The 121896-nt window shown below is 50.1% G+C and overlaps 5 protein-coding genes across 7 annotated transcripts in view; 2 read left to right on the forward strand and 3 right to left on the reverse strand.

Moving 5' to 3' along the window:
• The window catches only part of TP53INP2 (tumor protein p53 inducible nuclear protein 2), a 15764-nt gene extending 9977 nt beyond the window's left edge, over positions 1–5787 (reverse strand). Inside the window, exon 1 of the mRNA XM_058036432.1 lies at positions 5673–5787. The gene's annotated coding sequence lies outside the window, so the exon portion shown is untranslated. The remainder of the gene's footprint in view (positions 1–5672) is intronic.
• A 26918-nt stretch (positions 5788–32705) lies between these two features.
• Positions 32706–52474, forward strand: PIGU (phosphatidylinositol glycan anchor biosynthesis class U). Its single transcript, XM_058036498.1, has 12 exons — positions 32706–32858; positions 34634–34698; positions 35976–36035; positions 37503–37565; positions 38823–38932; positions 40542–40642; positions 42591–42688; positions 44678–44832; positions 45334–45477; positions 46258–46382; positions 48155–48297; positions 50993–52474. Exons 1-12 carry the CDS (start codon positions 32729–32731, stop codon positions 51104–51106), a joined length of 1308 nt encoding a protein of 435 aa, XP_057892481.1. The 5' UTR covers positions 32706–32728; the 3' UTR covers positions 51107–52474.
• Positions 52475–54576: 2102 nt separating this feature from the next.
• Positions 54577–57970, forward strand: TLDC2 (TBC/LysM-associated domain containing 2). The gene is made up of 6 exons (XM_058036072.1): positions 54577–54609; positions 55421–55576; positions 55928–56080; positions 56227–56322; positions 56864–56937; positions 57315–57970. Exons 1-6 carry the CDS (start codon positions 54577–54579, stop codon positions 57448–57450), a joined length of 648 nt encoding a protein of 215 aa, XP_057892055.1. The 3' UTR covers positions 57451–57970.
• Positions 57971–60271: 2301 nt separating this feature from the next.
• On the reverse strand, positions 60272–87772 carry SAMHD1 (SAM and HD domain containing deoxynucleoside triphosphate triphosphohydrolase 1). The gene is made up of 16 exons (XM_058036069.1): positions 87619–87772; positions 87478–87544; positions 82608–82680; positions 81141–81301; positions 79196–79311; positions 77195–77265; positions 76391–76546; positions 73703–73803; positions 73496–73604; positions 72923–73014; positions 71474–71589; positions 67580–67719; positions 64824–64913; positions 63650–63754; positions 63197–63334; positions 60272–62129 (listed from the first exon to the last, which is right to left on the reverse strand). Exons 1-16 carry the CDS (start codon positions 87770–87772, stop codon positions 62007–62009), a joined length of 1812 nt encoding a protein of 603 aa, XP_057892052.1. The 3' UTR covers positions 60272–62006.
• Positions 87773–94240: 6468 nt separating this feature from the next.
• Positions 94241–121648, reverse strand: RBL1 (RB transcriptional corepressor like 1). 3 transcript variants are annotated; one of them, XM_058036281.1, is made up of 22 exons: positions 121517–121648; positions 121266–121399; positions 119765–119965; positions 118300–118364; positions 118084–118212; positions 117819–117979; positions 117041–117090; positions 115191–115374; positions 113544–113710; positions 111488–111600; positions 110860–110963; positions 109892–110029; positions 107920–108084; positions 107618–107753; positions 105721–105987; positions 103503–103681; positions 100728–100904; positions 99267–99338; positions 98999–99083; positions 97159–97325; positions 96587–96751; positions 94241–96363 (listed from the first exon to the last, which is right to left on the reverse strand). In XM_058036281.1, exons 1-22 carry the CDS (start codon positions 121646–121648, stop codon positions 96193–96195), a joined length of 3162 nt encoding a protein of 1053 aa, XP_057892264.1. In that variant the 3' UTR covers positions 94241–96192. The 3 variants fall into 3 exon arrangements, with proteins under 3 accessions (XP_057892264.1, XP_057892265.1, XP_057892267.1); XM_058036282.1 differs by lacking the exon at positions 121517–121648 and having other exon boundaries at positions 103503–103627; positions 121266–121373; XM_058036284.1 differs by lacking the exons at positions 94241–96363; positions 96587–96751; positions 121517–121648 and having other exon boundaries at positions 97241–98079; positions 121266–121373.
• Positions 121649–121896: the final 248 nt, after the last annotated feature.

The raw sequence follows: 121896 nt of genomic DNA on the forward strand, positions 1-121896 counted from the left end.
CTGTGGAGGAAGTGGGAGAGAATTAAAACCTTCCCTAAGAGCAAAACTTGAAATGGATCATTTTAAAGGATCATTCCCCAAAGAATTCAAGTAAATCTCCAGCTGTCACCCTCCCCAAGCCAGGGAATGTGGGGGCTGCAAGAGACTGTGCCACGGGTGGGCTATAATGGCAGGACCTGCCCCATGGTGGTGCCCAGGGAGCTGCAGGAAGCTCCTTGCAAAGCTTTCAGGACCAAACCTGCAGGGTGAAGGCAGGAGTGAGGCCAAAATGCAGGCAAGGGCCAAAATGAGCACTAATCCTCCCCCCCACTTTACCCTGTCTCTGAAAACCTCAGGCTGAAGCAGCAGGATGAAGCTCCAGGGCTCTCAGCAGCTGTGTGGGGCAGTCAGCTCAGGGATGGGGCACCCAGAGGGTCCTGGGCAGGCTGGGGGAGCTCACGTGAACCTCATGGAGCTCAGCCAGGCCAAGGGCAGGGCCTGCCCCTGGGTCAGGCTGGGAATGGCTGTGTGGGGAGCAGCCCTGGGACAAGGACCTGGGGGTGCTGCTGGTGACCAACTGGATGTGACCCGGCCATGGGCACTGGCAGCCCAGGAACCAACCCTGCCCTGGCTGATCCCACAGCATGGGCAGAGGTCAGGGGGGATTCTGCCCCTCTGCCCACCCAGGTGAGGCCCCACCTGCAGAGCTGCCCCAGCCCTGGGGAACCAGCACCAGAAGGATGTGGAGCTGCTGCAGTGAGTCCAGGAGAGGCCACAAAGATGCTCCAAGGGCTGGAGCCCTCTGCTCTGGGACAGGCTGGCAGAGCTGGGGGTGCTCATCTGGAGGAGAGGAGGCTCCAGGGAGACCTTGGAGCCCCTCCCAGGGCCTGAAGGGGCTCCAGGAGGGCTGGAGAGGGACTGGGGACACAGGATGGAGGGACAGGACACAGGGAATGGCTTCCCATTGCCAGAGGGCAGGGTCAGATGGGATATTGGAAAGGAATTCCTCCCTGTGAGGGTGGTAGGCCCTGGCACAGGGTGCCCAGAGCAGCTGTGGCTGCCCCTGGATCCCTGGCAGTGCCCAAGGCTGGATGGGTTTGGAGCAGCCTGGGACAGTGGGAGGTGTCCCTGCCATGGCAGGGGTGGAATGAGATGCTCTGTAAGGTCCCTCCCAACCCCAAGCACTCTGTGAGTCTGCACTCTCCCACCCCCATAGAAAGGAGCAGCTCCTGGCCTAGGAGACCCTCCAGGCCCTCCCTGGCAGCCACCAAGCTCATCCATCAGCTCATTGCAGAAGGCTTGGGTGACCTCCCAGTCCTTCACAAGACCAGAGACTCCTTGGCCAGCTCCTGCCCAGTGAGATGGCCACATGCCACCTCCATCCCTGCACGTTCCAAGCACTTCTCTCTGGAGCAGCCAGCAGCAGATTAAGCCCTGAAGTTTATCCAGGTATCTGGAGTGCCTCTGCCTTCCCTGCAGCAAACATTTTCCCCATTTACACCAGGGCATGGAGGGCTGGCAGCCTCAATGGGAGCTGCAGCACAGGAGGGACCCGATTGTGTCCCTGACAGGGGACTGAGAACAATCTGTGCCTGGTCACCAGGCAGAGGCGGTGCCCACAGAGCCAGTCTGGACCAGGAGATGCCTTCTCTTCCTCTCAGGTCCCTTCTCCCAGCCCTCCTGTGTCTGCAGGTGTCCCACATCTGCAGGGGAGGCGTGTCCCAGGTGTCCCTGCTCAGGACACAAGGGGACTGACTGCCTCTGTGCCACACTGCTGGGGCTGAGCTGCCCAGAATGCACCCACTGAGCCCCTGTGCCCTGCCAGAGCTGGGGCACCACCACGGGACAGATGCCATCCTCCCCAGGCTCTGCTAGCACAAGGGCACAGCCCACCAGGGACACTCAAGTTTCTAAGGGAATCGTGCCCATCAGAATCCTTCCAGAAAGTCCAACAGCATTTCACAGCAAGCCAGAAGGTATTAAAAATATTCAATTTAAAGTGGAAGTAAGGAAACCACAATGCATTAAGTTATTTTTCCCCCTTCAGCAACCTCGACACAATAATTAGTTTTGTGAGTCACCGTGGCTGCAAATAACCCCGGGAGCTGCGAACAGGGAGCAGGAGGGCAGCAGGGCCCGGGAGGCGCCGGGAGCTCGGGCCGGGAGCTCGGGGCTGGGAGATCGGGGCTGGGGCTCGGGGCTGGAGCTCGGGCCGGGAGCTCGGGGCTGGGAGATCGGGCAGGAGATCGGGGCAGGGGCTCGGGGCAGGAGCTCGGGGCAGGAGCTCGGGGCAGGAGCTCGGGGCAGGAACGCGGGGCTGGAGCTCGGGGCAGGAGCTCGGGGCAGGAACGCGGGGCTGGAGCTCGGGGCAGGAGCTCGGGGCAGGAGCTCGGGGCAGGAACGCGGGGCTGGAGCTCGGGGCAGGAGCTCGGGGCAGGAACGCGGGGCAGGAGCTCGGGCAGGAGATCGGGGCAGGGGCTCGGGCAGGAGATCGGGGCAGGAGCTCGGGGCTGGAGCTCGGGGCAGGAGCTCGGGCAGGAGATCGGGGCAGGGGCTCGGGGCGGGAGCTCGGGCAGGGAGATCAGGCAGGAACTCGGGGCAGGGAGATCAGGCAGGAGCTCGGGGCAGGGGCTCGGGGCAGGAGCTGCAGCGCCCGGCGGCTCGCACGAGTCCCAGCGGGCAAGGAAACAGCAACTCCCCTTGGAAATGGCACCGGGCTCCCAAAGTTTCCGTAAATACCCGGCGGAGGGAGGGATGCTGCTGGCAGGGCGGAGCGGAGCGGCCCTTGCTCGGCACAGCTGAGAACACCCTGCAGCCAGCCCGGCAGGAGGCAGGGTACAAACCTGATGCCTTCCTCCAACCCACTGGGGAAATGGGATCCTCAACTCATTTCGCCTAAATTAGACAAGCGTTTCAAAGGCTCGCTGTGCTGCTTGCAGGAAAACCGTAAACCTGGCACAGAAACACAAATCACAGAAGGGGACCCGGCAGCTGGGCAGCCCAGGGGAGCTCAGCTCATCAGCCCAGAAATGCCCAGTGAATCATCCCTGGGCTGTCCCCGGCCTCCCCAACAAGGAGGGACCAGAGCTGGCAGGGACCTGCCTGGCACAGCTTGGTGGGGCTGAATTAACGCTGAGTTAGGTCCCACAATCACTGTGCTCCAGCGGATCCCACTGATGGATTGCCTTGGGGGAGCCCCGGGCACAGGGCAGAGCTGCACCCCGAGGTGCTGCCAGCACGGACAGACTGATTCCAGCAGAAGAGAGGCTGAGGCTGAGCCAGAGCCTCTTCCACGGCAGATCAGGGAGGGAGAGGGGGGGAAGGCAGAGAGCAGTTTGAAAAATCCCGAAAAACTCTTCATCATGACACTCTTCTTATCAATGGCAGACCAAGACAGAACCTGAAGCGCTTTCCTCAGCCAGTCCAAGGTCTCAGCAGGGACTAGAGCTCCCACATGCTCCTCCAGATCCTGCCTGAAGGAGAGGACATTGCAGGATGAGGAGATGTTCCTCCTGGAGCTGCTCTCTGCGCTCACAGCAGCTCCTCTGTCACTGCTGCACGAAGGTCCTTACCCCAAGGGCAAATGTGACCTCGTGCTGCTGGATATCAACACACACAGTCCTGGCAAATCTGCCAGGGGCTGGCAGGATCTTGGAAATTTTAGATTTGCCATGAGCCACGCTATGAAATTTTAGAGCTTTCCTCTCTGGGATGCGCTGAGTGAAGCATCCCGAGGAGTGAAGCATCCCGAGGAGGGAGGGAGGCAGGGGAGCAGCCCAGCCTGACACCCTCCCCAAGCCACGGACCTGAACAGACCCCGGAGCACGGCACTTGCACAGGAACCCCGAGCTCCTGCAGCTCCCCCAAGGCCACTCAGGGCTCCCTCACTGTGCAATCAGCATTAAAAACCCCTCAGATACAAGGCTGTGTCACAGGGTTTTCCAGCCTAATTACAAGCAGGTGTTACCATTTTATTACCTGGGGGAAAACTTCTCTGTTTTTCCTTTTTTGTTCATGCAGATAAGCAGCAGTTTGACGCAACGAGTTCCCAACAGTGGCAGTGAGCTACAGCAGACAGCTTTTGTCTCTTTTTGTGGTAGGTTTGTTGTTCGAGGGGGGAGAAGGGGGGTATTTTGGGGGGAGGAAATGTAAAATGAGAGGAAAGATTTATTTTAGAGAAAAACAACACAGTTCTTGGCACTCTGTAGATTAAGTCTGGTGGGAAAGGAGGTCCAGCACAGTCCTGTACCAGAGCCCAACACCTGTTTCTGGGAGGGTTTCTGGGATTGTTTCCTACCCCAGCAAAACCTTGGCCAAACAAGCAACAGCACTTGGCACCTGCCCAGCTCAGCCCTCGTTGGTGCTGCTTCAGCACTGGCTATTGCTGGGCTCAAGGGGGTTTAATCCACTATTTTGGGGTGCCAGGGTGCCAGTCTCTTTGCTCAGGTGCTCTCAGCAGGGCTGTAGCTCCCCTGTACAAATATGTATGCTTATGTGCATAAAAGAATTACAAGACCAAAAATGCCCTTTGTAACCTGCTTTTACACTCCACAAAATCCAAGTTTTTCCACAATGAGTCCCCCTAGATAGGAGCAGGATTAGTTTCCAGGGCCTGCCAGGCTCAGCCAAGCTGAGGTGAGAGACATGAAATCCAGAGGAAAGCTGCCCTTTTAGAACTTATGACTTTTGTGAGCTGTTCCAAAGGAGGTGCCCTTAGAACAGCAAAAGCAGAGGGAGATGCAGTGTTTGGTACCTAGGGGTCCATCCTGGGATGTGGGGGAGTTGCCCCATGGCACAAACCTCAGCCAAGCACTGCCAGCACCTCCCCTTCCTCATGCAGCCCCTGCCCGGGCAGCACAACCAAACTCCACAAAAACATCAAAGCACCTGAATCTCATAAAACCTGGGGGATTTACAAAGACAATCGACATCTAAAGACAGAGGGATCTAAATCCAAAGCACCAAGGATTTCCTGTAAATAAGTTAAATAGATAATACTTTGTGTTAGAGATTTACATCTATTTACATTCTTTACACAAATTTATTTCATGCAGTATACTATATATGCTGTATTTTATACAGTATATAACATACAGAATAGGAAGGTGTCCCTCCCAGGACACCCCCCCCGCAGGGGGTTGGAACGAGATGATTTTGAAGGTCACACCCAAACCGACTCATTCTGTGATTCCATGACATATTTCATACACTGACACACACTTATATTTATATTTTCACATTCCTTTTCCAAACCGCCACGTTTTGCACCCGGAGCGCGTCTAAACATCACGGGGGGAGCCACATGCCCGCTCCCTGCCGAGAACAGCCGCACAGCGGCGGGCGCGGGCAGCCCCGCGTGCCCACGGCGGGCAATGCCCGGTGCCAGCCCGGTGCCAGCCCGGTGCCAGCCCGGTGCCAGCCCGGCCCGCGCGGGGGTCACGGCGGGACACGGGGGGGGCGCTCTGACGTCTCAATGTCAAATGCAAATGAGGCGACGTCACCGCAGCGCAGCCAATGGCAGCGGGGAACGACCGCCAATCTTAATCCGGTGAAGAAGAAACAAACAACGGGCGCGGGGGGGCCGCAGCCGAGGGGTCCCGGGCCGCCCCCGCCCCCGCCGGGCGCTCCCCGCCCGGGCCGTGCGGGCCCGCAAAGCCCCGGCCCGGCCCCGACCCCGTCCCGCGGGCACTCACCGGCCCTGCGTGTCCCGGGCGGCGGCAGGCGCTGAGCTAGTGCCGGTGCGGTGTGTGTGTGTGTCCCGGTGCCGTGTCCCGGTGCCGCTGTGTGTCGGTATCCGTGCCCGTCCCGGTGCCGGTGCGGACCCCGCCGTTCTGCCCAGCGCGCGCCGCTCCCCCGCACAAATCGGCACCTTCCGACAGCTGATCGTGACGTCACAAAGCGGCCCCGCCCCCCGGGGCCGCAGCCAATGGGAGCGGGCGCAGAGAGGGCGGGGCCCGCCCCGGGGCGGGGCCGGGGGTCCCGTGAGGGGAGCGGGGTCTCGGGGGACGCGGGCGGGCGAGGCCGGGCCGGGCCGGGCCGGTTCCTCGGGGCAAGGGGCGGCAGAGCCCCGGGCAGGCGGCGGCGAGGGGCTGGAGACCCCCGGGGGAAAGGGAAAGGCTGCAGAGCGCCGGAGTGCTGGGGCAGAGGGGAAGGGCTGAGTCCCCGGCGGTGCGGGGGAAGAGGGGAGCTCCGGCACCGAGATCCAACGGGAACGGGAGGAGGCAGATGGACGGAAATGAAGAGCTGAAGCCACTGAAAAAAAAAGCGATAAGAGTCCGGTCCCGCCCGCAGCGGCCGAGGACGCGGGGGGGACAGGAAGGGAGCGGGGGATGTGCTGGCGCTACCGAAGGGAAGGGAAGGGACGGAGCCTTGAGGCTTCCCAGACACCCATCCCCTGTCACTGCTGCACAGCTCATCCACTGAGCCAGGCACCCATCCCCTGTCACTGCTGCACAGCCCTCATCCACTGAGCCAGGCACCCATCCCCTGTCACTGCTGCACAGCCCTCATCCACTGAGCCAGGCACCCATCCCCTGTCACTGCTGCACTGCACAGCCCTCATCCACTGAGCCAGGCACCCATCCCCTGTCACTGCTGTACTGCACAGCTCATCCACTGAGCCAGGCACCCATCCCCTGTCACTGCTGTACTGCACTGCCCTCATCCACTGAGCCAGGCACCCATCCCCTGTCACTGCTGCACTGCACAGCTCATCCACTGAGCCAGGCACCCATCCCCTGTCACGGCTGCACTGCCCTCATCCACTGAGCCAGGCACCCATCCCCTGTCACTGCTGCACTGCACAGCTCATCCACTGAGCCAGGCACCCATCCCCTGTCACTGCTGCACTGCCCTCATCCACTGAGCCCCTTCGGACACCAATGAGGGCACTGGGGCCCAAACCCCTGCATGTGCTGCCCGACCATTACCCATGCGAGGGGGTGAGGGGGGTTCGTGAAGAACGGCACAGGAACGTCCCTGGGGTGTCACAGCCCCCCAGGATGCTTGGCATCCTCAGCATGAGCCGACCGTGGGACCAAAGTTTGGTTTGACCTCGTGCCAGGCTTGTCACAGGGCAGGATATTGTCTGTGTAAAGATAGAACATTTATTAAAACAGTCATTAATGGAGCCGTTTGGGTGTCTGAGTCATGCATGGAACAGTTAGGACTCATCTGGCATCACAGGTGAGAATTCCCCACTGTAAATTCACAAGAGGTAGAATTTAATTGTGTCTTATTCAACACGAGGTCACAAATTAAATAACATTTAGTCTTCTGTAATTGAAGGATCTTGCAGAAGAGTGTAAACCATTTTGGGAGGAGAGCTGCCACCCTGCAGAGCTCCCACCCCACTTTGCCAGGAGGGGAGCAGAAGCCTGTGAAGCTTGAAACAGTCCTAAGCAGAAAATCCACTGATTGGGGATGTCCGTGGAGGGAATTTTGAGATGGCCATGGCAGTTTCAGTGAATGTCCAAGGAGCTAAAGTTGCTGGGCACAGAGGGGACGATCTGCAGAAGACACCAGAAGTTAGAGCATAACCACACTTGTCCCCTAGCCTGGTCCCTGCCTGAAGCCAAGAGCTCCTGCTGGCCAGGAGGTTCATTTTGCTGCTCCTGCTTGTCCTGGTTTCACACGGAGTGATTACAGGATGGCTCCTGCTGGCTGCAGCAGGAGTGCAGAAATTAGCCTTTAATCCTGCTGCCATAGAGGAGGGCATAAATAAATGCAGCAGGATGAATCTTGTCAGGGTGAAACATGTTCCAGGGTGAGCTGCCCCATTTGTGCTGGCATGTGCCCTAAAGCACAGGTTTGAATGGGATGCCCCTCTCTCCATTCCTACAGGGATGGGAAATGCTTCAGTCTCTGCTGCGCCCTGCCCTGGTGTCCCGCTGCCAAGAGGGGGTGGCAGTCCCCTCCCAGGGCAGCGTGCAGCCCCAGGGATTTACTGCTGGACAAGCACAGATGCTGAAGCAGAGGAAGGAGCCTCTCACCAGCCTGAGGCCATCAGCAGTGGCTGCCAGGGGCTGTGGCCAGGGGCTCTGGGCTGGGTGACAGCTGTGCTGTGTGACAGTGGGAAGTGACTTTAATCTTGCTGGCACAGGGAATAGTGGGCAAGAAGCCGTGGTGGCCCAGGCCTCACGTGCCCACAATCCTGCAGGTCTGAGCTGGGGTCCACGTCACTGTGTCCTCTGTCTGTGCATTGCAAGGAGAGACTGGAGGGACCCCCTCTGTCCCCAGCGACAGCAGTGTCTGCTGACTCTGAGTAAGGGAAGGGAAACCAGAGTGCCTTCCCTTGGCATCCTGAGCTAGGATGGGGGGACACAGGGCAATGACTCCTGCATGGCCCTGGCCCTCAGGTCGCTGGGAAAGTCACGCTGAGCTGAGCTGCAAGGCCTGGGGTGGCTGTGGCTGAAGAGGATGAGCAAGCAGCTGACTGCACCTCACCTGCCCACAGGTAATGGGCAGTTAAGTGGGGCCCTGTGTGTCACAGCACGAGCCCACTCCAGCAGCTGCCTCGGGCTCTGCTGCTCAGGAGCATAACTGGAGCCACTCTGTGAGCTTGGGTGACTGCTGAAAATAGGAAGGTGATCACACTGACTTCTGCTTCATGCAGGAGGTTTTGGGAGCAGCACTGAGAGCCTCTGGCAAGGTGCAGGGCCAGTGTGTAATGCACGTGCTTCATTTCACCCAGCAAATGGCATGCAAAGCAGGCAGGGTGCTCATTATAGAATGGTTTGAGTTGCAAGGGCCCTTAAGGATCACCGAGCTCCAGGCCCCATTTACCTGTCCTTTATTAAAACAAAAAAAAAAATTTCATCCAGCCACCAAAAACTTCTAAAACAATAAGAGAACAGGGAAATAATACTATGTGTGGATCTTTGCAAACCCCTCCAAGAACATGTCTCCAGCATTTGGCATTGACTGAGAAGGAGGTCCCAGGGCACCCCTCCAGCCCCAGCTGCCCACTCTGTTTCCCTGCAGGTGCCTGGGGTGACCTTGCTGCATCCTGGCATCCCTGCCATGAGTTTTCCCAGAGCCCAGGGAGCTCTGGCCCAGCCATTCCTCCTGGTGATGCTGAAGTCACCAGGTAACTCCTGCAGAAGCATTTCCCAGCCATGTCCTGGGGCTATGGGTCAGCAGCTGGCTCAGCCCTTGCAGCTCCCAGGTGCCTGAAGGCCCCAGTGTGAGTGTGCCCCAGGGCTTGCTGCCACACCATGAGCTGGGCACTCGTTAGCTGGGGCTGGGGAGAGCAGTTAATGAAGAAGGACACATGCAGTGTACAGAGCCAATCCTGCAACACAGGCTCTGTGCCAGACAGCAGAAACCAGGGAAATGAATCACAGAATAATATACTGAGCTGGAAGGGCCCCAGAAGGATCATCAAGTCCAACTCTCGTGGAAGTGAATGGCCCATTCAGGGTCAAGACCTCACCTTGGTGTTATTGGCACATGCTCTGACCTACTGAACTAATCTCAGGGTCTTTATGAATGAGCAAAAGCTGTTCATTCTCCTTCCCCAGGCCACCCTGCCTCACCCCCATCGCACTGAGAGTCCTTGGGGCACTCAGGGATGTGCCCCGACACCCACCCAGCCCCAGTGAAATGGACTGCGAGGTGCCAGCAATCACCCACGCACACCTCTGGTGTCTGTGTGTGCCACACCTCAGCTCCTCAGCTGGCTGTTCCCATGCTGCTTGTCCCTTGGGATAGATTTGCCTGGAAGCTCCTGCCTGGAGTTGTTTGTCTGTGTTCTAGACCAAGAAAATGCAACAAGCACTCTTTCACATCATTAAAAATCCTCATAGATCTCCTTGGGGGCCCCTCTGGTCCCTTGAGTGGTGGCCTGGGGACAAGAGGTGTGCTCCTTACTTAAACTGGGACAGACCACCAGTCCCTGAGGAGCCTCAGTGTCTCGCTGGGCTTTGGTGGCCAGAGTGAGCTCCATGAGGAACAGGCTCAGCGTGGCTTCTCCCCCACTGCCTTGGCCCTTCCAGAGATGCCTGAGACCTGTCTGCCTCAAGTGGTCTCCATCCCAGGTCCACAGGACTCCACAGCAGTGTCTCCTCGCTCTTCCCAAAGGTCTGGCCAGACACACACCCAGCTGAAGGCTCAGTGCAGCCCCTGCCGGGGGCAGGGCAGCGTGGATGTGCTGTGGCTCGGGTGAGGGGTAAATGGGGGCTGTCACCAAGGTTGGTCACTTGCTGCCTGGTGGCCAGCACCCCAGTGCTCCCAGCACCCCAGTGCTCCCAGCACAGGGCTTTGCATGGGCTCGCAGGCCCCAGGGGGCACAGAGAGCTCTGGCCAGCCCAGGCCTGCACTGGAGCAGAGCTGTGAGCGCTCAGGGCAGCTGTGGTTGTTGCAAGGCTGGGGACAGCTCCTTCCTGGGACACCTGTGGGACAGGGATGTGCCTTGCAGCGGGGAGGAGCTGCTCTGTGCTGCATGGCCTGGATGAGGGACAGTGACCTGAGTGAGGTGCAAAGCAGATGGCTGATGATCATATCTATGGGGCAACCAGCAACCTCCAGCCCCATAAAAGCTCCTTGTGCCCCCTGTAGATACCCACAGCCCACGTAGCACCCGAGGGTGGGGGGAAGAGACAGAACTTGGCTCCCCAGCTGCTCTGCCATGGGAGAGGGCAGCAGGCCGGCCTCGTGTGGGCTTCCATCCCACAGAAACTGCCCAGCACCTGAGATGGGCTCCATGAAGAGCCTGGGATTTGCCTGAGGCTCTGAGTGTGACTTTGCAGCAATGAAGGAGCATGGAGGAGTTTACCTAGAAAAAACACGGTGAGTGCCCTCTGAGAATGACCACAGCCAGGAGGTGACCTCACTGGAAAGAAATCTGGGTGTTACATTTGCACTTCTCTGACAAAAAGACCTATTTCCCAAAGATGAACATGGGACAGAGGTTTTGCATTTGTCGCATAAAAAACGGACTTGCTTCTATATTTAGAATTTGGGTCACCAGCGGCTTTCTGCCAGGAGACACCAAAACAACTTTGAAAAACAGGGCTGCAAGGCGGCTTGGGGCCAGGCAGCAGTGTCCGGTCGGGAAGGCTGCCCAGGGGCAGTGATGAGGGGAGGGCTCGGCCGCCTTTGGCAGCAGCGCGGGCCGGGCCGGGCTGTCCCTGCTCCCTGAGCCACGGGCGGCCCGTGACCCGGCCCGGCGGCGCTCTGACTCAGGGCACCCCAACACCTCCTTGTTTTTCACAAGCTCCTCGCTTGGCTGGGGGACAGAAGGAAATAGCAGCTGGTGACATGAGCCCAGTAATTTGACCCCAGGCGATTTTGGGGTGTGTGTCTCAGCACGGAGTAACCTTGCCGGTCGGGGTGCAGCAGCCGGGGCCAGGGCCTGTGAGGGGAGAGGGTGGCGAGGGGCTGGAGCCGGCAGCGCCCTGCCAGCTCCTGACACTGCCCTGCCAGCCCCCGGCACTGCCCTGCCAGCCCCCAGCACTGCCCTGCCAGCCCCTGGCACCGCCCTGGCAGCCCCCGGCACTGCCCTGCCAGCCCCTGGCACCGCCCTGGCAGCCCCCGGCACTGCCCTGCCAGCCCCCGGCACCGCCCTGGCAGCCCCCGGCACTGCCCTGCCAGCCCCTGGCACCGCCCTGGCAGCCCCCGGCACTGCCCTGCCAGCCCCTGGCACTGCCCTGGCAGCCCCCTGCACTGCCCTGCCAGCCCCCTGCACTGCCCTGCCAGCCCCCGGCACTGCCCTGCCAGCCCCCGGCACCGCCCTGCCAGCCCCCGGCACTGCCCTGACAGCCCCTGGCACTGCCCTGCCAGCCCCTGGCACTGCCCTGCCAGCCCCCTGCACTGCCCTGCCAGCCCCTGGCACCGCCCTGGCAGCCCCTGGCACCGCCCTGCCAGCCCCCGGCACTGCCCTGCCAGCCCCTGGCACCGCCCTGACAGCTCCTGGCACTGCCCTGACAGCCCCTGGCACTGCCCTGACAGCTCCTGGCACTGCCCTTACAGCCCCCGGCACTGCCCTGCCAGCCCCTGGCACCGCCCTGACAGCTCCTGGCACTGCCCTGACAGCCCCCGGCACTGCCCTGCCAGCCCCCGGCATCGCCCTGGCAGCCCCTGGCACCGCCCTGCCAGCCCCCGGCACTGCCCTGCCAGCCCCTGGCACCGCCCTGCCAGCCCCTGGCACCGCCCTGGCAGCCCCTGGCACCGCCCTGCCAGCCCCTGGCACCGCCCTGCCAGCCCCCGGCACCGCCCTGCCAGCCCCCGGCATCGCCCTGGCAGCCCCCTGCACTGCCCTGCCAGCCCCCTGCACTGCCCTGCGGGCCCCTGCCACTGCTCTGCCAGCCCCCTGCACTGCCCTGACAGCCCCTGGCACTGCCCTGGCAGCCCCTGGCACTGCCCGAGCCCGGCGGTGGGAGCGGGCAGCGGCCACAGCCGAGGAGAGCTCCACGCTCTGCCTGCCCTGCAGAGGAGGGAGCGGGGAGCTGCTGCCCCACGGACAGCACCGGCCACGGCGCCTCCTGATGGGTCTCCTCCAAAGTGACTGATACCCGGCTCCAACCTTCCCCACCGTGCCGAGAGAAGGAGCCTGCCCACCCTGCTGCCCCTCGGCCTCCACTGCCGGCCCTTCCTGCTCCCTGCCCTTCCAATCCCCCGAGGCTCCTCATTCCCAGCCCCTGGATCCCAGCAGCCGCTGTTACCCCCAGGGACCCCAGCCTCACCCCAAAGCAGCTCATGCCATAGTGGGGAATGTGCTCCATGGTGGTGGGGAGCTCTCTACAGGGGTGATGTGTACTCCACAGGGGGGGAATGTGCTTCTACAGGGGGGATGTGCTCCACAGGGTAGTGTGCTCTCCATGGGGAGTTGCTCTCCACATGGGGAAGTGTGAGTTCCATGGAGTGTGCATTAGCCCAGAGGGCACACAATGCTCTGGAGGCAAGGAGCAGACCCTGGCTCAAGACTTGCTCTTCTGTAGCTCTTCTGGCTCCCAGCAGGCTGTACAAGACTCAGGAGCCCTTGGGAGCTTGGCCCTCAAGAGTACCCCAAGACTGATGCTCCTGAGGGGCTTCAGTGGCTTTGTAGCTTCTATAAATCAGGACAGTTGTATTTTCCAGAGTTTGGATCACACGTCTCTAGCTCTTCTGCCCACTCCTGGATAGAAGTGACCCCTTCCTGACAGGTGCCATGAGGTGCCCAGTGTTCTGCCCAGTCACTGGTGCTTTACTCAAGTGCATTCCCAAGTTGCTCTCAAGTCTGTGCGACCCAAAAGTGAGATAAGCATTTGAATCAGCATTCAGGGCCTCTTTAAGGTCAAGGTTAAATCCTGCCCAAATCATCCCTGCCAGTAGAAGTGCAAGCCTGGCCATGCCTTTGTCACCGCAGGTGCTGCAGCCCAGTGGGTCGGGGCCGGTCATGCCATGGGCTGGATGAACCCTGGAAGCTGCCACCTTCCACACAACAGCATTTCTGGCTCTTTTGACTCCTGCCACATATTTGCCTCATGCAAGATGAGGTTTTGGCAGTCAGTCCTGCTTCAGAGCAGTGCTGAGCCCTGGGATCCACCCAGGCTGGGGAGAGGCTCAGCCCTCCGTGGCAAGAATAGAAGAAAAGGCTGGGCTGAACCTGAATAAAGAAGCAGCTGCTCAACCACCTGGTCAGGCCTCCCACAGTTCAGTGTGGATTTGTTTGAGCCCCAGGAGTGCACACCCTGAACTGTGAGCCTGTCTGGGCTGAGGCTCAAGGCAGTGCTGACCACGGAGGATTTAACCCTCATCTTCATGTGTTCATAATCCCATATATTTCTACCAATTGTATTTTAAATCCCTCCCTAGGACAGAGGCAGGAACTTCCTACACTTAAATTCAAGCCAGGACAATCATAATCAAATAAAATGAAACCTGGGTCTTCCATTTCAAGGGATAGGAAAATTACAGGATAGAAATCACTCTTCTGTAGCTGCCCAGCCTTGGTTGCTCAGCTAAGGCTTGCTAGAGATTGGTCAAGGTGTTGTGGGCCAGGAGGTGACCTCACTGGGAAGAAACCAGTTTTCCAGTTGTCCTTTGCACTTTGCTGGTGCTACCCAACATGCTCCTTCTCTTTGGTCCTGGTACCTCATGATCCAGGGTCACACCACACCTTCCCCAGCAGTGGGTGTCTGCAGGGGACACTGCTGCTGGACACCACCATGGTGACACAGTGACACAGTCTAGTTCTGGTGTGGAGACAAGGCTGCTCCATCAGGCTTTCCTGTGGCTGCCTGTGCTCCCACCCAAAGCACATGGCCTCACCATCAGCATCCTCATCTGAGAAGGGCTGAGTAGAGTGGGGCAAAATCACCCCATCACTCCCTCTGAGAAATCTCTGTCCTGCAGTTTGGTTCAGTCCCAATGCAGAGGGGCAGGGCTCCCCAGAGCTGGCAGGAGCAGTCTTGGGATGGCCATGCTGTGCTCTGCTGCCCTGGCCAGCTCACCAGCACCAGCTCTGCTCTGCTTCCCCTCTCCTAATGGGTGAATTTTCAACAATCAAAGTTGTCCACGCTGGAGGAGGATCCTCAGGACAAAGACAGGCTCATCCAGCCCTCAGTGGTATCCTCATCCTTGGAGGATCTGTTCCAGCTGGGCTGATGGTTGTCGCTGTGCTGAGCCACCTTGACTCTTCTCTCCAGACCATGACATGCTGCCCAGGAGAGAGGAGCTCCCACTGCGATGTCTGAGCTTCCTGTCCCGAGGTTAGAGGAGCCGGGGGGAAGCTGCACTCTGCAGCTGCCCTGGCTGAGCAGGGACCTCCCTGCTCCTGCAGCCCTGAGCTCAGCCTTGCCTGGGTCTCCCTGGGGACAGGGACTACCTGCCTGCAGCTTTCTTTATGTGCTTCCCTGCTCCCTGTGCTGGGAGGATTCCTGCTCTACTGGGATGTCCCTGCTCATTTGGTTCTTGGGCTCAGTCTCTTTGGAGAGACCCTTGCTTTCAGTACCCATTGAGAATCACTTTATACGTTTCTTGGAACAAGATTGTAAAGCCAGATGTGAAAAAAGGAGATGAGGGAACTCAGGAGTTGATGGAGAGCCTGGAGCAAGTTCACCAGTTTCCATATGGCATCTCTCCAAAGGAGGGATCTTCTTCCTTGTTGAGTTTCCGTGGGTGTGGTAAGGACCAGGCAGAGTCTTTGGGGTTTTGTGGCACAGAGGGCACGGCAGGGCATGATGCCACACCAAGAAACCTCCTGCGCCTCACGCAGAGCTGGGATGGCTCTGAGGGCCATGAGGGGGGTGCTCCAGGTGCCTGGCACCACCCTTGTGCTCCCACCTTGCCCAGGGCTGGCCCCAGCGTGCAGGGAGCCTGGCGCTGTGCAGGGCAGGGGACTCTGCAGCCTCCTCTCAGCTGCCTCCAGCAGCACCGGAGCGTGCTCCCAGGTGTCACCCCAGAGTGAAACCCAAGAGAGTTCCTGATAAGGGAGGGCAGCTATAAATGTCCTGTCCTGTGTAGGTTTCGCTATATTGAGGGGAGGAAGGGAACACTAAAGTCTCCTCTTAATCCGCAGTGTGGTTTTGTGCTGAGATGAAGGGAACAGATCCCCTGTGGCCGTGGCCAGGGTGCCTCCCCCAGCGCCAGTGTCTGCAGACCCCGGTGTGTGCACATCCCTGCACGCGGCACGGCCGCAGGACACCCTCCAAGCCCTGCCCACACCCACCCCAACGGCCTGAAAAACACACCACAGCCCCGATTAAAATTAGCCTGGGGATATTTCCAGTCAGGCCAGCAACTCTGCTGGGGGCAATGCCAGTGCATGGCTGGATATGCCACGGCCATGGCCCTGGTTGGAGAAGGAGCACAGCTCCCACACCAGAGCAGTGTAAGATGTGGGACCACTGCTGCAGCCAGCCAGGCATGGGGTGGGGATCTGGAGAGGGGGCTGGAATTCAGCTGCAAATGGCCAGGCTCCCTTTTCTACAGACCTGGAGATGTTTGGGGTTTGTAGTTATTACCTCTGGGGTTTGTAGTTATTACCTCAGACTCAGCCACAGCACAGGCCTGGGGAGGCAGCACTGCAGTGCACAGCCACATTAGGGCCATCATGGAGAAAACGTTCAGCCCACCCTGCACATGTGGTGCCTGACAGGACGTGAGCTGGTGGACGACTGGCTGCAGTGCCTGCAGGTCTCAGATGAACCAGGCCAGCAGAGTCCTGGTCTCATCCTGGCTCTGGTTCTCCTGCTGCTGCCCCTCTCCCCCAGGCCCAAAGCCAGACCCCTCGCAGCCGTGCTGCCTTTGCACAACAGGAGTGAGCTCCCCGTGCAGAGCTGTGCCTCATGGGCAGCCAGCTCCTAGAAACCCAAGCACGAGCCACCTCCACGTGCTGGCAGCCATGGATGGGCAGCGCTATTGGCCATGTTTGCTCTGGGTGCTGCCAAGCACCTGCTTGTGCTGGCAGGGCACCTCCAGCAGCCCAGCACAGAGGCGGGGAGAGGTGTTCTGCCATGGTGGGGTGCTGGCTGGGGGGCCAAACTCTGCCGTGCTCGTGGGGTCCTGCAGGCTGAGGTCACCCCCAGGGCAGATGGGAGACAGCAGCTCTGCCCTTCATGAGCCCTGGGCTGACCTCAGCTGGGTGTATCCAGCCTCACTGTGCCAGGCTGGGCTGGAGGTAAACACTGCAGAGCTGGGTGACAGGACTGAGAGCTCTCAAGGACTCTGTGGCATTTCAAACATCCTCCCCCAGACACCATGAGAGGCAGAGTCCCGCTGTGTATACCTTGGCACCTTGCTGAAGGACCATGTCACCCTCCCCCTGGAGCCAGCAGAGGAATTAGGATTGCAGTGACATGGGAGACTGGATCCAAATTTGAGGAGAGGACAAGGGGAAATTTTTTTCCTTTGCTTTTCAGGCACCATCCCAAGACCTTTGATACACAGAGGAGTTTTACAATACCCACAGTCCCCGGTAGCCCCATGCCTCTGGGTTACATCACCTGGGTGCTGGGTGCAGGCCCAGCGTGAGTGTGATGCAGACACAGCTCGGCAGCAGGCTTGGTGCTGGCACTGCCCTGCTGTGGCTGGCAGGAGCCCTGTGCTGGCTGTGCCCAGCTCCACTCCAGCCCGTGGTGGCTCTGCTGCTCAGCGCCTGCCTAGGCAGGTGAAGCACCCCTGGCCCTGTGTCACCACACTGCTCTGGCCCATCACAGCAGTGAGACCTGTCACCCTGGCACGGGGATGCGGGGGACACGTGTGCCTGTCACTTTGCTCCTTGCATGGTGGCCTCCCCAAGCATGGTGCTTTCCAAGGAGCTGACCTTAAAAAGAGCAAAACACAGGCTGCCTTGAAGGTTCCTGCTCTCAGGCATTCCCATTGGGTCTTGGCAGGCACCCTGGTCCTGCCAGCCAAGCTCTCCCACCAGGAGGGTGGCTGTCACCAAGCCCAGACACCACTGCCTTATAAGGGCTCTTCACTGAAATTGCCCTCTGCTCTCTCCATGTTGCACATGGAGGTGAAACTCTCAAGAATCACCAAACCACACCAAGCAGGAGATGCCCCTGCACCTTCTCCTTTTCTCTCCCACATGAAGCCCAGGCTTCTGCTTCTCTGAAAGTCTCCTTCTCTCTGAAAGAGAGATAGCAAAGACCTTTCATGGTTTCCAGGCTTAGCTGCTCCACCAAAATGCCTTAATTAATTTTCTCCCTTTTTTTTTTTGAATATTAAGGAAGAAGCCAAAAAGCTTATTTGCTTGCCTTCTCCTTAACCCCCTTCCAAATATCTGAGTACCTGAGGATCCCAAAATGGAGCAGCTTTGACCTGTGACACAGTGGAGCACAAGAGGAAGAAGGGGCCCTAAGTCAGCACATAGCCCAAAAATAGAACGAAGGTTATCTGAAAAATGCACTAAATATAGACAAAAGCGTTTCAACCCCAGCTGCAGCCAGCCCAGCCCAGCACAGGGCTCAGTGTCACTTGCAGGCAGGATTTTAAAGGTCCACAGTCCCAGCTGACATGCTCAGAGCAGGTTCATGTCATATCTTGGTTGGTTACAGCCCCACCTTGGCTCTCAGGGCACCCAAAGTCAGTGCCCAAGATTCCCACCCCCAGGGTGAGGGGGAGACAACAAGCCCAGCTCTTTACAGCCCCAGGCACGTGGAACTCCCATGGAAAGTCTGCTCTGGCTCTTGGAGGCACAGGTGATCCTGCTGGGAGTGACACCAACCGGAATGCCACAGCCACCAGAGCTCTCAAATCACTCCAGCCTCACAACTGACTTTGCTGTTGGTTTAAGGCAGAGAGGAAGGTGCAGGCAAGGACTCCTTTCATCTGAGACAGGTCATTCAGCTCCATTTACAGCACAGTGGGAAAACTTCCAGTTTTCTGGCACTTCACAAGCCTGTAAAAGCCTATCCCTTCCTTCTGCCCTGCCCAATGTGGAATGGTGACCTGCTGCAGAAGCTTTCAGGAAGGGGGTCCAGGCAGCCCCGAGCCCAGCAGCATCTGTCAGCCTCTGGCACATGCAGAGGGAATGTCCCCAGTGGGTCTCTCCTTGCCCAATTTGGGGCACTAAAGCCAGGTCCAGGGGGAATTTTTCCACCTGCAGCCTGCCAGACCCCTTGACCTGATAGATCCACCCCTTCCCCATCTCCTGCCCACCGAGGTGTGGGAGTGCCTGTACCATCCTGACACACATTGCAAGGACAAGAGGCATGGTCTGTGGGAGGAGAGGGCAGCACCAGTGGGCAGCAGGACGGAAGGAAGGGAATTTCATCCATGTAACCCCAAGGCACTGGAGGACTGCTCTCCCAGGAGATCTCCAGAGCTCTGGATGGGCACCAAAATGGATCTATCAGCTCTATGTTTCTGGGATTTGGTGATTTTTGATCATCAGCTCCTGGGATTTAAAAAACCCTTATACTCCCCTGAGTGTAAGGGTGACAAAGGTGGAAAGAAACTCCCTGAAATGTGTCTTATAGGGCCAAGTCTTGCTATCTTTTTAAAATGAGATAGGAAAGTTTCCATGAAAAAGGTCCAAGATCCTTTGAAGTTCTCATGGCTCATTGCCTCCAAGCCAAGTGACCCCTGGCAGCCTGGCATCCTCCTCTACCAGTGTTGGCAGCAGATCCAAGGAACAGCCTCACCTGCAGCAGTGGGGTCTCTTTTGGGAGCAAAGCACGAGGCTACCTTCCTCCCCAGTGCCTGGAGATGTGCTTTATTTGTGGAAATTTTAGGTGAATGCACACTTTGCCAGGCAGGTCTGGTGCAGCCAGCTCAGAGCAAGGAGCACAAGAATTGCTGCTGCTCCCCACAGAGCTGCCCTCAGAGCCAAGGTGCTTCCCCAGCACTCACAGCAGCCCTTCCTGACCTCCAGCTGCAGGCACCCAGTTCCAGCCGCCCAGGGAGCCGGTTTGGCAGCACCAGAAACACAAACAGCCTCCAGGGGCTGTGCCCAGATCTCCCCTGATGCTGCCCCAGACTTTCTGAATAACTTCTTTCACAAAAACAATGTTGTGGCAGGGTGCAGATAAGCTCTGACAAACAGCGCCAGGCATTCCTGTCCCCACCTGTCCTCCGTGGGACCGTGACACCCCATCATTAGAGCTGAGACCAGGAAGGGGCTGGAGGATGAGGCCAGCACAGGGAATTGTCCCATGGGGGTGCAGGGCAGGGTGCTGGCTGGTGGCTGAGGAGAACCTGTAACCTGGAGGAGGAACGGGATGGGGAAGTGCTGCTGTTGGCAACCCCAGTGAGGCTTCTCCCTTCCCCTGCTGGGAGCGGGGTCACCCCTGCAGGAGGGGCACTGGAGATGGAGGAGAAGCAGCACTTCGTGGGACTCAGAGCTCAGAGTGGGTCACCATGCCCATCTGCCCATGACCTGGGCACGCAGAGGGATGGGGGCAGAGCCTCCTCTGTGTGCCATCCACTTCTCAAAGTTATGGGCCTGGATTCTGCCTGGATGAGGGCATCATGACCCACATTCAGCAAAACATGTGCATGGCTGGTGATCAGAGCCAGCAGGCAGGCAGCGTTGGGAACAATTCCCCTCACATCACTCCTCTCCTGCACCACTGCCTGTGCAGCAGCTGCAGCACTGGTGTGGGATTGTGCCTGTGTGCCCAGGGTGGGGTTTAACCCTAGGGAAACTTCCCTGAGCAAGGACACCTGGGAGGTTGTTATGGCCTGACTCTAAATGAGGGGAATCAAACCATGGATCCAATGGGAAAAATCACCCCCATATACTTCACCCAGCTCCTGTCTCTGCATTAACAACCCCATGTCCCTGCAACACCCTCCTAGGCAGCTCTGCTGCATGCCTTCCCTGGCAGGCATTATTCCAAGGAAATAAAATTCCTGTGAATTTTATTGCAATAAACCCCTTTTTCTGGCCTTGTCCAAATTAAAGCGATGAGAGCAGAGCAGCAGCAGAAAGAGTAAGTCCAGGAGCACTGCTGCTTTTCTGGCTACCAAGCTCTAACCTGGGAACCCTCACACACCTGGATGAAAGGCTTCTGCAGAACTGCTTCTCCTGTGAACCCCATTTTGCCCCAGTCAGATAATTGGTGTGTTGTGTACAGCTTGGGTCATTAAAATACCCCTTTTTACTTCCTGCTCTTCTGCACCTGGAGGTTGCTGTCAAGGTGATGCAAGAGGCAGCTGTGATTGCAGCTGGGTGGCACCAGCCCCATCCCTGCTGCCCTGCCCCGGTCCACAGGGTGTTTGTTGTTCATGGGGGGGACTCAGAGAGCTGGTGTGAAGGTAAGGCTGGAGACAGAGGTTGGGAGTTGGGGGTGATGTGGAAAAGCAATAGAGAGACTAGAAATCATTGTTTTGATTACCAAAATTATTTCAGATGTGCCTAATTCAGCATCCCAAACACTGCAAATGGGAAGGAGCCAGAACACGGTCAGTCCCCCCAGGGGCTGGCATCAATGGGGCTGGTTCAAGGAGTGCCCATTATAGAGGAACACTCACAGATGTGCTTCTCTTTAGGAAGATCCTTCCAAAGGCAACTGGACTCCAACTGCTCCTGTGCCACCCTCTAGCCAGGCACCTTCAGGTGGTGCTTTCATCACCACCTCTTTCTGACAGAAATCTGAAGAAATACAAAGATGAATCAATTTGACCATCTCACGGAGGGTAGTGCATCCCTGCTCTGCTGCCCTGGGATCAGGCAGAAGCGGAGGAGAGTGACCAGGTCAGTGCTGGGGCCAGGGTCCCCTCCATGCCCACCCCCAGCAGGCCCAGTGGTGGCACTGGCATGGCTGGGGCTGTGCTGGGTTCAGGTTGGCAGCCAGGACGGGTCCAGCAGAGCTTCCCCCTGCCCTGCAGGCAGCTGAGCCTGGGCGGGCACACAAAAACACCGGGGATCATCCTGGGGACAGAGACCGGGCAAGACTGGCCTGAGCAATCTGGCCAGGCAAGCAGAGCCAGGGCTGGCAAGAAGCAGGAGAGACAGGTTTGGGAGAAGGACAGCACCTCCTCAGAGCTCCCTCCAAACAGCCTGCACCAGCCTGGACCATCCTTCCACGGCCACATCGCCTGGAACGTGGGGCCCTGGCGTGGCCATCGAGCCCCGCGGCTGCCTGGGGAAATCAGCAAAGCCAGAGGGGCGCTGGGTGGGAGGCGGAGCAGGGCACACCCAGGGTCTGTCCGTCTGTCTGTCTGTCTGTCTGTCCTGCCTCCTGCCGCCCCGGCAGAGCACACCCAGGGTCTGTCTGTCTGTCTGTCCTGCCAGCCCGGCAGAGCACATCCAGGGTCTGTCTGTCTGTCTGTCTGTCTGTCTGTCCTGCCTCCTGCCGCCCCGGCAGAGCACACCCAGGGTCTGTCTGTCTGTCTGTCCTGCCAGCCCGGCAGAGCACATCCAGGGTCTGTCTGTCTGTCTGTCTGTCCTGCCAGCCCGGCAGAGCACACCCAGGGTCTGTCTGTCTGTCTGTCCTGCCTCCTGCCGCCCTGGCAGAGCACACCCAGGGTCTGTCTGTCTGTCTGTCTGTCTGTCCTGCCAGCCCGGCAGAGCACACCCAGGGTCTGTCTGTCTGTCTGTCCTGCCTCCTGCCGCCCCGGCAGAGCACACCCAGGGTCTGTCTGTCTGTCCTGCCACCCCGGCAGAGCACACCCAGGGTCTGTCTGTCTGTCCTGCCTCCTGCCGCCCCGGCAGAGCACACCCAGGGTCCGAGTCCCGGTGGGAGGGAGGGGGCAGTGCCCAGCGGGTGCTCCCCCTGCCGTGGGCCCTGCAGGCCATGGCGGCCCCGTGGCAGGTGTGGATGGTCTCCAGGACACAGCACCGTGTTGGGGTGGCACCTACACAGTCTGGAATCACCTTCCCCCTTGGGAAGGCTGCGAGCTCCATTCCCCTCCCTGTGCCCCAGACAGAAAAGGAATGGCCATCGTGGGCCTGCAGGCAATGGGTGCACCCCAATGGGACAGGGTCCATCCCAGAGAGCCAGGGTGTACCCCAACAGCACGGGGTGAACCCCCGTGCTCTCATCCTTCCTCAGACAGGACACAGGGCAGAGGCTTTGGCCAGGACAGGAGCCCTGGCTGCAGGGATGCTGTGCTGTGGCAGCAGCTGGGAGGACATGGTTTTCCAGATGTTGGCCATAAACATCCCACTGCTTTCCCAGAGCTCAGACCCCCAGCACTCTGGCCATGGGATGGGGAGAGCACGGGGATGTGGTTGGCAGCTCAGGTTACGCGTGACAAGCACAAGGGAAGGGTCCCTGAGTCATGCACCACAGGGCAGGTGGGGTGGGGACTTCAAAGAGCCCAGTCCCACGGGACCAAACAGGTGGGGAGTGACTCCTCTGGCACAGCCTGTGTGGGGCTGAGCAGCCAGCAGCCATGCTGAGCATGCAGAGCAGGGACAGTCACAGGCAGGCAGGCCATGCCTCATGGAGGCTTCGGGCATGAGCACAAATGGCCCCGGGTTCAGGCACGGGGAACAAGGACCAGGCTGAGTCACTGGCAGGGCTGAGCACCACAGTCCCCAGCCCCAGCCACGGGCTCCCCTCCAGCCCTGCTCCCAGAGCACTCCCCAGCACCTCCTGCCCCCCTCTCGCACTTTGGCTGGATTTCTGCCCTCTCCCTGAGAATGCCTCTCCCCCTTCTTTTCCTCCTGGGACCCCTACCTGTGCCAGGAGGCTCATCCCCACCACACTGATGCCAGGAGACCTCCAGGGGCACTCATGGTTGGGGGTACCTGTGCCCAGGCAGAGTCACCTCAGCCTCAGCTCTGGTAGGACTCAGCCCTCAGAGCTCCCCCAGCAGCAGGAGATGGAGCTGGGAGTCCTTGCTCCGATGGCACACCTCTGTGCCAGGCACCCTGGCACAGACACGGTGGCGCCAGCACCTCCTGCCAGCTCAGCCAGCAGTCCAGGCTGGTTTGCTCATGGCCACTACCTCACATCAGGCCTTGAGGACAAGGGCAGAAGTTTTTTCATAACCTTAAAAGCCTGGGAGCATCTGGATGAGGCCCTGGGGTGAGGCAGGAATGTCCTGAGCTACCTCTGATGCCAGGGAAGAAAACACATGGCTCTGTCCCTGCCCATGGGGTGCAGAGGGGTTTGTTACATGAGACAGATGTTTGCTACCTGGCTTGTGACCCCACAGCAGAGGGAAGGGAGCCCTCAGAGCCCAGGAGCAGCACACAGACCCTGGTGCCTGTGCCCTCAGGATCAGCCACCCACCAGGGCTCCCACAGGTCAGGGTGCTGTGGGCTCAGGGAGGGACCTGCCCAGCCAGGCCCTGTGCTGCAAACTTTTCTAATTAAGAAATTCAACATATTTTCAACCTGGAAGCAGCCCATCCTCCAGGTGGGAAGAGGCAGAGTGGGCAAGGGAGATGTCTCCAGTGAAGGACTGCTCATGTGGGAATATGGTTTTGGGGAGCCTCCCTTGCTCCTCAGCCCCACAGGACAGAAACAGTGGGGCTGCCTGTAGGGTGGCCAGCAGTGCTTTTGTTCAGGTTCAGAGCAGGATGGCCATGCCTGGCAATTTTCAAAGAGGAGCTCAGGGGTTCATGTGGTGCTCCAGCCAACAGCAGAGGAAGATGTTTAGGTTGGATATTAGGAAAAATTTCTTCATGGAAAGGATGGTCAGGAATTGGAACAGGCTTCCCAGGGTGATGGTGGACTCACCATCCCTAGAAGCATTAAAAAAACATGTAGATGTGGCACTTGGGACACAGTTTAATGGTGATCCTGGGATAACAGTTGAACTGAATAATCTTAAGATGTCTTTTCCAACCTTAACAATTCCATAACTCTGTGCTGGACACCCTGATCACCCCAGTGCATTTTTTGTCCAGTGCTCTGGACGTGCTCTCCCCTGCACACTGGCAGGGAAAGCTGTGCTCTGCAGAGTTGCCACAGCCAAACCCCTGGGGTTGAGGAGGGGATGGCACTGTGCAGGGAGGACACTTGCTGTCCCTGCAATCCACACATTTTTCCTTTTTCTCAAGGCCAGACCACTGCAAGCTGTGGGTTCCTCCATACTGGGTGCACTGAGAGCTGTTGCCAGGCCTCAGGCCTCTCATTTTCCAGTAACAGGCATGACTCAGTCACTCTGCTTCACTTGGTGGCCTTTCTTTCTCTATGACCATCCTCCACTTGTCTCTCCCAGAAAATTACCCTTGATTTTAATTACCAGGTCCCAAGCAGAGGGACCCAGGGGATTAGGACTGGGGCTGGGCTCAGGATCTGGAGATTCATTCACATCTGACTTGGGGCAAGCACCTCCAACTCTCCCTACTTTTGTTTTCCCCTTGCCTGTTTCAACAGAGCCATCCTCTTGCCTGTGTCAGTGCAATCTCCAGTAGTGCTAAAAATGACTATACTTGTAATGTCACAAATACTGTACAAAATGTTCACTCAGACCCCATAGCACCCACTAAATGCCCTTATTGGACATTTGGGTTAACTTCAGTTGTAAGGTTTGACTGGTAAGGGCAATCCCTGGTGGCTCCTTCCAAAGAAAATCATCAACTCACAGCATGGTTTGGGTTGGATTTCAAATCCCATCCCACTCTGCCTCCTGCCATGGCAGGGACACCTTCTACTGTCCCAGGCTGCTCCAAGCCCCATCCAACCTGGCCTTGGACACTTGCAGGGATGGGACAGCCACAGCTGCTCTGGGCAGCCTGTGCCAGGGCCTCACCATGCTCAGGATGAAAAAATCATCTTTGCAACAGGAGAAGCCCCTTCCCTGCAGGTATCTCTGCCAGAGGGGCCAGGGCAGGGGGACAGTGCAGCCCTGGCTCCCTGAGCAGCACAGGTGAGGCACAGGTGGGATTCCTGTGTCCATCCCAACTCCATCTCACAGATGACCAGTCCCTGCCCCAGTCCCCTCTGTCAGTCTGGAGCCCCCAACAGTTTAACCCAGTGAGAAGGTGGAAAGGCAAGTTCAGGACAAGCCAAGCTTCCATGTTCCTTAAATCTGGTTTTACACATCTCCCCTTTGCCCCTCAGACTGGACTTGATCCCAGCTATTGCAGCTGAAACCCAGGGTGGCAATGCCAGCCCTTCCAGCAGCCATCCAACCCTTCCAGCAGCCATCCTTGCATGGAATTCCTGTGGGGAATTCCCAGGAGCTCTCCCATGGTGCCTCTGTACACAAATCAATACCCACAGAACTGAAGGATTAGGAAGAGGAGTACTTCTCAATGTCACCCACAGTCACCATATGGTGGAAGTCACAAGTCTGCATTTCTGGGGGCTCATGTTGGCTTTGCTGCATTGGTTTGGACCAGGATCAAGCTTTCCACAAATCTGACTGATGTTTTGGGGAAAGCTTGCTGCTCACCTGACTTTGATTTCATCATTCAGCCCGTTCCCTCCATCCCTTCTGAGGATTAACTGGAAAAATACTGATCCAGACACTGGTTTCAGCTTAGCAGTGGCTTTCCAAGGCAGGGCTGATTCCCACTCTAAGGACAGCATGGCTGCCTTACAGAACAAAGCAGGGATGGACAGAAAACTTGTCACAGGACGAATTTGCAATTCCATTTCTTTAAACCAAGAAATATGTTCACTATTACTGAGGCTGCACACAAGGAGGTGGCTTCTGTATTCCTGTTGCCTTTATTTCCAAGCAGAGAATAAAAATTTGTACTTCAGTGGTTTAAAACAACACCAAGCTCTTACAGGGCAAGAATATTTGACCCTCAAGTGCCCACAGGCTCTGACACTCCCTTCCCATGGCTCTGCAGCCACCTCCAGCAGCTACCAGAGCCCACACAACAGGAAACCTCTGTGCCATCTGCAGAGTACAGCACTGTAGAGCACCACGTGCCTTTTTTCCACATTCTTGATGGAAAATAAGGCAAAAGGACAGGACAAGCCTTCAGGCATCTCCACTGCAGTGCTCTGGGGCTGGATCAGGCTTGAGAGCACAGGTCTGGGGAGGACCTGGTGCTCCAGGAGGCTCAGCAGCTGGGAAGGGCTGCTCCAGTGCCCTACAGGACCACTACACACCTGCACAAAGGCCCAGCTGCCTGGGGGCCCCAGGCTGTTTTTTCACACCTCTACTGGACACCTGGGTGTGCAAGCTGGTCCCTGAGCAGGGGAAGTTCAGCCCAGGAACAGTGCATGAGTGATATGCTAAGGCTGAACAGCAGGCCTAAGCCTGAGGTGACTTATATGATGAATCTTCAGCATGATGCTATTAATACCATCAAGGTTCTTTAGTTAAATATAGATTATTAAAGCATTTATATTAGTTATTCTTAATGCCGAACTGGCTGTTGTAGAGATGTCTCTATAACCTTGTGTAGGGTATATCAAGAAATCTTCCCTACAGATGTCCCTAGAGACTTGTCAGAATATTTTAGGCAAAACCCTCCTGGCTGTGGCCTGGGCTCTGGCCAAGCCCTGTCCCCAGCTGGCCATCAGATGTTTTCTGCACCAAAAGGCAAACAAGTCATTTGGACCTGTCAATTTGGGCCTATAAAGCTGGACCCTGCTTTTGGGTGAGCTGGAGAGCTCAGCTAGGGGTGGATGCACCACGTGGGATTTCCCAGTTGCTGGAAGGGTTCTCCAGGCCCTTGCTGCAGAACAGGGCTGCCCAGGCACTGAGGGCTCTGCCTGATGGTGGAGTGTTCAGGCAATTGGTGATGTATCTTCCTCAGCCACTATTCCCCCTCTCTGGCTCTTATAGTAATGATTAGATGCATTACCTTGCTTATTTTTACCTGTTGCTAAAGCCAAGAGAGTAATAAGCTTATTGTTTTACCAAATGTATCCTCTTACTTCTGTTTTGCCTCAATATTAATAGTAAAACAAGACCATTCTTCCTCTTGGTGCCTGTGTCCATTCTATTGCCCCTGTCAACTTGCCAAAACAATGGGCAGGGAAGGGAAACAGGGAAGGGGCACAGGGAGGGATTCGCTGCTCAGAAATGCCCACAGGGCTTCTCTGCATCTGGCTCCTGCCTGAAAACACACACTTGCCTTGAAGACAAAGAAATCTAATAAAATGTTTGAGAAAACCCTCTGCACTCACAGTCAGAGGCACAGTGCAGTTCAGCAGCTGCCAGCCCAAACCCAGCTTCCTGTTCTTAAAACAGAGACACTCGTGTGTGACCACACAGGCAGAGGGAGCTCCCACCATGTGAGCCTGTGGCCTTGAACCACTGTCAGCAGAGGCTGAGGCAGAAGCAACGAGCCACGTGTGTCAGAACAACAGACAGACAGACAGACAGACAGAGGGGTGTGGGAGCTCCCCAGGAGGGGGAACCCAGCAGCAGCTCCTGCCCCCAGAGGCACAGAGTGACAAGCAGTGGAAGGAACCTGCCTGAGGAAGCACTTGTCCCTCCCCACTGTCCCTGGCTGCTGTCACCAGCAGCTCCTCCTCAGCTGGGACAGGGCAGAGCTCAGGAATGTGGGGCAGATCCAAGTGGGATTCACAGATCTGTTTCCTACTGGCTTCCCATAGAGGAAAACATGGCAAAGAAACAGAGTGTGATCACAGAGCTGCTGTTCACAACCCACTTTGCCTCTGCAGCGTCTCTTTGCTCCAGCTGTTACAGACCCACCTGCTTTTCTTTACTTGAAATGGAGGAAGGAAATGGTGCTGCTGGCTGTGAGTGCTCAGCCATGCCCTCAGCACACTGCATCTGGACAGCCCATTTTTCAGAGATGCTGCTGTCAAGGTGAGTTGTTTAGCCAGTGCCCAAAAGCTGAACAGAGCTGTTTATCAGGCCCCTTTGATTCCTCTTGCCTAACTTCAGGTGCCCAGAGTTTCAGTGTTCAGCTCACTCATCAGCTCATCCCTTCTCCACCCAGCAGAGATGTCTGAGGTGACTTTGGAGCTCTCTGGACAAGCCCATCTCTCCCTCATGTAGATGACAAGCTTCCACTAGATGATTAATTGCCTTAACTTAGCTGGCACCAATTTCATCTTTGGGGATTTTTTTTTTTAACATTGCCATTGAAAACTCACTCTGAAAAATATTCAAAGCAGAAATACAATCTTTCTGGGCACTGAGAGAAAGTTAATTTGCTTTCTTACAAAAATATCTGTCTTACATGTAAAGGAAGTTCTGGTACATGAAGCCAGTCGAAGAAATCTGAAGTGCAGTTTATTTTCTCCTGTCTCTGAACCCAAAGAAAGACAAAAAACTGCTCAGGTCCTGTTTTTGATCCAGGCCACTGCTAATCTCCATAAGGACCACAAACCTCATGCTGTCTTCTGTCAGCCAGCAGCAGAAAGACTGGAAGATACCTGCAGCAGTGCTATTTCAGACTGCTGGGAAAATGTGTTCTTTTCCAAGTTAATAAATAGAAGGCAAGCACCTTTCTCTCAGCAATTTCTAGAAAAAGCAATACCCTTCAACTTAACACCAGTTTTTACCCATGAACCCCCAGAAAAAAAGAAGTAATGAGCAGTCATGTAGCCCACAAAAATTAAAGGCATATGAATTTATGGGTATTTTTTCACTGACAAGCCCAAAAGCTGTCAGGTGTTCTAGTCAATAAACTCCAACAGAAGACAACTTGAAAAGAGGCAAAAGCAACTCAAATGTTTATCAGCAGAGGACCCCAGTAGAGTGAGATATGTAAATGTGACTCTCTCAGGAACAGCAAACCCACTGAGGACCCCTAATGACTACAATGCAGTAACTACTGCTGTGCAAGGTCTGGGTGGTAAAGGAAACAAAGTATAACACTGAAGTGGTTGACTATGAAAATAAAACATGACAGCTTGGCCAAAATAAACGGTGGGTAAAAATTACCCCTGGGACATGGGATAGGGTGGGATACATCCCACAGGAACAGGAAGCACCCCTGAGATATGTAAGTCATTGCACAGAGCCCTGATGAAATCTCAGAATAACAACTAAGCTGTGGTCTCCCAAATGCAAAAAAAAAAAACTGCATTAGGCTGAAAGAGTTGCCAGGGAGGACTGGAGGGTGCCTCAGGAATCAGAACACCTAATTTGTACAGTGAGTCAGGAAAAGGAGTGGCTTGTTTACCCCAAAAAAATGTCACCATTGCATAATTCCAGCGGGGCACACAAGAAGTGCCCATACCAGCATCTGTTTGCAGGAACAAAGATGAATCATCCCTGAATTGGCTCAGTGTTAAACAGAGTGTTTTATGAAAGTTCTGTGATGCAACAAGCCCAGGTTGAATTCATCCATCCCCTGTGTGCTCTGCGTGGGTGCCTGGCGTGGGCAGCGCGACCGAGAGAGCGCAGAGCTCCAGCAGCAGCAGAACCAGCAGCACCAGCAGCAGCAGCACCAGCTCCAGCACCAGCAGCACCAGCAGCAGCACCAGCAGCAGCACCAGCTCCAGCAGCACCAGCAGCTCCAGCAGCAGCACCAGCAGCAGCACCAGCAGCAGCACCAGCAGCAGCAGCAACTCTAGTGCACGTTTGGCTCCATCAGATCTTCTCTTTGTAAGGCAACAACACCTGGAGGCTGCAGGACAGGCAGTGTGAAGGTCCCTGAGAGCTGCATTTGCTGCTCCCTGTGTGGACCAACAAGCGTTCCACGGTCACACTGTCACACTGCCACACTGCCACACTGTCACACTGCTGCTGGCACCACTGCAGGAGATCCCAAACTGCAGCTCCTCACACTGCTCCCAGGCCTTAGCACACCCAGCCCTCTGTGCATGGGCCCACCAAATCACTTGCAGAGTCAAGGAATTTCAGGAATCAAGGGTAGCCAGTAAATGGCCCAGTGCTGCAAAATCTATCATCAGTTTGGGGTAAACACCAGGACTCAGAAGATCAGGTTTATGCCTCTGGATAAAAAACCCAAAAAAAAAAATAAACCACCAAAACCAGAACAACAAAAACAACAACAACAACAACAAAAAAGACAAAAAAAAAAAAAAAAAAAAAAAAAAGACACAAAAAAAAGCCAAAAAAACCGTGCTGCGCTAACTAAGCAAACCAGAGTTTTCTCAGTTTTCTGGTGTGTGCCCTTTCAGCTCCTTGCTGGAAGTCTCTGTTCAGCTCAGTATGAGTCTCTGACAGCCCCAAGATCTCTCCTCTGTTCTGTGTCATCCCTCTCTGCCCCGGCACTGCTGTGCCAGCTGACTTGGAGCAGCACAGCAACACTGCCAGGTCCCAGACTATTGCCTGTGCAAAACGAACTGCCTGGGTCTCCTGAAACTTCCTTTGATTTCCATGAAGCCTGTAAGAACCCCAAGGGTTGTAAAGGTCTGTTCCTCCATCTCATTTGGCTGAGAGTGGCTTCAGAAGTTACTGCAGCATCACAGTGTGTGTGTGTCTGTGTGTCTGTGTCTGTGTGTGTGTGTTTACTGCAACTCCTCAAGGCAGCTCCCACCCCCAAATTAGTGGCCATCAGATAGCAACTGGTACTCAACCCTCTCATATTTGCCTGATGTATTTGATGCTTTGAGAGGGCTGAATATGTCAATTAGTTTAGGAATTTCCCTCCATTGCTAGCCCTGGAATCTCCTCCTCGAGAAGTGCTGGAGCAAACTCATGCTCCAGAAAGCATTGCTGCATTTATCATTAATTATTCTTTGACCTTTCTTTTTGGTTGGCTTTGCACACTAATTAAACACAGAACAACTGTAGTGGCATGATTCCACATCTGACTCCTCGGGGCTTATCTGAATCTCCCCAGGGCTGCATCAGACACTGCTGGGCAGCACATGGCACAGCTCAGACTGGCACAATCAGCACCCTGGAGCAGTGCAGCTTTAACCACACCACTGTGTGCCAGTCACTCAGCAAAGCAGCAGTCACAGGCAATGGCAAACTGCCATTTGGAGAGAACCTGCACACCAAAAAAAGCATTTCTGATCAGAAAACTCAAGATACCATTGTGAACAGCTGCAAAGAAGAATCAGCATTTCTGGCTTCCTATTCACAGATGCTTGCACAAATAAATTAACTTGAATGAATTCACCCTGATTTACCAGAGGATGTGGCAGACTCGGTCAGTCCTGGGGCCATCACAGCCCAGGGCCAGCCAGAGCCACACTCTCTGTGTGAAGAGCAGCTTTACCAGCACAACCCACACTTTGTGCCAGAGAGCCCAAAGCAGAGCAGCTGCCCCACGCCAGGCTGAGCACTGGAGCTCTCCTCATGGCCTCAGCACCAGCTCTGCTGTCTGTGGCAGTGGAGGAGAGAAGCCTTACAAAGGCAGCAGCTGAACCCCAGTGAGCACAGCAGGAAACTGTCCAGGGACCAGCTGAAGATGGTTCTGTAGCACAAAGGGATTCATGTTCCAAGCAGCCATGGTCCATAAAGTTTATGTGACTGAGCAGCTAACCCCACCAGCCTCTCCAGTCCTGGGCACAGCACATGCTGGGTCACCTGGGCCTTTAGGGATCACATCCCAGAAGAATTCAGCCTTTCTCCATTTCTGCAGGTGGGTGCAACTCTACAGCATAAATGCAACATAAATGTTGACTTAGATATTATCCAGCTCTTTTCAATGGCAAGCCCAGTACACTCAGCAAATCCTAGTTTTAATTACATGAAAATTGCTGTCTTCACATACCATGTGAAATGTGTTTTTCACTGTTGCTCATTTTTAGGAGATTATCATGTCTTCCTTCCACTTGCCTCCATTCAGATGAGGTGTTGTAAAGGCTATTTTTGTGTGAGACTGTGTGAACGGGCTGCACACGTACCCAGGGCTGGGGATGGAGGAGCAGTTGTTGAGAACAGCAGGGAGGTCCATGCTGGGAAGGCGGGTGATTGAAAGTCTCCCAGAACTCCCAAGCTCTGGAGCTGTGGAACCCACACAGACTGAGACCCTGGCTCTGCCAAGAGCCTTCTGAAACCAAATCAGCGCCCTCACAACAGCCCTGACCGTCACCACAGCCCAGCCAACACGCGGGCAGATACCGTGGGGGTCTGTGAAACACCTGAAAAATAAAGAACTGTCTGAGGGGATTTCCGAACAGCTCAGAAGCCACCGGCGCTCCTCGTCCGAGCTGGGCCCAGCCCGCCAGGCCTTGCCCCGGCAGAGCTCCCATCCAGAGGCACCTGTGATCCACAGGCGGGAGGGACGGCCCGCGGGGAGCGCGATGCCACTCGAGGACAGACCCATCCCTGTCCCCCGGCGGAGGAGGGGCTGTCCCTTGTGGCCGTCCTGGGCAAGGGCGACCCGAACGGGACAGCTCGGGGGACGGCATCGGGACCCCCGCCTGGCCGCTCCAAGCGCGCTCCTGCTAATTTCGCCCCCCTGCGGCCGCCGTAGTTCCGAGTTGTGCCGGGAAGTGGTGGCGCGAGGGCCGCTGGGATATGTAGTCTGTCCGGGCGGGCCGCTTCATTGGCGGCGTGCTCCCCGGCGCCGCCCGGGAACTACAGCCGGCGGCAGCGGCGGAGCGCGCGCCGGGATGGCGGCCCCCTTGGTGCTGGTGGTGCTGGCGGCCGTGACGGTGCGCGCCGCGCTCTACCGCTCCAGCCTCGCCGCCTTCATCGCCGAGCGGGTCGAGGTGGCGTCCCCGCTAAACGCCTGGAAGCGAGGTGAGGCCCGGCGAGCCCGGGCCGGGGCGCTGCTGGCCGGGCCGAGCCCCGCGGGGGTGGCGCGGAGGAGCCGGGGCGGCGGCACCCCCGAGCCGAGCGGGCAGGGCCCGATCCCGGCCTGGCGGCGGGCTAGAAGCGGCCCCGCGGGGCGAGCGCCCGGCTGCGCTCCGGGCAGGGCCGGCCCGTGCTCGGCCGAGCCTGAACCGGGGCTGCACGAAAGGGCCCTGAGCAGCCGTGCCCGGGAGGAGCCCGCAGGTGCTCGGTGGCTCCGGGGCCGGGAGGGCCGCGCGGCTGGCCGGGACACCGGGGCTGTCACACACGGGCACAGGCCGGCGCTGCAGCCGGGCTGCCCGGGACACCGGGGCTGTCACACACGGGCACAGGCCGGGGCTGCAGCCGGGCTGGCCAGGACACCGGGGCTGTCACACACGGGCACAGGCCGGGGCTGCAGCCGGGGTGCCGCGGTTCGCACCTGCCGGGACACCGGGGTGTCACACACGGGCACGAACGGGCGCGACCCGCCCGGCACAGAGCGCGGGGCTCCACCGGGCTCGGCTCCGCTGTCCCCCACGGGCACCGTGTCGCGGTGAGGGTGCCGTGCACAGGCCCCGGTCCCCTTCCCTGGTCAGCTGGTGTCCCACACGTTCCGGCCATTCACATTCCCTGCTGAAGGCTGAGTGAGGTCCTGGGTAATCGGGGCTTTTCAGTGATGGTCAGCTGAGAATCATCTGAGCCTTAGGAGCCTTAATTTATTTTGAAGACGTCCCTTTGGTATCCAGTTATTATGCAGGTAAAATTATTTGCAGTTTTGGGGTGGAAAAGTGTTGCCAGAAGTAATAAAGGTCAAAAGTACAAGTGCATTTGATGACCTGAGGCCTCTGCTCCACAGTGTATAGCACTTCATGCTTCCTGTGCTATTATTGAATCTTTGTAAATACCACCTTAGAGCATCAAGGTAGGTATCTAGGTAGTAAAGGGGAAAAGTGGTATCATCTTGAAGAGTCTGGGCTGTCACCATACAGGAAGTTGATGGCAGCCAGAATCTATTTCTAACAGAAATATTTCTGTATTACTGAACTGAGCACCTCTTGTGTTTTCTTGCAGTGTCCTGCCTGTTTCCCTCTGAACAAATTGGCCATTTCCCTTGGCTTCTTTCACTGCATACTGCTCAGTCCAGGGAACCCCTGTGCTCAGGAGGGTGAAGATTCCTTGGAAAAGCACACACATGCATTGCAGGGCAAGCTGTAACTCCATGAGCACAAAGGAGCTCAATTAAGGCTATAAAATTTCAGGAAGTTTCAACAAGAGATAAAGCTTTTAGCTTTGCCCGGCAATATGTGTTCATTTCTGTTCTTCCCTTGTGATCTGGGACCTTTGAGGCCTCTCTACATCTAATGAGGCAAAACAGTTCAAGCTCTGTATTATGTTGTGGCTGTCCTCTTGGAATTAAATATTTGTCCAGGATAGATGCCATGTGTCACTTAATAGGTCACTCAAAAGGAGGAGATATCATGCATGTGATTTATATGAAGTGCAAAAGATTTCATCTAGAACATTTTTAGCTGAAACAAATCAGCAGGTGATGAGTGCCCATGCAGGAATGTGCACAGAGCTGGGGTGAATGTGTTCTGGCTGGCTCTTGGCTCTGGGAGGTATGCTCTCACCCATTCTATGGGTGATATTCTTGGAGTATTTTGAAACTGCAGTTTTACCCTCAGGGGATCTCTCACTTCCCACATTCTGGGGCTCTAATGCAGGTGTTTTGTCTGTTTCAGTGGTCGAAGGATTAGCTCTGCTGGATTTAGGGGTCTCGCCATACTCTGGAGCTATTTTTCATGAGGTTGGTTGGCTTGCATGCTGGGTTTTAAATGTGATATTCCACTGGCAGGGGTCTCAGTTTGGCAGCTCAGGGCCTGGAGAAGGCTGGGGGCCTGTTTTGTCCCAGAGACTGCAGAGAACCTGAGGTTGTGTGTTTACACAGAGCAGTGGTTACACAGTGACCAGCACCAGGAAATCCAGATATTCCCAGTGAATTCCCTGTGCAGGAGCAGGCAGTGCATAAAGAAACTCTGAGACTGGGGGGCTCTGTAGTAAGTCAGATACTCTGCTCACACGCAGCTGTTCTGTCAGCACAAGCTGGAGCAGGGACAGTGTCACTGTGAGTCTGATAGGATTTACAAGGTATCAGCACCTGGAGTCTCTGCATTTGCAGAAATTCTAATACTAGCACAAGCATGCAGTTTATTTATTCCTCATCTTGAAAACACCTTGTTCCTACAAAAGCACTTAAGCACCTGTGGGGTTTTGTGCCCTTGAATGCCCTTGCTGACATGAGGGTACACTCATACATTGTGTCCCTGGGGTGAAGCAGGAATCTGGTATCCTCTGAAAACTGGATTCTTTTCAATAAATTCTATTTCTTTAGACAGAATTTCTCCCAGACTGTGAAATATCCCCCCATGCCGATTTAGACCATCACATAATTTTTAAACTTTTTAAAAGAAATTTATTTTCTCACAGTGAAGGCTGATTTTGCAGCATGTAAATATAGTCCTTCCAGACTAAGCTTTTGTGTGATGGGAATAATTCAGAAACATACTTTGCCTCTTACCTTAAAAGGGAAAAACTCTAGGAGTAAGAGAATGATAGAATTGTAACCCTTTCTTTATGTTTTTAACATGCTTCTTCTTTTTGCACTATAAAAGACACATCTAAACAGCAGGGGAACCAGTATATAGGAAATCTTTCAAAATTACCTGCAGACAACCTGAAAAATAAATTTTCTATATGAAATTACTTTCTAAAGCTGGTCTTTGTATGCTTTCTATTGTAAGTCTACCACTATTGTAGTAGAAATAAAAAAATTGAAGTAGAATACAATTTCAGAGTTGATGGTGTCTTTTGTAAAGTGCATTGAGGACTTTGCAAGGAAAAAGACCAATAAGTGTGCTTTGATTAATCACTTTGCTCTGAAGTACCAGTGTTGGAGTATAGAGCAAAGGAAATTACCTTTGCCATTGTCTAGTAGAACTGCTCAACTCTGATGTTTTGTCTCATCACATCACCAGTATTTCATCTGGACAGTATTTGATATGGATTTCCCTTTTGCTCTTTCAGACCCCGCTGATAATCTATCTCTTTCACTTCCTAATTGAATATGCTGAACTGGTATTCATGGTAAGTGCTCATGGAAAGCTTCTCCTGAAAGGTCCCATTCAGGGAAATGCTGAGTGTGATTTTCTGTTTTCAGTCCTTCAGCCTCCCTGTAGCTCAAATTCCTGCTCACAGGCAGCTTTGCCTGCACAAACCCACATGCAGGCTTTCCCCTTCTTGTACATATTTGTGGTGGTACCAGTTGTTGGTTGGTCTGGATTGAAGGCACTTGAGACAGTAATTCATGTTTGGACTCATTATTTCTTATCACTAAAACAGTCTCACTACTGAGAGTTCAGCAGCTTTTCATTAGAATGCACAAAATGGCAACAGTCTCTTGGTACAAGGGCTTCTAAGACTAAACTATCCAATTAAGAACTGACACCTGGATTATTTTCCCTTTTAACCCAATAACTGATCCCAAAGAGCCCACAATGGGGACTTTTCTGCCCAATTACAAAATGCCACCCAAACCAATGAAGAAGAAAGAAGAAGCATGAAGAAGAAACTCAGGATGACACCCTGTGCCCTCCATCCTGCTTCCATCCACAACATACTAAAAATCCCTGAACCTAAATTTCTCACCAAGGGATACGCCTGCACTGCTCTCTATAATCTATTTCACACTTCCTATCTTGAAGTCTAGGAAACTTTCTCCATGAATGAGGGTCAAAGTCAGTGCTCCCCTGGGGGTCAGGGCACCCCAGAGCAGACAGGGAAATATTCCCTGTGTGCAGTGGGTTTCCACACATATTCCTTCCTTTTTGTGAGTTCTTGCTTAGATAAGTATCCCCACACAGAAAGGGGAAGGTGTCATTTTGTTTTGAATTCCAAAGGTTGCCTCTTCCAGGTGACACAATCCTGTGTCCCCCCAGCCTGATGCCTGTGCTGCTGCTGTTCCTGTCTGCCAAACCCCAGACAGGCAAGGAGCACAAATGGCTTCATCCCTCACATGTCTGTTGTGAATTGTTCTCAGAGTTCTTCTGCACAATTCAGAAGGACAGAGGGGCTGTGGCTGGCTGCACACAGCAGCCAGGGGAGCCTCAGTGCCCAGGTCCCTGCCAGGCAGGGCTTGTGCAGAGCCAGTGTGCCCTGTGCTGCTGCCTGTGCACTCTGGGGCAGCTCAGGGCACTGTTACCCTGCCCTGGTGGCCAGGTGGGTTCAGCCAGCTGGCACTGCCCTAGTGTTGCTGTGCTCTCTACACCAGTGATTCTCTCTATTGCTCTCATGTGCTGCTCTCCATGAGCAATTTCTTTCCTCTTGATTCCCCATTCTTGTGTTTTGTGAATATAAATATTTTTATTCAGCTCGTGTCTTCAAGGTGAAGTGGTGTGTGAGAGCACTGTAGAAATCAGCCTTTCAGGATTTTTAAAGCTTGTGTTTTGTTCCCCTGAGCTGAGTCAGATCAGAGCTCCTGTTAAATGCTGACCAATATATTTTTCTCCATTTGTTTGTTTTGCTTACAATCATCCTGTCCCTTGCTTTTTTTAGATAACTGATGTGCTAACTGCTGTTGCCCTTTACTTGGCAATCCAGGACTTCAACAAAGTTGTGGTAAGCTGACTTCCCAGTGTTGCTGGTCCTCTTCTCCCAGCAGATATAATTATCTTGGGCCAAAGAAAAGATGTGCCAGAGAATGTGGTGTCAAGTTCTTCTTGCAGTAAATCTGGTCATATTTTAATGATAAACAGGACTGAATGTGACAGAACAACTGAGGCATTTTAAATTCTGTTGTGGCACTATTACAGTGTCTGTAGCTACACTCTGAGGTGATCACAGCACAATTTTCTCCAGCCTGGGTGTTGTACCCTGGAGAGGGTTTCTTTGCACATGAGCTTGAGGTAATACACAGACTGGAAATGTGTAAAGGAAGGAGTGAAACCTTCCAGCAGTTCTGAGGGGACACAGATCATTCTTGTGAGCATGGTGAAAGTGTGACATCAAATGCTGCTCCTCCCTTCAAATGATAAAGATGTGTATTTGGAGCTGAGTGATTCTTCCCAGCTCTCAAAGAACATTTTGTGTGAGCAGTGCTGTGCTCTGTGCAGTTCCAGAGGGGTGGGGATTAGGTATCAGCATCAGCAGGGGACTGCATTTTCTACAGCATCTCTGTGGTCTCCCACCAGGCTATGAGCTTGTTCCCTGTCCTCTGACTTTGAGGTTAAGGAAATAACCCAGGATAGAACTGCAGGCCTGTAAGAATTCCACATGTGAGTTACTTTGGTTGTTGAGAATTCACTGCTAGCATCTCTGTCCTTCTGTCTCTCTATGACATAATTCAGTCAGTTCATATTTCAGATTGCTCTCTCGTCTCTGTAGAGAGCCTTCTAAAACAAAAGAGATTGAAGAGAGATTTGTCATAGAAGTACCCATCTTTAAAACAACAAAGAGTGCATATGTGTGGGGTTGGGTTTCAGGGGCTTGTTTGTTGAACAGTGGATTTATAAAGTTAGCTTTTCATTAGAGATCCAGAGAGGTGTCAGGAAGATTGAATATTGGACTCTAGTGTGGTGAACTCACTGGCAGCTGTGTCCGGACATAGACACAGGTAATTAAGGAAGTTTAAACAGTAGAAATTATCTGCTTCCTCCTGACTCTCATTTCAGGTTTTAAGTATTTGGGGAAAGATGGGAGTTTTTTGTTCTCTACAACTCCTCACATAACTTCTAGCTCACACCAGGGGCTTGAATATGCTCCACAGTAATAGAAACCCCAGGTAACTGGCTGAGTAATATGAAATAGAATTACACAAGTAGTACACAAAAATGGCTTTCCTGTTCTAACAGTCTTTGATCATTCTCCCTTGTTCAGTTCAAAAAGCAGAAGCTCCTAATAGAACTGGATAAATATGCACCAGATGTGGCTGAACTCATCCAGACACCCATGGAGATGCACTACATCCCCCTCAAGGTAGCACTATTGTAAGTATTGCTGCAGTGGGCTGCTTTGGCTCCTCAGCTCCCTTTGGGGTTTGTTTGTCTCATTTGGGCCTTCAAAAACTGGCAAAAGTTGGATTTCTTTCCCACAAAAATTCTGAATTTCCTGTTGGCCCTGAATACTCAGTTTGAACATGAAAATCAGATGCATTTACATGTGCTTGTTGCCAACAAGTAAATGCACTCAGGCCCTTTGAGATGGGCTCAGCAGCCCATTATCTGGGTAACAAGAATCAGCACAGATCACATTCCCATTTATGTTGCCTGTATGATAAGGTTACCAAAATGATCCTCTGCCTTCCAACTTTTTCAGAAAAGTTAAGAGAATTTCTCAGCAGCTGGACAAAACATCTGAGTGTGTGCTGAATATCACAACTTGAATATCCCAAATTTCACACTTTGAATATCCCAAATTGCTTATAACAGTTAAAAGATGTTTTCATGTTGTCATTTTATTAATTTCATGTCTTGGTGTTCTTCTGTATACAAAACATTTTTTTTATTTCAGAAGGCTTCAATTAATATACAAGCAAGGTGCCTACTGTTACAGATTTTTTTAAAAGTTTATATTTTGACACAAAGAAATTATCCAAATTGATCTGTATCAGAGAGAGCTCTCCATTAGATAAATTGCCATTTTTTCTTATTTTCATATTAAATTTTTAAATGGCACAGCCCCTGTGGCCAGAAGGGTAAAGTGGGTAAATTGCAGACTGTTTTGTACATTGCCACAGCAAAGTTGGCATTCAATTGTACCTGTCCTGCTGTGAGCTGCCTTCTGGAAACACTGAAAAAGACAGACTGGGACTTGGAGATACAGGAAAATATAAAGAGAGAATTAGGAAATCGTCAGCCCTGTCTACTGACTCTGATGAGTAATTCAGTTATTGGCAAGGCTGATCATTACATTGTCATACTTAGGTTTGGAGGACTACCAATACAATTTTTCTTTGCTCTGAACCTACTTAAATGAGATTATTTTAATTCTTATTTCCAAATGGATCTGGCATGCTTGCTAACCAAAGTGTGGCTGAATTCTGGAATGTAAAGTTGCTAAGAGTTTTTCTGCAATTCCAGTTAAAATGTGTCACTCTTGCATAGCTGGCTGGTTTTGTGCTCAGATGGTGCCATGGTAAAGGTAAAGGCTTGCTCTGCCACAGCAGGAGCCTGAGTTGTGGGAAACTCTGCTTATGTCTCAGATTTCTTTCTATTGTGTTTTCTCCTTATTCCTCTTCAGAAGTAGTAGGTGTGAGTAGCAGAAAAAGTTTCCTTTGGACCAAATAATCCTAGATCTGACTGGATAAATGTATACTGCTTCTGCAAAGCAAGAAGCATTTTTGGTAGTCATTTTCTAGGCCAGAACTTGCATTTTGGACCTCTTCCCAATGTTTGTTTCATTTCTGTAGTGGGCTCTTTGTGGCCCCTGTGTCCACATCTGCAATCCAGGGGTCTGGTTTTGCTTCAGATTGAAGAACCTGTTCAGCTGAATTAATTTGCTGATGAGAGGATCCCATCAAATGTAAATAAACAAAAAGAAAAGGCAAAGTGCATCTTTTGCTCCTTTGGATGTAACCTGAGCTTTGCTCTTTTTCAGCTACCTGTTAAACCCCTACACTGTGATGTCTTGTGTGGCAAAGTCCACCTGCGCCATCAACAACTCTGTCATTGCATTCTTCATTTTAGCTACAATAAAAGGTAACTCAGTGAAGAAAAATGGGTTCTTTAGGACTTTTTAGAAAGATTAGAAATGTAGCAAAAAATAAATCCAGGAGAAGCTTTGCAGATAGGATTGCTACAAAGATCTCAGTGAAACATGGCACAAGCAGGACTGAAACAAGGTGAAAGTTCTACATGAATTTGTGACTTCAGAAGACTTTCTAGTCAAGTGGAGACTTACTTTCACCTCAGTGTTTATGAGAGTTTACACTAAAAACTGACTCCTTTTCCTGGTTGACTTGAAATAGTTTTCTGTTCAGGAAGAAACGTGTCTGTGTGTTGCAGAACAGAAAGGCTCTGTTGCTCTTCTTTTGTATGTGACTATGCACTTAAATGTCATACACAATTTATTTTCAAAGCTTTTCCTTGAACTTTCATTCAAAAGCGGGCATTTGCTTGCAGCTATTATTTGGCTTTTACTCACAGTTGTAAACATGGTTTGAAATGCACTAATTAAGCTTTGGGAAAGCAGAAGCAACAACCAAAGACTCAAAACAGCCCGGTGGAGCAGATTATGTCAGAATCACTGTTTCATTCATTTTCTGTATAATGCTAGCTTTCTGTTTCTTTTGACTCCCCAGTGCTAAAATCTTTTAGCCTATGTGATTTGTAATAGTCACCTAAGTTTTAAGGAGTTCTCTGCTGGATCAGAGGAAAGGTCAGTCTGGTCTTTTGTCTCCAGCAGGGCTCAGACCCAGGCACTGGGAAAAAAAAAAAAAAAAAAAAGCTGATATAGATGGTTTTTATCTAAATAAAAATTTCCTATAATTTTTTGCTAATTGAGTCAGGAGATATTTTAGTTTAAAAGCATTTGCAATTGCAAACAAGTGGAGTCCATTTAAACTGATTTTTAACTGTTCACTGATACCCTGAGACCAAAATTTTGGTCATAGACAAAACTGTCTGGTGGTTTGTCCCTGACTGGGAGTGTGGCATTCTGGAGTTTAAGTGTGCAAAGAGCATCTCAGGTTATGGCTGTGATTTCTGGGAATCACTTATTTAGATCCGTGCAGAACTGAACACTGGGTAAAATCCAGGATAGGGGGGTTTCTGTCAGGAGAGGGTAGTTGAAGAGAGGAGAGGCTCATCACCAGGTAATCCTGTGTTTTCCCTTTCAGAGGAGGAAGCAGAGAGGAGCTCTCTGAGAGTTTGCTGTCAGCAGTCACAGTGGTTCTGTGCCCTGGGCTGTCTGAGCTCTGTTTTTACAGAGGACTTCTACTGAGTCTGTAGCTATAACCAGGCTACTGCACTGGGTTGCTTGCATTTTTTTGTTGTTTAACCTGAGATCTTTTGGACATTTTTTTCTGTTAATTGGCTGAGAATATTTCTGTTATTAGTTGAGAAATGTGAGTGCTCAACACTGAGACACCTCAAATAAAGCTGCCTCAATAGAGACATGTGTCCTTACAAAATCACTTGGAAAAGTTGTGCCAATCCTTTCCATGCCTCAGTTTTGGTATCAGTAAAGCAGAGCTAATGCTACTCCACTCCTTCAGTGCAGACTTTGCTTGCTCTCTTGCACACAGCTTTGCTGAGGCTGCACACATTCTGGTGATGAGGTTATCCAGCAAGCCCAGTATGGCAGTTCTTACATGCAGATATGACTGAAGTGAATGCATTCCCATGCATTAACAGCAACCAGCATGGGCTTTATATAGACTGAATTATGAGAGTCTCTTTCTGTGTGTGAATGACAGGAGATAGAAACCAGCCAGTGGTTTGTTCTCATGGAATGAGTCATTCTCCATTCAAAATGTCATTAACAAAGGACACCCTGCAGGATACATTCTGCTAAAAACTCCTTTAAGGGCTGTCCTGATACTTGTGAATCCCCTGCAGAGGCTTAAGAGATTCTTCCCATTTGGACTTGCTGTCTGTATGGCTGTTTATACTAAAAGTTCCTTATGAACTTTTTTTTTCTTTGCAGGTAGTGCCTTCCTCAGTGCTGTGTTCCTGGCCTTAGCAACATACCAGTCACTCTACCCTCTCACACTGTTTGCTCCAGCACTGCTTTACCTTCTACAGGTAGGTGATTTCTAACTCTTGGTGCCTTCTTGTAGCTGTGCAGGGACAGTCCTGGGGAGGGGACTCAGACAAGAGCAGAGTTTCAGCAAAAGTGACTCTCCTCAAGCCATGGCAAGTGTGAACCCTGAATGGGAATGCCTGTGTTTGGAGAGAAGGGAGCAGGGAGTCTGCAGAGCTGGGTGTGTTTAGCTTGCCCAAAATAAGTGCTGTTCTTTGTGTTGTGTGGGCAGCAATGAAGGGCTCAGACCCGGAGAAGTTCAAAAATACTGGTTTGGGGCTGGTTGTTCTTTCTCCCTCTCCATTAACAAGACCCTGATTCCCACCAGGGCTGTCCTTGCTAATTTTATCCTGCTTTGGCAGCAAGGTGAGGCTGTGATGCCAGCAGAGGCTCAGGTCATCTCACAGATCACTTTGTGATAATGTTTAGTATTTGAAATTCTTACAATTCTGAATGCTGCTGTATGTTTCACCAGGCTTTTTTTGTTGCTTCTGATGGTGATGCTTATACCTTATCTTTACTTAACTAGCCTGTTCTCAAATCTCTGAGTTTCCAGACAGAATGGGAGTCAGTTCTAATTAATTTTCTTGCTCTGACATGAATGTCTCTTACTTTTTTTCAGAAATTTTATTATTATTAATCTTTACAGGAGAAAAACAGTGTAGTCAGTGTTGCTTTTTCAGTTTGATGAATTTTAGGAGAATTTGTATCTTTAATATTTTAGCCTCATTTGTTTTCTTTTAACTTCAGTCAAAGTAAATTGGGAGTGAAGTGCAAGCCTTGTACTTGGAATTCACAAACAATAATACAACACAAACACAATAAGTGCTTTGATATGTGATTGCCTAATTTGCAACTTTTAAAGGCAGTAATGCCAGTGTGTGTCCTTTTATCTAAATTTGTAAATGAACTTTCCTACTTTCATTGTACAGAATTAAATCACTTTTCTCCTGCTATTTTCAATCTGTCCTGCCAAAATTTCTGGTAATGTTGCTTCCATTGTCCCAGCAAGTGACATTAAACCTGCTACAACTGAGAAAACCCAGAGCCCACAGCAGCCAGGACAGGTTCTCTGCACATCTCCTGTCACTGCAAGTACCAGGGCCAAATGGAAAAGCCACATCACTGACCTGGAGCTGCAGAGTGCTGAGCAATCCCCAAGGTGTTGGCCCCTGTGTGTATTTGTCTGCACACAGGCAGTCAGGTGGAGTGGCATATCCCTGCCATGTGACGAGGACGTGTGGCAGTGGCAGGACATTGTCTGAGGATGGCAGCTTTCAGAGGGGCTCCTCTGTGCTTAGGAACTCAGTGGATGTCCTGTTGCCCTGATTTCAGTAGAGCAGGAGTGCCAGGCCAGGCCTGGGGGCCACAGGGTTCTGGAGCAGGGCTTTTGGTCACCCCCTTTTTCTTCAAGAACATATTGAACAAGAGCTCATTGGAAGAATTCTAAGAGCCAGCCTGGGTAATTCACTGACTGAAGAGATAGACATTACTAAAGCACAATCAAATTAATTCTTTGCCTGTGTGTTCACACATAAGGTTTTGGGATGGCTGTCAGAAACAGACATAAATTTCCCAGCACAGGAAGGGAAAATATTGAAGAAGGTACCATTCAGCCAGAACAGGTGATCAGGTGGGGTCATGCAGGAGAAGACAGGGACCAGTGCAGTATTGCAAACATCTGAGGCACCAGTGCAGCTGTGAGGAGGGGTGTAAATCTTACTCCTGTGTGTGTGCTCACACAGGGGACTCACTGCAAGCAGAAATTACCAGCTTTGCTGTATTTTCAAACACAGCTCTGGGAGTGCATGCAATGTCTGTGACTTAATTGGCCAGAGTGAAGAACAACAAGCAAATTGTGCTTGAAAGCTGCTTCTTCAAATGCCATAGTGCCAATGTTTAATCAATTTCATCAATTTGAGCAGATGTTCTGAACACTCACACGTTTTTGTGGCTCTCCCCCTGCTGAGGTGCTTCTGCTTCTCTTTCAGCGCCAGTTCATACCTGTCAAACTGAAAAGCAAAAGTTTCTGGCTCTACACCATGCAGTATGCATCCCTGTACCTGTGCAGCCTGGTGGTGATCATCTGCCTCTCCTTCTTCCTGCTCAACTCCTGGGATTTTATCCCATCTGTTTATGGGTTTATGTAAGTATAAGGATTCCTACTGATGGCTTTCTGTCCAGCCCCACCCTGCCCTCACAGACTGTTTCGTGCCCATCACACACAGGTGTGTGCTTGACCCAGGAAGTGTGTGCTCTGTGATTTACTGGCAATGCAATAAAAGAACATGTGGAGGAAAGTGGCCATTAGCCAGCTCCAACTTCTGTTAAATAATAGCAAAAATTAAAGGCAGGAGCTGTTTTCTACTGAGTGACTGGAAATTGATTTGGTTGTTAAGCTACTATGGCTGTGAGATATTTCTCTCTGGAGAAATGTCTGCTTGAGAATGGCTTAAATCCTACTGAAAGATTCCTCAGCAGGATTTCAACCTGCTCTCCATGTTTTCATCCATTTGGTTTCTCTTTCATGGATTTACAATTTAGGACCTACATCCAGTAGCACACAATGATTAACTAAGGCAACAGAAGCAGGGCAGGGAAGAACAACCATTCAAAAATTTACCATGACTTTCTTTTCAAATTTCAGCCTTTCTGTTCCAGACCTGACACCCAATATTGGCCTTTTCTGGTACTTCTTTGCAGAGATGTTTGAACACTTCAGTCTTTTCTTTGTATGTGTGTTTCAAATCAATGTGTTCTTCTACACCATTCCCTTGGCAATAAAGTTAAAGTAAGTATGAATGTCTTTCTCTACCACATTTTTTTTTACTCTTAAGTTATCCAGTGGATGCTTCTAGGGCTGAAGTTGGATGTCTTGACCTACAAGCCTGAAAAAAAGATTTTTAACAGGGCTTATCCTCTTCCTTTCCCATAGTTTCAGCTCTTCAGTGTCAGTTCCTCTTAAACAGAGTGACTTGGGGTCTGCAGTGGAACTCTGTGTTGCAGGCCTCAACAGAGGCAGCAGAAATGGAGGCTGTACAAGTGCCAGCATGAGGCACTGTAGTCAGAAAGCAAGAACTGGCTGGAACTTCCAGCTCTTCATTGTCAGGAAAAATGTGGAAACTTGGGGACTTTTCTATCTGACTTCATTGACTTCTTTCTGATAAAACCCCCATTAACACACCTGGATTCTCAGTGAGTTTGTCCTTTGCCTTGCACTGGATAGATCAGGTGAGGGATAACTGTGGGCTTTGGGCTTCTCCAAATTACCATCAGAGGGCAGGTGCTAATTGCTTGTGGTGAATAAGGCAGAGCTGGGAGGCACAGTGCAGGTGTGAACGTGCACTGAGGCTGCTGGGTGAGGGCTGTGGCAGATCTGCCTCCCCTGACCCTGCTGCTCTGCAGGGCAGCTCCATCCACCCCACGCAGCATTTGGAGCCTAGTCTGAAGAGAACAGGGCTGCAGGAGCCTCTTTGAGCCTGTCCTGCAGCACATCTGTGCCCTTGCTGATATTCATTTGCAGTTTCCAGAGGCCCTGCTGCATCCCCTTAGCCTTTGTTTTCCTTTCCAGGGAACACCCTGTGTTCTTCCTGTTTGTCCAGCTCGCCATCATTTCCATCTTCAAGTCCTATCCCACTGTGGGAGATGTTGCACTGTACATGGCCTTCCTTCCAGTCTGGAGCCACCTTTACAGATGTAAGTTCTTTGTGCTTGATTATTACTTATCTGGAATGTAAAAGGGCCTTCCAAATAATTAAATTAAATGGTCACCACTAAACCAAACCACACCCAAGTTCACAGGCTCTCATGGCCTCCATGGGTGTCTAGAAGGAGGCTGGGCTTTGGAGGTTTTTCCTCTGCTGATACAGTCCCTAACATGTCTTTAGGACTAGGGTTGAAATTGGTCAAGGAGGGAATTTTCACTTGTACCTTATCTTCCCCCTCTCTCCAGCTTGTTCTGAAGATTATCTTTTTTATAAGAACCTTTTGCAGTCCTGCATCCTCCAGATGCTTCACTCCCATTTAAGGCTGTGTAATTTGAGCAGTGCTCCTGCATTTGCCAAGTCCCCCAGCCTTAAAGTTGTGCTTTGTTTTGTATCTGCTTGATTGCTTAGAGTGACAGTAACTGAGTTACTCCAAGCAGTTGTCCAGACTTTCTTAAATGCTTCAAAAAGACCCTCTTTATCTCCTGAAATCACAGAGAGCTTCCTGTGCATTCTCAGGCTCAGTCTGTAGAACCTGCTTCCATGGGGAGATTTGGAAGTGTTGAGTTTTTCTGGCATTTATTGCTTAAACCAACTGCTCTGACCAACCATGCCAGTTTGTCCAGGCCTTTCACTGCAGCCTCCTCCAAGCCAGGCCAGGTGTGCTCATGGGCAGCTGACCTGCCTGTTGAAGGAGACATGATCACACCTGGAGACCATCTGCTCTGTGGGTTTCAGACTCAGGAGAGCTGAGCTCAGCAGCTGTGATCAAACAGGGCAGGAATCCCCAGGCTGGCCCTGAACACATCCCAGCTGTAGCAGGTGATGAACTTCTTCAAGTGCTTGCTCAGCATAGTTCAGTTCCACATTCCAAACGTGCAGGGAGAGGGACAATCATCTGTCACAGGCTCCCACCCTGCAGTGAGTGAGCAGACCTTCTGAACAAGAAATTTAAACTAGGTGGGAAAAGGTTTGGATGCAACAATGCTCCCAAAGCATCCTCTGCCCCCAACTGCAGGGTGGTGGGCATGGGCTGAGCTGCAGCCAAGCACAGCAGCACGAGGCTCAGGATGGATTACAGCACTGCTACCAAAGGACAGGCATAAGCACTTCACAGAAGACAAAAGCTCTCCTGGCCTGGTGGTTCCCAGCTCTTTTAGACAAAGTTGTGCTTGGTTTTTGTCCACCTGGCACATAGGCAGACTGCTGGATCCTTGCACCTCCCCGTGGCATGTGTCTGTCAGTGCTTTTGGCCTGTGTGAGTTTCTTCCTTTTATGGTGCTTTCATTTCCTTGCCACCTCCCAGAAAGTATCTTGTCCTATAACCCACAGATTCATTTTTTCCTTTGTCATTAGCTTGATGAGGCAAGGGATTAAGCTGCTCTGCTTTCCAAATTGGGTGCTGCTGGCAAGGCCCCTTTGCAGGCTGCTGGTTTGCTGGTTGCTGTAGTGTAGATACCAAAAAGCCAAAGTCATCCAAGAAAGAATGTTTGGATGCAGGATCTGGAAGAAAGAGCTGCAAATGGGGATTTCATACTGCAACAAAGGCAGAAGTGTTTTTTTTTTTTTTTTTTAATGGAAATATAGTGGATTTCTTATAACCACTATCCAAGAAGTTACTAAAGCAACCTGTGGAAGGTTATTGGAGGAAAGTATGTCTTGGCAAGTCCCTCTCAGCCCCTGCACACCCCAAATACCATTGCTGGTTGTGTGACCATGACTGCTCAGTAATACATCATTTTAACAGCTGGTTTTCTTTTACAGTCCTCCGGAACATCTTCATCCTGTCATGTGTGCTCATTTTCTGCTCCTTCCTGTTCCCTGTTCTGTGGCATCTATGGATTTATGCAGGAAGTGCCAACTCCAATTTTTATTATGCCATCACGTTGACTTTCAACATAGGGCAGGTCAGTAGAGTGAGGCAAATGGAGCTGCACTGTGGGCAGGCTGCTGGAGGGGGTGGCCTGTCAGCAGCAGGGAATCCTGCAGGATGGGGCTGGCTCTCTGCATCCTGTGTGGTCCTGCACAGCAGCTTCCTGGCTCTGCTCCTGGATTCTGTCTGTTCCTCACCCCCTGGCACACTAATGGGAAAGAGTTCTTGTGGTGTGAGCTGTGGCTCAGCAACCCAACCTGGCCAGCTGCAGGTTCTGTGCTCTGCTGCTGATGGCCAAGGAAAAGCATCCAAGGATGGCAGGGCCAAGCACAAGTGAAGGGAGAAGGAGAGCTAAGAGGAGAAATGGAAAAACCTCAGGGCAGTAGCAGTGGGGCCAGAAAACTGACAAATGAGACTTGCCCGTGCTCAAGGACATGGCAGCAATATTTCTGAGATGTGGCAGCACGTGCAGGGTCCCAGTGATGCCAGGGCTTGCCCTCCCTGCCTTTCCTGAGGCCATTCTGGATACATGACTTCCACTGGCCTTAGGGAGAGCAGAGCTTAGCACCCTTGAAGGGTGGAACTCAGAGTACACAGGTGCTACAACCTTTTGTAAGTCCTTTCTCTTCTCTGTGCTGCTTGTCATGTACCTGAGCCCTGGGACAGTTTGACTGTGGGTGAGCAGAACGTTCATTTCATGTTAAAGGTGCCTTTAGTTTGAATGTACCTCAGCCATTTATGCTTGTCTGCTTCTCCTAAAGCCAGGGGAATGCCTTGGCCAGGGGCAAAAAATCACCTACTCTTACCCTTGATTAATGGGGAAAACACTTATTTGGTAAAACCAAAAGAGACTGCACAGGTTGAAAGGGAGAATAGAGATTCTGCTAAGAGAGGCTGATAGAAAACTGGGAATGGTTCATTACGGGTCCTATGTAATGAAAGGAATGGTAAAACTTTAACTAGAAATAGCAGCTGTTGATATTCTAAGAGGATTTTATTTCTTACCTGAGAGGAAAGTCATAGCAGGTCCTGCAAGGTCTTGTGCTCTGTGTAAATGCAGACATCAAGTCTCTTGTCTGATTTCCTTGTGAGAAAATCTGGCCCTCATCCCCACCTCAGCTCTTTCTTTTCCCATTTGGATATCTGCAGAGAAGCTTAGGTAAAGGTGAAACCAGCTGCACTGGCAGAACCTGTCAGCAGTGCAGCAAAGCCAGCAGATCATCATGGCTGTCGGGGCTGACCCTGACCCTCTCCCTGGGTCTGTTCTCCTTCACACTCTCTCCCCTGACCTCAGCAGTCTGCAGCCCTGTTTCTCTTTCCCCTGCTCTGCACCTGCTCCTCCATCCCCTCCTCTCCTGCCATTGAGCCTCTGCAGCAGCTGCTGTGTTTTTCTGTGCTGAATTGCACAGTAACCCAGGCAGGCTCTGACTGTCCCTCCCTCTGTGCCCCTTGTCACCTGGAGTACACAGCAGTGCTTGGTGCCAAAGGGATGCTTAAAGTGGCATCTGCACAAGGACATGAGGACAATAGCTATCAGCTCAGGCTGGCACTGAGAAGGTTTTCCACTCTGGTTACCTGCTCCTGTTTCCAGATGGAGGAAGGCATGGTCCTGTGGGAAAGTGCCACTGCAAGAGGCTGTGACAAATGGCACTACTGAGCCAGCAGGTCCCTGCCACAGCCCAGTCTGCCCCAGCAGTGGCAGCTTCCCAAGGCTGCAGCTTTAGAGAATCCCCTGTCAGCCATTCCTGCCATCTCAAGGCCCCAGGAGTGGCAACAGTGCCACCATGTGCCTCAGGACAGCCAGACGTGTCCTGGCTCAGGGCAGAGTGGCAGGAAAAGCCCTGGGGGTGCTGCTCAACAGCAGCTACACAAGAGCCTGGTGTGCCCAGGTGGGCAGGGGGCCACTGACACCTGGCCTGCACCAGCCATGGGGTGGCAGCAGGAGCAGGGCAGTGACTGTCCCCTGTGCTGGGCACTGCTGAGGCACCTCAAGTGCTGTGTCCAGTTCTGGGCATCTCTGTTCAGGAAGGACATTACAGGGCTGGAACAGCCAGAGAAGGGAACTGAGCCCCAGGAACAGCTGGAGGGGCTGAGCCTGGAGAAAAGGAGGCTCAGGAGGAACCTTCTCACTCTGCACCTCCAACAGGAGGGTGCAGCTGGGGAGATCAGACTCTGCTCCCAGGGAACAGGGACAGGATGAGAGGAAACAGCCTCAGGCTGTGCCAGGGGAGGTTCAGGTTGGACAATAGGAGGAATTTCTTCACAGAAAATATGGTCAGGCATTGGAAGGGGCTGCCCAGGGAGGTGATGGAGTCCCACCTCTGGAAGTGTCCAGGGAATGCCTGGATGTGGCACTCAGTGCTCTGGGCTGGGTGACACAGTGGGGGATCAGTCAAAGGTTGGAATTGGTGATCTCAGAGGTCTTTCTCAGCTAAAACGACCCTGTGATTGTGGGACAACACTTGGATAGAAGGAGTCCTGTGGGTGCAGCTGTGGCACAGCTGGACCTGCCATTGTCCTACACTTTGGCCAGTTTATGGAGCTACTGTATGTGAGTCTCCCCTGGCTTAACGTGGCAAGGGGATGGACCAGGTGTTCCCAAGGCCACAGTGACTCCTCCAGCAGCCCAGGAGCTGCTTAACCCCCAACAGGGCCTGTCACCAGCACGTGTCCCTGTTTATTCCCTGCTCTGGAGCAGCACTGATGTGTGTGAACTTGTCACTCCACAGATCCTGCTCGTCTCGGATTATTTCTATGCCTTCCTCCGGCGGGAGTACTACCTCACCCACGGGCTGCACCTGACCCGGCAGGACGGGACAGAGGCCATGCTGGTTCTCAAATAAGGACTGCAGCACCATTTCCTGGGACATGGGCCACTCCAAGGAACGTGCAAAGCTTGGACTGCATGGGGTGGGTGGGGAAGGTTCCCTGAAGGAGGTCTGACTTTGGGAATGATACCTACTGGAAGAAAGGGCTGAGGTTCTGGGAATAACCACTGAGCTGCAGGCTCAGCACAGACTCTCAGAGCTGCAGTGCCTCCCCCCTCAGCTGTGCTATCACTTCAACCTCAGCCATCAGCTCTGGGCAGTCCAGCAAGAGCAGGAGTGTCTGAGCTAAACCCAGAGCTGCAGCTCAGACTATGAACTGTTTTCCACCACTGCTTCTTGGAGATGTTTGCTTCTCCGGGGATCTTCCCCTTCACTGCTTTGACCAGTAACGCTCCTGCTTGGCACGAGGCAGGCTCTGGGTACCTGGTGCCCCAAGCCTGGCTGCAGGTTCCATTTCTCTGTGGTTCTGCTGTGAGGGATCTGGAAGAATCCCATGTGCTCAGTCACAGTGGCTGCTGTGAAAGGGTTGGGTGACCAAGGACAATGACCTTGGATGGTGTCTGGAGCTGCTGCCACGCCTGGTAACCTCAGCACTCAAACACGAGTAGGAACCAGAACTGGGATGGGATCAGGAGCATGGTGGGTACCAGGTAACTGCTCTATCCCATTGGAGCAACATAGCCATGCCAGGAGCTGCACAGAGGCATTGCAGGTCTCAGAGGGAATACTACTGAGGAGATGGACTCCCACTGCTCCCAGTTTCTGTTGGGTGACAGAGCCTGGCAGTGCTGGGCTCACACTGTGCTGCTGTGATCACTTGGGGCAGCAGCTGGGACCAGGAGGTGTCACAATCTCCCTGTAAGGCCCCAGACCAAATCCAGGAGGAGTCTCAGCCGCTGCTGTTCCGGAGTTGTTCCACGGCTGCTTATCACTGCTGGATGTGCCCCTGTCTGTGTCACCCTGTGCCAGTCAGTGCTGGGCTCCAGGCTGTGCACGGGGCTCCCTTCAATCAGTTCCCCTGGTCCCCCCCACTCCTCTCTGCCCTCAGACCTGCTCACCCTGGAGCTGCTGCTGCCGCCCCCGAATGTGACACTGTGGGGTGAAGCCGCCAGCCCTGCAGGCTGTGGGTGGCACTGAGATGCAGTGACCGGGGTGTGACAGCGCCTCGGGCATCGCCGCTGCTGCGGGGACACCCGGGGGTTGGGAATGTGGGTGCGGAGCAGCTGATGGATGGTGTGCCCAGGCAGGTTGTAGAAATCTTTCTTCCGGACAATTCAAACTTTTGCCTTACTGCACTTCTGTCAGCGCTTTGGGGGCGGAGCCGCGCCCGGCTCGGGGCGGCCCCGGCGGGAGCGAAGTGAATAAAAGTGCGAGTTTTGGACACCTGGTGTGTGCTCCGGCTGTGCGGGGTGAGGGCACGGGACGGGTCTGAAAGCAAACACGGCTTGGGGAGGAAACGAGTGACCAAAAATGGAGCAGGGCTGTGGGGCAGTGCCCCGGCCTGGCCTGGGCAGAGCTGCCCTGGGTCCCGGGGCTGGGCCCACTCCCGGCCCCCTGCGCTGGCCCCGTCCCGGTGTCCTGAAGGAGCGAGTTTGGACACAAAGGGCCCTGAGGGAGGTGGTGGGGTCAGCACTGGGGCAGGGGAGGGACAAGGAGCAGGGTCAAGGGTAAGGAGGAGGAAAGGGCAGAGTAGGGGCAGGGAGAATGAAGGGGTGAAGGGACAGGGCAGGGGCAGGCACAGCGTCAAGGACAGGGACAGAATCAGGATCAGGGGTATGGAAGGGTGGGGACAGAAGCAGAGATGGGACAGAAGCACTGTCAGAGGTAGGGGCAGGGACAGGGATTGCCATGCTAAGGCAGCTTGGGCAGGGACTGGGAACCCTGTCTTGGCTCCTGACCAGGGTCTCAGAGGACTTTTTGGGGCCACCAAAACTGTCTGGTCCCTACCAAGTGTTGCCAGTGACCAAATGCCAGGCACCAGGAACCTCCAGACTCCCACTGCTGTCTAAGGCTGGTGGGGACAACGCAGCAGACACCCACTAGGGCTGCAGTGGGCCTGCTGTGGAGATGGGGAACAGCCCAAAAATGCCTGCAGTGGGCCCAGGGCTAGGCATCAAGGCCATCGTGCCACCAGGCAAGGCACACAGGAAGTCCTGAATTGGCATAAATGGAGGCTCACAGCCAGGCTGAGTGGTTTGGGGGTGTCATCAGGGAGAAGGGGCTGCACTGGGGCACTGCACCTCTTCCCTGGTCTGCAGGGGCTTCTCCAGAGGCACCTGAGGCTGGCAGGTCCCTGAGCAAGCAGCTCCCTCCCTCAGCTGCCAGTCCCAAGCAGGCTCCCTCAGTGAGGGTCCTTTGCCACCAGGGCCTCCTGTGCTGGGTTTGTGTGACCAGGTTTTGGTAGAGGGGTGGCTAAAGGAGTGGAAGCTGCCAGAAACGTCCCCTGTGTCTTGCAGAGCCAACTCCAGATGGTTCCAGGATGGAGCCACTGCTGGCCAAGGCCCAGCCCAGCACAGATGGTGGTGATGCCTCGAGGATCAGGGATTTAAGTAGAAGAAAAAAGTTACTGCATAGATGTAATTGCAATCAGAGATGAGCAGAGTGAAAATACGTGAGAGGAACAGTCCTGCACACCCCCAGGGCAGGGCTGGAGCTGCTTCAGGAGCTGGAGCTGAGATTCTCCTGGGGTTCCTGGAGAAGCCCATGGGGAGGCAGCTGTGCCCCTGCAGCCCCTGGAGGGCCTGGGGGTGCAGAGATCCACCTGCAGGGGAAGGACTGCAACTCTTTTCCCTGAGCAGCAGCAGCAGCAAGAGGTGATGAATGGATCATAACCCTATTCCTCATCTCCCTGCACTGCTGGAGGGGTGGAGGCAGAGCTGGGAAGGAGAGAGGTGTGGGGAAGGTGTTTTTAAGGTCTCATTTTACTTCTCATTATCCTGCTCGGATTTTGTTAGTAATAAATTCAGTTAATATCTCTAATTCAAGTCTATTTTGCCTTGAAAGTATAGGATGAGGGATCACACCCAGTCCTTAACTCATGACCCTTTTGCTGGATTCTCTCAGCCCTCGCCAGCTGTGGAGGGCAGTAAGAGAGGCCTTGGCAGGTGCCTGGTGCCCAGCCAGGGTCACCCCACCGCAGGTGCTGGCAGGTGCCACAGGCATTGCCACAGTTGTGTTGCAAAGAGCGGCTCTGCACAGGGCAGCCCCGGCCTGGGGCTGTGCTTGGCCCCAGCGAGGTGCAGGGGAGGTGCCAGCCCCGGCCTGGGGCTGTGCTTGGCCCCAGCGAGGTGCAGAGGAGGTGCCAGCCCCGGCCAGCACGGCCCGTCTGGAGCGGGATGCCCGCCCACGCCCCCGGGAGCCGCTGGCACCCGCAGCAGCCCCGTCACGCACCCGTGGCCAGGGAGGGGCGGGCGCGGCTGAACATTAACCCCGGGCGGTGGCCGGCGCTCCCCGGGCGCAGCCCCGGCGCCCCAGGAGCAGCGGCAATGAGGGGGCTCCGGTACGGCTACCAGCTCCTGGTAGGTCCGTGGCGGGAGGGACAGCGAGGAAGGAGCTCTGGGGCAGCGCTGGGAGGCACCACGGGCGGGACACGGGGCTGGACAGACAGAGGGGGCTGCCCTGGGCACAGCGAGGGGCTGGGCAGGTGCGGGGGTGACGGGCACAGCGGGACCTGTCCCTGCAGCCGCTGCCCCGCCAGGATCCCGGGGCAGAGCTCCTGCGCCCTGCGGCTGCACTCGCTCATCCCTCAGAGGGGCGGGCAGGGAATTGCTGCCCACCCGCCCTTGGGCACGGGCGGCACCCACAGCCTGAACGCGGGGCTGGCTGAGACACTTGTCGCGAGCGGCCACAGGACCGCGGCACATCCCCGACCCCGTCCACGCTGCGAGGTCAGCCTGGCCGCGGGCAAAGAGGGAACAGGCAAGGCTTCACCCCTTCTACGGAGCTGCAGCTGTAGAAACCTTCCCTGCCTTCTCTTCCTCCTCCTCCTCCACCGCTTCCTCTCCCTCGGGTGGCCACACACCCTTGAAGTTCCGTGCGCAGCGGTGGCACGGCCTGGCGGGGTGCCAAAGCACGGCACGGCATAGCACGGCATGGCACGGCACGGCACGGCACGGCATAGCTCGGCACGGCACGGCCTGGCGCCTGGGCTGTCAGTAGCAGCGGGCAGCTGGGAGATGGGCTGTAGGCTCAGCCCGGTGCCCATCTCGGTGGGCTTGGGGCCCCTTCTCCCAGCCGCCGGACAGAGGATGGGAGGCGCCCCACGCCGGGCGGGTTCGGGAGCTGCTGCTCCCTCGGCCCGCAGTGATTCTCATCTCCTGCTGCCCCTAGCCCGACCAGGACGAGGAGCTGCCCATGGGATGCGAGGACCCAGCTGGAGAGGGGCAGCGGGGCTGGGAGGGAGCCCCGGCAGCAGCGGAGGAGGAGCCGAGCAGGCTGGTGCTGAGCACGCCCAGCAGCATCCTGCGGGACAGGGACATCGAGGAGGTGAGGCACCCCCGCCTGCGCAGGGACCCCGCCGTGACCGCTGTCCTACCAGCAATGTCCCCTGTGAGGCCAGATGGGTGACATTCCCTGTGCCTGGGTCACCTCGGTCACCTCTTGGGGGGAAGGATGCTTGGGGAGCCATCTCAGAGGGGTTTGCAGGGTGAGGACGCTTTGGGAATGTGTTGAAGGGGAGGGCGTTTGGAAGCATCTCTCGAAGGATGCTCAGGCGGGTGCTTGGAGGGATGATGCGCGCTCCTCCTCCCGGGAGGACTCTCGATGGATCTCCGGTCAGTGCTGGGGCAGGGGAGGATGCTCAGCCGGCCAGCACCGACTGAGGCCGCTGTGCCCCAGCTGGGCCCCCAGCTGCCCCCGCGGCTGACGCAGCAGCCCTGGCGCCTGCTCTACTCCACCGGCCGGGACGGCTTCAGCCTGCGGACGCTGTACCGGAGCGGGGCCCGGCCGGACTCGCCGGCCCTGCTGCTCATCAGGGACACGGAGGCGCAGGTACGGCCGTGCCCTCCCGGCCCGGCTGCCCCGCGTCGCTCGGGGCTCGGGCACCTCCTGGCTCCGTGGGCAGGACGGGGACGCGTCCCGGCGCTGGGAGCCCCTCTGAGCGCAGCCCCGTGAGCCTCCCCCTTCTGCTTCCCCAGGCTTTCGGCGCCTTCTCCGCCACGGCCATTCGCAGAAGCAGCGGCTTCTACGGCACGGGGGAGACCTTCCTCTTCTCCTTCTGCCCCGAGCTGAAGGTGCGGCTGCTCCCGGGCCGGGGCTGGCCGTGCCCCGAGGGCCGTGCCGTGCCTGGGGGTCCCCGCGGCGCTGGGGGGGCCGGGGCTGCGCTCGGCCGGACCGGGGACAGCAGCCGGGGGACCGGGCTGGCAGCAGCCCCCCTGGGGCTGTCCAGGGCTGGGGGAGAAGGCGAATCCCAGGCAGTGTCGGGGAGGGAAGCTCAGGGAAGGGGACCCCGCCCAGCTGGCTGTCACCGGGGTCCCTCCACATGGCAGGGCGGTCGCAGCCCAGCTCTAGGCTGGCAGAATGCTGAGCAGCCATGTCGGGCCCGCTGTGCGTGACGGGGCGCCAGTGGGGGCAGCTGTGCCCTGGCAGGGCCCACAGGGCTCTTGGCAGGGATGGATGCGAACCACAGGCTCGGCCGGGTCTCCTGGAGACGTGGAACAAGGAGATGCCCGAGCAGAGCTAGCCTGGGGAACAACCAACCACAAGGACAGGGACAGGAATGGGGATGGGGACACTGCCCCAGCCCACGGTCCCCTGTGTGCTGTCCCCATGCAGGTGTTCAGGTGGACGGGCAGGAACGACTTCTTTGTGAACGGGGATGTGAATCTGCTGATGGTCGGTGGGGGCAGGTAGGAACTGCACCGCCAACTTGAGCAGCTCAGAGGGCCCCCAGCCCCGATGGCCACCAGAGCCATCACAGGAACCCCGGCTGCCCTACGGAGCTGGGGCCAAGCACATCGTGAGGGTTTGAACCCCAAAACACTGGCACGGGTTGTCCAGCAGCGCTGGGCCTTTCATTCCCCGACCCTACTGCCTGCTGGAAGGGCTGCCGGTTCCCACCCCGCTCCCTGCCCCTTCCCTGCCCCCTCCCTGCTTGTCCCGTCTCACGCCCGTTTTGGGGAGCAGACAGTGAGGACGGGAGGTGGCCGCTGGCCCGAGAGGTGGCGTGGGTGTCTCCGGCCATGGGCGGCGGTGGCAGCTGACCGCGCTCTCGGCACGTTGGCAGCGGCAGGTTTGGGCTGTGGCTGGACGGGGACCTGCACCGCGGGGGCAGCCAGCCCTGCGAGACTTTCGACAACGAGATCCTCTCCCAGCGGGAGGAGTTCTGCGTCCAGGATCTGGAAATGTGGGGCCTGCCCTGACCCCAGCAAAGGCACCCAAGGAAGAAGGTGCAGGAGAGGGGATTCTTTGGACTGATGCCTCGAGCACAGCTGCTCCCTGACAGCACCTGCAGAGCCTGCGGGATGCCTCCAGCCTCACCCCCTCCTCCTTTCACCTGCTCCCAGTAATATCCCGGGAAAGAGCAGCCGGTGGGGGCAGCGTGATTGGAAAATACAGCAGCGGAGCCTCAGGCCTGCAGTGCTGCTGCCGTGTGGCTGCAGAGCCACAACGGGCCCACAGTGGCACAGCACAACGAACCCAAACCCTAACTCTGCTCCTGGCCCCAACCCTAACCCCAGGCCCGACCCCAAACCACCTGGCTGGGATGAGGCAGAGCTGCCCCAGGGGGAGGGCACTGGCAGAGCTGGCACGGCAGGGCCCCACAGGGAGAGGGAAGCTCCAAGAGCAGAGAGCTCGGGACTGAGCCAGCCCAGGCAGCCTCTGCCCCAGGGCTGGCTCTGGCACTGCTGGGGACAGCACGGCCACCATTCCTCAATAAACTTCTCCTGGCCCCATCCTTGCCCCTTGAGTGGCTCTGTGAAGGTGTGCAGGGCGTGGTGGGGAGCAGGCCAGCAGCTGTGACAGCCTTCTCCTGTCTCAGCCTGGGCTGTGTGGCCTCAGCAAGAGTGGGGGGTCAGCCTGGGGCACAGCTCCAGGGACCCATCCCACCTCTGTCTGTCACCCTGTGAGCACCAGGGCTTCCTCCTCAGGAGGGGATGACAAGAGCCCTTCCCAGCCAGAGCTCCACAATCTGTTGCCTGGCTGACAGGGTTTAGCCTCATTCCTGGAGGCTGAGCCAGCTCTCCTCCTCCTCCTCCCCCTGTACAAGCATCAGACCCAGCCCTTCAGGGGGATTCCAGGCTGGGGTGGCTCAGGGGGTTCCACTGGAGGGCAAGGGCCTGTCTGGTTTGACCACGTTTGATGAATTTATCATGGGAGCACAGCTGGACATCCAGCTGAAGTGTCACCTCATGACCTCACCTGATGTCAGCTCCTGTCCCTAAATCTGCAATTTTGTGAGGCCTGCATCCCACAGAGCCCCAGCTTTACACCCACCTACCCTCCCAGCCCTTGAGTACCTTGTGCAATGGTGGGCAGTCCTTTCCCTGCTGATTCCATCTCCCATGGCCAGCCTGTGCCATCTCTCCAGCAGCTGGCACTTACTCCTTGCAGCACACAGGCACACAGGCTGGGAGCTTCACAGAGAAACAGGTGAAAATGGATTTAAGAGGACAGACAGGATGGTGCAGGGCTCAGGCAGACTGACCAGCCCTATTTTCAACACAACCCTCTCATACCCCTTTTCTCTCTACCCTTTCATATCTCCCCCCTCCACCTGCAGAGTGCCACTGTCCCAGACCCCCAGTGACACGTGCCTGGAGCCCCCTGCAGCCCTTCAGGGCACCCAACTCAGGGCACCCAGCCCCTGTGCCTGGTGCCACCCAATGCTCCCTGCTCAAAGTGGCTGCACAGCACCAAACCCTGGCACCACCCTTGTATCCACCAGGACCTTTTCCTAATCCCAGCACTGACACAGAGCCTGACTTCAGACCCATTTCACACTCCTGCCAGTGACCCTGGGGTAGGAGCTCAGGCTGGGGGAGGCTGGAGGCACCTCTGGAGGTCACCTTGCCCAGCCCCTGCTCCATCAGGGCCAGCCAGAGCCGGCTGCCCAGGGTGTGTCCAGGTGGCTTTTGAGTCTCTGCAGGGATGGAGACTCCCCCAGCTCCCCGGGCACCTGCGGCAGTGCTCGGCCACCCTCCCAGTGCAGCAGCGTCTCCTGAGCTCGGAGGGCCCCTCCTGTGGGTCACTCTGTGCCCGAGGCCCCCGGGGCTGTCCCTGGCCCTGTCCCCTCTGCAGCCTCCCCCTGGCTTTTCATCCCCAGGGATGAGATGCCCTGAGCCTGCTCTGCTCTAGGCTGGGCAGTGCCAGCTCTCTCAGCCTCTCCTCATGGCAGAGATGCTGCAGTCCCTCCATCAGCTTCATGGCCCTGTGCTGGACTCTGTCCAGTCTGTCCCTGTGGCCCGTCCTGGGCAGCCCAGCTCTGGGCCCAGCACTCCAGGGCAGCCTCACTGCTGTGGAGCAGAGGGAAAGGGTTCTGTACCTGCTGACAACACCAGGCCACCGCTGCAACACTTGGCCAAAAGAGGCGTCGTTGCACATTCTTTGGGTCATGGTGAAGTCCTGGATCCCTTCCTCTACACTTCCTCATGGGTTGGGGTCCTCAGCATATCCTGGTGAAGGAAATTACCCTTCCCAGATGGAGGCATTGCACTTCCTCTTTGTGACCTTCAGGAGGTTCCTGTCAGACCCCTGTGGATCCCAGCGCATCCCTCTGGAGCATCAGCCACGTCTCCCCATCTGCAAACATGCTGAGGGTGGGCCCTGTCAGGCAGGGATGGGCCTCTGGAAGTGGAGCCAGCACCACCCCTAGCACGAGACCTGTGCCACTGGTAACCCACACTGTGAACCCAGTCCTGCAGCCAGGCTTTGGTGCAGCCCTGCTCTCCCGGCCCAGCTCACTGAGGCTGACACCACAGGAGGGACCGGGTTGCTCAGGCAGGGCTCCCCCTGCCCTCCCCACAGCTGGAGCCTCACCCAAGGCTGCCCTGGCCCCGGGGTGGCTGCCAGGCTGTGGCAGGGCCAGGGGGGAACACTGAGCACCAGCAGCCCACGAGGAGGCAGCAACCAAGAACCTCTGCCGAGGGAAACTCTCCCACAGACACCCTGGCTGCTTGGAATGGCACAGTAAGACTGTTTTTAATAAAGTCCACACACTGCAGTTTTTTAAAAGAATAGTAAATCATTGTTTATAAATTTATTCTTCAGAGAGGCTCAGATGAAGAGGTTGAGAAAAGAAATGCTCTCAGAACTTAAATTTAAGTATACACTTTTGGTTTAACATAAACAAAAGATATTTTCCAAGTATAAAGTGCAGTTAGTAACAAATTAAAAACAAACCAAATCAACAAGAACAAAATTATATCAAAATGAAACTCAATCTTATGCAGACAAGGGAGATAAATTATATTTCTAAGATATTGTTTCTTGAGGAATAGCAAATTTTTTAAAAGCTTTTAAAGAGGCCACAAGCCCTTCTAACCAATCTGGTTTATCTGCAGGTCTGAAATACTGTTAGACAGGAGCACCAGAGATTACACCTTCAGACACATAAGCAGCAGAAGCACCTGGCTACTCATTTTCCCTCCCTCCAACAGCATCAGTTCCCAGCATAAAAAGGGCAAAGGGCTGTGGAGTTCTATCACAGCACCTTCCCACTGGGCTGTTTTTCAGGACCTACCCTGGCCACCCACACCTGACAGCCTGAGCCAGATGTACAACACCTCTCTCCCCTTTCCAGATACAAAGGCCACAGATTGCTCCAGTTCCTGAGCATTACTGAACCTTTTAGTTTTGTTTTTAGTTTTGTGGTCAGACTTTTTCAAGCTTTGAGGTTTTATTTAATGAAAGCAGCCTTCCTCTTAGACCTGAGTAAAAGATGAGAGGAAAATGGTCTTCATTTGTCCAACAGCACAGACATTCAGAACACTCACACCAGTACTGCCAGTACAGGAAAACTGTAAGAACCCTCACAGATCTACAAGAGACAGAAAAATGATACAGGGACAGCCATGAGGTCCAGGAGAACAGAGCAGATACAAGAATGGAGGGATTCCTGATGAGCCTGCCTGCCCAGGACAGTGTACAGCACAGCCAAGGTGCTCCTGGTGCAGAGCCCTGCTGGCACTGCCCTCTCTGCACACCTGAGCCCTGGCAAACACCTGGGCAGCTTGGCCTTCCTGCAACTGCTCACACCACTGGCCTTTTGAGCAGTCTTTGCAGGACAGACAGTAAAAAATATAACATTCTATGTATCAAAAATACACAATAAAACAATAAAAGGCTGCATGGCAGTGCAATGCATTGTTACTGCAATAAAAAATGTGGTCACTTGTAGCAAGAGGCTTGCACCAGCTTTTTGAATACCAGAAATTTAATCTTTGATTATCAAAAGATTCCCCTCTCCCTCCCTTTTTTTTTTTCATTAAATTAATTTTGCTAATTTTGAAGATGCCTCCCATGGTACTTTCTTCTTTACCTCACTCTATTTTCAGAAGCATACCTATCCCTCTCCTCCTCAGACACTAAGAAAACCCCAACCCCCCCCAAAAACCCCATCAAACCTGGCTTGGGATTTTTTCTGCTAAGTCATGCAATAGGAAGGGACCAGGACTGGATGGAGTAGTAAAATCTTGTAATAACAATGAATTGCAATTTTTAAAGTTACTCCTGCTACACAGTGCCACTACATTAAAAAAATCAATGAGAACTGAGTTTACTCTGTTGTAATAAATTGGTTTTTAGAAGTCCATCTGGAAGATGCACTTTAAGTATCTACATTAAAACATTCTGTATTGCAAAATACATTCTGCATTGTTCTGTGAATTATTCCAGGCCATCCAACCAGCTTTTAGAAAAGTTGATGCTCAAATTTACTCAGCTTCTGAGGAAGGAGACTGCACCAAAAAGAAACCTGTTACTTATCAAAAGAAAGCCTTTGTTTGCAGCTGGGTTCTGAGGCTCTCCTGTGTTCATCATCTGTCATCTTATTCCAGGTTTCCTTCATTGGAGTTAGATGAGGAGCAACAACATCACCATCCTAGTATGAAAATACAGGAAACATTAATTCACTTTTGCTTTCCATTCTAAGGCCAGGGAAAAGCAGCTCACTCTCAGACTGAACAGGAAAAAATCAATGCAAGGTCCCAGAATCTTTGTAAATCAATAAACACTGGTGACTGTGCATCCCAGAGGTGGAAACTGCTGCAGTGGTGGGGAGACAAAAGTGCCTTACCTGAGAAGGCATCACCACCGGCAGTCAGGTTCTTCCTAAATTATTACCAGAAAATCTGGAAGGTCACTGCTCCACTAACAGAATCACTGGAGTGTTTCCTGTGACCTCAGCACAGCCCCTCATTAGCCCTGCTGTAATTAAGCTCCCCTTGGTGCTGGATGTGCCCTGCACTGTCTGAAACCAGCAGGGCTGAAGAGCAGCTGAGGCAGGGGGGCTCAGCCCAGGCAGATGCAGGGGGTGATCTGTGCTCAGGCACTCCAACACAGACCATCAGCTGCCCAAGAGCAGGAACTGGCTGCTGGGATGGACATTGCTGTGCTCTGCAGCACCCAGGGCCTGCAGGGTGGGTGTGCCTGAACCTGAACAACGTGCTCAGAGGACACAACCACACTCCACAACCAGGGAGTGTGCTGCTTGATCCATCTGTAAAAAGCCCCTCTAAAATTACCTGCTCTAACAGACAGAGGCCACAAGAATGACCTTAAGGACAGGCCTCACCCAGTTCTCCATGCCTGCATCCCACCCAGGAGCACTCCTCTCCTGTTTGAGGATGCAGCTCTCTCCCCTACCTGGTCTAGTGCAAAGTGTCTCTGCCATGGCAGGGCTTTGGAACAAGGTGATCTTCAAAATCCCCTTCCAACCCAAACCATTCCATGATTCCATGATCCTGTGGTACTTTCAGGTGTCTCCAGCCTCCAGTGAAACCAAAGCACCCCCAGATGGGAGCTGTGATAAAACCAGGGGTTAGGTGAGTGAGTGGGGGCCTCTGCCACAAAGGCAAGGCCTGAATGTCCAACTTGTTACTGAAAAAGCAAGCTTATGGAAGAAGATTACGAGCTCTAAACAAGAAATATAATGAGTGAATTTGTTACCTGTGGTTTGGTGAAATCATTCTGCATGCACCACTGAACAAAGTACTGTTTTGCAGCTGAAATAATATGTGGATCCTGACTTTTGTAATAAACCCGGACAACCTGCTCCATAAATATTTTGGGTAAAAGCTTTGAAACCTTTGAAATAAAGCAGAAAAAAGCTTTAGTATTTCTTAGAATACAGAAGGATACCAGTAAGAAGCTCCACTACAATCCATGAGTTTTATCCAAAGCAGTTGTGATATTCCAACTCCTAGTGTATTCCAGTTAAATACTGTTCATAGGCAAAGGCTGTCAGGGTTCCAGACTGTCACAGTACAACACACACTGAAGATTGCAAGGCCATGGATCCCACCACCTCTCCACAAATTCTGCATGAACAACCACCCAGGACTGTGATCACTTCCATCACAGGTGGTGAAAATGCTTTTCAGAAGGAAAGTACAAACCTACCTGTTCCTTACTGATTTTAACTGCCTTGGAAGGATCAGCCTTGCAATAGAAGTGAACCTTATCAATTGGATTCTGTTCCTTCATTCCATAATCCATGCTAATAACCTTGCATGTAAAAAAAAAAGAAAATGGCATTTGTTAATGTTTGTCTTTAGTTTTCTCACAATAAATACAAAAGGCCACACATGCCCCACTCCTGAAAATTACAGTCATGAAATGAAACAGTATTTAACAAATTATTACTTAAAAAAACAATCTGGTATTTGCATTTTCTTCTACCCCCCCTTGCTCTGATGCTGCCAGGTGGATATTCACATTTACAGTGACCAGCTCCCAGCTGTGCTCTGGAACATTCCAGTTTCCAGCACTGGAAGTGGACTGGTCCCTTGCCAGCCTGGGCCTCCCCAAAACACACAACCTACAGAGGCTGCAGCAGAGCTCACAATCATAAACATGAGCTTTAGACATTATTTACATCAGCCTGGTACACCAACACTTCTGTGGTCAGCAGGGACCCACTTCCCTACCATTTCAGTTTGTGGGATGGGAAAAGCCCAGGTAAATTCTGCAAAGCTCAGCGAGCTGCTCCAGTCTGGCCCAGTGAGGGGAACCTTCAGTGCAAGGGCACTGCAGGAGCAGCTGGTGATGCACTCTGTGGAAAGCCAGTGTCTGTTCCCAGAATGAGCTGAGAGCAGGGATGGAGCTGGGTGAAGCCTGCAGAGTGCCCCAGCTCCCTCCTCTGCCTCAGGCTCCCTCCCTCCCACACTGCTGGCTGCAGGGCTCTGTGCCTGCCAGGCACCAGGAGTGCAGCACCTGGAGGTCACTTTGCCTCTTTCCTCCCTCTGGGGGTTTCCTGCCTCCCTGACCCACCCAGTGGTGCCTGGGCTGCTGCCAATGACAGCCAGGTATCAAACCCCACAGGATCCTCCTTGCTGGGGGAGGACAGTGACAACAGAGCCCATTTGTCACCAGGGGCAGGGTACAGGTGACAGCCCAGGGAGGCTCCCCCTCCTGCCCCACCCCTCCCACCACAGCAAAGCCCCCACAGGAAACCTCTGAGCCTCCAAGGGAGCCAGGCTGCAGCCACAGACACCCTGGGGCTTTGTTCTTGCACCACACAAGGCCCTCTGTGATGGAGGAGGTTTTACTTGAACCCGCTCTGAGAGGTGTTTACATCAACTATGAAATTCTCAGCCTTTAGCTCCACATCTGGAGGGTCCTTCTCTGGCTTGGAATTAGCAATGCTTTCTGCCAGGCTGTTACTCTGGAAGAAACCAAACCAAAGGATTAACTCAGTAACTCAAATCACACTTATGCACTCTCAGGTCTAGGTCGAGGCAACACAACAGGTGACACAACATGTTTCTAAACTAAAGCTTTCAATTCTTCACAGCTTGACAGGACTCTTGCAACAATCTGGTTGTTTGAATTGCTGTACACCATAGCCATTAGTATACAACCCAGTTTTTAGAAACAAATCAAATGTATGCAAATGAGAAAACCCAAAATCTGCCAGTCTGTGAAGGAAGAGCTTTACACCTGGTGATGGGGCAGGGGGAGAGCAGGAGTGCAACATCCAGAATGCTGAAGCATGGAAGCAGAAAATAAGTACCTTCAATCAACTGTTTTACAATACAAATGTGTTACAATTAAGTTCCCCAAAGCTGAATACTAGACATTTTCACTGAACTTTTAAAATGAAGGGCTTGCAGGATCTTACCCTCTGATAAAGCTTTTATATCTATGCAGTAAAACATATAAAAAACCACAAGAGACAGACAACCACAAAATAAAAAACCCACAAAAAGTATTCTGCTAAAGTACTCCACAAAAGCTAAAACCCACAAAGGGGTTTTGTTTGGTTTTGGCCCCAAGGGAATATTCCCTGCTGACACTGAGGCTAACACAAAGCAGAGGAGCATGGTTAGATGGAGAACAGCTGTCCACTGAAATGTCCTCAATGTCCTCATTCAAAAGCTGTGGCCTTTTTTCAGGGCTGCTGTGTTCTGGGGAAGATGCAAAATTTGAAGCCCCAAGATTTCCTGGGAGCAACTGAGACTCATGGGAGTGCAGCCCAGAGCAGTCTGGAGACTGTCCAGGAGGGAAGGAATTCTGCTAGGAGCAGTTGGGTTGTTTTTTTTTTTTTTTTTTTTTTTTTTTTTTTTTTTTGCTGTTGATTTGTTCATTGCAGAGATGCAGAGAGTAACAAGTAGAAAATCACACACAGTGACAAGCTAAGGCACATGAGTCGTTTGCAGTGACTCAAGAAACCAAAGAAAGACTGAGAGCAAGCTTGGAGGAAAACTTTGCCAGGAGGGAACAGGCTCCAGGCAGTCTGTTTGTAATTATTTCTACTCTGTATCAGAATGTGTATGTGTTACCTTACTGCCTAACTTTGCTTGCATCATTTTGAAATTACCTCTCTAGTTTGCATTAACTGGAAACTCAACCTGAATTTGAGAACTCTCAAGATCTTTGGGATTTTCCTCTGGCTCTGGCCAGCTTGAGAATCACAGAAATGCACAGGGCTGGAGCAACCTGCTTTAGTGAAGTCATCCCTGTCCATGGCAGGAGGTTAGACTGGATGGCCTTTAAAGGTCCTTTCCAACCCAAACCATTCAGTGGTTCTAAACACAACCTTGTGGTGTGGGAAGGAGCAAGCAGACTCAGCTCTGTCTGGGAGCTGGGAGGAGGCTGAGCCTCTGACATTCCTGCCACAGGCACTACAGGAGGAAACATCCTCCTCAGGCCCTGAGCTGCAAAGCACTGCTGGATACCATTACAGCACCAACAGGGATCCAGTCTCCCTTCAAAACAACTCCCTGGATACCCCAAGAGTCAATGCCTCTGACTGCACTTCCAAAGTGAGAGTTTTCCTTTCATTAACCAAGCTTCTAAAAGGAGCTGTTTAAAGGTGGAAATCATAACATTTGGTCTCACATCTGTCTCCTTATTTGTTGGGCCACTTACCCCAATCTTCTCCTCAGAAGGGCAGAAACTTGACAATCCATGTACAACCATGTAATGTTTGCTTTCACCTATTTCCCCCTGCTTTTGTAATACACAATCTCTTAACACGACTTTTTCGTAAACAAAGAACACAAGCAAAGCTTCTCTTCAAACAAAAAGATGAACAGCTACATCTAGCAGTCCTTTTCAAACCTTATTCTTTAAAAGAGCTGAACTATTTTTATGAAGGCTTTCTAGATACAGACATCCACTTCTGGAAATCAGAAATAGAAAGTCTTCAGCATGATGCCTGAAATTTGGGGATAAGGAACTGAGGATCTGACCACACAGTATAGCACATTAAAACAGCTGAGTCAGCTGTATTGAGCTCTAAAATATCATTATTTTGAAATAAGACAACAGGAATTAAACTGCTATCTGCTTTGAAAAGCACTCATGAAAAAGACTGGGAAAAGTACCTGCATTCTCATGCTTAGTACAGAATTTAACACCAAGAAATTCAGCAGCTATTATTCAGTTTGACATTTATTCTCAAAGCAAAGCACACAAATTACGGTTCAAAGCAAACGAGTTCCTAATTGTTTGGAAATTTTCATGAACATCAAACGATGTAATAACCTTTTCAATCACTGGACTGTAAGAGTCTTTTATAAAATTTTGTATTTTTCAGAAAAGTTTTTCCTGGAAATATTTCTGCAATAATTTAGCTTCTGAATTTCCGTCTGTTGGCGTTCTTTTGACTGTTTGTAGATAAAACTTCCCCCAATTTCTTATATGTTTCATGGCTCAGCTACTTAAAGATGGGGGGAAAATTTTTGACTCTATGTTTCAAATAGCTAATAAAAAAAACCCCAAACCCTCAAACTAAACAAAGCCCACATAGAAACAAATGGATGTTCAGCAACTTCAAGAACATTTTTAAGGGGACAGAATTCAGAACCTTCTGCTAAGGCACATTACCTTTATAATTTCCTTCTTTGATTCAGGTCGAGTCTCTCCTAAAAACTTGTATAATTCACGTCGTTCTATTTTACGCAAAATTTCTCGTGCCTCCTCCAGTTCCGGATTACTTGAGTGCAGAATTTCCAGGTAGACACAGTCTGCCAAAGTTGCATGGATTTTTGTTATGTATGTCACAATCCAGTGTCACAGTAAAATGAACAAACAGGGCAAAAGGTTAAATAAAGCAATCAGAAAAACTACTGGTTCAGGAAAGTCACTTCCAGGGAATGAGGGAACTAAGTCTGACAATGAGGAGTCAATATTATCTTAATTATCATTAGATTCTGTAGTGAGAGTCCTATGTATTGCATACGTGGGTCCTAGTTGCTCTAAATGAGCCACAGCTGTGAAGTCCTTAGTTGGGCAGCAGCTGTGGCTTGCAAAGATAACTGGGATAAAAGGGGGTGGGTCGAGAGCCCAGGAGGAGCCCCTGTGAAGCCATGAGGAACAGCACAGCAGAGAGGAGCTGTAGAAAACCAGCTAGAAGGTATGGACTTTAAGAATTTCATAACAATAGTATGGGACTCCAGAAATATGAAATACAATAAGATGACAACAATAAGATTCGCAATGGCTGTTGGCAGAAAAGCTATCTCAATTCTCACCCTGGCAACATACTTTGTTATTTCACTAGAAATTACTTTTTCCTCTTATTTAGCCAGTCTTGCTTAGCAGACTATCCTGAACTCCACCACTAACTAGCTCAGGACATGGGTAAAGACTCTGTCTTTTGAAAAAATAAAGAATGGCCATTAAGCCTTCAGGTTTTCTCAGACTTTGGATGCAAGCATCAAAATCCTCCCTCCTGACTCCACACAACAGTGATACATGCAGCAAGATTCCCAGCATCAGGAGGAGCAAGACAGGCTTCTTTTGAGGTGGCTTCAGAGCAGAAAGGTTATTTTTGGCCGTCCTAGAGACTGCTGATGCCAGGATGCTGCTGGCCTCATCTGCACCCCATGACTGCATCCCCTGGCCAGGAACACCTGGGCAGCTTCAACACATGCTGCAAGCACAGCCCCGCAAGAGCCCACCCGGAGCTGCAACCGGCCTGAGGAGCTCCCAACAGGGTCCAGAACAATCTGTGAGCCATGTACCAAAACACCTTCAACTGGTTTAATGGACAAGGTCAACCAAAGCCAGGAACTCCTCCATGAGGAGCCACAGACCAGGTCTCTTCAGATAAAGAATAGATAATGCAGGGGAAATAAGAAGCCCATGAACATCTTCCCTGTGCAACAGCAGCAGTGACAAGGAATACTTCACTGTCTCAGCCTTTACTAGAAGTAGGATTTGCTGCCAAATCAGGAGGCAACACAGGGTGGTTCTTCACCCACCACCATGGAAGAAAGTTAGGGAACCTTCTACTGCAGAACCTCTAATTTGGCCTCCTGCTGGGTTCAGATTTGCCCCTGAGCAGGCAGCACAGGCCTGACAGCTCAGTCCTTTATGGGGACAGAATGCCTGGATTCCCACGTAGCTCTCAGCCACTGGCCACCTTAGCAAGCATAATGGATATCAGCTCTTTAGTGATTATCAGCTATTTGTGATTTCAGCTCTTAGGTTGCTCGGTGCTGCAGGCAGGCAGACGCAGGGTGAGAGAGGAGAAGGCCATTCCACAGCAATGTCTTTATCGGGTGATCTGTGAATTCCAGTGACAGCTCTTCTACAGAACCAGGCTAAAACAGCCCATTTTATAGGGTATAGGGGGATCAGAAACTGTCCAATAGCAGGGGTTAAAAGGGAGTGACCTATAGGGTTACAGAGAGATAAGCTGGGGTCCGAAAGGTGGAAGAGAGGGGCTGCTAGCTATTCACCATGACTTGGCATTTCCTATCTTTAGGCCTCTGCCCTCCACGGGGCCTTTGCAGTCCCTGTGCCTGCTACAAACCTCCCAGAGGTTCATCATTTGTAGAGGTCCATAACTGGACAATTTCACAGAAGCATCACTTACCAGGGACTGCTGAAACAACCCTAAGGAGTGTCCAGGTTGCAAGCACTTGTCCTGGATTAAAGAACAGGTGTCTGCCAAGGAAGGCAGGAACTTCCCTTGGAATGGAGAAGATGACCCTCCTCCCTCTGAATTATTATAACTTTGAAATGACAGGGCTTTCAGGCAAAGATACCAGAAGAGGAATAGCAGTTCCTTGCTAGCGTGTGTGTGTGTAACAAGGCAAACCAACCCCAAGGCGGCAGCACCGACCCAGGGCTGGCCCTGTCCCACAGACAGGAATGGGGCCGGGGCCGGGGTCCCTTCCCCGTGAGGTGGCTGTTGGACAGGTCCCAGTTCAGCAGCTGAAGCTCAGCCCCGCTGAGCAGAGAGCAGCGCAGGGCAGAACTCTGCAGGGGCAGCAAATCCTCCCCAGGGCAGCAGCCTGCCCGTGTCACCTCTGAGCCCAAGGGGGAGAGCTGAGCCCAGCCCAGCCCCTCACCCAAAATCTCCAGCTGCTCTGCACTTCCCAAGAGAATGGTAGCAAACTGCACCCTTCCCTCTCCTCCTTGGCTACATTTTTTGTCTCTCTTAAATATTGTTCATTCCCATCTCTTAGGCAAGAGATTTGTTCCTTTCCTCCAATTGGAAGGAAATTCCCAGAGTGAAAAGAAAAAAAAGGAAAAATCTTACTCTTCACAGCACCAGAGGCAGGAAGGAGGTTTAGGAGGAGGCCATACTCATCCTTCATGCACCACTGTACATGCTGGAACATTCCTCACATCACTCTCCCTTGCTGTTCAGCCCTCCTTGCAGAACAGATGGTCCCAGCAAGCAGCTCCTTGCTGTGGCAGACTGTGAGGGGCTGGGCACAGCCCTGCTGTCCTTGCCCTGAGCTGTGCTCCTCACCAGGTACCAGAGGTAAGCAGGTAGTTACAGCAGGACCTGCCAGGCCAGCCATTCCCCAGCAACAACTCCACCTCAGTTCTTTCCTTTCTGCCCAGCCTTCCACTGCCCAGCAATGCAGCTCACGTTCCCCCACAACTACTGCCCCTCAAAGCAGGCACCCTGCCCTGAGCAGAGGCACACAGAGACAGAGGGGACTCCTCACTGCAGCAGCAGGAGTGGGGGCACACTGCAGAGGCTGTGGCACATCAAGGACTGCCAGCAGAAGGCCTGACAAAGGCTAAGGCACACAGGATTCTCTGCAACAGTGCCCTCAGGCCCTGTCACTTCATCCATGGACCAAAGGTAGAAGTTCTTCTGTCTCTCTGCTGGCCAGCTAAGGCTTGGTGATGGAAACTCAGGAGGGCTGGCTCGGAAGTTCTGGTGAGCTGTAGCTGAGAGGGGCTGCAAGAGCTGCCAGTATCAGGAGCAGCCCTGAGCAGGACCTGCAGCACCCTGCCCTGCACACAGAGCCTTGGAGCAGAAGGGCTGCCTGGCCCCACTGCAGCTCTGAACACAACCAGGGGAACACCAGGGCCCCACAGCACACACCAGGAGAGGCAGGCAGGCAGGGCAACCTGAGACCCCACGAGAGCTGTTTGGAACCTGCTTTGGGAACAGCTTCACACCACAAAACACATCCAGAACTTCACCTGACAGAGCCATCTGCAGTACCACTTAGGGCACACTCACATCCCCCTTGTGACACATGCAGCAAACTCAGGGCACAGTCAGGACCTTTAACACTGCTGAATCTGAACATGCGTGGAATACAAAGTTAGTGCTTCTTTCTCCCTCTCACAACATAAAAGTCATTTAAATTAGAAGGTATTGCTGTCCCTTCTAGCAAGATTTCGGATCACAAGCACTAGACAGTCCAGGCCTGCCCCACCTTCTGTGCACAAAAGCAATAAAACCAGCATTTTAACAGGCAATCATGCTCTTTTACTTAAAAAAATAATTCTGACACCTCATACCAGTTAGTTTAGTGTAGGCTTCCATGTCCTCCATTGCTGTAGAAATCCGATACACTTTTCCTTCAGAGCCTCTTATTTCAAAATATTTGTCTGCTTTTTGAAAGGCTTCTGTTATCCTAGTTTGAGACAAAATTATGACTTCAGGATAATACCATTTTGAAACATCTCACTGGTCAACAGGCAGAATGAAACAATTTAGTATGTTATAAACAGAAGACAACAATGGAACTGTATCCCCAGCACACAGCACACACTGATCACTGCAACATCTTGTCTCCATGCTGTCACTGCACATTCCAACACAGATTTACTGAAGACATGTTCAGAACAGAATGTAGCCTTGAGATGAATGAGCAAATTCACTTTTTTCTGCTTTAGACTGGGTTTAGCACTGCTGAGACAACTGCAGAACCCTGTAAAACATTGACAGGGTCCCTCAGCTGCAGTAAGGTTCCCTCACAGATGACCAAACCCTTTTACAGACTCCCTGCCTCCCCAGTTAGCTGAGAGGTACAAAGCATTGTAAAGAGAAAGCATCACAAACATGTAATATTTTCAGATGGGAAAAATTATAATCTAAAGATGAGGTTCTTCCAAATTTCCATGTACCTTGCTGTAATTACCAGTTTGGACACTGTTTTGGAAAGGCTGCTTTAATTACAGGAAGCCAAGAACTGAGTTTTTCTAAACTAAAAAATATGTTTTACTTGTCATATATAGGTACTGTCAAACCTGAGCATTTTTAGTCTGAGTTTTAGAGGATCCCTAAATCAAGAGCTGAAGGCTATGAAATGAAACCAATCCAAATCACTCTTGTACTGTGTAATCCTTAACATTCCTTTTTACCAAACTCAACAGTTATCCAGCAGACAAGACCCTAAGGAAAAAAAGATTTGGACATACAAGTAATTCTGATTCTCAAGAAAAGTAAAAAGAATAATGTTATAAGGAAAATTCTATAGACATCAACAAGAGAGGTAAAACACAGGTAGGCAGCTGAGTTGGTCCTGAACAAATCTTGCATTACATAAACACAAAGCCAGGCCTCAGCTAAACTACATGAGCCCTTTCATGACTTTGTTAGCAACCTTGCTCTAGTAACCAGGCAGTTTGAGCTAAGTGGTCTCTAACTTGCAGATAAGGATTTGACTTCAGCTGTCAGCAGTTTAAAAGGTTTAAGCACACCCTAGTCTTGTGCTTCTTCAGGCCTTTAGCAATTTTCCTCTCATTTAATTTAATATGCAAGGATGCTTTTGTCCTCTCTGTTTTTGTTTGCTTTGCTAACCACAGCCTCTATGATACCCTCAGCACTAAGTCTTTTCACAAGAATCAGAAGTAGCTTTTATTCTATGTCACACCTTATTGATTTTCTGAATATTCCAAATGGATATGGACTGTTTCAAGAATTGAAATATAAATTGAAAAGGAAGGAAAGGAAAATACACTTGCATTATTTCAATGATGTTGCCAGTCTTATGCTGGTATGCTCTCCGGTGCAGACAATTCCGGGTGTGGAACATCTCGTACAGATTTCCAACTTCCTGAATCAAAAATATCCTATTAGTATTTACTTTTGCCACTGTCTTACTAGGAAAATTAAAACAATCAATCAATTAATCAAATTAGTTGTCTCCTCCCATTCACAGCATAAAGCAGAATGATTATTATTCAGAATTTCCAAATTTTGAAACTGGCTCAGGCCACTGCAGGAGGGCAGAGTGCTGACAGTGACCCCAGGCAGTGGAGAGGACCCCTCACCACAGCCACATTCACATCCTGCCCAGCAGACCTGGAGCAGGATTACACAGATCTGACGGGTCTGTAGAGTCTCTCCTGACAGGATCTGCCACAAATCCTTTCAAACAATGGTTTGCTCTGTCCCTCTCCCAAAAAGCAGCTTCTGAGAAAAACGTTCAGAGCAGCCAATACTTCTGTCCCTCTTGGGCTAAGGGAGTATGGGGCAGGACCCCCAGCCACGGGGTGCAGCTCCCCTGTGTGCCCCCAGGTGCTCCCCCTGCTCACCTTGTCACGGGGGCAGATGTGCTTCTGGTTCCCCACTTCACAGACCCGGGTGAAGATAAGCAATCGCTTATAGTCAAAGTTATTGGGGATTCCCAGGTGATGGCAATCCCTAGAAATGTTGCACAGAGTGTTCAACCACAGGATCATTTTTGTACATATGGTAGCATTTTGTCAATAGGAATTCATAATAAAATGTAATATTTGTACCTTGCAAAATAATCCCACTTGTCAACGTCAATGCCATTTTTTTTATTAGCTACAATCTCATAGAGGAAACTTTTCTCCTTTGGTCGACCACGGTAGGGCCACTGACAGGGGAGCCAAGAAGAAAAACATCAGAAACAACAAAAAATTAAAGTGTACCAACAATGTCTAATGGCTTTTCAAAGACAGTGGGAATACACCTTGACTTTTCTTGTGATAAACATCCAACACTGAGGTAGTGAAGAACACAAAGACAAGAAAAGAACTTCCAGAAGCTATCAGACATTAGAAATCCAGAAGAGGGCCTAAGCAACTGTCTTCTCATAATCTCAAGAAGAATAAAACCCATGAACACAAGTATTCATTGCCCATTACTCTACTAAAAGAAAGCCTGAGCTTGGGAATGAAGAAACAAAAAACAACATATCAACAAAGAGGGGAAATTTTGGAATTATTTCATTTTCAGGGAATTAAATACACAAATATGTCACTGTCCTGCAATCTTTTGCAATCTACAACTTCATAGAACACAGTTTAAAAACACTTACTTAGAAGTTTTTAGAAAAAATTTTGAATATTCCGCTACTTAAACTCCTGCCTCACAAGGGACAATTCAGCCATAAGGTAAATAGGAAACAAACACCAAAATAATAAGATACAAGGTGCACATTTTCTTGAAAATTTAAAGATTCTTCACCTAAAAATATGCCATAAAGTAGCCTTGAAATTCTGAAAGTGGAGAGCATTGTATGCAAACATAGCTTCCATGTTACCTGCACTACAGAAATACTAAAACTGATGTGAATAGCAACAGAAACACATGCAAGCAGAAGGATGCAAGCACATCAAGGATAAAATCCCATGATCACAGAGCTCTGCTACTGGGACATGCTCAGGACTCTGTTTATGTCTGGTGCCTGAACAGCCATCGTCCATGTCACGATAGGCCTGCACCACAGTGCACAGCCTGCCAGTGCCATGTGCTGCCTGGCACCAGGCAGGTGCTGCCATGTACCGTGTGTGGCACTCCTCTTCCTGGTATCCTGCTGGAAAACAGGCACAGAATCCAAACAAGGCAAACCAGACACAGGAAAACACCTGGCACATGATCAATGCCAGTGGCAGGCACCAAGATTCGTGTGCAAACGAGCCCAGTGGGATAAAAATCAGCTTGTGGACTTTGTAAATGGACATCCTCTTCCTATAGGATCTCAGACTCAATTTCACTACTCCAAGTTCCTTGTATTTGCCATGGGATTGCCACCCTCTCCTGCAGCAGAAAATAATGGGCAAGTGTGAACATTTGTGGGTTGCTCGTTTGGGACTACATATAAATTCTGATTAGAACCAGATTGTCCCAACAGATCTCCCACTGACTTCAGCTGCTACCAGTTGTTTACTCCGGTGGCAACTGAATGAGTGTCCTTGAAGAGATGACAAAAGTGTAAAATGAGGAGAGGACTGAGGTCTTTCATGGAGTTGCAAAGATTAACAACTGCCATCCCTTCTTGCTTGCTTCTTGAGGCAACTCATTTCTTCAGGTCTTATCCTCTACGTTTGCTACTGCAATAAATCCAAGCATTTCACTGTTGTCATCAAAGCTGTTGTGGCTCTGGCTCTTGGGCCAGGCTTGGATTCCTCCCTGCCTCATCACTGCCAGTGCCCAGTTTTGTTATCCAGACTAGGGGAGGCCTCCTTTACTCCAGGCCAAGCCCCCCTAGATCCCTCAGCTGCTCCTCATCATGCTCGTGTTCCAGACCCTTCCCCAGCTCTGCTGCCCTTCTCCATTGCACCTCAGTGTCTTGCTTCAAGTGAGGGGTCAAAAACTGAATGCAGAATTTGAGTTGTGGCCTCAGCAGTGCCCAGCACAGGGGCACTGTCACTGTCCTGGTCCTGCTGGCCATGCTGTGGCTGGTACAGGCCATTGTCCTCTTGCCCACCTGGGCACATCTGGTCCATTTTCAGTCACTGTGAACCAAACAGCACCTCTTTTCTGCCTAGCCACTTGCCAGCTGCCCTGACCCCAGCCTGTAGCAGGACCAACACCTGGCATTGTGGAACCTCACACAATTGGGCACATTGATCCAACTTATCCAGATCCCTCTGCAGAGCCTTCCTGCCCTCCAGCTGAACATGACCTGCATTTCCTAAACCCAGGCTGGTTGGGCCTGGTTCCCTGCTTGTCCTGCAGGTGCTGCAGGATGGAATTCAGGATGATCTGCTCCATGACCTTCCCTAGCACCAAGGGCAGGCTGACAGCCCTCTAGCTCCCTGGATTATCTTTCTGACCCTTCCTCATGGAGCCACATCTGCTGATTTCCAGTCAACTGGGACCACCCAGGACTGCACGTAAATGATGAAAAATATTTTGGTGAGCAATTCTTCCAAATCTTCAGTACCCTTGAGTGGATCCCAGTCACCAGTTAGGTTCCCTAAATACAAGTAACTTTCTACAGCTTTCCTCTGATCTGGAGGCTTTTGGGTAAGAATTCTCAGGGAGCTGTAAGCACATTAACACATCTACCAGCACTGTAAGAAATAAACACAACACTCCTCCAGCATCAGTTGTGACAAGATTCCCAGAATTTCATAGAGCTAGAAGTAACATATAGCAGAAGCCAAAATTATCTGTTCTTTCAGTGAAATAAAGATGTTTCTTGGCATGAGCACAGGAGCAACACCCTGACTCACCGATTTCACACAGGCAGTTTCATCTATGGGCCCTCCTATTTGCTCCTTGATGAACAACAGATCTTCTTCCAGGACAAGACCATAGGACCTCATGACTTCTTCTAGTTTATTGGAAGTGACCAAGTGCTCAAACATTTGAACGGAAGAAGTTTCATGCTGTGAAAAAAACCCATCCAAATATTGTATTACATAGTTTAAGCATCTTTCCTGCAGAGTCACAGCTTTACTCCAAGCCATCAGCACTGCCTAGCAGGCACATGGGCAGGCTGGTGTGAAATGCAGCAGCTGGGTGCTTTCCTGGTCATTTTCAATTAAACAGAAGAGGAAATCACCCGGTCTACAGAGTCCAGAAACACACTTTTCTGCAGAGAGCTGTTAATTGTGTGTGTTGACAAACAGCAGCAACGCAGTTACAATGCTAAAAGACAAAATAATCAATTTTGCTGTGTAAAAGATTAACCAGTTTACTCATCTGATTTTGCTAAGAAATTACAAGCACAGAGAGGTCTGAAAGGACTGTGTTGCACTTCATTCACAGCAAACAACTGTTTTGGGAAGTTTGAATTCTAAACAATATTTTAAGGCACAATGCTGACCAAAAATGATCAGTGCAGACCTAACAAGGATATCATCACAAGATTAGAAAACAACATTCTAGTTTTCAAATAAGCCATCAAAATGATGCAATAAGGTAAGGCCAGATGACCACTATAGCCTCAAAAGCATTGGAACTCTTTAAAGATTAACTATTCTGCCGCTAAAAATTTCAGGTTTGTCTTTTTATTTTAATAGTGAAAAGCCTACCTTCCAATTCAAATCTGGACGAGTGAGTGGAATAAATCTTCCATCAAACATGTGTGAAAATGGCCCATGACCTTTAAATATAAAGATTACACAGGTTTAGTCTGAGACATAGTTGTCAGCAAAATTTTCTTGAGCAAGCTTAGGATCTGAATTCTCCTGTATTTGACTTTTCTTGACATATCACAGAGTCTCAGACTGGTTTGAGTTGGAGCAGACATTAAAGATCATCTCATTCAGACCTCTGCCATGGGCAGGGACACCTTCCACTACCCCAGGCTGCTCCAAGCCCTCTCCAACCTGGCCTTGAACACTTCCAAGGATAGGGTGGCCACAGCTCCTCTGGCAACCTGTGCCAGGACTTCCTCACTCTCACAGGGAAGAATTCTTGCCAATATCTTATCTAACCCTGCCCTCTGCCAGTGGGAAGCCATTCCTTCTTGTCCTGTCACTCCAAGCCCCTGTCCAAGGTCCCTCTGAGCTCTCCTGGAACCGTTTTTATGTGGTCTAAGGCCTCCCTGGAGCCTCCTCTCCTCCAGGCTGAACACCCCCAGCCCTCCCAGCCTGGCTCCAGAGCAGAGGGGCTTCAGCCCTTTGTGTATCTCCAAGGCCTTGGGGCAAATTTGGGGTGCATAAGTAGCACCCATCCTTATGCTGGGGCCCAGGGCTGGTAGCAGCTCTGCAGGTGGAGGTCACCTGAGCAAGGCAGAGGGGCAGAATCCCCCCCAGCTGTGCCCATGCTGGGGTCAGCCCAGCACGAGGGGGGCTCTGGGTGAAGAGGGTCCCACAGAGAGTTGGCCAAGTACCAACAATCACACCAACATGGCTCCATGTCCTTCTGCTTTATTCAGCAACTTTGGCATATTTATGCCTCTCTCTGCACTGCCTCATGCCACTAGTGCTTAATGCTCATTGGTGAAGTGGCTGCATTCACACATCCATGTTATTTGCTAGAAGCATTTTTAGCTAAGCTGTGCTAAATTAGCAGTCCCACAATGTGCCTGGCATCTGGCCTCATCCTGGCACAATGCTCATTTTTCCTGTTGTATCCATTCAAGGACAGTACATGGGCTATCTTGTTCTGAGGACAGTACATGGTCTTCAAAGTAACTCTGTAATCTGCAGGCCAGGGTTGTCCCACTCTTGTAAAAGTACAGCCTGCCCTTGTTCTGCCAAGAATTCTCCTACATCTGGGCTGCCTCTGGTCCTATCTTACCCATCAATGCCCCCAAGTTCTTCTCCTGAGGGTGTTCTCAATCCACTGTCTGTCCCTCCAGCCTGTCCAGGTCCCTCTGGATGCCCCATCCCTTCCCTCCATGTGACTCCATCACACAGCTCAGTGCTGTTGGCAAACTGCCCAGGGGTGCATGGATCCCACTGTCCCCATCACTGACAGAGACATCCAACAGCACCAGCCCCACACAGGGCACTCCTCACTGGGCTCCACCTGGACATGGAGCCTGTAACCACCTCTGAGTGCAACCACCCAGATAATTCCTGTGAGGAAGACTCAGGTATAGCAAGTACACTTTCCTAAGATACTTCAAGTACTACTGCTGCACTTAACAGCCAGTTCCAGCACCTACACCACAGGCAAGTACTGCAGCAACACAGAATATTAAATTATTCTGTGTCACCTCTGAAAAAAAAAGTAGCTATGAAATAAATGTTACAATTTTTGAAAGGAACGCTAATTTTCATTCTGAAATGTTTGAAGAGATTTGGAGAAACCACAGAAAGAAGTGGACACTTCAGCCACTGAGGGCAGAACTCTAAGCACCATTTGGACATAAACAGGACAAAACACTAGCTAAGAGTGGCTACAGATTCAGGTGGAACTGTCTCCACAGATGTACTCCAGACCAAACACAACAGATAAAACCTGTCTTGGAATATGGCCATGCACTAAGCAGCCCAAAACAGCTCACATGTTCTGACCTCACAGCCAGCTTTTCATCCTGCTTAGCTTTCCAAGAGCAACAACCCACCTCAGGTGTTCCTTACCCAAATCATGACAAAGCCCAGCAATTTCTACACAGAGGATGTCTTGCTCAGTTATACCCAGGTCTGGCTGTCTCTCCTTCAGTGCACGAACCAGACATCCTGCAAGGTAGCCAACCCTGTTGCAGGAGGGAAAGAAAGAAATATAGCATTGGTTTAGGATTAACAGAAAAACAGAAACTCCCCTACTCTGTTTTGCTCCATTAAGTCACAGCCCTTATCTGAGAGGCAGCATACAAAGAATACCCAACCCTGACGTGGTAAAATCACAAACTGCTTCCTGTAGTAGAGTTTTAGTCCTCCAAAAGCAAAAAAGCATGGGATACCATGCCCAAATGGATACCATGCCCAAAACACAGAGGCTCTACAGCATCCTGCAGTATTTCATAACACACAACCCCATGGTAGCTGTGTGAGGGAACAGCAGTGCACCACTGACAGTGAGAATCTTAAAGCACCTCAGCTTACACTGAATCCTTGAATTCCAGCCAAGGCAAACTGCAAAGGTCCACACCAGCCACCAAAGCATTTGGTACTTTTTTCAAACTGCTGCTTTATTAATAGCTCATGACAATTATTTCCCTTCTTCTCATTCATTTTAGATTTGAAAATTTATTTAAGTGAATGGGCACAAAACCAGTAGGAGCAAATATATGGCACACAGTCCCATAAACTGTTTATTATAACCTCTGCACAAACATCTTTTTCTACTTGCCTCAACAGCTCCCATTTCAGAACAGCTTAAAGCAAGACAAGGACAAGGTAATAATTACCTCTATGACGAGGTAATATGTTTCATTAGTCCAAATTTCACCATTTGATGGCTTTTTAGTAGACCAATAAGCACACAAAGCTCAGTTCTTCTATTTGTAATACTGTAGAAATCTTTGGCATTGTATACAAGTGGAGAACAACTGTCCTAAATTTAACTCAATAGATCAATGGAACTGTTCAAAAGAAAAGCTGCTGATAGAACTGAAGTTTTCAGACTTCAGTTGTGAAAACTTTCTTTATATTCAACCACATTTCTGTCTTTTTGGTTTACCAAATGCAATCAATCCAGGCTGCCTTATTCATCTCACCCTTTTGCAAACAGCCATTTGAATCTTGTTATAAGTAAGCCAGATTTACTCCACAATATTTCAGCACCAACAAAAGCAACTTTAGGCTGGCCAAATCATCTGAATAAAAACCACTTACAAGCTTAATTTTAATTTAATAACTGCTCTTTGAGATATACTCTTAAAACAAGCTCAAATTTGTCATTCATCAGCTTTCCTGAGGAGTGTGAATGACCTAGTATGTATGAATGACCTTTATGTATGAATCCTTGGCTACATCATATTTCTGCTTAATGGAATGACAGCTCTCAGCCTGACAACCTGCCATGGATTGCATGAAGCACATCTACCTACAAAGGCAAACATTACAGATCAAATTCATTTTGGCTGTGCTGGATGATGTGCAGGGATTACAACTGTTTGGCAGATCATAAGAGCAGCCCTGGTACTAAGTTTATGCTTTAAAACTTGTATTTTGACTAAGGGAACATAAAACACAGTTTTTTAGCTAACATTATTCTTAGAATAAGAATAATATTATAATAATATTCTTAGATAATAATAATATATAAAATATAAAATATATTTATTATATATTATTATATAAAATATATAATATAAAACAATAATATTCTTAGAATAAAGGGTGGGGAAGGAAATCTAACATTGATCCATCTTGGTTTGTTTATCTGTCTTTATTAAAAGAAATTCAAGGGAACAGCCCACAGTGACATGGGCTATCCAGGAACATCTGAGACCAGAAACGCCCCCCCAGCAGTTTTCAGCAATGCTCAGACAGCAGTGCCCCTTGGCTGCAGCACAACCACAGCAGCAGAAGCAGACAGGGATATGCAGATGCCAGAGATGCACCAGGAGCAGCACCTTACCCCAGGGAGTGCTCAAAGCGGTTGTGAGAGGCCCCTGGAAACACAAAGTAGGTCCCGCCCAGCTGCTTGATGTAGCGCAGGCGCTGGAACTGAGGGGTGTCGATGATCCGAACCAGCAGGGGATGCAACTCAATGTGCCCATGAATAGGATCATTAAAAACCTACAGAAGCAAGAAAAAAATTAAAAATTAAAATTTGACTTTGAAAAGAAGCAGGCATCAAGGTAAAGGATATCTAGAATGGTCAGGTGTTTGGTTGGAGGGACTGTTCATCTTCTGTAAAACAGACATATCCTGCCAACTCTATATCAAGATCTATCACAGAATCATAGGAAGGTTGGGGTTGGAAGGGACCTTAAGGATCACCTTGTTCCAACACACTGCCATAGGCAGGGACACCTTCCACTAGACCAGGCTGCTCCAAGCCCTGTCCAATCTGACCTTGAACACTTCCAGGCATCCTCAACCTCTCTGCGCAACCAAATTTGTATTGGAGAACTACTAAAGCTTGACACCAAAAAGATAAAACTGCTTATTTCACATAGCAAGAGAAGACAAAATGCCTAAAAATGTTATCTCCAACTGTAAAATTCCAAAGCTTAACATGTGTGAAAACTGCTGTCTTTATTAATCTCCTATTCCAATTAAAGCAGCATACTGCAATGCATGTCTGAGATATCCAAAAGTGTTTGCCCAGATACTGTTCATGCTTTTGAAATCAAGTGCAATATTGCTGGGTGGAAATTACGATTGTCACTTTTTCTAAAACAAAATATAAACCCCCAAAATGACCACAATATGAAATAAGTACTTCCTGATGAGCACATATTTTCAGAGACATCCCAGTAACTACAGGGACTCAAGTAGAAAAGGCAAACACATTTAATCTTTAACCTTTGCTGTTAAACTGCAGGTGAAACCATTCCATCACACACATATCCTGGTAAAATACTGAGGCAAATGAGGGTTACCTGTGCTCTCTACCCTTGGTCACTGAGCTGGGAGGGCTCTAGCAGATATGCAGACTACTACTGAACAGCCCTGGCCAGTTGGAGCAACACACACCACTGTGGGAAACAGCTGGACGCAGGAAACAGGGACAGCAAGGAGGAGTCTGTTAACTCAGGCCTGGGGAAAAACTAATAAAATAAACCAAGGAGAGGCTCTGCACAGAGGGATGTGAAAGGGAGCTTCTCCAACACATGTCAAACAGCTCTTGTGCTCATTTAATCCCTCACAACCTGGAGGTGTCCACTGAAAGCTCCCACATGATGAGTCTATTATTTCTTCTAGTTGATGTGGTTTTTCACAGACCACCACCACCAAGGGCCCAGAGTTTGCTGCTGTGCAAAGGAAAGGCACCAGCTGGCAGCACCAAGCCAAGAAGGGGGAGGCAGAGAGAGGGAGCAGAGCCCTGTGCAGGCCTTGGGGCAGGAGCTGGCCATGGTGTCCCCACAGCATGGCTTACCTTCATCACCTCCATGTGCTGCTGTTGCATCTCTGTCAGGCACGCCAGCACTTCCAGTCGCTCAGCTGGGCAGCTAACAAGGAAAAAGAGACACTGAGAGCAAAGTCTGCAATGCATGTCCCTTTTCAATTTGCAGTACACATGGAATTACTCATGCACGTTCCCATTACTTTGATGTTCCTTGATGGAAGAAGACTGCAACTGCAATTTTATCAGAAAAATATTGAAAGTATTTATCAAAATATATATAAAATCAAGTACAGAAGGAAGGAAACAAATAGCTACAGAACATGTCTGTAGAGCAGCATAAGTGCTTCTCCCACTCACACAGAACTGAGAAATAAAACCACCAGGAAACTGATGAAAAAATTGTGTAAACCACACCTAGTGTCCTTAAAACTTATTCAGATGCTGCACGTTGCTTTCCCATAACTGACATTTTTTAAGGATGCAAAACTTCCTTAAACTAAAATGTCAAAATCCCAACAAATTATTTTTATAAAAATTTCTCGTAGTTAGTCAACTGTTTGTTTAAAGTTTAATTTTATCAAATTAACTTGAATTTTACATAAATTAATTTCAACTCCAGCAGCAAAACCACTGCAGTTTAAAACATGTTCTAATTTTGCTGAGACTGATGCTAATATTTTGCAAAAATATTTTGCTGTCATTTTTAATAAATTATTAAACACAGCTAAACAACACAGCTAAACTTCCAGTACAGATTCTCTGCTGTAGCCACAGCAGCCTAAGAGCACAGGTGGGATAAGTCTGGAGAGAGATAATATGCCCTATCACACCTCTAACTCTGTCTGCAAGCTTTGCCCTTGAGCTAAATGGATTCAGCCTCAGTAGGACAGCAAACACCACCATGAGAAAATACTTTTTCTCCCAGCAGTTAACCACCGAGATCAGTCTGATACCAGCCTTTCAACATAAAATTTAACACACAATAAGGCTATAAAGTGTCAACGATTAGGAAAAAGTACTGCTTGATGCACTACATACATATTCGCATCTGAATCATTTAATAATTCACAATCCCTAAAATATTACAGGCATGTGATGTTTGAGCTGTTGCGGAGCAGTGTTTCTCTCAACCACTTGGTGCTGCCTTCCCTAGCAGGGAGCTCTGGGGCTGCAGCTGCTGCTCAGACTGCCACAAGGCAGTGCTGGAGCACCTCTGCTGTGCAGGCAGGCTGAGGGAGCTGGGGCTGCTCAGCCTGGAGAGGGGCAGTCTGCATGGAGACCTCCCTGTAGCCCCCCCAGTACCTTAAGGAGACCATAAAAGGAGGGAGAGGGACTTCTTATAAGAGCAGACACTGTCAGAACAGGGCTGACGGTTTTAAACTGGCAGGCCAGGGTCAGATTGGGTATTAGGAAAAAACTGTTCCCTGTGAGGGTGCTGAGGTCCTGGCAGAGGTTGCCCAGAGCAGCTGGGCACCCATCCCTGGAAGTGTCCAAGGCCAGGTTGGACAGGGCTTGAAGCAGCCTGGGATAGCAGAAGGTGTCCCTGTCTGTGGCAGGGGTCTAAATTAGATGATCAAAAAGGTCAACCCAAACCATTCCACAATTCTAAGATGAAAAGTTCCCTTGGTGATGCCCAGACAGCATGTGTTCCGTGATATCTGAGGGCAAAGAAATCAACATTGTGACCAGCAGCTATTAAACTAGGATAATGAATGCTTTTAACAACTTATTTTTCACACAGAATCACAGAATTAACCAGGTTGGAAAAGACCTTTGAGATCATTAAGTCCAACCTATGACCTAACATCGCCTTATCAACTAAACTATGGCACTAAGTGACACATCCAGTCTTTTTAAATACCCCCATGGATGATGACTCCTCCACCTCCCTCCTGGGCAGCCTATCCCATCCCAATGCCCAATGACTCCTTCTGTTAAGGATTTTTTCCTAATGTCTAGCCTAACCTCATCCTGGCACAGCTTGCGTCCTCTTGTCCTGTCACTTGTTGCCTGGGAGAAGGTGCCTCCTGTCAGGGAGTTGTAGAGAGCGGTAAGGTCTCCCCTGAGCCTCCTCTTCTCCAGCTAAACAACCCCAGCTCCCTCAGCCACTCCTCATATAAAGCTTGAGTTCCAGACCCTTGACCAGCCTTGCTGCCCTTCTCTGGACATGCTCCAGCATCTCAACATCCTTCCTAAATTGGGGGGCCCAGAACTGGACACAGCACTCACAGTGTGGCCCAACCAGCACAGGGGAAGAATAGTTCAATAATTCTGCTGGCCACACTATTTGTGTTTTAATATGCTCTGTTCAGGTCATCTGGCAGCCCTTTGTGCCCCACACTGGGCTCCAAGAAGGATTGTTGTGGATTAACCCCAGACAGGAGCTCAGTCCCACACAGCCACTCGCTGCTCTGGTGGGATGAGGAGAAGAATTGGGAAGAAGTCAGACCCTGCATGGTGGATCCTGGTGTGACCAAGTGCCTGGATGCCCCACCTTCCCTGCTCTTCAGCCTCCTTCAGATAGAAAACAGCTACAGGGCATTTTTCACCTGAAGTCTACAAGGCCAGACCCCCTAAGCAAGACAAATCCTGTTAATACAGAAAACTGTAGTTTTCCAGGACTCTGCATTTCCTCTAACAGCCAAAGCAGCGTTACTGATGGCTGCTTGGAAATGGTGACAATGGCACTTCCTCATCCAGTCCCCTCCCTGCTTGGTCCATACCCCTTCATGCCACAGGTCACAAGGACCAGAAAATCCCATTCCTGTGCCCAAAGAGGTCAGCCAGACAGCCCCACTCATCATCTGTGTTCAGTGCTCTGTACATCACACAAAACATCCACAGCCAGCAACACGAGAACACCTGGGAATTCACTGCCCTTCCTCCATGCACCCCAGCTCTCCCCTCTGAACATCCAGGAACCCAGGGAACTAAAGACATGCATGTGGCTTGTCACAGAGAAATGACCCAGCTTACTGCAGGACAGCGTGCAGTGGACCCCAAAAGAATTGTTCTTAGCGCAAAGTGAGAGATGTTGACAAAGAGCAGAACGCTCGAGCAATTTCTCATCCAACTCTCAACAGTTTCAGCTTAATAGAAACAAGATGTCAGATCTCACAGAAGGAAACATATACAAAGTTAACAACATGTTATACAAAGAAAACGCACAAGCCACCTGTAAACCCAACACCATCCGCTCTGCAACTGAGAAGTCTCCACAGTCCTGTGCCCCCATCACCTGTATCCCGCGCTGAGGGACCCTGGCTACCCCATCCTGCTGTCCATTTCAGCACTGACAGACAGTCTCTGACTCCCCACACTGGCTGCACATGTCCAGTGTGTCCTGGACATGAGGCTCCTTCCCTGCCAGAAGCAACCAGCCTCCTGGCAAATCCTAAATAAAACTAGACATCAGCTTGTCATTTCAGTCAGGCAAACCTGGTACTTCAGCAATAAACAAAGCCTTCAGCTGCCTTCCACCACATCACAGCACTTCTATCTGCACACTTCAAACTGCTGCAGTTAAACCCCTCTTCCACAAAAAGAGAAATCAAAAATACCTTCATGACTCCAGCATGTCTTACCTTGTCCAAAGCACAGCACTTCTGCCTTGTCCCACTGTGTCACACCAGCTTTTTATTCTCTTCTAATACTCATGCTCAGACACCCGCCCATTCCCACTTCTCTTGGCACGCTGACGTCTCAATAAAACAGAGGAAGAGCCCTTCAGCCCCAGCATGAGCTCAGAGGAGCCTTCAGCCAAGGTGCCAACACCAAAGTGCTCCAACCCCCAGCAGAAAGCACAGCTCTGCACTTGTGTGCACCTGCCAGATTAGACACCCCAGCCTACCTCAGGGCTACCAACCACAACAGCAGCAAACAGCTGGAGCCAGCACGTGGGTTTTGAGACAAATTTGAGGGAAACAGTGTAAACAAGGTTAACAAAGGAGTAAAGAAAAGACATTACAAGATTAAAAACCACCAGGAAGTATGTGGTGAGCAAGCAGGCACACATCCCAGTAGAGGGGAGCAAAAGAGGATCCCTGGGGCGGGGCAGAGAAGGGGCAAAGGGGCCTTTCCAACACAGAGAACAGCAGGACAGATTCATACTCTCTGCTGTTCCAGAAAAGCAAGAAAATATATTCACCACCGGAAAGATAAAAGGGTTTTGGGCCCAGTCGTTGCTCACTGTTGGGAACAATCCTTTAGGCACTTTAGAACAGCAGCCAGCGTCCCCGTGTTTGTGGCAGATGACCATGACCAGCCGGGCTGCCTGCTCTGGGCTGCTCAGGGCAGCAAGGACTCGGCCACTCACCCACAGGCCCCTGTTCTGCCAGAACACACCACAACACTTCTATTTCCACAGCAGCCCACGCTGCTGTCGGCACAACAGAGCGCCAAGTGCTGCAAGGCTGAGCTGTCAATGCCCGGGACTTCTCCAAGGGACACGGGTGACACTCGGGCTCTGCCGAGCAGCACCTCCCGCTCTGTCAAACACCGGGGCCGCTGTCGCTCCTGGAGCTGGAGCAGCAGCAACTTCAGGCAGAAAAGTTCCTATCGGATACCCTGGAGCTCACTCCTGCGTTCTCAGCAACACTCCAAAGGCCACTGTGCTACCCCAGGGGATTTTCGTTAAACCTTTCTAAAGGATCGAGGTTATTTGGGCAGCAAGAGTCCGCGCCGCGGTTGTGCTGGGATCAGCCGGAACTGCTCCGAGGGTCGGGGATCAGCCCCTGGAGCCCATTCCCTCGCCCTCCCCCGGCACAGTTCCGCTCGAGGCGCTGCGGGCGGCCGCGGCCTAGAGCCGTGCCGAGCCGTGCCGAGCCGGGCCACGCGCGTGTGCGGCCGCTCCCCGCGGCTCCCGGGCCTCGGCCCCCCTTTCCCCGCGGGCGGCGCTCACCAGACGCGGATGAGCTCGGGGGCGCAGGCCGGCAGGTCCAGCAGCATCCTCCCGGTGACCCCGCTCTCTGCGGGAGCAAGAGAAGCGTCAGCGCCAGCGGCCGGGCCACATGGCCACGGCCCCGGCCCTGGCGCGCCGTACCTCGGAAGCGGCGCAGCAGGCCGGGATCGCCCACGCCGCAGCGGGCGAGGTGCTGGCAGAGCCGCTCCGTGTCCCACAGCCGTGGGTCGCTGCCGGGGCTGCGGGGCTCCTCGCACCGCGCGCGCTTGGCGGGAGCGCCCGCCGGGCTCCCCATCCCGCACCGCCACCGCGCAGGCGCCACCGGCCCGGGGGTCCGGCGCGCAGTGACGTCACCGCCCCTCGCGGCCCCTCAGCCGCGCGCGGTCATGGCGGCCGGCCCGCCTGAGGGGCCCGGGAGCCGCCGCAGCCCCGGGCGGAGCCTCCGCCCGCCCGCAGAGCCCGCCGCACCCCGCGCGGCGGCAGGGCCCCCTCTGGGGCCGCCGGTGCGTGTTCGCCGCGGCGACCCTGCTCTAGGGGATTCACGTGGAGTACCTGGAACCCTGCACCGGCGCTGCCGCTCACCGTCCCAAATCCCAGGCGTCCCCGCAAACAGCGGCTGCCACGTGCCCAAAGGAAGCGATGCCTCGGCACTGCTGCCTTCAAACAGCGCTGCTGAACCCGAACTCCTTCAGGATCTCATTCCCAAGACATCATGGGCCATGGAAGCAGCCTCACCACAGCTCCAGATGCCCTGTGGCTCCAGCCATGGTAATGGACACCACAGCCATCCCAGGCACACACATGGGCTGGTTTTTATGTATTTTGTTCTCATGTAATTCCCAATATCCATAAAAACAGCTCAGCTGCCCAAGGCCTCTGAGTGCCACGAAGGCCACAGAAGGAGCCCGAAACTTTGGCTTCCCATTACAGACCCCGCAGAACAAGGCTGGCAAATTCTCTGCTGCCCTGATCCACCCCGCCTGCCTTCTCAGAGCTGTGTCTGCCACACGTGCAGCTGCACACAGTGCCCGATGGACCAGCACAGCTTCTGGGGCAGCCCCCTCCCTGCTGCCCGCAGCCCCATGGGCTCAGGGTGTGCCAGGCGCTGCTCGGGACCAGCCTGTCGCTCCCCTGCCATCAGCAGCACCGACAGGGCATCCCAGAGACCCAGGGCTCTGGGCACCTCCAGGCTCCCTGTGTGAGGCAGCAGTGCTGTGATGCTGATGCCCAGCACGTGCTGTTGTTGCTCACACTGTGCTCACTGCAATGCTGCATGGGCTCCCACAGGGAAGGTTACACCTTATCCCTCAGCAGTGTGCTTACATGTGCTGGGTCTACATGGCCACATTTGGGGAATAAGGAGGGCAGTGGTGGCCTCTGTACATCGACACCAGAAGCTGATCCTATGTTGGGCAGAGCTGGCTCAAGAGGCCTCCAAGACAAATGCGCTGTGGCACAGCTGTAGCTGGGAGGAGAAGGCACAGCCCTGCAAGCCCCAAGGCCAGGGAAGGAGGGACAGGAAGTGCTCCAGGCACAGAGATTGCCCTGCAGCCCATGGTGCAGGCCATGGTGAGGCAGATCCACCCTGCAGCCCAGGGAGAGCCTCATGGAGCAATTGGACAGGCCCTGGGGAAGCTGTGGCCCATGGAGAGCCCACACAGGAGCAGGATCCCAGCAGGAACTTCAGCTGTGGGGAGATCCCGTGCTGCAGCAGGGACAGAGCATTACAAACTGACCCCTCCTCCTTCCCCATCCTCCTGCAACCCTTGCAGAGAGAGGAGATAGGGCAGTCAAGCATGAACTTGAGCTTAGGCAAAAGGGCTGAGTGGGGAGAAGGTGGTTTTAGTTTTGGTTTTGTGTCTCATTATCCTACTCTATTTTTAATTGGAAATCAAATTATCTTCCTCAGTTCCTGTCTTTTGCCCATGATAGTGGCTGGTGAGTGATCTCCCTGTCTCAAAGCTGCTTTGTGGTATTTTCTCCCCACTCTGCTGAGGAGGGGAGGTGAGAGCGTGGCTGAGTGACCTGGCAGCCAGCCACAAGCCAATGCAATGCACATCTGGAGTTGCTGTGTCCTCCTCCCCACTTCCTTCTCCCTTTCAGATGTGTAGAGGGGAGGAAAAAATGACTGTAAAAACTTCCCATCATCTTAGTAATAAAAACTTCTTAATTTTTTTCTTTAAGTCTCTGTTTCTGAGGAGCAAAGCTCACATGTTCTTCTGTCACGATACAGTAATTTCCTTTGTAAACATTCATCTTACTTTCTCACTTCTTGGCTTTAGTTAGCAAAGGACATATAAAGTTTCCAGTCTGATTTTCATTTGGCTGAGAGTCTTTCTCCATCCCCTCTGGGTATCTCAGTGCTGATCCATCAGCACTGAAACGAAACTGGCTGGGTCCCACCCTTTTAGAGGAAACTCAATTCTTGGAAGCAACATGAGGAGGCAAAACCAGGCCAGATCCATTAGGAATGCAACCATACAAATGATGTCCCACCTTCTCCATTTCCTCTGTCCTACACAAGTGACACATAAATGTCACTGGTGCTTTGCTTTTTAAGGAATAATTGATCACCAGTCCATTCTTCACTTCTAAGCAGAGTCAAAACCTGCCCTATATAACCTGAAGAAGGTTTTTGGGGAGGGGAAGGAGTTGAAGGACATACATCCTATCCGCAGGCCCAATACATCTGGAGAGCTTATTAAAAATACATAAATTAAGAGGTAGCTCATTGCATTTGTGGCCTAAAAAACAGCAAGGGAGGATTATCCTGAAAGAACAGGACATCTGTCTTGGATGCAATCAAAAAACTGCTGACTTTGTAACATGAGATGAACACATGACACAGCAAGAGGACAGGGATTACCAGTTTCACTCTTGGGTAGAAGGAAGAAAAAGAAAAAAATACTGCACTAGGGTGTTGTTCTGAATAGCACAAATTCCTTCATAATGAAACAAACACATGAAAAAGGGGAAAGGAGGAAAAAGTTATTTTTGGACTTGTGTGCAATAGAGGTGACTGAGTGCCTTCCCATCCCCGCCTGCTGCTGCACACACAGGAAACCCAGTCACCTCTGCTCAAGCAACGTGGCACTAAACCCAAAATTGTGCCAACAAATCCCCCTGCAATGGCAAGCAAAACTCAAAGCACATGGTCAAACTCAGGCTGAAGAGGAATTATTCCTGTGTAAGGGCTCTCTATTTTTTCACTTTACATGTTTCTTGTAGCACTTTCCTGGTGTTCATGGCTGGGATTGGAAGGGACTTCAAACCTTACCTTGTTCCAACTGCCCCTGCCATGGGCAGGAGAGGCCTCCTCTAGAGCAGGCTGCTCAAAGCCCCATCCAACCTGGTCCTGAACACTTCCAGGGTTAGGGCATCCACCACCAGATTGACTCCCCTTGGTGGATGTAACCATAATATTTTCTGAAAAATCCTTTCCTTAGGATTTTTTCTCCTGAGAAGCTGAGAGGCCTCAGGAACAAAATGTAACCAATGGTTATCTGCTGCTGTGGAATGCAACAGGTGCATCTGTGATTGGTCTCATGTGCTTGTTTCTAATTAATGGCCAGTCACAGCCCAGCTGACTCCGACTCTCTGTCCGAGACACAAGCCTTTGTTGTAATTCTTTCTTTTTCTATTCTTAGCTGACCTTCTGATGGAATCCTTTCTTCTATTCTTTTAGTATAGTTTTAATGTAATATATATCATAAAATAATAAATCAGCCTTCTGAAACATGGAGTCAGATTCTGTCTCTTCTCTCATCCTTGGACCCCAGTGAACACCATCACGGTGGACCCCATGAAGCAGAGCTACACTGGCCACCAAGGAACTGAAAAGTTCACAGCAAAGCCTCCTGTGACTTGGCACCAGTGTGCTCCACAACCTCAGCTGCTTGAGCCCCATATTTACACATGAACTAGCTGAAATGTGTGTGACTAAACCCTTGCAGAGCTGTTTTTCTGTGGTGGGAACCACGGGGCATGACATGTAATGAAGACAGAGAAGGTGCTTGCAGTAAAGCTGCTGCAGCCCAGGTTCCTTGTGCCCCAGCTGAGAGACAGCATTGGATCACAGGAGCACTGCTGGGGAGCACACGTGCAGGGGAAAGGGGGCTCCCTTAAACCAAATGTTCCCCCAGCAGCTCTGCCCAGCCTTGTGGCTCACATGGAGCCAGGGCAGCATGAGCCCAGGCTGCAGGCAGGCTGGGAACCACAAGCATAACCTGCCTCTGATGCACCTTCCTCCAGTGCACTTCTGGTCACTCAAAGAAGTTAAAAAGTTTTAGGAGTTTGGCATTGTGTTCATTTGACACCGGTTTTTCAAGAACTGCTACTTGAGAGGTGAGCTCTGTGCTTATTGCAAACTTAGATTACTGTAATCAAAGCAATCAAACTGAGTAATTGTTGTAATCAAAGCAATCAAAGTGAGTAATCTCTGTTTACTTGGCGTCTTTTGGCCTTAAGACACATTCAGCTTCTTTCATCTGTGATCCCAGCAGTGCTTACACACTTGCAGTTTCTTCATGGCTTACCACTCCTCAGACATCAACAAAAATCCCTCATGAGTCACAAAACAGCAACACAAGAAGGGTAATTCCTAACGGGAAACAAAGAGAAAATCAGTTTCGATTCTCTGAGTTGTTTAATTGCAGCCTAACCACAAATTTTTCTTGAGGCCACACCTCAGTACAACACTAGGGATGTGGCAACCTGTTATTAACATAGTGCTCATATGCAAAGAGCTGGCAGCTTTTTGGTATTCTCCACAGGGGTGTTAACAACCTTTAAACTTTGACTCTAGAAAGCTGAGCTGTAGTAAACAGGGAAGCTCTGAATCCACTTCAAGGAGCATTAAGGAGGTGATATTTTCATTTGAAGAACTGGTGAAATCCCTCAACCCCCAGCAGACAGGATGGTTTGCAAGTCTGGAGTTCAAGAACCTAATTTCTGAGTTCAGGCTGCCCACAATGCTGTCCCCTTGCTGGCAGGGTTACCTGCAGAAGGAAGTTCACAAAGATAAAAACTAAAACCCAGTCAGGTTTGCACAGCTGCAACCCTCATCGTCCCCTTGTCTGGGAACTAATCCTTGGGTGAGATAAAGGGAGAAACAAACAAAGCTGGTGACTACCATGGGCCATCCAGCCAGCACCATGACACTAAGGAACATGTGTTAATCAATCACCTTTGTCCTTGTCTGACTTCAACTTGCCAGATGTTAACAGGGAACACCACACAGCTGGCACAAACTAGTCCAGAAAATTCCTAAAACACTGGCATAACAACTTCATGGTGCAGGTACTAAGGGAGCTGACCAGGAAAGGTGCCCTCCATGATTTGTTGCTACCAGAGAGGGTCTTGTAAGGGAAGTGGTGATTGGTGGCCATCTTGGCCACAGTGACCACAAAGCAATCAAGTTTAAAATCTCTGATGACAGGAGGAAAAGTGTCAGCAAAACTTCCAGCCTGGCCATGAGGAGAGCAGAGTTCAGGCTGCTCAGGGAATGAAGTCAGTAAGGTTCCCAGGGAAATGCTTTTGAAGGTGCTGGGGTCCCTCAGTGTAGTGTGGAGGACCAGGAATGGGACATCACACCATGATCAATAAACTCAGCTCCACTTGATCACATTATCCCAAAAAGGACTATATTTACAATAAGTTTCTGCTGTTCACACATCTAAAATAGAATGCTGATTGGAGCATCTGATTTTCATGTGCCACGTGAGGTCCCTTGGTTTGTCCAGCCAGGAGGAGACTGAGGTCAGCCCTCATGAGGGGCAGCTCCCACCTCTGCTCCGTGACCAGGGACAGGACCTGAGGGAAGGGAGCTGTGCCAGGGCAGGCCAGGCTGGGCATCAGGGAAAGGTTCTTGCCCTAGAGGGTGGTTGGGCACTGCCCAGGCTCCCCAGGGAATGGGCACAGCCTCAAGGCTGCCAGAGCTCCAGGAGCACTTGGACAACACTCCCAGGCACAGGGTGAGGAACCAGATGATCTTGAGGGTCCTCTCCAAACCAAGCTATTCTATGATGCTGATTTTTGGGGTGTCTTGTGCAGGGCAAGGAGTTGGACTTTGATGATCCTTGTGGGTCCCTTTCAACTTAGAATATTCCATGATTCTGTGATTCTATGAACCAGAGATCAGTCTTTTAAAGCAAAAGTTCTGGCAACAGAAGTCATTACAGCAGAATCTGCATAAATTCACCTTTGTTTCCTCATAGAGCAGATGAACAAGAGTTATTTGAAAAGCTGAGTTCCTGCCAGATTTATGCTTACCTGGAGCAACAAAACCAGCAGGACATCAGCTTGTGCAGGTCTGAACCTGTCCAAGGCTGGTTCTCAGACACATCTGGGAGGAAGGCAGCCAGGACCAGCACCTGGAGCTCGTGCCTGCAGTGCTCAGAGATGAACTAGGAGCTCACAGCTCAGCTCTGCTGGAGTCACCCCTGCCTCTGTGGACACATCACCTGTCACTGCAGGGTTCTCTCCCTTCTGGTGTTTTTTGGTGACTTCATGCAATATATTACTCACCTTCTCCCAAAATCCACACCTGACTGAAAAACAAACAGTAAAGAAATGTCTGGAGGAAACTTCAGACAAAACATATGAAATGTCATGAATTCAAACACAAAAGAAAATCCCAAAGAAATCTGAGGGAGCACAAAAATAATGAAGGTCTTCGATATTACAGAAAATGCAGATAAGAAGGCATTGCTTAATGAACTGGCACAGCAAAACAACAGGAAATGCAGCAACACAGGTTAAAACGCTTTTTAGTTGTTTATTATAAAATACAGATTTACATGTGAAGGCACTTTGAAACCGTTACAAAAATTTCATGTAAGCTATTGTTTTAGCCATTCAACAAGCCCAAAATAGTTTTTACATCACCTAAAAAGGTGAAGAATTCTGAACTGCATCCAGTTGTAGTACATTCATTTTCCTACTGAAGAAGCACTATACATAACAGTTATTAAGGATTTTGGCTCCATCAGTTGTCTACTGTCAGAGAAGGCAGTGACAGTGTGGGGAGCAGAGACACCAGGAGATGTGCACATGATATTGAATTAAAACCATGTCAATGGTTGTAAACTCTCATAATACAATACCATGGAAAGACTGATGCTGTCATGCCTAACCATAAATTTCCTATCCTATTGCAGAAAGGCTGCAATCCTCCACTTTTTATCTGAAAATATGAAGGCAAACATTAAAACTTGAATAAAATTAAATATCTACATGAAACCTATTCCACTGCACAGCCATTTCCTCATACTGCAGCTCTCCATGGGCAAGCACCTTTTTTTGAAAGTAAACAAGTTTAAAAAAATATCAAATGTTCAAGTAGTTAATGACTCAAAACCAAGTTTGTAAACTTCCTACTCCTTGCTGAGTAGTGTTCCTGCACACCTACACTTAGAAATTAATTTCTCCTTCATCATTGCTGAGGCTGCTCAAAATCATGGCAGTGTTCTCTTCATGACCTGTGGATCTCACATACTAACCCACCCAGCCAATGAAGGAAACAGAGCCCCTCAAATAAGTCCTGTGTAGTTGTTCTTTTTTTTTTCAGTTCAGTTACACAGAAACTGAAAATTACAGTGCTGAGAAGTTTCTCTATGGCTCTAACCTTAAATACAATTATAAAATAAGATCAAACTACTGATTTACAGTAATGAGTAAACCCTGACTTTTCTCCATTTTGGTAAAACAGACCCTACCAGATCTTCAGCATTAAAAACTCAGTCACAAGAATTGGATGCTGGAATTTCTACTTTTCCAGTGAACCCAAGCCTTCAACAGCTATAAAACCTCACACATACACACCTCCTTATGTGATGGGCTTACATTCAGTGTAGATACTACACAAGAGGCTAAAGGTCTTCAGGAAAAAACAAGACATTCAAATTGTTATAAGAATGTGTACATTTGAACAGCTTTAACGTGACCAAGCCCCAGCTGCTGATTTCAGCTGTAACTGTATTTTCTCATGGGTGAGCTGCCATCTGTATGAACATCTAGGGCAGGCTGCTCTGTGGCTTCCAAGTGGAGCACCACTGGCTCAAGAGAAAGGGAATTCAGGCTCACAGAACTGTGAGCTTTACCAGAGTCCAACCTAAGTCACCACTATTTGTATTTTTAGATTATTGCCTTTGTTACTGCAAAAGCTGTCAGATACATGTCACAACCTACACTTTAACATAAGTTCTGACAGTTCAAAACTACTCAGCTCTTCCTGAGGCTAAATAATTAATTTCTTTTCCCTCCAGTTACTCCACAGTAAAATACATAAAATTCTGTATTCTTTTCAAATAAGGCACTTTGTAAGTTTCTTCTCTAAATGCCAAAAGCTTGAGGAAACTTCACTGATTTCACTAATTTCTTTATCACTCTTATTCTAATAATAAAACTGGTATTCCAAGCTGAGTTACACTCAGAATTCATGATGCTCCAAATGGGGCTTGAGAACATCCAATATGGGTTTCACAGAACACTCTTTTGCTAAAACAGCTCAGAGTAAGTTATAGCACAGTGTGATCTTTGGGCATTAAGATCACTGGCATTTCCTACATAACTCTTACTTTTTGTGTCCTGTGGAAGTCAGGTGAAAGTTCAGTGTTGAAGGAACTTGACAGTTGTCTATATACAAAAGCAAGAAATAAATAGCACAATGCTGTATCCAGCTCTGTAACTTGGAGATCCACAGACAGCAGAAGCTTTTTAGTGATTTGCTCTCTCACTGACAACATCCTGCAGACGTTTCAGTAGAACATCATCATTTTCCTGGCAGAGTCGCTTCGAGGGGGATTCAGTGTCACTGTCAATTGTTATTGCTCGCTTCTTACTCCTATGTTCACCTTGCTTTATCATATTGTTGATGTCCTTCAAACTCTGCCATCAAGACAAAAATAACGAGTTACTCTGACTCCATTTCAAACTTGTGAACAACAGGTTATCCTGCACCTCTGAGTGGTGGAGTCTACATAGAGAATTCTAACTTTAGTGCAAAGTGAGAGGCTGCTCATTATAACACATCAAAACTGCACTAGACCCCATCCTAATTAAAAACAATTAACCCTTTCTCAACCACTCTGAGCCTTGTTTGAGCGTGTACCTTGGAGGGGCTGCCATTGAACCTGTAGAGCAGGGCAGAGCGGGGCGTGAGGCAGGCGCCGTTCTTGTGCGGGGACACGAACACCGAGTGCTGCTGCGAGATTCGCCGCGGGGACACCGCCTGCGGCCGCACGCTGGGGAACGGCGACAGCGGCGGCGCCTCCACCTGCACGGGGGACACGGCTGCTCAGCCAACACACCGACAGCAGGGACCCACCCTAGAGAACATGCGTACACTCCCAGCGCTTCTTTAGAGTATTTCATCTCATGACAGTGAAACAACAGATCAAGTAACGACCAAGCAACGGAATTAATATTCCACATGCCTTACACAGACAGTCTACAGGCGTGTGAGAAGTCGGTATTGCACTGATGTAAAGAAGTTGGAAATGGGTTTGCAAACTGAGCAGCACCTACATTTGTCCTCTTGAAAGGCTGTTAAAGCAAGTGCTCATACCATTACCTCCAATTATCTGACTTGACCCACATCAGGTGACAAGATAAAGTTACTGACATACATTTAACTGCCAGAAAAAATTACTCTGAGTATTAATTCCAAAATACTTGACTTACCACATGATCCTGGTTTGTGATATCGTACTTCAGTGCAAATGACTTTACTCTTCCTACGTAGACTGCGTTGTAAAATTTAATAAGATCTCCTCTCTCCTCTGTTTCTGACTCACTCAAATTCTCTGCTGTGGACCGTCCCAAGGAGCTGCCAGCTTTCACAGATGAGTCTAACAATAAGAGAGCTTCAGATTTCAAAACTACAGCATTGGCAAAACAGGCACTTCAGAGTTGAACTTACGATGTCCAGCTGGCAAGAACTTGTCCATAAATTGACCAGTCAATGACAGGAATTCAAGAAATGTGCTTGAGCCAGGAGCAGGGTGTGCTGCAGGTGGTTATGAACATCAGGAGGAGCTACCATTTGCTGTGACCAGGCTTGTGGGTTATGTCTAAAAAGGCCAGTATCAACCTTTATTCCAAACTTGGAAACAGCTGTAGCAAGAAACTGTAGTACAACTGACCCCCTCTTCCACGTTTATTCTGGGGAGTGTGGGGAGTGGTACAAAGCCATTACTTGGTCTTAAAACTAAGTTTCAAGCAGTCTGACAGCTCCCAGCTTTTGGCTTCTCTGAAAGTCTGTTGTGATCAACTAGCAGAGAAAAACTTGGTGCTCAACTCAGATCTGCACCAAGGCAGTCATGACACCATTTGTTCAGGCGTGTTCTGTTAAGTGGGAAAAGCTGTAGCCACACAGCAAGTGTATTTCTGTTGATGTCTGCTCTCCCCTAATTACGCTGAAGTGCTACACAACGTTCTATGTGTCCTGCATTCTGCTGTCTGCCAAGTAAAATAGAGCAGCACACAAAGTCTCTGGCAATCAGTGCACTGAGACAAACATCCAAAGCTCCAGCTGACACCCATAAGTGACTCCTTTGTCCATCTGCCTTCCTCCTCTCACAACACAAGCACAGCTCCTGTGAACTGGCATCAAAAGACCTGGAGTTAATACTGTGTAAAGGAGACATGAGTCCATAAACTGAAGAAAGTCTGGTAGGAGAAGCCATTAAAGAACTTTGTAACCACATATATATGGCTAACAAAATACCAGAGCCCAGTGTCACTTCAGATACTCCAAGTCATCCAGTAACTGTGGAGGTGTCAGAATTTAGAGGAGATCAGCACCTTCCATGACTCTGACAGAATCCTCAACAGGCCTTTAAAAATGGCTCTAATATTCATTAAGGCAGATGAATCCCACCCAGAGGGAATTTGCCACAAAGAACAAACTAAATTCTACGTGTGTCCTGCTCATGGGCTCATACATGGGCTGATCTCTCACTTTCCTGACATGCCACTCACAACAGGCATGGCACAGTTCCATCCTTTTCTCAAATACCACTCTGATCCCTTTTCTTCTCTAACCCAGAGCAAAGAAACCATTACTTATTTAAAACAAACCTGAATATAAGAAAATGGCAGTCCTGGAGAGTTAGCATTTTTATTTTCTGAAACAAGTTCTTTCTACTTCAGTCTTCAGAATAGATGATATTAAAAAAACCCACCATAATATTCCAGGTACTGTTTATCTTCATTCTTCTTTGTTATCAATGTTGCCATCCAAGAACCACAGTATCATTGACATACTAAGAAAACACTTCCACCCTGAGCAACCAAATTTAGGTAGATGAAATTAAATATTCTTTCCAACTAGGAAGGGTTATTTTCCATACCTAATACACAGGAGAGCTACTTACAAGATGGTTTCTTTTTCAACAATACATTTATTTTTCGTTAATACACTTAAAACTGTAAAACTTGTTCCACTTATTACTTGACTGTTCAGTTCTTTAAAAGCCCCAAGCATCTTATTGAAAAGAGCAAATTCCTTTGCTGTACTCACCTTCTGTCATCTCCATATCTGGGTTTGCATTTTTGTCCAATGGAACATCACCAGAAGTATTTCTCAACAAGACACTCCTATAAACCTACAAGATAGCAAGGAAAAACACTCTTGTCAAGGAAAGCAAGCAGGTCAGGAGACTAGATGAAATCCAGCTGAACAGGAGCAAGTATAACACTGCAGAGGATTTCACTTCTCTTATGAGCACAAAGACTTCAAAAGCCACTTCTGAGCTTTACAAAAAGTAAAGCCAGTGTTAAGGACTTACATGGCTGTTTGCCTGGGGCTGATTTCTGTAACTTTTCATTATGTCTTGAAAAGTTCTTTCCTCTTTGGTTACCTGGAAAAGAAAAGGCTGTTGAAGACCAAGTGCAAAGTGTGAAGGCTGCACTGCCTAGGTCCAGTATTCAGCTTTTTGAGGAGTATTACTATGGATACATAATTTAAAAATTTATCTCTAGTGATGAAAGCATGAAACAACAAAGATTTTTCTTGTTCAGGAATTCCTTGTTTCTTAGCTACTAAAGCTTTTTGTTAGTTACGATGCTTAGGAATTACTCCTTTCCAGACTTTTCTTCCAGTGACACTTAACATTAAAGAAAGGAAATATTATTAAGTCAAAAATGTGTTTTGTGAATTTGGAAACTAGATCCCTAACTTTTCTAAACAGAAAGTGGGGAAATCCTGAACAAGACATTAGGCAGGTACACAGATGCAATTTCACTTGGCTTTTTTACTTCAAAATAGCTCATTTCTTAAAGCATTCTGTTTTTCAGCCCTACATCTGTAATTTTAAGAGCAGACAAGCAACAGTTTTTGTAGTAGGAGCCAGGAGACAATGCATCAATGTCTCTGGCTAAGCTGTCAGGTCTCACACTGCACTGGAGACAGCATTCAAAAGCCTGGATTATAAAAAACCCCAAAACAATGGACAAATTACATGATAAAATACAGAGCACTATTAAATGGCTTTGCTACCAGTGTTGACATCAGGTGAGCCTAACCCATGCTGCAGTTAAGAGCACAGGCAGCCACAATTTAAACATCAGTTTCCCTTCACACACTGCTACTCTTCATTTGCCCTCAAGAAAAGGTAATCCAGCCTCCTGAATTTTGTGTCTGAATTAGGCTTGATGGACACTGTAACCATCAGCTCAAGTTTGAGTCAAACCAATAGTCCAGTTTCACAATCCAATTTAACACCACCTTAAATTAAAGCTGGCAAATGAAACAAGAAATGAAATACAACAGGCAACCACCTCAATTCCTCAGCCTGAATCATCAAAAGCTAAAAGGATTTTTGGGAATAAAAACCACCTCACATAAATTTGCTCCTGCAAATTTCTGCACCTGCCTAATTCTGTAATTATAATGGAATTTTTAGTTTAGATCAACAGATTGTCAAGATGACAAATGGGACAGAAAACAAATACAGGGCAATAAGACCACACAGTGCTTTGTCTGTGTGAACCAGTGCTACTGTGAATGCACCCAAGAAGAGAAGAAAAACTCTGTCAAGAATTTCCATCAATGAGCCAGTGAGCTAAGATATGCAAAACAAGGAAAAAAAAAAACCATACTGAGACTTCATCCACTTCTTGGAAGGACCTTCCCCTTCCCTCCAGTAATACGACACGAATCAGTCACACTGTAAATGCTGAACACACCTGATATTTTGAACATAAAATTGAACATAAAATTCCATGAATTTCTTTAAACTACATGTTACCTTTGCCATGATATAAAAAGCACAGAGGAGGAGCTGGTCCAAATGCCTGTCCTTCATAAGATCAGCACAATGAACCAAGGTGAACTCAAAACACGTCCATATCTTCCTGCGCAGGTCGTTGGACACATCCAGCTTCAGGCACAGGTCACGCAGGCGCACGCTTGCCAGGTGATACACCTGGGAGGAAAAGACACACAGCACAGAGTGAAGCCAAACAAGCCTGTCCTGGCCTGCAGAAATGAGAGACATCCTAGCAGAGATATTCTACAAGGGCCATGAAGATGATTAGAGGGAAGGAACACCGCTCCCATGAAAGATCTGGGAGGGTGGGAGTTGTTCAGCCTGGAGGAGAAAAGGTTCCAGAGAGGCCTCAGAGCCTTTTCTGCTGCCTGAGGGGGCTCTGGGAGAGCTGGGGAGGGACTTGGAACAAGGGCCTGGAGTGCCAGTGGCTCCCACAGCCAGAGGGCAGGCTCGGATGGGACACTGGGAGGGAGCCCTTCCCTGGGAGGGGGTGAAGCCCTGAGAAGCTGCTCCTGCCCTCTCCTGGAGTGTTCAAGGCCAGACTGGATGGGGTGTGGTCTAGCAGAAAGTGTCCCAGCCCATGGCAGGGGGTGGAATGATTTGATCTTTTAGGTACTTTCCAACCAAAATCATTCTGGAATTTTGGGATTCAAAGACTAAGCTGTCCACCCTCCAACTGTTGAACCTCTAACACTCGCAGAAAATCCTCCTAAAAACATTATGCCTACAGCTTCTATACCATATCCCTCACTAACTAATTAGGCACTTTCCTTAAGCTGGAAAGCAGGAAGGGGTGGTGTCACTTTCACTTGCTCTACTGAACAGGAGCAAGAAAGGAAAGTAGGGGAAAATTATCATTCTGAGTACAATGGTCACTGTAAATGGAAAGTCTACAAATATAAGTCAAGGTTTTAGTTCTTCTTCATAACTAAGAGGAATTATGTTGTCTATGACATGGTTAGTCAAAGACACAGCTACACCTGAAGTTCTCTCCAGCTGAGAGTAAAACTTCCAAAATGCAGCATTCCCAACTGGCAGGTGACTGATCAATCCTTAATCCTTTCTCAGAGAAACTGCCTGTCAATGGCAAAATTAAAGAACCAATAGTTCAGACAAAGGAAGTGGCTTACAAGTGTTTTCAGAAATTATTTTTTTATTAAGCTGTACCTTAAAGAATGTTCATGGTAGAACTTCTCAAGATCTACTGTATCTATACAGATACCCTCAAAGGGGAAAACCTCAGAAAATAAAACTTACCTAGTAAGAAAATAACAGCAAAGGAAAATCTTCTAGTATTTTAGAGAGAGACTAATTTAGGGATATATTCTTTGTAGTCATCTAGCCCAAGTTACCCTACTTTCTCCAAAGACCCTTCACAAAATGCACACTGAAAATGAAAGCAACTCTAAGTCATCTGAAGTTACTCTGAAGGACACTGAGATCTTAACTTAACCTTTAAATCCTGCATTACTTCAATCTCATTCTTTTTAGAAACCTTAAGCTACTATGTTATTCATCACTGCTTCCTGAGCCCCCAGCCCAGCAAGATCAGCACTGCTGGGCAGATGTAAACGTGGCAAAGGAGCATCTCCAATGCTGGATCCACAGCAGTGCAGCTTTGAATGAGTGACACACAGGAAAACCCTCTCATGTCAGCTCTGTCTAACCCTTGCAAATGAGGGGGCAATCAAAATAGCCAAGAGAAGTAAAATCTGAAGTCAAGTATGCCTTTGATATTTATTAACAGAAGCTTCTAATTAAAAAGAAAAAAAAAATCCCATCAGTAGGAAGGAGAAAACTGGACTCTCTGCAACACTCAACATCTTTTAACCTTCTTCTTCAAGGTATACAAGGACTGCATGTGCCAAGCTCAAGGCACATGAGGACTGAAGGTACTGGGAGGTGCACAGGGAGGCAGGCTCCAGCATGGCCAGGAGTGTTGGGGAGGATGAAACAAGAAAGCCTTTTAAATATGACTGCCTGGCAAAAGATTTTGAGAATATAGAAACTATAAGCGAGATTGAAATGAAAGCAACCTTTAAGATACCTTAGTTGTGACCAGTTGAATGTAATCCCCCCTGGAAGAAAATTCTCTCTGCAAGCAGGCAGGCCTAAGAGTCAGAGCAAGCCTTGCAGCTTGGCAGATGGGGCCCAAAGAATAAGATTTAAGGTTTAACACGTAAACATAGTATGGTAATGTAGTGATACTTATAGGTTGTGTAGAAATGTTATAAGATATGCATTCTGTAGTAGATTAATTAATGAGAATCTGAATATTCAGCACTGAAGATGATTTATTGTATTGTAATGAGAACTTTGCTCTCTTTTCACGCTCTTATCTCTCTTCTCCCTTATCTTCTTTGCACCCTTTTCTTTCTTTGTCTCTTTGTCTTCCCTCTGCACTCCTTCACCCCCTCCTCTCTACCTGCTCTCCACTCTTAAACCTTTGTCTTTAACTCTCTTACACTTTAAGCCTCTCTTCTCCGGGCCCTGCTCCGAGCTGCGGCTGGCAGCTCCCAGCAGGGCCCTTCACCCACACCCTTTGGAATAAACTACAAGTTATGGGACTTGGCTTCAGAGAGATCTCATCTCCATCCGTCCCGACCGTGCCACCCCCTGCAACTCCTGCACAGGAGCACAAGCACAGCCCCCTTCTGAGGAAGGGCACTCACCTTCCTGCAGAACAGTGCCAAGGAGGAGGAAGGGCACTCACCTTCCTGCAGAACAGTGCCAAGGAGGAGGAAGGGCACTCACCTTCCTGTAGAACAGTGCCAAGGAGCCCGTTCTCTTCGGCTTGCCGGCCACGGGCAGCGCCACATCTGCTCCTTGGGTCCCAGGAAGGTGGCAGGGAGCCTGAGCATCCACTTTACATGGCTGGCCTAAATTAATCGAAATGGGGATCAAGGTGATTCCACCCATGTCATTTGAAATACCTGGAGAGGATACACATACCTAGAAATAAACTGGCCGCTCTCTTCATGCTGCAAAGTCAAACAGCAAATCAAACTCATTTATGAACATTTGATACTGACGACATTTCATCCTCTGTACTACAGTCTGTCCCACAGAGTCTTTAGAAATAGTAGAAATTACATTTCTGGTAAGGTTTAAAAGGAGAATCTGAATGTGAATGATCTTTTCTAAAGGTTATCCTAAAGTACAAAGTTTACAAGCAATCACAATTTCTGTACTTGGTTTTCCAGTCTATTGGTGGAAGGTGGGCATTCTTTTTTTTTTAATTCTTATTCTGCAAAACTGGCAGCATATCCTATACAGTCCTCATTAGTTTCCTCAGTAATCAAATTATCTTGCTGAAAATCTCCTTAAACATGATTAGTGCAGAATTTTTATTTTAATCTTTATCATTTTCAGAAATATTCAAGTATCACCAAAATGCCACAAAACAGAAGTCTCACAGTGTTTTTCTAATGTTAGCATGTAACTCTTATCTAGAAGTTCCAGAGCCTTTGGAGATTTTAACAGACAAATTAAGACAAATTGCAGTAAATCATTAATGGAGCTGAGAACTGAAATACCGATTAATGTGTGAGGTAAAACTGGAAAGAGCACAAACATGATCTCCTATGCAAGAGGAGAAATCCTCAGTGTGTTTGTCAGGGATCAGATGTCTCCAAGGATGTGATGTCAATATAAACTTAACCTTTTTAGTAGCAGTTGGAGCTTAGGATTGCTACTTTTGTTTTCTTTTTCTCAGGGAATTTTCTCCCACACATTTCTAAGAGACAAAAACCACTGGTAGAGAGATAAAAGAACTTGCCTTAGCTCAGGGTAAGGATGGGAAGGGTTCGGCTGGCTACTGTCTTTACCTGGTGGGTTTTCTCTTTGGAAGATAAAAGATACCTCAAATTTTGGCTGGGTGGTGAGAGGCTGGCTCGGCTCCTCGCCCTCTCTCGCCGTTGGGTTCAGAGCAGGATGCTCCAGCTGCTGTTTGGGGGGAGTTCACTGCTGCAGCCCAGCCCTGTCCTGCTTCTGTGCCACGAGTGAGCGTTTGCTCATCAGAGCAGCCAACGAACGGGGACATCACTGGCACCCTGCCTCGTTGGAAAGGACCCTGCCATTGCTCGGGTGCCTCAGGGGAAAACACCAGGACCCCCAGTTCAGCCCCGTCCCGGAGGATGCATTTCCCTGGCAGTGTGATTCTGCTGCTGCAGAGGAGACCCCTGCCCGCCCCTGCCCTTCTTTTGCTGCTTTTCTGAGTTTTCACTACCCTGTAGTGCCATACTCCTGCCAGCCGGGGCACCCCTCAGGGGCCACAGCTCTGCAGTTTCTGCTACATCTCATTTATTACAACAGGATCTGCTCGCCTCTGCCGTTCCAGCTGCTGCCAAGGTTCCTGCTGCAGTCCATTTCTCCAGCCGGAGGTGCAGCGGGCCCGGCCGTCCCTGAGGGTTCCAAAGGCAGCCCCTTGCGCATCCCTTCCGCCAGCCCGGCCGCCATTGCCGTGCGCAGAGAGGCGGCCGAGCTCGCGCCACAGCGCCCCCTGCAGCCCCGGGGGAATCATCGCCCCGCCCTGCCCGGCCGGGAGCCAGCAGCGCCCCTGCTGGCTGTGCCCGGAACTGCACCGCAGGGGAAGGGGCCTGCAGCCGCGACAAGGCCGGCCCTGGGGCTCTGCGTCTGCTCGTCGGTGCTGCCGCCTTGGGGTTGGTTTGCCACGTTATACACACACACGCTAGCAAGGAACTGCTATTCCTCTTCTGGTATCTCTGCCTGAAAGCCCTCTCATTTCAAAGTTATAATAATTCAGAGGGAAGGGGATCATATTCTCCATTCCAGGGGAGGTTTCCTTCCTTCACAGACACCTGTCCTTCAAACCAGGATAGTTGTGTTGACAAAGCAACTGTTTTTTTAAAAAGAAAAAACAACACACTTTCAAGATGCATGGTTGGTCTAAGCATAACTTAAGACTAAAGAAAATATCCTAGTAGAGAAGAAAAGCAGCAAGAATTCCTACCATGCAGTGGGATAGTGACCTTCTGTCCTGCTTTTCCTGGTCCTGTAGTGGTTGTCATGGTCAGCACTGTCTGGGCAGGAGATGCTGACATGTTTTCAGCACCGACGCTTGATGCTGGAGCAATTGTCAGCTTCGTTCCCTTCGTTAAGATTTTTTCCATCTGCGTTTCTTTGGGGCTGTCATCTCCAAAGAGCCTTCTCTTAGCACTCCCAGCTGTAGGAGAACTGTAGCGCTCATGAACAGAGATTGGAGACAATGGCTGCACGTCTGGCATGTCAAGGAAGAAAAAATAAACCCGACAAAACCTTAACAATAGCAGCTTAATGGAAATACTTCTGCAAAGAAGGTGAAAGGATACCTTCCAACTACACCAGCAGAGATCACTTATAGCTCAGGCCTGCTCTCAGAATCCACTGTTCTGAGGTGATAAGAACAAGATCTGTAGTCTGACTTTTTTCAGTGTTGCAGTCACCCCAGACAGTGCAGTTCTGCCATCAGGTATCACATGGAAGCTAAGCAGTCACTCTGATCCACAGAGACTGAGGAACACACAGGATGAGAGGTACTTACTCCAGTCAGCCTAGCAATTAGGGAATTTTTGCAAGTGTTACTCCTGTGAACACATTCCTCTACAAGAAACCCTGACCACACTCCTTGGACATGCTGCCTTCCCTTTGTTCTGGCTTTCAAACTCTCTCTAAACTGCTCCCAGGCAGGTGACTCCACTCTCACATAACCCCAGTTCCTCTCGGCTTTCCTGTTGCTTTCAAACATCTGCTCCAGTAATAAACCTGAAGTACACAGCACTGATGTACCAGGCTTCTGCTCACAGGCCTTTTGCATTTCTGCTGCAGTCTGTGACAATCACAGCGACAAGAATTTCCTATTTCCCATGAGTCAGAAATTATCTGGATAACTGGCTAGGTAAGATTGATTGGAGACTGCAGGGATTGAGAGACAGATGTAAGACACCATCTCCAATCTGGTTCCTCTTCCATCAGCGAACCCTAACACAGAAACTGCTCATACATCTCCTTCCCAAGGAGTATTTTAAAAAAATCACCAAACTGCCTCGTTTGCTGCCACACAAACACTGAAGGAGACAACATTACACAACCCACCAGTTCACAGAGCAAGTGCAAGAACATAAGGACCAGTGTCTGGGATACAACAAAAGCTGCAATTCCTAACTAGAGAAGCATGCAAAGGAAACAGCAGTGCTGGCACTGCTTCTGCACCCTTCAGTGTCAGGAGACAGTTCTGTGTGAGATCCAGGAATCTGCAAAGAGCAGCTTCAGAGGACAGAACACTGCAGGCAAAGCACTGTCCTCCACCCAGCACAAAAACAGTTCTGTAGGAAGCAGGAGTTAAGTGTAGCTCTGTCACTATATCTAAAAAAAAAAGTCAGCTAAAATCCAGTCAAACTCACTGACTGTAAACTAACAGAAAGCAAAAAAAACCAAAAAAACCCCAAAAAAACAAAACAAAAAAACCACAAAACAAACAAACAAACAAAAAAAAAAACCCCCAAAAAACAAAAGAAAAGACAAAAAACCCCCAAAACCAAACCAACAAAAAACCAACAAAAAAACCAATCCTGGAAAAATCTGAACATCAATGGACAATAAGTGATTGATGACAATCCATCTCAGAGTAAGGTCATCCTAGCATCAAGCCAGCAGCAAAGTCTTCTCCAGTCCAGAAGGGAAGCACTGTCTGCAGCCAGTTAGTCACAGCACTGGTTTGACTGGGTGCATCTACACCTTCTCTTGCTCAAATAAACTTCACAATTCCGAACTCTCAATTCAGATTCAAGGATGCTTTTTCCAATTACAAAGAATTGTAACCCTCTCCCCAAATTCACACATTCAAATAATATCAAAAGCTTTAAACTTACCTCGTCTTAAACTCCCACCAAGATCTGTCCGAACCTCTTTCACTCGAGGATGAATTATGGGAGATAATGGCATCATGGGCAAGTGCCCAAACCCACTTCCTCCATTGCTGGCCTCAAAATTACTGGGAAATATCACCTGGGAAGTAAGAAATGTCAGTCTAAGATAAATTAATTTCCCTTCTTTGTGACAATCTATTAATAGAAGATTTTCTGCAGTAACAATCTCATTTGAACAGTTTTCCAAATTAAAAAAGTGACAAAAAGAGCATGAATTTCCTAGTAACAGGAATGAGATCACATACTTCTTCACAGGTTGGGACTTTGTTTTCTGAGGCCTCGAGTGCATTCCAGAGTGCTGAGTTGCGAGTCCAGGCCAGACTCTCCAGAATCTGTTCCTCAATGCTATTGAGGTGCTTCACCATGTCTCTGGACAGTCCTTCCTCAGACCGAATCAGCACTTCAATAACCTGATGGCAATGACACACACACAGCAATGTCACACTGCTCATGTTTAACACCATCTACCTGTTATTTATTTCAGGCTCCTGTTCAAAATATCAATACAAGAGTGCTCCAGCCTCCACCTCACATCTTCATCTTCCCCAACCCTCTTCATTTAACCCCCGTTCCCAAAGCAACCTGGAGCTGGAAGAGGACAGCAGATATGCCACAATGCAGAAGAATCCACTCTGGGGTTTCTAGGGCCTCTCTCACCACTGCTAACTGTGCACAAGTGAAGGCACTGGGCACATGCAGCACTGACCTGGGACAGGTGATCAGGTACAGCTGGGGATGTGACAGGGGAAGTGACAGCCCCAGCATTTCAGCTCTTGCCAACAAGCAGCCCATAACATGAGGAGCTGAAAACCACTGCCTAAAGTTTCATTTAAGGAGCACTCAGAACCCTTTACATGGACAAATGGGGGTTGAACAGAGCTGACTGCAGTATCATACTCCAACACAAGATCCACCCTGTGTTATTCCCATCAGAGCAGCATTCAGCCTGTTTTGCTAAAGCTCTAAGGATGGAAATGCCACAAAAATTCCATGGAAGACCAGTTTTGTTTATTCCTGCTACAGAAGCTACTCCTAGAGAACAAAGTTACAAATGTCACAAGTCTCTCCTGTGTGAGACCCCTAGAATGGCAATTTTTGTCCAAATAAGAGTGCTGCAAGAATATACACTAACAGCTGAGAAAATTCAAATCAAACATAAATCTGTTCCATAAAGTTGGATGTGCACCAGTTTTGATGGAGGCTACCAACAGCCACAGCAATCTTGACAGATTTGTTACAGCACAGCTGAGCAGTAAAGGAAAAAGGAAGGCCAGATAATGAACCAGCTTTCTCTAAGGCTTCCATTTTTTGGTTGCTGTCATCTAAAGAGAACTATTTGATTTATTCAGAACTAACCCCAGTAAGCTGCTGGGCATCCAGCAAAAGCTGGAGGTACATGGATAGGTGATAAAAGGATTGAAGTAGTCAAAAATCAAGTTACATTGGAAGTGGGGAAAATGTGGTTAAATGAAGAGCAAAACCAGAGAAAACACTGGAAAAGATATTCTATGTTTTGTCACATAAAGGAAAAGACCCCAAACTTAGCAAAGCAAGCCTGTGATAAGTAGTAGCAGCCAAAGCCAATATTTCAGATCTGTATCTGCTATTTTAGAACTACACTGTAGTCAATAAAGATCAACAAAATATATGCTTGAAGGCTTTAGTCTAGTAGAAGGGCAGTATGTTAAAGATCAGTACAATTTACAAAATGGGTTTTGTTCTTTATATTTCAGCTTCAGCTCTAGCATTACACCTTCCAAGTAACACATTTCAGGACAGCCAGCATTTAGAATTGGCCTGATGTTGCCCTGATTTTTTTAAGATAATCTAAGCCTTCTGATGTTTACATTCTTGTAACAAACTTTCTCACACACTTTATGTAAATAATTCATTGTTTTGCATTCCTTTATGGAGGAGAAGAAATTTGATGGACTGTTGGTTTGTCCAGTGTCATTGGAGAGGTGGCACTGTCACCCTCTGATCTGCTGTCACTTTTGGAAATCTATAAACGTTGGAGTCAGAAATTAAAAAGTCCCTTTTTACCTTGAAAGACCAGTGTGTCCACGTTGTGTTATTTTGTGTCTTACAGTGACATCCTGATGCACGCCTAATATCAGTCCTTGCCTCACCTGACTCCCTAGGGAGGACTCTGTGATTCTTAATCCAGTAACAAGCCATTTTTAACACCAATCCTGTCCTAGGCCAGTGCTTATTTACCTTATAGAAGTAGAATGGCCTGATGTCCAGCACCTCAATGATCCAGGGGAAGGTGCGAGGGGAGCTGTAGGCGAAGAGCACGATCTCCAGGCAGCACGCCAGGAGGGAGCGGTGAAAGACATCCTGCTCCAGGAGAGCCTGCACAGAGCACACCACGGGCACTGCCCTCTCAACTGGGAAACACAGGTTGGGATTCTGTGGCACTGACACTACACAGCTTATTGCTGGAAAGAAGCTGTCCTCTTCTCCCATCTACTATTGCAATCATATTGCTGTTATATTATTTCTAGAGTCCTATACCTTCTGGGTGGTTTTCTCATGAGCAGTTCTTCACAGCAGTGCTGTTCCTGCTGCTTTGTCAGGGCTCCTCCAAGGCTCCCTCTGGCCAATCCACCCCCTTTTATCCCAGTTGCCTTCATGAGCCACAGCTGCTGCCCAATTAAGGACATCACAGCTGTAGCGCATTTAGAACAACTAGGATTGGGGCAAGGCCACTTATACAGTACATAGATTTTACAAGGACTCCTACTACAATCTACAACCTCCTCTTTACAGGGATGTTGAGGAGAACAGAAGTAGAGTAACAACACCAAAATGATCACATTTTGCATGCTGTGGACAAATGAGCTGGCCTCATTGCTGTGCATCATAAAGCAGAGCAAATGTAGTGCTGTCTACCATGAAGCATTGGTACTGCTCATTGGGTAAAGAAGATAATAAAAGTCATCAGTCCATAAAGTTGTAATTCTAGAAGGCAACAGAAATTCAAATGTTTAGTTATGATAGTTATACTGGTTTAAACTGTAGAAGAAAAATACATTTTGGCAGCTCCCCATGTATTTCCCCTTTTTAGTATTAACAACATCCACAGAGTGCTTTACAGTACTTTGTTCTGAAACTGCCTGAAGATAAACTCCCAAGAAATAGCTACAAAAAGTGTTCTCATCTTTCACTGGTTCTTTACTTACAGTCAGATCCTTCCCATGCAGTCTCCGTGTTTCTTGCACCATTATAGTCTCCAAGATTTTATAATACAAGATCTCTGCCAGTTTTAATCTGTTTACAGCAAAATCTGAAATTTAAAATCAACAGAGATTAAGTTAAATGCCACTGGCACAAACAGGGTTAAGACTAAGCTGACCAGCACCTGTTCTCATCCAAAACAATAGTTCACATGAGTATATATATACTTTGCAAACAACAAAAAAAAACGTTCAGAAATCCACTAGTCCCAGACACAGCATGAAATTCCATAAATATTTTAAAGGATTATTTATTGTAATATCTCTTGAGATGTAATTTTGCAATAATTATTTTCCTATTTGCTTTCAGTTTCCTTGAAATTATAAAGCTAACAAGATTGCAAGTTTACACTTGCTAAGAGTTACTTTTCCATGATTTCTTGGTTATCCCAGTTTGAACTGCAGTCTTGGGTTTACTCTGCCGTAAATTTTTATTCTTTACAGTGTACTGTTTGACAGCAGCAGTTTTCTGCTTGGGTGTATCCTGGGATAAAACCAGCCCCACTGCATTAAATACAGAAAACAGTACAGGTATGCATTCTGTTTGCCCTGGTTTAGTATTTTCAGTCCATACCTATGTGAGATCCTGGTTGCTCATCTGTTGACTGAGTGTAGCAGCAGCAGAAGGTCTCACCAATTTCCTTCACTCTGCTCATGATGCTTTCCAAGGGGCTGCGGGCACAAGACCTGAAGCCAAAGGCAAAGAAAGCCTTGTTTATATCAATTAATAACCAGTTTAAAACATAAACATCAAGAAACAACAACCATAAAATCAAAAGATAAGCCAATTACACCAAGCATTCCTCATCAGCAAGAACCTGAATCACACAGATAGAGGAAAACATAAAACATACACAAGCATCACGTCCTCTCTTCCTAACAGGGCCAGGGAGGATCTGCAGACCTTGAACAAACACAGGAGAAAGCAAGAACCACAGCAGCAGGGAGGAGGAAGAGGAACCTGCCAGGAGTGAGGAGGATACTGCAACAGCCAAGCAAACATCCATCCAACCAACCAACCAACAAACCAACCAACCAACCAACCATCCAACCATCCAACCATCCATCCAACCAAAGGCACCCACAACACCTCACTGGCCAGGCTCAGCTTGAGGCAGCACAGGAAAGCTCAGAGGGAAGAGGCAGCAGCATCTTCCCATTCCCTGCCAAGACTGGGGGAACTGATGAACTCCACATTGTCACTGCCATAAAAAAGGGCCATAATATCTCTAGCTGGAGATGCTCATTCTGAATGCTTCTGAATTTTCCAGCAACTGTTTTAGAGGACAGTGGTCCGAGGCTTGTGTCATATTAAGACACTGAATTACTCTGAAAAGTTAGAACTAAAATCAGCTAAAGTGTCTCTTTGAACAAAGCCTTCTAATTAACTTCAAAGCTTTCCATGGAATTTTAATTTGAAAAAGAAAATACTGAAAAGCATAGAACATGACACAGTCCAAACTATAGTTTCTCCATTTCTTCCAGGGACACAGTACATAGACCTGAGTGCTTGCTGAACTCACATCCAGGATGAGCAAAGTACTCATCACAGCTCTTGCCAAAGGCTTATTCAATTCTTGTTCCCTTTTTAATATTTACCTCTTTCTTGACAGTCTGGTTTATTATTTGGAACAACCACATGTTTTATTAGAGATTACAGACACATTAATGTCTTAATTGTAGAGTATAAATAGTACCAGTCCTTATAAAAACAATCAAAGAAACATTCTAAACAAATGTATCCCACAGAGCACAGTTGTAAACTTTTAGGAACTAGTGCTAGCAAAACTTTCAAATGTACGTAACTTCAAAGATGAGAACAGAAAGTAATATTTTTCACCTGTTTATGATGGTTACTTTAAAAAGAACATTGCTTTCGGACTTCAAATATTAAGTGCTAATACTAAATATCATTCTGATTTGTAAAAATACATCTGGAGACCTTACACTGTAACACAACAGGATCTTAACTTGGAAAGATATTGGGCAAACACCCAGTAACTTCACAGGTATTTACTATTCAACGACTGCTTTTTATGAGCTGTGCTCAGGGAGGAAGGCAGTGATCTGAAGTGTGCTCAGGGAACAAGCACCAGAACATCCTGAGTGGGAAACGTGGCTGCTGCTACTCCAGGCCAGCACTGGCAGTGACCAGGGTCATGAGAGGCTCATCCTTGTGCCATGGGGCAGCACCAACACACCCTGCAGCAGTGTCAAGGAGAAATGGGCAGCTTGTATGTGCTCTTAGTTTTATCTTCTCAGCTGAGGGCAAAGACTGCAGCTTGTTCAGCTGAACAAGCCCTTCTCCAAAATCTCTGCCAATATGGTCACCTCATCTTTTAATTGATAAGAACTTGTTTTAAATGCAAACAAATAAAAAAAGCATTTGGCTTTCAGGCAGACAGATAAATCAAGATCAGCAAAAGCTGAAGCTCCATTAACACAATGGTGGTGACAAGTCAGATGGGGGGTGTGTGTCCAGCCATCCTTCTCCAGGAGAGATCATCGAGAAAATCCTTCAACAAGAAATAATACAGAAACACAGACCAAAATATTCTGCCCCAAAGGGAAAAAAAAGCCAAAAGATGAGTTTCTGTGTCAATGAAAGCAGCTGAAGTGGACATACTCACTCAAAAATAGCTATAAGTTGTTCACTTGGTGCATTTTTCAAGCCAGCCACCATGCTCTGCAGACGGCTCACGCTCTGTGTGGCTGAGGCCACAGGAGTGAAGGCAGTTTCCTTTTCTCGCAGGTATCTCCTGCCAGTCAGTGGGGTTGAAGGTGCAAATGACCTTTTCTGTCAGACAGAGAAAAATAAAAAGCAGAAATCAGACAACAACACTGTTTCAATTACCTTCCAAATGAGCATCTCCTGCAAAATTCCTTCAAAGATTAAAATTACACCACTAGTAGAACCACGTGAAGGCTTCACCTGAGAGCTCAGAAGTGACTAAAAATCTCCATAAATAGAAAATATATCTATAATATAATCTCCATAAATAGAAAATATAACAAATCTTTGAGCAGACAAAAATTGACTCAAAGGTATTTTACAACTAAAACACAGTAAAACAAGACCTAAAATCTTAAAACCTGTAACTTTTTAGACTTATTTGAACACTGAAAATACAGGGCAAGGAAGATAAAAATACAGGGCAAGGAAGAGGAAGCACATGCTTCCATTCTGAGCTGCCAGCTGCATTAGCTGGTGACACAAGGAGTGGGTGGCAGAGCTGCCCAGGAGAGGCTCCAGGAGAACATTCCCTGGGAAAATGGCCTCCCCACATCCTCCATCCAAAGGATGAAGTGGCACTGAGCAGATGGAGCTCTGTGGCCTGTACTCATCTATTTGGATCCTGCTGTCTGGAAGTGACACAATAAAGTTTTTGGTTTAATTATCTGAACTGACAACATTCTGAAGACACAAGTGAGAAAAGGTGAAGCCTGCAGCTGTTATGCATAAACAGTAATTGTACTATTGTACTATTGTACATAAACAGTAATTGTACTATTATTGTACTACAGAAACTGAAGCTTAGAATTAAAAAACCCTTTCCAAACTCCCATCTTTAATGTGCTTGGTTATAGAATACACTTATATTTGGGAGAAAAAGCCAAGACCTATGATTCATTTACACTTGCACCAGTATCACAGAATAAGAATTCTTATTTTTTTAATTGACATGTAAATCCAACAGTATATGGCTCTTTCACACAACCAATACTATTTTTCCCCCTTATCCAAGATTAAAAAGTCATCAAGCAACTGTTTTCCTGCATGTCAGCTTCATTAGATACATTTTTAAACACAGCGAAACATTAACTCTGTTTATAGGCTACTTTTTGTAATGAAGAGAGACTTTGTTAAGGCTTATGTGTGAATCCTATTTTCCATAGAAAAGTTGACTTTTCCTTTCCTAAGAAATGAAACAGTGGGTGTCAAGGTTTTGTGGTAGGATTATGGGGTATAAATGAAGCTCGATCAAAACTCATACTCAAATATGTATTTGAGTATTAATTACTTACTGATTTTTCTTGGACAAAACTAAACTATACACATGAAAGTGCACTCATTCTGTTTAAGGAATAGTTATTTTAAAAATTCCACAGGAAAAAAGATACCACCTTTTCTCCTTATAGCAAGACAGCACTGAAGCCTGTTCATCTTCCTCTCTCAGGAGGAAGAAATTTCAAGTCACCTCAACGATTCAGAGTGCATAAGGGTGAGAAAACTGGAAGGAGATCTTCAAGTGAGCTTGCCATGTTAAATGAATCACCTTTTCAAAATGCTGCTGCAGATGACACTCCATGTGAGCTCGTGCTGCCGTTTTCTCTCCTGGCACATCTGCAGGGAATTTTCGAGTGCCAATTTCTTCTTCAGCATCAGCTCCCAGGAAAACTCTCTCATCAAAGTCACCCACGGTCAGAACATATTCTTCATACTCTTTATTCAGTGCTTTGCTGAAAGAGAAGCCCAGGTTTGAGAGCAAAGGTTTAGCTGCTGAAAAACAAAGAAGGTGCCCCAGGAGCTCAGGTGCTGCCTCAAACCAGCACAGGGTCAGAGTTTCATGCTCTGGGCAGCAGTGCTGCTCCCACCTCCCTGAGCAGCCTGCCCTGGTCATCCCTGCCTGCCCTTGGACCCCAAAGCTCTCCAGGATCTCTGCAGGAATCACCCTTCCACCAGAATTTGGATATCAGTAAGAAGAGGGAAAAACCAACTTGGCTTTCACGCCAGTTGTGAATAAACCAATCTGGAAGTGCTCAGCTGCTCAGAGGTTAAATCTGTGCACACAACAGATTTAACTGTTCTCCCCAGGGAGTACTGCACCCAATGCTGCACTTCTGGGTTTGCCACTCTGTAGCCCATAATTCTCCTAATGGTGCAAAGGAGGGGAAAGTGAGGAGTTTCCTGACTGGGTTTTATTTCTAAAATCATCACTGACATGTGATACCAAACAAATCCTTAATTTTCTTTATTCCACCAAACCCAGCTGGAAAAAAGGAATGTTTAATCCCACCAAGGTTGCAAGGCTTTAAACATATACTTGGGAAGCAGAATGGAACTTCTGGATGAAAATCAGAAATGGTTTGCACCAGCAATCCTGCCCGCAGTTGGGCCAGGAATGCAGTTCCAGCATGTATAATAATGAAATATAACAATGTATTCATGGCACAAGCAACCTGTGATCACACAGGAAACCTCACTGCATCACAGGTTCAGCTGCCCCATGTCTTTCAGGAAAATGTAAAGGTCTGTGGAAAGCTGGACAAAAAAAAACCCCAGAGATGCTTACAAGAGTCTTTGAGATGTCAGACTACTTGCAAAAGAAAAGGGACCTTTGTATCATTCCATATGACAGTGTTACTGAAGGAAGACTATTAATCTTAAAGTAGAAATACTAGGAGAAATTCAATTTTCAATGATCAAAGAAACGAGTTTATATCTAAATTGAGGTGTTATCTACATTGTTAAAACAACTGAGTCTTAGCTCAAAATTCCCAAAGCAAACCAACAAGTTAAAAGCTCACAAATAAAAGGCAGAAACAAATTAATAGGTATTTTTGCAAAAGGCAAAAAAATTGACAAGGATTTTTTATAGTTTGCATTTAAAGTAGCTTTCAGAAGCTAATTCAGAGTTTCTGAAACAACGACACCTCGCTCCCATTGAAACTGTTCTCCTCTTTTTTGTGGTTTTGCAATTGCTTCCTTTTCTTTTGAGTCCATCTGCCATATCCACGGATTTATACACTCAATTAGAGACAGAGAAATAAATTTAGAGATTTCCCTACTTGGAAATAATATGTGTATAGAAGCACATCTGTAACCTTCAGAGCCAAGGTTTTAGTTTGCATCACATTATTCAAAGATTATGGTTGCCAGAAAATCAGAGCAAGCACCAAAAAACCTGGTACCAAGGAAAAAATCCCTGCAGCTTGAACTCCTGACATTGGCCACACCTCTGATCCAGAAAGTGTTTCAGCCAGAGAGCAGCTTTGGTGGTCAAATACTCAAAACCCATTAGACACGGAAACACAATGGAACAGTAAAACTGAGATTCAGTACACAAAGGCCTGTGCTTTAGACATGAACCAAGCCCTATGATTGAGAACAAAAGCTGTAACTTACCTATTTTCTGTAAAGTTGCAAAGATCCAACAAACAATCTCCTTTTAAGATCTAAGAATAAAAAGCAGAAGTATCTTAGATAATAAAATCAAAACTGTTTCAGGTGTGCGAGCATGATGGTTTTAGTAAAAAATCCCGAGACTTAGGTGCATAACCGGACTTTTTTTTTGGCCTGGACCAAAGGGCTACAGTGCCATTACCAAGACAGAGCACAAAGCCCAGCTGGATCCAAGCTCCAGACAAATTCACTGCTCAGAGCCAGCCCTGCAATGCCACACCTGCTCACTGCTGGCTTAGGGACTGGCTCGATGAGCAACTACAAAGAAGCTTCCACAGAGCTTGGAAAACATTTCCAGGATCAGAACTAGCCAGGACAATTTGTACATCTGCAACCTCGACCTCTCCTTTCAAAGAATTTTGCTCAACTTCAAGAAAAGCAGCAGGACACACACCCCATTGACAGACATTCCACACAATTATTTCACAAGGAGATCACTTTTCCTTTGCCTGAAGAAAACACCATCCTTCATGATTCAGTTTCACAGTGCCAAAAAAGGAAAGATTCTTTATGGACATAAAAAGCTGAAACAGAGGAGACCTTCCAGCACACAGCATTAAAAGTGTGAGGGAATTCTGCTCCTGCTAAAATACAAAGAAACCCTGAGCCAGTCTGAGTTCCTCTGCTCATTAACAAGTTCCCTGTGGAACCTGCAGGACTTAAATGATCTCGAGACCACCACGGAGCACCAGCAAGCGCTGATGAAAGTCACAAGATGTACCTTCCTATCAAACAGCTTGGCAATGTAAGGTTTGAAGTAGTGCTCCTTGATGCCCTTGGCCTCCACCAGGAGCCCGTCGTGCAGCTCGCAGAGCGTGCCAATGATGCAGGGAGGATCCTCAGAGCCTCTCATCTCCAGAGTGTGGGATTCCACTGGTAAGCCTGGGAACCAGGAGGAGGGGAAACACAACCAACCTTCAACTTCACTTCAAATGAGCCAAGAGAACAAAGCACAGTTGATTGTAAATAATCTATCCCCACCATACCTTTAAATGATGGATTTAGCAAATCTCTTCTGTTTGGACACAGAAGGGCATTGGCAAAAATCAGGTCCAAGCAGCACAGAAGTAAATGATAGGAATTTACTAAATCATCTCCAATCATACGGAAATTACCTTTAAGAGACAGCACATCACGTCAAGCAACACAACAGAAGTTGACAGCTGGGAATGTATACAAACCATGCAAAGCAAGCAGCCTACCCTTAGTGTACACAAAGAGAGTCCAGCAGAAGTTGAAGAGATCTTTGACACTGCATGGCACCCGCCTGTCACCAAGAACAACAGGGGGAGAAGTTACTCTTCAGTTCCAGGAAGCCAGACCTTGTTCTACAGTTCAAATTTCATTCCATTTCCCTGCTCAAAACAGCAGCTGGAGCCGCTGTCTTAATTTCACATTAAGGCACAATATAAGCTACATGTCCTGAGTTCAGCTCTCACTGCCTGACAGACAATGCCTGACCTAAATCCAGAGTGTCCTGCACACATCCACGACTTCCCAACCTTGTTCCCAAGCCAAAGGCTGCCTCTGGCCTCTGACCCTGCCACACTATTCTGCTGGTATCACACCTCCCACAGAACCCTCCTACAGCCACACGTGGGGAGGTGACAAAGGCTACATATATTCCAGTGATGGTTTTTCCAAAATATTTTACTAAAGCATCGGCCATCCCTTCAGAACAGGCAATTATAGCTTGTACTACAGCTCAGCTGCTGACTCCTGTTTGGAGCAGAACTATCCAAGCCCATGGAGCTGGAAGACCAAGGAGGACATGACTCAACCCACAGGGCAGCCAAAGCCACAGTGGCACCAACCAAAACTGCTCTGTGAAAGGAACACCAACAAAGCACCTCCCCTGCACTCTGCCTGTGGGAGTACACTGGAGCACTGCACCACAACAATTATCCCCCCTCACATCCACAGAACCCACATAAACTGACAAAAACACCTTGCAGACCCACAGCTTGGCTCCCTCATCCCCAGGGTTACAATCTCACTACAAAGCTGTCACAGCCACATATTCTTGCAGGGAGCATGGATGAGATCCTTTCAATTAGGCAGACATTCCATGTGTGTGTTGAAGATGACACCAAGGGCAGGGACATGCACCAAAGACTCCTCTATTGGTCCCCATTGAAATCACAAGATTCCTTTTCCCTTCCCGAAAGGAAATTTCATTTCAGTTCCCAAATTTGTCATAAAAACGAGCACATCAGCTGTAACTTCCTCCCAGGTGTGTTCCCACTCATCTGGCAAGCACGGCAGCGTGGAGGCCACAGGGATGTGACAGCCCTGAGCAGGGGGATCATGCTGTGTGTGACACCAGCCCCAGCCAGCACTGTGCCAACACAAAACACTCCTGGGCTGTTTCAGCTACTTCTGCCAAACGTTTCAAGCGTTGATCTCACTGTGCCTGGGAGCTAACCCACCTCATGGTACCTGTCCCCAGCACGCCCTGACACCCTCTCTGTGGGACAGCTCCTGTGCAACAGCAGCTGCATGGGGAGCCCAGCTGGCCTGAGTGGCACCCATTGGGCTCAGGGGTGCCTCTGCACTGGCTGCATTTCACAGTCAAAGAGACACCATCACTCTGGAAATTAATTTTCATAAACTTATATTGAGTCTAACTCTTTCCAGGGAAAAGTCACATCAAATTTTAAAAAATACCTCTGCTTCCTGCTTCGATGCGGTTTGGAACTTTCTTCAAAAGGGTTTTGAAATATATCAAAAAATATTGGTTCAAACTTTTTGAAAATCACAGTTGACACTTCAAAATTTCTCTCCAGCCTCTCAACTCGCTCTCGGAATTCCTGGGGCAGGTTTGACATGTCCATCCACTTCTTCATTTTGCTAAAAAACTGAATTAAACTTAAAAGAAAAAAAAAGTCTGTTTTGAGCTTTAACTAACTTCCATTCTAAAATTTTAAAAAGCCAAAATGCAACATACTCACTCCTTTGAAGACTGATATAATTACTATGTGGATTTACAATTTATTTTGATAAGACTCCCAAACCATATGTTATCAGCTTTTTGTCTTTTATCACTCTGGGATTTTTCCTTCACCCTCTTTAAGGCACGGGAACATTAAACTGGTGTGGAGGCTGCCAGCATGGCTGTACAGAGCAGGGCAGGGGTGGGCAGCAAAGTGCAGGTGGAGGCAGGACAGGCAACAACACAAGCCCAGAGTAGATGCCTGTCAAAGTTACCTGCACAAACACCTGTCAGCTGAGGATGTAAATAACTCCCAACCCCTCCAGCAGCTCAGCGTGAAGTGGGGTCTTTAAATGGAACGAGCAAGAGCAACATTCCGGCCCCGTGTCCCCAGGGCAGCCACGCTGGGCCGTGCAGAAGGTGAGTTCTGTGACCAACAGTGCTGCGTTCCCAGAAAAACCAGCACTGCATCGGAATTTGGCCTGAATCCTGAGCCAGACACACCTTATACCGGGATGGCACACGCCGAGGTGTTTGTGGTAAAATTAACTACTGAGAGAAACAACTGGCGTGTGCAGAACAGCTGCTGCTCCGACACAGGCGCTTTCCTAAAGGCTTGAAGTTGGAAATTAATGTTTGCATCTAATTTCCATCTGTAATAGCAGCGGATTTACTGCTTTAAGCCCGCGGCGGCTGGCAGTGCTGGGAGCGAAGGAGCGGCACCCGGGCTAGCGGCTCTGGCAGGGCACGGCAGGGGCAGGGCAGGGCAGGGCAGGGGCAGGGCACGGCAGGGGCAGGGGCAGGGCAGGGGCAGGGCAGGAGCAGGGCAGGGGCAGGGGCAGGGCACGGCAGGGGCAGGGCAGGGGCAGGGGCAGGGGCAGGGGCAGGGCAGGGGCAGGGGCAGGGCAGGGCAGGGCAGGGCACGGCAAGGGCAGGGCAGGCAGGGGCAGGGCAGGGGCAGGGCACGGCAAGGGCAGGGCACGGCAAGGGCAGGGGCAGGGCACGGCAAGGGCAGGGGCAGGGCACGGCAGGGGCAGGGGCAGGGCACGGCAGGGGCAGGGCAGGCAGGGGCAGGACACGGCAGGGGCAGGGCAGGGGCAGGGGCAGGGCAGGGGCAGGGCAGGGGCAGGGCAGGGGCAGGGGCAGGACACGGCAGGGCACGGCAGGGGCAGGGCAGGGCACGGCACTCCCGGCGCTCGGCACCGGCAGAGCCCGGCCCGCGGGCAGGGCGCTCACCTGAGGCGTGCGGAGCGCAGGATGCGGGTCAGGGAGACGCCGTTCCCCTCCATCGGGCTGCTCCCCACGGTGGGCACGCGGCTCCGGCGGCAGGCGACGTACAGCGCGCAGGCCAGCCAGTGCAGCGCTTCGCCCTGCGGGCACGGGCGCCGCTGTCACCGGGGCAGCGCCGCGTCCCGCGGGCTCGGCCAGGGCGGGACGGCGCCCGTCCCCGCCTGCCCGCCCGCCCAGCCCCGCCCGGCCCCGCTCACCTCCAGGCTGTAGGTGCCCCGCAGCGCCGTGAAGTCGCGCAGCGCCTCGGCCGCGCTCGCCACGTCCAGGTTGAGCTCCCGGCAGAGCCGCTCCACGGCGGCACCGGGATCGGCGGCCCCCGGACGGGCCATGGCGGCGGAGCGCGCGCCAAAACCGCCGGAAGGGCGGGGCCGCTTCCGCCGCACCGCGGGCGAGGGGGCGGGGACGGGAACACGCGCGGGGGACGGCGGTGCCGCCTGGGGTCAGGCGGTGCTCTCCGGGGTCCCCCGGTGCCGTCCGGGGTCAGGCGGTGCTCTCCGGGGTCACCCGGTACTGCCCGGGGTCAGGCGGTGCCGCCTGGGGTCAGGCTGTGCTCTCCGGGGTCACCCGGTGCCGTCCG

This window comes from Melospiza georgiana, chromosome 17, assembly GCF_028018845.1.
Source record: "Melospiza georgiana isolate bMelGeo1 chromosome 17, bMelGeo1.pri, whole genome shotgun sequence".
NCBI classification, from domain to species: domain Eukaryota; kingdom Metazoa; phylum Chordata; class Aves; order Passeriformes; family Passerellidae; genus Melospiza; species Melospiza georgiana.

Excerpts from the sequence above, each read along its gene's own strand:
- PIGU (XM_058036498.1), top strand. The coding sequence starts at position 32,729 with ATGGCGGCCCCCTTGGTGCTGGTGGTGCTGGCGGCCGTGACGGTGCGC. Across the intron at positions 32,859-34,633 it reads GCTAAACGCCTGGAAGCGAG|TGGTCGAAGGATTAGCTCTG; the intron begins GTGAGGCCCGGC and ends TGTCTGTTTCAG. Across the intron at positions 34,699-35,975 it reads CTGGAGCTATTTTTCATGAG|ACCCCGCTGATAATCTATCT; the intron begins GTTGGTTGGCTT and ends TTGCTCTTTCAG.
- TLDC2 (XM_058036072.1), top strand. The coding sequence starts at position 54,577 with ATGAGGGGGCTCCGGTACGGCTACCAGCTCCTG. Across the intron at positions 56,323-56,863 it reads CCTTCTGCCCCGAGCTGAAG|GTGTTCAGGTGGACGGGCAG; the intron begins GTGCGGCTGCTC and ends GTCCCCATGCAG. Across the intron at positions 56,938-57,314 it reads CTGATGGTCGGTGGGGGCAG|CGGCAGGTTTGGGCTGTGGC; the intron begins GTAGGAACTGCA and ends GCACGTTGGCAG.
- SAMHD1 (XM_058036069.1), bottom strand. The coding sequence starts at position 87,772 with ATGGGGAGCCCGGCGGGCGCTCCCGCCAAGCGCGCGCGGTGCGAGGAG. Across the intron at positions 76,547-77,194 it reads GTCCAGATTTGAATTGGAAG|CATGAAACTTCTTCCGTTCA; the intron begins GTAGGCTTTTCA and ends TTTTTTTCACAG. Across the intron at positions 73,804-76,390 it reads AAACTGCCTGTGTGAAATCG|TGGCCCTACCGTGGTCGACC; the intron begins GTGAGTCAGGGT and ends CTCCCCTGTCAG.
- RBL1 (XM_058036281.1), bottom strand. The coding sequence starts at position 121,648 with ATGGCCCGTCCGGGGGCCGCCGATCCCGGTGCCGCCGTGGAGCGGCTC. Across the intron at positions 118,213-118,299 it reads TCTCTTTGTGTACACTAAGG|GTAATTTCCGTATGATTGGA; the intron begins GTAGGCTGCTTG and ends TGTCTCTTAAAG. Across the intron at positions 99,084-99,266 it reads AGCCCCAGGCAAACAGCCAT|GTTTATAGGAGTGTCTTGTT; the intron begins GTAAGTCCTTAA and ends GCTATCTTGTAG.